This window comes from Sceloporus occidentalis, unplaced genomic scaffold (assembly GCF_023333645.1).
Source record: "Sceloporus occidentalis isolate IW3139 unplaced genomic scaffold, rSceOcc1.0.p SCAF_1, whole genome shotgun sequence".
NCBI lineage: Eukaryota > Metazoa > Chordata > Lepidosauria > Squamata > Phrynosomatidae > Sceloporus > Sceloporus occidentalis.
Window position 1 is genome coordinate 235,752,038 of NW_028316981.1, and position 105,950 is coordinate 235,857,987.

General features: G+C 40.9%; 1 protein-coding gene across 1 annotated transcript; it reads left to right on the forward strand.

Annotated features, from left to right (window-relative positions):
• Positions 1-21,996: 21,996 nt before the first annotated feature.
• PGM5 (phosphoglucomutase 5) lies at positions 21,997-100,349 on the forward strand. Its single transcript, XM_089490321.1, has 11 exons — positions 21,997-22,547; positions 36,786-36,948; positions 38,785-38,931; positions 41,352-41,477; positions 42,857-43,047; positions 48,014-48,168; positions 67,473-67,588; positions 78,342-78,477; positions 80,278-80,461; positions 80,862-80,996; positions 96,758-100,349. The coding sequence occupies exons 1-11, from the start codon at positions 22,287-22,289 to the stop codon at positions 96,845-96,847; spliced, it is 1,704 nt and encodes a 567-aa protein (XP_089346447.1). The 5' UTR covers positions 21,997-22,286; the 3' UTR covers positions 96,848-100,349.
• Positions 100,350-105,950: the final 5,601 nt, after the last annotated feature.

The following is a 105,950-nucleotide window of genomic DNA, read 5'->3' on the forward strand; positions in this document are numbered from 1 at the left end:
CCCCCCTCCTTGAAAGATAGTAGTTTTCAATGAAGATCAACACTTTACTTCTCACATTTGCTTTCCACCAATACTGTTATATATGTTGTTGTTTTGGGACTGCAAAGCTGATTTGCATGGAACTGAGGGCATTTCCAGGAAGGTGTTAATATTGATTTTTGTTATATAAACAAAAGCATTGCCTTTTGGAGTCCATGTTGCTGAAATTTGGAAGGGAGAAACAGTTGAAAATGATACCCATATTTTTGCAAACAAACAAGCTTGTAAAATGTGGGCTAGACAAGGTAACTGTTACATGGATTTGTAATTGGTTGACCAGCCGAAGCCAAAGGATGATCAACAATGGCTCCTTTTCATCCTGGAGAGAAGTGACCGGTGGGGTCCCACAAGGCTCTGTCCTGGGGCAAGTGCTATTCAACATCTTTATCAATGACTTGAATGTCAGAATTGGGGGCATGCTTATCAAATTTGCAGATGACACCAAATTAGGAGGAATAGCTAGTACTCCAGAGGACAGGATCAAAATTCAAAACAACCTGAATAGAAAACTGGGCCAAAGCTAACAAAATGATATTCAACACACAGAAATGTAAGGTACTGCACTTAGGGCAGAAAAATGAAATGCACAGATATAGGATGGGGGACACCTGGCTGAATGAAACTACGTGTGAAAGGGATCTAGGAGTCCAAGTAGACCACAAGTTGAACATGAGTGAACAGTGTGATGCGGCCGCTAAAAAGGCCAATGCAATTTTAGGCTGCAGCAATAAAAGTATAGTGTCTAGATCAAGAGAAGTAATAGTGCCACTGTATTCTGCTTTGGTCAGGCCCCACCTGGAATATTGTGTCTAGTTCTGGGCACCACAATTCAAAAAGGAAATTGAGAAACTGGAGCGTGTCCAGAGGAGGGCGACTAAAATGGTGAAGGGTCTGGAAACCATGTTCTATGAGGAACAACTTAGGGAGCAGGATATGTTTAGCCTGGAGAAAAGAAGGTTAAGAGGTGGTATGACCGCCCTGTTTAAGTACAGTTGGCCCTTCACATTTGCAGCTTTGACTTTTGTGGATTTGTTTATTTGAAAATTGAAACCAATGTCGACTCCAATATTGGCATTTATTTGGATTTGCAGGGGGTCCCTGCACAATGGATCCCCACAAATCGGGAGGGATAACTGTACATTAATTCTGCAGTGTAGATGCACCCCTAGATGGCCTGTCCCCAGCAGGCAGTAAAGATTGTCATTTCAGTTTCAGAGAAACATCACTGGCTGACTACAGTCCAAAATGCTGAACTGCTGAAATAATCCACAAAAAACCATGAAATAATCCAGTTTGAGACTGCTTTAACTGCCCTGGCTAGGGAACCCTGGGAATTGCAGTTTATTGTGGCACCAGGGCTCTCTGACAGAGAAGGCTAAATGTCTCTCCGAACTACAGTTCCCAGAATTCCCTAGCATTGAGCCAAGGCAGTTAAAGCGGTCTCAAACTGGATTATTTCAACAGTGCGTTTTGGACCTAAATTGGTACAAGATTCCTTTGCATAAAATCATCCTAGAGTATTAGGCAGTCTTAGCTTTCCTCCTCCTGTAATTCACTGCAGAAACCAATTCTTTTTATGTTCCAGGATCAGGAATAAAAAAGATTATTCACTACTGGGCTCTATAGGATTTGCATAGGTTTTTTAATTCAATATTACTAGCCATTACATGGGAGCCAACAACAAGCAACAAATCACTCTCCTTCACGAAATCCTTACCCAGAAAAATCTAAAGAGCCATGATTCTCCCCCCAAATGGAGCCCTTTGAAAACCCCATTTAAGATCAAGGTGAGCCTTTCAGTGCAATCCTCTGTTAATTTATTCCTAAATCACTGCCTTTGGGTTCAGCTATTCCGTTTTAATTGTCACTTTTGCAAGTTTTTAATTGTAATTTTTTTTAGACTGTAAGCTGCTTTGGGTCCCAATTTTCAGAGGAAAATGTATACAAATCAATATAATATATACTTAATATAATATAATATAATATAATATAATAATAAAGGGAGAGAGGATTCCAGATTGAAATTAATTTAATTGCTCCCTCGGGGATTGCTTGCAAGGAACAAGTAAGTAACTTGGGTGGGGTGTATATGTATCTGTATATATATATATGTATGTATGTGTGTGTGTGTGTATATAAACTGGGATTTCAAACTGAATTTCTACGTGTAATTTCCCCAAATATAAACCCAGCCTGGACTTTGGGGCATGAGCCAGAGTAGTGTAGGTCTGAGTTTTGGGCTATGACTCTGGAGACCAAGGTTCATTTGCCGCTCAGCCATGAAACCCACTGGGCGGCCTTGGGCAAGTCACACTCTCTCGGCCTCAGAGGATGGCCATGGCAAGAAACCCCGATGATAGGTTTCCCCTTAGGGTCGCCATAAATCGGAAACAGCTGGAAGAAGGCACTCATCAACCACCAAAGAAGCTGAATAGGGGAGAAACTCAGGACTACTTATGAGGGCTGTCGAGGAAGCACACCAGTCTGCATCAAGTGGGAACCAGTGAGTGATCACTGCTTCAGAAATGTAGCTCTACAGCTGGCTCCCTGGATCCAGGAATCCAATCATCCACGACTTGAATATATATGGTTTTAAAAATTCCCAAACGCAAACCTTGCTTTTTGCCATTTTTTAAAAAATATAAGGGACTCTGCTTTACTATCCCACTGCATTCAATGGGAATTGAGCATGGTGTGTGTGTGTATACAAACACACACACACACACACACACACACACACACACACACACACACGGTATCTGCTGAGTGTTGTTTCCAGGACCTGTCATGGACACCAAAATTCCTGGATGCTCAAGTCCCATTAAATGCTGTAGTAAAACAGAGACCCTTGTATTACACACACACACACACACACACACCCCATATGTCTATGTATGTCTATGTATATAGTTTGAGGTTCAACCAATATCGATAGCAAAATAAATGGAAACAGCTGAATCCCTTGCATACAGTCAAACATCACAAAAAGAGTTCTTACACAACTTTAGTTAATATTTATATTTATACCAGAGTCAGACTCCTTAAATCCATTTCCTTCTGGGTCCACATGCCCTTAAAAACAAGGCCCAACTACCCTAAATTCACCAGATCTCCTCTGATCTTGGAAGCTAAGCAGGGTCAGCCCTGGATAGTACCTGGATGGGAGACCGCCAAAGAATACCAGGTGCTGTGGCTAAATAGCAGAGGAAGGAACCGGCCGAATCACCTCTGAGTCTTCCATGCCTGAGAAACCCCTATCAAACAAACGACTTGAAGGCTCATATGCACACATACACATGTTATCCAATGCTATTTTAATTTGTTGTCTGCTATATTTCATTGTTTGAACATTAAGATGCATTAATATGTATTATGTTTAATTATTTTCATAGACTTTACGCCACAGGTAGCTTTATTTTATCTGTTTAAATCCATTGTATGTACAAATAAAACATAATAATAATAATAATAATAACAACAACTGTCAAAAGAGATTTCAAAACGAAAAAAAAGGATATATTCTTCAATATTCTAATATTATTCCCATTAAAATCGATGCAGATGTAATTATGTACTTCGGAAAGTATTTCTTATGGGGAAAGTGATGCGTTTTAATCCATTTCATGGACAGTCCTTTTGCTTTGAAGAACTAAAATATCTTTAGGCAAAGGGAGAAAAAATATAAATGTTATTGTTATTGTTATTTATTTGCCGAAGGTGTTGATTTGTGAAATATAAAATCAATCTTGTAATAAATCACACAGAATGGCATCTTTAAGATAAATGGCATCTTGAAGATAAATTCCTCCTAAATACACACCCGACATTAAGACACAAGCCTTTAGGGCTGAAAGGAGGGGTTTAAATGCCGTAAACAAACAAACAAATATGCAAGAATGGACTAAGTTAGCTTTTTTGTTTTAAAAGGGGGGGGGGGTCAGCTTGCAAACCATGGCGCTTCATTGGAAAATGTGCTTATTTTCACCACAAAGGCCATTTGTTACAGCAAAAAAAGAAATAAAATAAAATAAAATAAAATATATTTAAGTGTTCTAGAAAACGAGTCTTGTAGACTTTCTTTAAGGGTGCCATATATATATATCGTACGTTTGAATGGATTTGTCCTGTACAGTAATGTATAGAAAACCGCCGGTTTAATTTCTCTGGATGTAGGTTTTCCTAAATCATCAATAGATACAAAGCCCCATCTTTAATATGAATAAAAACTGTTGCTAGAATTCAAAGACCTAGCCGTGTCAGTCTGTAGAATCAATATAGAGAGAGATCTTGCAGCACCTTTGAGACTGACTGAAAGGAAGAAGTTGGCAGCAGGAGCCTTCCTAAAGTCTACTTCCTCAGATGCATTTGGATATATATACACAATAAAGATACAGTTGAAAGTTATAGCCATGTCAGTCTGTAGAATCAGTCTTTAGAGAGATCTTGTAGCACCTTTGAGACTCACTGCAAGAAAGGAGTGGGCAGCATGGGCTTTCCTAGACTTCAGTCTACTAATGCATCTGAGGAAGTAGAATGAAGCCTATGAAAACTCATGCTGCCAACTTCTTTCTTTCAGTGAGTCTCAAAGGTGCCACAAGATCTCTCTATGTAAAAAATGTTGCTGTTGTATAAAGTAGAAGTACGTTGTTGTTCTTGTTTGCCTTCAAGTTGTTTCCGATTTAAGGCAAACCTATGCTGGGGTCCTCTTGGCAAGGTTCGTTCAGAGGAGGATTGCCATGGCCTTCCCCTGAAGAGGCTGAGAGAGTGTGACTTCTCCAAGGCCAACAGTGGGTTTCATGGTTGAGTAGGGATTTGAACCCTGGTCTCAAGAGTCATAGTCCAACACTTAATGCACTACATCACAATTTATTACAATTATTTATTTCCGCTCTGGGCCCCACAGCAAACTCCAACTCCCAGAATTCCATAGCCTTCAACCAGAAAAAGAGTTAAAGCGGTGCCAAACCGGGTTATTGCTCCAGTGTGGATGCAACCTTTTAGCCATCTTTCCAAATGCTGTCGAGAGGAGGAAGGCTTACTCTGTGCTTGTTGGGAGTTTGCCTTTGAGCCAGACTTCATCAGGAGCCCTTTTCTAAAGGACTTTTTTGGGGGGCGGGGGGGGGGGAGACAGTCGTCATCGATTTCTTTCCTCTACTACTCTGTTTCTTTTCGTAAAACATCCTCCTTATTGGCAAGACTGAGACTTCAGCACTGTATTCTCTATTGCCAGGTATGGATCTGAGAGCTGGACAGTTAGGGCAGAAGATAGGAAGGAGATCCATTCATTTGAGATGTATGTAGAGAGATTTTGCAGCCCCTTTGAGACTCACGGAAAGGAAGGAATTGGCAGCAGGAGCTCTCCTAGGCTAAAGTCTACTTCCTCAGATGCATTTGGTTATAGACAGATACTGTAAATAGATAGATACAATTCAAAGATATAGCCGTGTCAGTCTGTAGAATCCGTAAGTAGAGAGATCTTGTGGCACCTTTGAGACTCACTGAGAGAAAGAAGTTGGCAGCAGGAGCTTTCCTAGGCTTCAGTCTACTTCCTCGGAGAGCTCCTGCTGCCAACTTCTTTCTTTCAGTCAGTCTCAAAGGTGACACAAGATCTCTCTAGACTCACACGGCCAGGTCTTTTAATTCTATCCTTTGAGATGTGGCGCTAAGGATCCCATGGACAGCCAAAAAGACAAATGGGTCCTGGAGCAGATCAAGCCAGAGATCTCCCTGGAAGCCAAGATGACAAAAGTGAGGTTGTCCTACTTTGGGACTCATCCTGAGAAGAAGGCACGAATCATTGGGAAAAGCAGTAATGCTGGGAAAGGTGGAGGCGAGTAGAAAGAGAGGAAAGCCAGACGCAAGATGGTTGGACTCTATTAAAGAGATAGATCCCTTTGAGTCTGAGTTTGCAGGAGCTGAGCAGAGCAGGGAGGACAGAGGGTCTTGGAGATGCCTCTTCCGCAGGGTCGCCAGGGGCCTTGAGATCGACTTGATGGCAGCTAACAACAACAACAACAACATATTGCCAAAGAGGGGTCTTTAAATCTCCGGACTTTGAAAAGCTCCCTATTGCCGCATTGCCGGCACAAAAGTTATCCTCCCCAGAATACCAGGCATCTGAGTAAGATCTCCAGTGGTTGTTTCCCCCCCCCCCCTCCTGTTTGGTTTGTAACATCTTGCCTGATGAAGAAGAAGCCCACGGAGCTTCCAAAGCGTGCAACAAGAATATTGTGCCTTTCGGTTGGCCAATAAAAGTACCCCGGAGGGGAGGGCGAAGGCTTTCATGGCCAGCAGCCAGCCTTTTCGGTGGGTTTGGGGGCGATGTGCTTGTGTTCTGGAAGAGTTTCTTCCTGACCTTTCGCCAGCATCAGAGAAGATGCCAGATGCCCCAGAAACTCTTCCAGAACATGGCCACATCGCCCCAAAAACCCAGAGAAAGCGATGGGAGAGGGCTCTTTGTGGAGTGCGGAGCCGGCCAAGGGCGCAGCCTGCCCCCCCCAGACGTTGAGTGCTGCCCCCGGAGGACTGGTCCAGCCAATGGGCTTCAGGGAAATGAGACACACCCGCCCCCTAACTCCCCTCCCTCCCTCCCTTTTCGGGGAGGGGCGCAAAAGGGGTCCATAAAAGAGAGGAAGGGTCTCCAGATGCTCTGGAGCGGAGTGGGCGCCTTCTTCTCCTCTTCCTCTTCCTCTTCCTCGGCTGGGGCTCCGAGGGGCCTCTGCTCCTGATGGGGGCCCCGGGGGAGCTCCAGGGCCGGGGATCAGATGGCGAGGAAGAGGAGGAGGAGGAGGAGGAGGAGCGGAGGGGTCAGGAGGAGAGCCCCGTGTCTCCGGAGGGCGAAGGACGGGGAGGGCCGCCTGGACCCCAGGGAGGAGGGCGCCTTGGCTGTCCGGCCCCAGCATCAGCAGCATCAGCATCAGCCTCAGCATCAGCATCAGAGGCCTCCAACTCAGGAGCATCCGGAGCCCCCTCCTGCTCCAGCTCCTGGTGCTGCTCGGCTCCGAAGCCTCCGTTCTCCTACATCGCGCTGATCGCCATGGCCATCGCGGAGAGCCCCGAGCAGCGGCTGCCTCTGAGCGGGATCTGCGCCTTCATCCGGGGCCGCTTCCCCTACTACGGGCGCCGCTTCCCGGCCTGGCAGAACGCCATCCGCCACAACCTCTCCCTCAACGACTGCTTCGTCAAGGGGCCCCCCGGAGCCCCCCGGGCGGGGAAGGGCCACGCCTGGAGCCTCCACCCGGCCGCCCGGGACATGTTCCGCCACGGAAGCTTCCTCCGCAGGAAGAGGCGCTTCAAGAGGCCCCCCGACGATGGCCAGGAGGGAGAGAGATCCGCCGCCGGCCTCCTCTGCTACCCCTGGAGCCCCCGAGCCCCCGGGAGACCAGGCCTCCTCCTCCTCCGGGAGCCCAGCTGCCAAGCCCTGCTGCAAACGCCGGGGATGGAGCCTCCCTCCTCGACGGGGGAAAAGCGGCTCAGAGGCCACCCAGGGACCGGCAGCAGACCACCCTCGCCTTCCTCCTCCGCTTCCTTTTCTTCCTTCCCCTCTTCCTCCTCCTCCTCCTTTCCCTCTTCTTCCTTCCTCTCTTCCTTCCCCTCTTCTTCCTTCTTCTCTTCCTTCCCCTCTTCCTCCTTTTCCTCTCCTCCTCCTCCTCCTGCTCCCTTCCCTCCTTCCTCCTCCTCCTCCTCCTCCTGCTGCTTCCTCCCGGAGAGCCTGCTTCCCTCCCCGGCTGCCGCCCTGCTCCTGCTCCCTCCGCCCCTGGAGGCCCTGTGGAGGAGGAGCAGCCCTTGCCCGCCTTGGCTGCCCCGGCTCTTCCCGGAGCCCAGGACTAGGCTGTGCTTGGGCTCAGAGCCCGACCCAGGAGCACACCCCGCCGCCTCCTCCCCCTCGCTCCTGGAGCTTCCCCCGGAGCAGAGGGGCCCCGGCCCAAGGCTGCCTCCTCCTGCTTCTTCTTCATCCTCCTCCTGCTGCTAAAGAAGCCCCGCTCCTCCTCCTCCGGGGAGTCTTCTTCAGTCTGGGAGCCTTGGCCAAAGACAGGGCCTTTGGGGCTCTTGAGCAGTGAGCATTACTCCCATGAACTAGAGGACTGGTTGCCAAACCTTTGATAATAAGAAGTAAAGATGGAGTTGCCACTGGACAGCTCTGATATTCAACCGTGGAGATCTGATTTGAAGAGCAGCGCTGAAACCTTCTCCGGCCTTCTCCTTTACTTCTCTGAATTTAGAGAGCGAGAGAGAGAGAGAGAGAGAGGGATGTTGGTTGATTCGATTTTTACAGCCGCACCACATAAATAATCCACTTTCACAACTGCAGTGCAGATGCAAAAGCCAAGTCAACCAAAATCTCTTCCCTGTCTCTAGATTGAGATGCTTCACAAAAGTGCGATTCGTAGAGCTGATGTCTCTTGACTCTGCAGAGCGCAAGAGAGAGAGCACCCTCGGAGAAAGCACATCCTCAACTGCACTTTTGCAAAGCATCTCAGTCTTATCACACTTGCCGGCAAACAAGATTTAAAGGCGAGTGAAACTAGAGAAAACCAGGAAATGCCTGAAGTTTATCACACGACGTTCCTGGTTTTCTCTAACTCTCTTTTAAATCCCATTTGCCCACGAGTGTGATGATAAAGCAGAGAGAAGAGATTTTGGTTGACTCGACTTTTGTCAGAGAGCCCTGGTGCCAGGACAAACTACAGGTCCCAGGAACTGCTTTCACAGCCGTGGCTCCATCCTATAGGATCCTGGGATTTGTAGGTTTGCTCTGGCACCAGAGCTCTCTGACAGAGAAGGTTAAATGTTTCACAAAGATACAGTTCCCATAATTCCTATAGCATTCAGCTATAAAGCGGTGTCAGCCTGGATGATTTCTGCTGTGTGGATGCAGCCTTCTTTGGGAGAGTGGAAAGACAGGGCCAGGGCTGGAAAGTCTCCAGTTTTTGGAAGGGGTCTTCCTAGTTTTGTGGTTCTCAGTCTCTCCTCTCTGAGCCTCTCCTCTCTCAAGACCCACCAAAGAAGAAACAAAAAGCTCACCCTCCCACCAGGAGGACATCAAATTTGTTTACAGGCAATTAATTATTATATTTGTCATAAATAAACCATGTTGTTGTTGTTGTTGTTGTTGTTGTCTTTTCCAACTTATGACCCTAAAGCAATCCTCTTAGCATGGGGTTTTCTTGGATGATTTGTCCAGAGGAGCTTTGCCATTGCCATCCTCTGAGGCTGAGAGAGTGTGACTTTCCAAAAGCCACCCAGTAGGTTTCATAGCCAAGCTGGTCTCCAGAGTCATAGTCCAACACTCAAACCACTACACCACACTCTAACCACACTCCAATGGTCTCTAACATGAAAAGACCATAGCATTGTTGGAAGTAAACACAAACAAGAATAATTGTATTAGTAGCTGGAAATTATAATAATACTGCCAGACATAACTTTTGTTGTTACAGCAACTGTGTAAAACATAACACAAATTAAATATTACAGCTGTATATTTGGGGCAAGCAAGCAGTGTGTTGTGTAGAGGTTTGAGTGCTGGATTAGGACTCCAAAAAGACCCAGGGTTCAGATCCTTGACCAGCCATGGAAACTGACTGGACAAGTCACACTTTGTCACAGGAAGGCAGTGGCAAGCTACCTCTGAGCAATTCTTCCCAAGAAAAACCCTTGATAGGGCCACCATAAGATGGAGACAATTGGGAGTAAATTTTCTGTGTCACTTGTGTCGCACTTAGCTATTTGTGTCTCACACCAGTATTATGCTACATATTTGTGGTACATATTTCACTGGCAGAGAAGCACTGCTTTGTGTGCTCTGTCTCCATCTCTTGTCCTCAGTCCTGCAATGTGGTGGAAGTGAGATGTGATGTTTACAATGCCAAGACTTGGTAATTGTTGTTGTTGTTGTTGTTGTTGTTGTTGTTATTATTATTATTATTATTATTATGTTTATGGTAAGAAGTAATTCAGTCTTGTGTTTCCAATGTTTTGTAACACCACTATCCTGCAGCACCTTAATGAACAGATTTCTTTTTTACATGTGCATCTTTTGGAATAGCTGTACTTAATTCTGATAACCTTTAAGGGACTGTCACAAAGCCCTTTGCTAGGGCAGGCAGACTAACACTGAAGGACACCTTCTCAGAGCATCCGTTAAAGTTAGCTCAAAACAAGGGGTTTGTGACAGTATCTTAAAGATCCCTTATCCCTTATTTGGCAAGAAATCAATTGTGAGTTGTTGGCAATGGAAACACTCTGTATCAAGTAAAGATGTTCAAAAAATGTCAAACCAATGTTATTCATATTTACTGTACTGCTACTTCCAATAGCTTTATTCATGTAAATAGAAAGGCCAGTTAAATATTTATGACATGTAACCCCTGTTTTGACCATTTGTAATGGATCATTGAAGTAGAATTGTACTTGGAACCTCTATAAAGCAGTATGATACCTTTCTTTCTGATTTTGAATGGGGGCTGCAGCTGGATTAATTCATTCATGAGGCCTGACTAGTTCAATGAACTAGCTATCTGGTTTTAAAACGTCTTGTTAAGTAAAGATTGAGTTGCTAGTTGACAGTTCTGATATTAAACTGTGGAGATCTCATTTTAATCAATGCTGAAAACTTCTCAGGTCTTCTACTTTACTTCTCTGAATTTTTTTCTTCATGTGACATATAATCACATGTCAAAGTTCAGCTAAGGAGAAAAGTACCTTGGAGACAGACAGTGGGAAGATAAGATGCATGCAGGAGGAGAAATTATCTATATCTCTGTTCTAAAATTCCATTTTATATCTTGCATTTTATACCTTTTAAGTGAAACCTGCTATTAATAGGGACTTCTTAGGCTCAACCTTGGTTTTGCTCTAAGAGAAGATCTGTTCATCATTGGATAGATGCTCAACTGAGATGGTAACATGCACCTTCTTGGGAAGATAATATTTGTAGCACTGTCTCCATATTGCACCTCCCTGCATGATGATGTAGTAAATTGACAGGACTAGCCAGGCATTTCAGAACCAGCAACTAGAGTTTTTCCCAGAGTAAGACATTCAAATTCAATAATTTCTGCTAATGCATGTACAAAGCAGCTAGGCCATTGAATACTGGCTTCGACAAAATCCACATTAGCAGTGTTGGGTTGTGACCTGGGGAGGCTTCACGTTCTCTCTGACATCTCATCTCCTTTGGTCTTTCTGTTCTTCTGAAATATTTTCAGTCTTTTTTTCCTCTTTTCAGTGAAAATGTGTATTAGTTGTAACAACCAGAGCCTTAGCTTTGTTTTTAGCCTCACCTTTAAGACCAGCTGATCTATTTTAACATGGGCTTTTGTGGATATCAGTCTGCTTCTTCAGATGCACCAAGTCCCTGACTTTAAAGTATCTGAAGAAGTACATTGATATCCATAAAAACGTATGCAAAAATAGATCAGCTTGCCTTTAAAGTGCTACTAGATTCTTCTTCCCCCATCCACTTAAGAAAAACACCATTTAAGCTTTGTTTTTGTTTCTTTCTTAATATTTCTCCATGATGTTTGTGGGTGGGTAGGTGGATGTATGCAGTGAATCCTCATAAATTCTGATATATAGAGTTGTGTCAGTGAAGCCATCTATTCTTCCACTAGTTGGAAAAATAAATTAGTTAATTAAATTAAGGTCTCTCTCTGCCTTATCCTGGCCCCCGTCTTACTGGTCCGGCTCAGGAAGCAGTGGACACCCTATCTCCAGAGGAAGCAAAAGACAATGAGAAGGTCAAGGGGGTGATACTCCATACCTTGAACATATTGAAGGACACATATCACAAGCATTGGTGGGAGTTAAAATGGCAGAGCAGGGTCCATCCGAGGACCCTGGGGCAAAAGGTGCGAGCCAATGGATTACACTGGCTAAACCCTGTTGTGGAGACAGCTCCAGAAGTAGCAGAGTTAGTGCTCATAGAGCAGTTTGTTCTGGCTCTTCCCGCCACTGCGCACAACTGGGTGAGATGTCACTGCCCAAAGTCACTGGATGAGGCAGTGGAACTGATGGAAGCATTCTTGAATGCTGAGGAGGCGGAGGTTGGACGGCTCCACCGATAGGGAGAGATGAGCATAACCCATATGAGTAGGGGAGAAGGCTCAGAGGCTTACCCAAGCTAATTCCTAGAAAAGAAAAAATGGAAGAGAAAGGAAAAGAAACCAAGGAGGTGAAAGAGTCGCCGTGAGGGAATAAAGAGGGAGCCAAACTTGTGGTAACCTGCTTTGCTTGTGGAATGGAGGGATACGTACGACAGGATTGCCCCTTGATGGAGTGTTTGTGAGCGGACACTTGGGAGGCAGCCCAGGTGAGTACGTGGGAGCATGAGACTAGAGTAATAAGAATGAAAGCAAGTGGGAGGGAGGTGGAGGGCTAGGTTGAGGGCAAGGGGTAGGGAAGTGTTACATCAAGGTTTGGGTTATCATTATGACCAGGGCTAGGGCAATTTTTTTATCACTAAAAACCATCCTACAAGGCATAATAACATACTAAATAAAATATAAAGGAAATATAAAATGTACAAAATTTACTCAGTGTACAGTTATGTTTTGGGTTATGGTTCGGTCCAAGGCTAGGGCTTGGGCTCACTTTAGGGGAAAGGCTAGGGAAAAGACTAGAGCAAAGGCTAGAGAATAGGCTACAGGAAAGTCTTGGAGTTGAGTTGGGGTTAGGGGAGCTGTTCAGATGGGGTCAGGGTAAGGCTTGGGTTTGTGTAGGGCTAGAGCTAAAGGTAGGGTTAGGGTTAACATTAGGGCTAGGGATGGATTTGAGGCTAGAGTCAGGGTTTAGGCAGGGACGTAGCCAAGGGGGGGGGGGTTCTTGGGGTCCAGACCCCCCCTTCCGTTAGATAAAATGAATGGTGTGTGCTGCCGCGCCGCCCCCCCAGCCCCATTATAATGGTGGCACTTAGTATGGACCCCCCCTCCCCAAAATCCTGGCTACGTCCCTGGTTTAGGGTTAGGGTTTAGGCATTAGTGGTTAGGGTTTGTGGCAGGCTTAGAGCAAAGGTTAGCTCAAGGACTCAGGTTTGGGCTAGTGCTAAAACAAGGGCTAGGACTAGGGTTACTTTTACAGCTAGCTTAGGGAAAGCTTAAGGTAACAGCAAGGTTAGGGCTGTGGCTAGGGCTAGGGTTATGGCTAGGGTTTCTTTAGGGTTTTAAACAGTCTGCACTTGTCATATATGTGGTCTTTAAAAACTTGTTTCATACATCTGCAATAAGTGATCTTTATTGCCCCAGCAAGTTTTAAGACACGTAAATCTGAAATTGTAAAGGCCTCATTCTTTGTTTAAAGAATGAATGAGGAGTAGTCAGCCCTAGTAATTGCATGTTTGGCACACATAAGAAAGGACCTTATGTATGTCCAGGCATAACTTGGTTAATGAAGTAGATGTATTCTTGGGCATTACCAGAGGCAGAAATAACATGGAAAAATAGGGATAGAGTCCTACACCACAAAGCAGAAAAACAGTATAACATGTTCCAGCAAACTTTTTATCCAGAACTGACAATATGTGAAATCATACAAGCTGGTCAGCTAAGCCTTGCATAACTAAAGAAAAATATTTTGAATTTTGAAAGCTTGTTCTAAAATGCATTCAAGGCCAGACTTACAGATCTCTGCTTAATACGTTGGGTGCCTGAGACAGGCTTATCTGCTTTTCTCTTCTCTCTTGGCTTTGCTATTAATTTACGCACAATAAAAGATTGTAGGGACAGATGCTATTATTTATTTATTTATTTATTTATTTTATTTACAGTATTTATACCCCGCCCTTCAGCCCTAAAGGCTCTCAGAGCGGCTTACAATTATTATTTTAATTAGATGGTTCCCTGCCCTCAGACTTACAATCTAAAAAGACATGACACAAAAGGACAAGGGAATGGTGGTGGGAAAGGGGATCAGGTCCAGCAGTTTTTCTCTCCCTCTGAGGCCTGGACCAAGGCAGATGGAATGGAGGGAGGGCTCTTCTTCTTAATCGAGGCCGGCCCGATGGGCCTGCCTTTACACTCCCTCCTGGCTAGAAGATGACAGTTGGCAAGGAGGGAAGGCCTTCTTCTTCAGGCCATCTCACTTATCTCACTTGTTGGACACACACCATGCCATTGAAAGTCTGTATTTCTCCAGCCCCCCTTGACCATCCTCCCAATGCCAATGATTAAATAAATAAATAAAATCCTGCAAGACAGAGGCCAAGGAGGAAATGGGCAGTCTGGAGGTCACAGACTTTATTAACCTAATGAAAATGGAGCAAACGATAGAACAGGAGAAATTCAGCACAAAATAAGTAAAGAGATAGTACATGAATATCTGGTTAATCTAAATAAATATAAGTCTCCAGGATCAGATGAACTACATCCAAGAGTATTAAAAGAACTGGCAAATGTAATACCGGAGCCATTGGCAATCATCTTTGAGAACTCCTGGAGAACAGGAGAAATCCCAGCAGACTGGAGGAGGGCAAACGTTGTCCCCATCTTCAAAAAGGGGAAAAATGAGGATCTCAACAATTATCATCCAGTTAGTCTGACATCAGTTCTAGGAAAGATTCTGGAGCAGATAATTAAACAGAGAGTCTGTGAACATCTAGAAGGCAATGCCATAATCACAAAAAGTCAACATGGGTTTCAGAGAAAGAAGTCATGCCAGACAAATCTTATCTCTTTCTTTGATAAAATTACCAGCTTGGTAGATGAAGGGAATGCTGTGGATATAGTATATCTTGATTTCAGTAAGGCCTTTGACAAAGTTTCCCATGACATTCTTGCAAACAAGCTTGTAAAATGTGGTCTAAACAATGCAACTGCTAGGTGAATTAGTAATTGGTCTACTGGCTGAACCCAAAGGTGCTCAGCAATGGCTCCTTTTCATCCTGGAGAGAAGTGACCAGTGGGGTCCCACAGGGCTCTCTCCTGGGCCCAGTGCTATTAATCAGCTTTATCAATGACTTGGATGACAGAATTGGGAACATACTTATCAAATTTGCAGACGACACCAAATTAGGAAGAATAGCTAACACTCCAGAGGACAGGATCAAAATTCAAAACGACCCGAATAGACTAGAAAACTGGGCCAAAGCTAACAAAATGAAATTCTACATGGAGAAATGTAAGGTACTGCACTTAGGGCAGAAAAATGAAATGCACAGATATAGGATGGGGGACACCTGGCTGAATGAGACTACATGTGAAAGGGATCTAGGAGTCCAAGTAGACCACAATGTGAACATGAGTCAACAGTGTGATGCGGCCGCTAAAAAGGCCAATGCGACTTTAGGCTGCATCAATAAAAGTATAGTGTCTAGATCAAGAGAAGTAATAGTGCCACTCTATTCTGCTTTGGTCAGGCCCCACCTGGAATATTGTGTCCAGTTCTGGGTACCACAATTCAAAAAGGATGTTGAGAAACTGGAGTGTGTCCAAAGGACGGTGACTAAAATGGTGAAGGGTCTGGAGACCATGTCCGATGAGGAATGACTTAGGGAGCTGGGGATGTTTAGCCTGGAGAAGAGAAAGTTAAGAGGTGATATGATAACCCTGTTTAAATATTTGAAGGGATGTCATATTGAGGAGGGAGCAAGCTTGTTTTCTGCTGCTCCAGAGATTAGGACCCGGAGCAATGGATACAAGCTACAGGAAACGAGATTCCACCTCAACATTAGGAGGAACTTCCTGGCAGAAAGGGCTGTTTGACAGAGGAACACACTCCTTTGGAGAGTGGTGGAATCTCCCTCCTTGGAGGTCTTTAAACAGAGGCTGGATGGCCATCTGTCAATGGGGATGCTTTGATTGAGAGTTCTTGCATGGCAGGGGTTGGACTGGATGGCCCTTGTGGTCTCTTCCAACTCTACCATTCTATGATTCTATGATTAACCAAGGTATACCTCTATTAATGAGTGCTAATAGAACTTTATTTAAAGAGGGTTCTTGATTCAGGTAGGATCCACATTGTGTTGTACACAGAACTGTACAAATGTGCAGGGCCCCTTTCCCCATGTATCAAATAATAGGAGGCATGGAAGAGGGCTATGGCCAGTAACAACCCCATAAGGGTGTTTGTGTGAATAGTCCATCTGTTTCACTTGAACTTCACTGTTTTGGAGTCAGAATCAGGACTAGTTTGCTAAAAGCTATGCTCTTTCTCAAAAAGAGCCTGAGCCTTAGCTTTTCAAGCCAATAAACCAGAACAGAATTGTATAAAGCATTTTCACTCCAGATGGCGCTAGTTGACCACTTTCATAAAAGTAAAGAAACTTTTTTTAAAAATATAACTATTGGCCCTCTGAATAAATCTTGCTAAGAAAACTCCCTGATAGGCTTGCTGTAAAGTCACCATAAGTCAGAAACGACTTGAAGACACACAACAGTATCAGATCACAATTATTACTTTGATCTGCAGTTAAGGGGTCTGCAGAAAGGTCGCAAAACAAGTCTTGCCTATGCAGTTGAATATTCCCCCTAATGACAGAGACTGAGGGTCCATCCACAGTCCATCTACAGTTTCACAACACTTTAAGTGCTGTAGTTCCATCCTATAGCACCTGTAGTTTCCCAAGGTCTTTAGCCTTCTCTGCCAAAGAGTGCAGTTGCCTCACAGAACTACAAATCCCAGGATTCTGTAGGGTGGAGCCGTGTGGTTAACTGCACTATTACTACAGTATAGAAACACCCCGAGTCCACACACCTTTATGTACACAAACACACACTCATCTGAATGCAGATGCAAGACTACAATTAACCCCCATGTTCCAAGGGAGGACACTTTCATTGTCAGAACCATATTCTGTCGCAGAGACCATAAAAAACTAGATTTATAGTACAGACATATTATAACATTGTCATATGAACAGTCTGTCATAAACAATTTCCTCACGTTTCATCTACTTGCTATGTACAGGATGTTGGGTTTTATAGTTCTTGTTGTTTAACAAATGTACAGCTAGGACCACAAAAAAGTCAAAATATATTGCTTTTTGCCCTTGGGGTAAGTTGTGCAGCTAATGCACCCTAATATCCCTAGAGTGTTTTTCAGCAAGCTGTGATCCATTGAAGCAAAAATTACAGTCGGGTTGTAACTGGGTTGACACCATTTGTATGGGAGATTGGGATTCCCTTTGGGTTGAGTATATACAAGAAATGTACATTATATTATAACTCTAAATACGTTGGCATTCACATTAGAGTCAGAAAATACCCTTAAACTCACTTAATGCAAGTTTTTTTTAATTCATGCATTAGATTTGGACAGTTATATATGTGTTTTCATTTGTAGAAGAAACTAGTTTAATTAAATGGTACTCCCCACAACCAAAGGCATTTTCAAATCTCTCTCTCTCTCTCTCTCTCTTGTTTGCTTGTTTAAGAACAACTGTAAGTGGTCTCATGGGTATGGAGAAGTTCAGTTTTTTCTAATACATCTTGCCTTCTATAGCCTTGATTCCTCTCTCTACTGGAAAAGGACAGATTTTCCCATGAAAACTTCTAATCTAAACCAGGGATGCAGAATATATGGCTTCCGTATGTTATCAGACTACAATTCCCATTATCCCTAGTCAGAACCAGCAATGGTGAGGAATGATGGGAGTTGCAGTATAGTTGCAGTCTAGCCTATTTGGAGAGAAACACATTCCCTATCAAAAAGAGAGTACACTAAACTGTATGTGTGTGTGTGTGTATGGGGGGGGGGAGATTAGTAGCACCACAGGTCATAAAGAAAGTACTCAGCTACCTCTGCCAATTGGCTATTATTAGGAAAAACCATTATTCTGCAGGTAAACAAATGGTGGGAAAGCTTTTTATAATAGGCAAGAGTCAGAATGGCTAGAAGATAGGTATGAGGAGACTGCAGGAGTTTGATAACACACAAGCCTTGTTTCCCATGGAAGATGACAGTGAGATTGTACAGACTCAAGAGAATTCCCTGGCCTTCTACAAGGAGTAGCATACCATACTGCAAACATGTTGTGATTCACTCAGTTGAAATAACATTTCAGTAAACACTCTTCTTCCTGCAGTAAATGTAAACTGACAAAACTATGATGGTTTTGTGAACTTTGCTTGAAGTAAATACCCTTCTTTGCTAGAGCAATAATCCCTCTGAAGAAACCAATGACTAACCGAAGTCAGAGAGTGCTTGCTTTGGTATGCATTAATTAATGTTACCCAAATCTTTTGCAAGGAGAGATGTGCCATTTAAAACATTGTACTTGCTTCTTTGTCAGCTCCTGTTACATATGTTACAAGTGTTTCAGTAGTAACCGAATTTCTGGGTTATGCTTTTAATACCCTGAAAGCTAAGATGTTCATCTTTTTATTTAACAAAGAAACAAACTTTGGCTTTCATCCATTATGGGGTATTATTTCTTGACTGATTGAAATGCCACTGCTCCAAGTGCAGCTATGCTGCCTTCTTGGATAAAATACATATAAGAACAGACTAGCTGTTTTTGGCTGTTTTTTTCATCCTCATTTATGAACTCACACAAATGGGTCTTCAACAGAGCCTCTCAGAGAATCATCTAGAGCATAGGCCCCTCAATTCTGCTGTCTGCCACAAACAATCCCAGCAGGATTTGATCAGTGGAAGAGGATGAGTTATGTGAGTTCACACTTACAGGTATGCAGCCTGTTACTCTTCTCTGTGGTCTCTACGACTTGCACAAATTAGTAAAGTGTTAGCTCCCTGACTGGCGGTTAAAATCACTGCATGGCAATAGGAAGGATCTCTACTTGTTCTCAAGTCCAAATGATACTGTTTCACAAATACTGAGGGTTGATCCCACATAACAGCCTGGCACAACTCTGGTAATAGGATACCATGCATCGTGGCTGTAGAAGTTGCTGTAAATGTGCCTCAAGAAACTGCGGGGCCTATAAACATCACAACGCATATGCTAATGCAATAATATAGAGAATCCATCTAGAGAACCTCTGAACAGAAATAGATTGTCTCTTCTTTAGGCCTTGATAACATACAAACAAATGCTGCAAAGCACAGAACCCTTGAGGTGCTCTGCTCATAGAAAGCAGAGAATGAAAGGATTTTTCTACAATTGTGCCAGGATTAGGGGAAAAGATTGGTACCACCATGACCTGTCCCATATAGGAACTCTGAAAGTATAATAAACACACACCTCAATTAATGAAGTAGATGTGTTACTGCCAAGCAGCAGTGGTCTGTTGCCTGGTGCAATGAGCCAAAGAATCATACAGGAGTAGAGAACACCACCATCTTAACCCAATTGCACCGTTGAGGCCAGTCAGCTGAATATTTTCACAATGCTGACAAAACAAAATAAAGAGGCATTCAAGTCCTTTTATACAATTTTTGATACAAGCAAGCATTTGCAAAACACTTTACTGGTCAGCTATCAATCTTCAAGCCCCATCTTGTCTCCTCTTGTTTCTCTGAACCAAGTGCAACTATATCTACCACTGTTGCATGTGATGCCCAATGCTAAGCTTCATTAACTTATTTAGGGGTAAGGCTTTCACTTTTGCAATGTCAATAGGTCAACAAAGTTTACTTGAAACTGCAATCTCGTTGGTTCATACTAGTTTTTGTTGGTTTTAACTGCTTCAGGCTTGCTCTAGCCTACAGCAATTGGAGGATCTAGTCCCTTATCTGCACCTGGCTTGCTTCATTTCAAGAGGAGCATCAGATGTGTTCCTGGGCTTTACTTCTTCAAGAGAAACTTTGGTATCAGAGGTAGAAATAGCATAGAAAAGATTATTCAGTGGTCCCCAGAAAGGCTTGCCTGAACTCTGCTTTGGTGCTATTTGGCCCAAGGCAAAATCTTTATTTTCCCAAGAATAGTAATTGTGTTCTTTCCAGTGTTTGGTTTTTTTATGTTGTTTGTTATCTGCTGCTCCAGATTTCATTATTGTTGGATTGTTGCATTTATTTTAATACTTTGGCTAAACTACATGCTTTTATTTTCATTGTAAGCTGCCCTGGGAAAGTATTTGAAGTCCAAGATATAAATTCCTCAGACAACGAAACAAATAAAAACAAATGGATGCAGAATCAATTGAGACAACCGTGCAATTATGTGTATACTTATTTTAAAACCCTTACTTAAAATAGTGGCATTTTCTTCCAAGCAAACATGTGTAAGACTTGGTTGCAGGTCAATCAAGAGCAACTAAACTAGATTGAAAAGTGAATTATAATTAGAGTATTTCCCTCGCAACAACCTCTGAGACTGTTGTGTAACCTTTCCAGTTCCATAACAAGTCATGAAGGAAATGACAGCTTGGTTACTTTTACCTGTAAAATATCAGTCTGCTCTATATTGCTCAAGGCTAGTGCAGGTCTTCATCAGTCCTGAGCCATCACAGTGTCCATCGTACCCCTCTCCCCCTCAGGATGGATCCCTTCTAGCACCCCAAATTGATGATGACGAGCCCCAGACCACCCCACATTTACCATGAGTAGCTGCACCTGCTTGACTACGCTGACTGCTCATGCTTAGCCTGCATGCATTCATTAGGAATAAATCTATTTTCAACATATGATATTTAAAAGTGATTACCCCTCTCCCCCAACACCATGCCTAGGCTTTGGCAAAATAAATGCCTGGGTTCTTGTTGCTGTCGTGTGTGGCTTCAGGCCAGTTTCTGATTTATGGCAACAATGAGGTGAACCTATATTGTTGTTGTGTGTGCCTCCAAGTCATTTCTGACTTATGGGGAGCATGAGGCAAACCTATGTTGTTGTTGTTGTGTGTGCCTCCAGGTCATTTCTGACTTATGGGGACCATGAGGCAAACCTATGTTGTTGTTGTGTGTGCCTTCAGGTCATTTCTGACTTATGGGGACCATGACGCAAACCTATGTTGCTGTTGTTGTGTGTGCCTTCAGCTTCAGGTCATTTCTGACTTACTGGGACCATGAGGCAAACCTATGTTGTTGTTGTTGTGTGTGCCTTCAGGTCATTTCTGACTTATGGGGACCATGAGGCAAACCTATGTTGCTGTTGTTGTGTGTGCCTTCAGCTTCAGGTCATTTCTGACTTACTGGGACCATGAGGCAAACCTATGTTGTTGTTGTTGTGTGTGCCTTCAGGTCATTTCTGACTTATGGGGACCATGACGCAAACCTATGTTGCTGTTGTTGTGTGTGCCTTCAGCTTCAGGTCATTTCTGACTTACTGGGACCATGAGGCAAACCTATGTTGTTGTTGTTGTGTGTGCCTTCAGGTCATTTCTGACTTATGGGGACCATGAGGCAAACCTATGTTGTTGTTGTTATGTGTGCCTTCAGGTCTGCTTCAGACTTACAGTGACCATGAGGCTAACCTATATTGTTGTTGTTGTTGTGTGTGCCTCTGGGTCAGTTTCAGACTTATGGCAAACATGCGGCAAACCTATGTTGTTGTCATTGTTGTGTGTGTGTTTTTAGGCCAGTTTCTGACTTACGGCAACCATGAGGCAAACCTATGTTGTTGATGTATGTGCCTTTGGGTGAGTTTCTGACCATGAGGTGTTCTCCTTCCTCATCGGCTGAGACAGTGTGACTCACACAAAACCACAGTGAGGTTTCCAGTGAGGGCTTATTTGTTTCATTACGCTATTTATACCCAGCTGCGCTTCAGCCTTAAAGGCTCTTGGAGTGGCTTACAATTATGATTACTTTTAATTAGATGGTTCCCTGGCCTCAGGATTACAATCTAAAAAGACAGGACACAAAAGGAGAGAAGGGAATGGTGGCTTGGCTGTGCAGCCCTCAGAAACCACGACGCCCTTCCTGCCTCCATTTTATCTGCCCCAAAGGACAACTCCAGCCAAATAATAATAATAATAATAATAATAATAATAATAATGTGATAAAATTCAAAACAGAAAGCTGGAAGGGCGGGCGGGTGCCTGACAGTAACTGATGCCTGAGAACAAATGTGTGAGGAGAGGAGGAGGAGGAAGGGAAGCGGCCCTCCTCTGGTTACATGATCCCAGCCTCCCTTCACAGAGAGAGAGAGAGTTATTATTGGCGACGCCGGAGGAGGAGGAGGAGGAGGAGGGCTTGGCGTTGCAAAGGGCAGCGGTGGGTTTGTCGGAGGAGGAGGAGAGAGCAGCGAGGGACAGAAGCCGCCTTCCTTCCCTGAGGAGAAATGTCTGTGGAGAGAGACTAGGAGGAAGAAGGAGCCGTTATTATAACTTTGGGCGGGAAAAGAAGGGCGACTCCTGGAGGGAGGGGAGGAGAGGCGCCTCTGCCGCCGCCGCCTCTACCGCCGCCCTCAGGGCCATGGAGGGGAGCCCGATCCCGGTGTTGACGGTGCAGACGTCTCCCTTCGAGGACCAGCGCCCGACGGGCGGCGGGGGCCTGAGGCGCCCCACGGCGGCCTTCGAGGCGCAGCGCCACTACCTGCCCAACTTCGTCCAGAGCCTGCTCTCCTCCGTCGACCTCCGGGACAGGCAGGGATGCACCATGGTGGTCGGCAGCGACGGAAGGTACTTCAGCAAGAGCGCCGTCGAGGTCGTCGTCCAGATGGCCGCCGCCAACGGGGTAAGGGTCAGAAGAAGAAGAAGAAGAAGAGGAATAATCATCATGATAATCATAATAATAATAATAATAATATTTTAATGTCTAATTTTACTAAACAAAACCCCACAACACACAGTACATTCATCATCATCATCATCATCATCAATAATAATAACAACATTTCCACAATCTATGTTATTACAATATGGTTGTTTGTATTTGCCTCAGTTTTTCATGGAATGTATTAACATTTTATTTCTATCTATATAAGTTATGTTCTATCTATACCATTGTTGTTGTTGTTGTTGTTGTTGTTGTTGTTGTTGTTAGCTGCCCTTGAGTCTGTTCCCCTCATGGCCTCCCTGTGGATGAGGAGTTGGGTAAAAAGTGGGAGTCAGGCTGTCTGCAGGACTGACTAGATTTTACCCATCCCTCCCATTTTCTATCCAACTTCTCTAGTTTGTTTCTAACCAAAGCTTTGCTATTGCCTGGCCATTGCTTGCCCCCCCCCCCCCCCGAGACTTGTGTGTCCTTTTCCAGTTCAGGGTTAGGGTTAGACCTTTGTGTCTTCCTCATCCCTGTGGGCGAGACAGTTCCAAGAATCCCTACCCTCCACTGCATTCTTGCCCAGATGCTGCAAGCCCTTGCCCCCAACCCCCCCCCCCCCCAATTGAGTCCATCTGGTTTGTGGTCTTCTTCTCTTTCATCTACCCTCTACCTTTCCTAAATTATTCTTTTCCTAGTGATCCGTTCCTTCTCATTATGTGGCCAAAGTACGACAGTCTCAACTTGATCATCTTTGCTTCCAAAGAGAACCCTGGTCTGATCTGTTCAAGAACCCATTTTTTGCCTTTGTGGGTTTTTTGGGCTACCTGGCCATATTCTAGAAGAGTTTCTTCCTGACATCCAGTCGAACATGGCCACATAGCCCAAAAAACCCACAAAAAACTATGGATGCCAGCCATGAAAGCTTCGACTTCACATTGAAACCCATTTGTTTGTCTTCTTGGATGTCCATAGTATCCTACATACTCTTCTCCAGCACCACATTTCAAATGAGTTGATCTTCTTTCTGTCTGCTTCCTTCACTTCCTTCCAGCTCTGGCATCCATTCATGGTCACTGGGAATACAATGGCCTGAACGATTCTGACTTTAATGCTCAGTTGTATGTCTTTGCTCTTCAGTATCTTTTCCAGTACTTTCATAGCTGCCCTTCCCATTCCTAGTCTTCTTCTTATTTCTTGACTGCAGTCTCCATTCTGTTCTGTGTTTGATCCTATATATGGGAATTCTTTAACTATTTCAATTTCTTCTTTGTCTAGATTGAATTTGTGTCTTTCTTCTGTGGACATTATACCATGAGAATAATATTGTTTTCATAACTAATAAGCATCAGTCATCCCTCTCCATACAACCTGACTTCCCTTCCCTTTTCTTTCTTTTTCTTTCTTTCTTTCTCTCTCTCTTCTTCTCCTTCTACTTTCCTCACAGAATCTGCCCCAAGTTCTTAATGCGCTTCTTTCCTACCTTTTAATTGTAATGTTCTTTTAATATTGTGAAGCTGCTCCAAGTCCCCCTTCTGGGAAAAGAGCAGGATACAAATAAATAAAATAATAGTAATAATAATAATAATAATAATGGAAAGTTGGAAGGAAACCACCCCCAGGCCCCAATTTTTTTATTCCATACTATTCCAGACTTGCACATCTATTCCAGACCTGCACATCTTGTTGGTTAATATTGTTAATATTAATTCCATCCTCCTCCTTCTCTGCCTGGCTCTTTCCTCAAGAGAAAGCCGAGGAGCATAGGAGCATTGTGAGTGTTCACACATCCTCATCCTGAGCAGCATAGGAGCATTGTGAGTGTTCATGCATCCTCATCCTCCACCTGCCCTTCCCCTCAGGAGAAAGCCTAGCAGCAGAGAAGCCTTGTAGGGCAAATATTTGCATGACTTCCTTCTCCAGGAGAAAGCTGGATAGTGGAGGAGCCTTGCTTGGCAAGCATCTGCCCATCCTCCTCCTCATCTGCTCCTCAGGAGAAGGCCAAGCAATGGAGGAGCCTTGAAGTTGTTCCACATCCTCGTGGGCCATCCACGATCCTTTGGCAGGCTGCATGCATCCCCCAGGCCATAAGGTGTGCAGGCCTGATCCATTCCACCACTACCACCCCGCCCGCTGTCCCTCCACTTTCTGTTTGTTGTTGTCGTGCTGTGTCTTCAAGTCAATTCCGACTTATGGTGACTCTAAGGCCGTGATTCACAAATTTTGGTCTTCTGGCTGTTTTGAACTTGAGCTCCCAGAAGCCCAACTCAACCTAGCCAACAGTCAGGAAATCCGAGAGCTGAAGTCCTAAACATCTGGAAGACCAGAGTCTGGGAACCACTGTCCCTAAGTGTATTCACCTATCATAGGGTTTTCTTGGCAGATTTCTTTATATGGTCGTGCTCTACACTTTTCTTTAATAGCCTTCATTTTACAGTGCCTTGTCCTCATTTGTGGCTAGGACATCTGGTCATCTTGACTGGGTGACCTTGGGCAAGTCACACTCTCTTGGCCTCGGAAGATTGCTGAACAAATCTTGCTAAGAAAACCTCATGATAGGGTTGTTTTAGGATTGCCATAAGTCTCAGAGGATGGCAATGACAAACCCCCTTTGAAACAAATCTATCCCATTACGGTTGCCTTAAGTCGGAAATGATTTGAAAGCACACAGGAAGAGCAAGCAATGGAGATGGGACCCGTGTCTAAACATGAAATTCCTTTTTGTTTCATATATATCTGGTGCACATAGCCTGAAGGCAGTTTTATACACAGTATTTGTAATATGTGCACGAAGCAAAGGTTGTGTACACTGAACCATCAGAAAGCAAAGGTGTCACTGTTTCAGCCACCCTTGTGGACAACTTTGCATTTTGGAATATTTGGGTATTCCAGATAAGGGAGACTCAACCTGTACTTAACATTTTGAGATTTCTGAGTAGGTGGGTGAGTGATTTGGTTTGCTTGTTAATGCAGGATTATAGGGGTATGGTGATAGGATTTCCCCCCCAGTCTGTTTTGGGAATTAACTCCAGAACCAGAGGGTAGTAAATCCTGGGAATTTATAAGGAATATCATTTCTGACGGGTCTTCTAGTTTCCAGGCTGATCTTTTGCATCCCGATGTGTCCCGTATATACTTATCATCAAGGCCATTTAGTTCAAACCCTGCACCCTTGTTATGTATTGCCCCCACCCATTGGATTCTTCTGTCCCCCTCCCAAAGTATTTGTTGTTTGCTGAAGCTCTTCTCTGCGTGTGGCATCAAATTGTCTGTCACCTTGTTTCCTCACCCATACTTACAAAACCTGCCTGAAATCTTGAATACTTCTCCATTGAAAGTAGTTGTGCTTGTTGTATGTTAGTGGAGCAGAGAGATAACACTGTGAACAGATGGATTTTTTTGGTGCCGGACGGTCGACATGTTCTACTTTTGGGAAGCTTTAATTTCAAAGTGCAAGTTTCCTCTATGGTCTAACAGCCACATTAAAATAACATTTGGATACCATAAATGTGTTTACTTTTCACTGAGTCATACTAATTCATCTTGTAATACTTGTGCTAGCAAGGAAAGTGGTTATTTCTAGAAAGCTGGTGTTCTAGTAGAACATAGATGTAGTTCAATCTTGTACTCCAGCATTGAGTACAAATCCAGTACATTCACTGGCAAAGCGCACATCTTATACCAGGGGAGGAGGCAGTTATGTTTGTTAACTCCGTTCACTTATTCCTATGTATGTATCCATACAGTCAAAAAGACTTTGATGTAGTCAATAACACATGCTAACTACTGTCTTTTTGTTTCCTTTTGGGGTGGGGAGGATAGTGTTTTGTTGTTTTGTTGTGGGGTTTTGGGAACTGCCAGTAGCTTGGTAGTTTTACAATGATTCCAGCTATGTCTCCAGCCACTTGTCTGTAGTCAGACTACAACTCACCTAATCCATGGCAAGCATGGCCACTGGTTGGGGTGATGGTTAGGATGATGGAAATTGAAGTCCCAATAAATTTGGAGGCCATGAGGTTAGAGAACAATGGGCCATTGGTGTTTATAAGTTCCTTTAGAGAGCAGGTGCAGTTATTGTAAATCCAGCCCTGTCTGTTCTTCATCCATAGCAAAATATTCAAACCTTCCCTTTATGCCCAGGTGGTATTTTGGATAATTTGGCTACCATTGATCAGCCTCCTTCATCTCCCAGGGACCTCAGCTATTTTTATTTTTAAAAAATAAAAATATATATCATCCTTCACAGTGCTTCTGTCACAGAGTAGCCCATCTGGACCGACTGTGTTTGGTCCATAACATCCCAGACTCAACTATTCCTTTATCAAGAAACATAGGCTGAGGTTGGTATGTCTGAGGGGTCTGTTGCAAAGGACAAGGTGCAACTATGGGATCTTCCGTAAGCAAAATCATACAGGCTGCAAATAGCTAGCAAAATATCAAGGGCTGGTCTCATCTTGCCTAAAAAGTCCTTTATGGACTTTCATTTATCAGAAGGGATGAAAATAAACAAGATTTCCAGATTCTTTGGAAAAACAGATAAAGGCAAGAGATTAATGTTACTTCCTGAGCCCTCTGTTTTCATCTTGTCCAGGACATTATGCTTACCCACCATTTGTTCAAACCAGGGTGGTCTGGTGGTGAGGTGCTGTGAGCAAAGGAGATTTATGGGTGAATACACCCTGTCATTTAAGTTCCTATAGGATTTGAAGGGACAACACATTTGCCCAGTCATGTTTTGAAGGAAGGTATACCTGTTTACATCAGTTACCACATTGGTTAATTACTGTAATGGCAATGTCAGTTGTCATTAAGCCAACAAGGATGTCTGTGTTTCCTTTGCAAGAACATTTTCCACATATAATATGTGTGCAATCTAATGCCTTCTAGATAACCCTCAATTCCATGGTTACTTGTTAGGGCTTATGGAAGCAGTGGTTAAAGGCTAGAGTGCAATATGATTGATTTATTGATGGAAATGCTTTTCTCGGTGGAACATTTGTGTGTCTTCAAAATGTACTGTGGAGGTTTTGGGAACTCATCTGGAGTGGTTTTACAGGTGGTAAGGAGAGTGAGGTGGGGAGGGGAAGAAAGTCCCATGCCTTGGCAAATGGTTTGTTTTGAATTAACATTTGAATTAATCCCTAAATATTGAGAGTGCAGTGCCAGGTTGCCTATCCAGAAAGTATCCTAAGAATATCTTCTTAGGACCATCATACTGAGAAGCCTACAGGCAAGATATGTAGGTAGTAACCTTCCAACACAATTGCCTCCCAGTAGCTGATATTTTATTATTTAAGGTATTTTTACCCTGCCTTTCAAACAAAATCCCTGGTCCACATGCTTCCTTTGAACATAGAAGTTCCATGTTATTTGTTCATACGAAAATATTTTGTGCTGTTTTTAAGTTTAACAAAATTCTTAGGGCATCTCAAAGTGTTTGTGAAACAATATCAATTAAGTATCAGTTTATAATATGTACATTAACATAGCAAAGCAGTAGATCAAAGAACAAGGGTCTCTCTCTCTCTCTCTCTCTCTCTCTCTCTCTCACACACACACACACACACACACACACACACTTTTCTTGAACAACAAAAACCTTTCTCCCTCCTCAAATATGTATCATCTTTTATCTTGCCCAAAAGGCACCTGGACCAACCAGGTATATATAACTGCTACTTTGTTTCCATTAATATAGGTATACAATTTCTTCTTCTTACTTGGCACATGCTTTTGACAATTGTACTGATGGGGTTGAATGTTGAGTTGTTGCTGTGGATGGCATCCTGCATCTTGCTTTTTTGCTTTTTGTTTGGGGAAACCACATAAAATACACTGTGTATGAGCAAACAATTGCAAAGACTAACAAATTAAAGAGTAATTGCAAAGACTAACAGAGAGTCTGTGGCATTCTTTCAAACACATTCTTTATATTTTCTCCACCCCTTTAATACAATTTGGCAGAAAGTGTTGACTGAAGACAGCACTAATAATCTAGAGGCAAGTGGCAGGATTTCAAAAGCAGCTTCATGGACAGAAATGAGGCCATAAATGGATAAAACTACTCCAAAACAATTTGTTGTATAATTTTCTTTCTCCCCCCCCCCCCCAATCAGCTGTAGATTCATGGAAAGAATGAGAGATGCCTCCAAAGTTCTCACAGTGTAGTCCTAGGCCCCATTCCCACTGGGCACAAAAAGCAACGTATATTGTTGCGATTCTGGCTCGAATTTTTTCCCCGAGTCCTAATCGAATCTGGTCCTTCGTTCCCATTAGGAAAGGCTGCAAAATGACTCGATTTATTTTGACTCAATATTTTCGTTCAAATTGGAATTTTCCCCGCTGTATTTTAAAGTGGAGTAATTTGCTCCCCATTTCCATTGCCCTTCCGGAACCTCTTTTTTTTTAAAGCAGCTGTCAATCAAGCGCTTAGGTGATTAGATGTCACAGTGACGTCAGTTGCTTCGATGCATTTTGGCGTGGGCTATTTTTGTTCTCCATTTCCATTTGCATCTTTCAAACCTGCTTTTCTGTTTTGTTTTGTTTTTAAGCAGTCAGTCAATCGCTTAGGCGCTTTTAGTCCCTTTGCCTCCCAAGTTCTCCTATGTCTTCCCAGAGCCCCTCTGGGAAAGGGAGAAGGAGGCTCTGTCCCCCCAAATCCCTTTGCCTCCCCCATTGCTCCCTGGGCTGTCTGGGGGGCCATCGAGCAGGCATGTAATAATAGTTTTAAAATGGTGTTCAATGAGTCTCCTCACATGTCGGTCTATGAATGTGGAGTAGGGGCGAGGTTGCAGTGGGCGTAATGTGTTTACCATGTTTGGAGGTTAGTGTAGCAGTTTGCTATGTTTGGACACCTGACAGAGCGCCTAGGCGATTGAAACCTTAATTTTTTTTAAAAAAAATCTACACATGCAATCGCCTTACCCTGCTTCCCACTCCACCGGGGGAAAGGCTATGCAAATGGGGGGGGGGGGGAAATGGCGCCAGTAATGCAGGAAAGAGAACAAAGTGGGTGACACCCCCAGGCCAGCCTCTTGAGCACTGCTCCTCCCATCCCCAAGTTCCTGAATCGGACACCCTTGTTGTTCCCATTCATTTGCCCCAGATCAGACCCAGGAGGTGCAGGAAAAACCTCTGAAAAAGTACAGACAAATTAACTTGGGTTCAAGCCCCCCTGATTTGGGTTTTCCCTGGAAAAATCAATTACATGGGGATCAGATCTGAATTCCAATGGGAATGAAATTGGTACTATGAGGATTGAATGCACGCTCAAATGATGCCCCCATAATCCGAGTCTTGATCCGCTTTATAAGCCAGTGGGAATGGGGCCTTAGTATGACCCTTGTCAAAGCTTCTTCCAAAGGCTCATTAAAATTCAAGCCGGGGGGGGGGGGGGGATCCAGTTTACCCAATTAGTCATCTTAAATCTTTTTTTGTTCCCTTTATATTATGCTTACAACTCTGCAGGAGCAGTTGTAGTGACACTACATTAAGAGGCAGAGAAGCCAGGGTTGCTTTTTGGGAGCTACAGTTTTCATAAGAACTATAGCTACTCTGTGGGGAAATGCTACATTTCCCAAGGACCTACATCCCAAGGCACAATGACAGAAAAGGAGAGAGTTTATCTGTTTCCTTTCCCCCCCTTTCCTTTCCTTTCTTTTTTAAAAACACCATTAAAAACTATTTCAGTATCAAAAGCAGTTGCTTGAAACTGTTCTGAGTAATCCTCAGAAGGTCACTTGGGAGATTTTTGGTTTACCTGTGCCTGTTAAGCAGAGGAAGAAATTAATTTATCAACTGCAGGTTTCAGTAACTGAAATCTGGAACTGATTTGTTCTGTATCACATTACAAAGCTTGTCTTCATGGTTTTGTATCCTATTACAACACCTTGTTAACTCATTTCAGCTTTGGATGTGTTTACATAATCAAGGGCAACTTGATGGTCCAAGTTACCATAATCAGATGCAAATCTTTTCTCAAGTTGTCTATTTCTGTTTCTGGTTACATTTTTGTTTCTTAAGAAAGAAAGCCAGGTTGATCAGTCTTTCTCCTGACTGATCTTTGAAATTAGAGAGCATTCAGTAGATTTTTGTTTGGGCAACAAAACAAAAAAGTGAGTGTGAGATAAAAAAAAATCTGTTAAGATATCTTTTAGGTGCTTTAGATTATTTGATCACCTTACCTTTCCTCCCATGTTTCCTTCATCTTATTATTTTTATCTATTTTAACCAGATTTTCCTCTAAAACTCTTGAAGTGATATATGTGATTCTCTCCTCATCCCCTTTTAAACATCACAGCAACTCTTTCAGATAGAGTAGTCTGAAAAACAACAATTGGTTTAAGGTTAACTGGTTAATTTAGTTGCTATGTATACATTTGACCCTATTTCTGTCTTGTTGTATAACAGTTTCTGATCATGTTGGCACTAGTTGTTAAAAGACATGACAGTTCCTAGTTAACCAGCATTTCTGTAAATCTCATATTCCTCAATTTCAGCTAGCAAACACAATTGCTTCTTCATTATAACAGTGATACAATTGGTGTATTTGAAATCATTCCCACTGCTAAAGTGTCTGTTTATATCTTGTATTGATTACTAGGATCTGCTTGCAGACTTTCCTCATTCTGAAGTTCCTTGTGTTAGTTTCTTGTTTCCTTGTTTGTTGTTACTTTTAAACTTCCCATTGTCTTGTTCCTACTTAGTTCTTTTTTATTTTGCCTTTAGGCACACTTCTGCAACTGCTGATCCTCTTCTTTGCTTTATGGTATCTATCCAGTTATAGATATAAGTGGCTATTCCCTGGAGTGGTAGAGCAACCACCTCCTTGTTGATCATGGGGAAAGGGGCCCCCTTCTGACCTCAGCAGAAGCAACTGCGATGGCCAGGCTTTCCCAGGGATCTGCTTAGCTGGAAAAGATGGCCACAGCTTTTCCAGCTAAGCAGATCCCTGGGAAAGCCTGGCCATCGCAGTTGCGTCTGCTGAGGTCAGAAGGGGGCACTACTGCCACAGCAGTAGTGGTGACATGGCAACGAGGAGGATGGACCAGTAGGGGCATTGTGCTGTTGGCCCATATGGCCCATGGCACAATGACACAGTTTCACACCAGATTTGGCCAAGTGCATGTATTCACTGTTGTGGTTGATCTGGAGCCAGTCTGGGGAATAATGCTCAGGACTGGCTCTTGATTAAATAGCTGGTGCAGATACACCCCAAAAGGAGGAAACAGTAGAAGAGGGAGCTTATACATTGGGCAAGAAGAATGTCCACTTTGTAGGGACTCCTTAATGGAGCATGCATATAGGTTTGTTTGTTTTTTAATTTCAGCATTTTTAAATGTCTTGCTCCTTAGGAAATTAAATTATATAAATTTAATGGTCGCACCCCAAAGTGCCTTTTCTCTTCCTGCCAGTTTTTACCCTTGTAACCCCCCTCACATCTATATGCAGACATTGCACTCCTCTGTTGCATGCCCCTCGGTAGCAGCATTATTGAGTGTGTGTGTGTGTGTGTGAGAGAGAAAATTAGTGTGAGAGATAACACAGACTCACACCCCAAGAGAGGTACTGAGAGTGTGTGAGAAATAATGTGTGTATTACTGTAAGAGAGAAAGAGTGTCACAATGTACATGTGAGAGACAATTCGCATGTGAGAGAGTTTGAGAATATGTGTGAAACATGGTTTAGGGGGGAGGGAGACCATGACTTGCGAGTGTGTATGTAAGAATTAACTGGCTAAGATGATGTGAGGGAGAAAGCAAGCAAGAAAAAGCATTCAGTGGAGCCCATGTGTGCCTGTGAGTGAGAGAGAAGTCTGTGTGTGTCACAAACAAAGGAATCTTGTGTAGCACTTTCTGAAGTTAAAAGAAGTTCCTCTCAGAGATATGGGTCAGCTGGTCAGAGAATTAGTATGAATGATCCCCTGTGAGGGTGTGAAAGAAAAAGAGTGATAGAAACAGTGTGAGAAAGAACACGTGTACACATGAGAGTGCTGGGAGACATAAAAATGAGGCTTCGTGGAAGTTGGTTCTGCTAGGCCCCCAGATCTTCCTCCATCCCCATAACCTCTAATCATTGCCCAAAGGCTTATTTGTTTATTCCCCCCCCCCCCCCCCAATTTGGCCATGTCCACCCAGCCCCTGTCCCACCCATCTTACTGGACCACAGGAGCATCTTGTCACGCACCTCCGACTGCGAGTAAGACTCGCTGGTTGTCTGGCCAGGAGGGTGGAGGTGGAGGCATAAGACAGTGATGAGCCCAGCCACACACTCTGCTCCTGTGGCTTGCAGAAAGCAGTGCACTTGTCTGACATGCTGTTCATTCAGGAGTGGAGCCACCAAGGCCACTTCTCTGCATCTAAGGGGCTCCAGCCAGAGCCAGGTAATGACGCCAACCCCGAGCAAGAGGCATTGCCGGCCTCTGTCACTTTTGGGGCTATCATGGATGCTGTTTCTCCTTCAACCATTGTGTGCCTAGGGCATACTGAATTGAGTGGGTGCACTGGTTGGGGCTGCAGCAGTATCTTGTCCTGAGAACCGGGGCAGTGATGGGACAGGTGGGGGAAGAAGAAGCAGAGGCTCGGGATGAGCCCCACCATAGGCCAAGATCCAATGAACTTCTCCCTTTTCTTCTGTTTCTCCTCTCTCAGCCAGAGATGGCTGCTCCAAGCACCCTTTTCACCTTTCTCTTCCCTCTGCCACTCTAGACAGAAAAGAAATTGGGAAGCAAGGGAGGAAGAGGGATCAGGGCCTCCAAGTCTCCCACTCCCATGAGCAACCCTTTCACATGATCTCTGAGCAGTCTGCCTCACAATTTGGGAACGACTGGTATAGCAGACTCCAATGTTATATCTGTTTCAAGCTAAAATACCAGTTAAATAATACTGTAAAATTATAGTCCTTAATACCCTTCTACTTAATGCCAAATACACTGAGTCAATAGTTGATTGCTATACCCTGATATGTTACCATATTAAAAGAATGGAATGGGACTTTCTTTGCTGGAACAGAATTGATTCACACTACGTTTCACAAATATAACCTAGCAAGCCAGAGTGTTCTGAAATGCACTGTGCTCTCGGCTTTTATTTTTAACACAGAAATCTGACTCGAGGGAAGCTACAGGTCCTTGCAGTTAGTTATCTCTTTGATCCAGCTGAAAGGCCACCCTGAAAGGCAGTTGCTGTCTGTTCCCTCTCATGCCAATTAAGGATCTGAACTTACAGTTAAATCCACATGCGTCAGATTCTTTCATCTTTATGGGGAATTGGCTGATTTCCATTTAGTACTACCTGTACATCTGTAAACGTTATGGGGCCTAACTATAGCTCTCAACTGGTGACAGGTTGCTGGTAAGACCATACCAAGCATGATTGCACAAGGTTTTTGGTGCATGAATTGGGTCATATTTTTCCCATTAATTTTAGTGGAGGTAGTTCACTGACCAGGATAACTAAGACGGAGACTTTTATTAATAATACTAGATGCTTAAATATATATCTGTATTTCAGAGAAATTAAATTGTTGCTCTGAAATATTTTAAATGAATAGATTAATTTCATTAAACAAAGTATATTGTGTTAATATTTGTTTTCTGCAATGTTTTTGTAAACTTAGGTTTATTTTACTAGATTGCCACTTAAGGTCCGTAACCCACTGAGTGGCACATACAATTTCAGGTCATAGATCCAGTAATAATTGGACATAACAAGAAGTGGTTTAGATGCAAATGTGCATCCACATACATATCTGTGTACACATCACATGTGTATGCATAAAGTTAATTACTACATTAATCAGAGTTAATTAGTTGGAAAGCATTGTTCTTTAAGGCCCCATTCATACTGACCTTTTTGCGCTGGAAGGAAATGGGAAGATTTGCCCCCCCTCCTGAATCCCTCCAGAAGCAAGTGCCCACTACCTCAACCAGGGTATTTTAACCCTGAATGCTTTCTAAGCTCCTGTGGAGAAACTGGTTTAAAATGAAGGTGCCTTTGCTGTCAATCAAATTCAGTTCCGCTTTCGTCATAGGTGACGTTTCCTGCACCCATTGGGCAATTGGAAGTGTGCTTTCCCCCTCCTTTTTTTAAAAAAACCAGTCACCAGTATGCATATATTTTGTCAAATTTAAAAACCTCCCCTGTGTGTGTGTGTGTGTGTGTGTGTGTGTGCGCGCGTGTGCGCTGTGGGTATCTGGGTCACTGCAGGTTATGGATCTTCCCTTGGCCCTGTTTTCAACCACAAAATGCAATATAATGCCATCTCTGCATCCTGCATCCTCCTTCCTTGCTACTCCAGAGTGCCTCATACACATGTATTAATTAATTAATTAATTAATTAATTCCTCACCTCGGAATGCCAGAAGAGGATGCCATGCATTCTTTGCTTTCCCTCAGCTACCCCTGAATTCCTTACAGACAGTAGCAAAAGCATTCTGTTTCAATTTGCCAAATTGGAAAGAGAAACGTTTGTAACATTCGCACTGTAGCATTCGCAAAGAAAAAAAGCCTCCTGCAAAGTGCTGTGCTGCTGGAAGCAAGGAAATGAAAGGGAACGTGATCAGGCAGACAGCCACATTCTATCTATATATCTATCTACCTGTAGCAAAAAACATGTGCATAGTCTGTCAAAAATAATTTTAAAAAAATAAAGAGAGAGAGAGAGAAAGCTGCCTGGTGCAAGAGGGAAGCTTGTTCCGTTCTGTGTCCTCCTTCTGACCTAATTCCCTCCCCTGAACTTGACCCTTTGTCCTACTCCTTCCTTCTCCTCCTCCTGCTCCGTTACCCAGATTGCCCTCCATGGCCCCCTTCTTCCCCCCGGCTCCTCCTCCTCCTGCTCCTCCTTGGTGACCGATTCTCTTGGCACCCTTTGGCTCCTTCCTTCTCCTCCTGCTCCTGCTCCGTTACCCCAATTGCCCTCCATGGCCTCCTTCTCTCCCCCCCCAGCTCCTTCATCTTCCTCCTCCTCCTTCATCACTCTTGCCACCCTTTCTCCAGTTCCACCCTCCCTCTGACCTAAATCCCTCCCCTGAACTTGCCCTGATCATGATCGGGGGCAAGTTCATATTTGCCGAACCCATTTGTTTCCCCAAAAGATACAGCTTTTACCCCGATTCCAAATGACCCGCGCTAAGGGGCATTTGCCTCGAAACGGTTGTGGAAACCTCGGATTCACTTGTGGGAGATTCAAGGCGAATATGAACTTCACGTGCATAATTCGGTTCCTGATCTGGGGTAAAAGGTAGTCTGAATGGCCCCTCAGTATCTCATGCCTAATAAATTGGTTGATTTTCTACAGTTCGCCCTGGTGGTGCAGTGGTTAAATGCCTATACTGCAGCCACTCACTCAAAACCACAAGGTTGCGAGTTCAAGACCAGCAAAAGGGCTGAGGCTTGATTTAGGCTTGCATCCTTCTGAGGTCGCTAAAATGAATACCCAGATTGTTGGGGGCAAATTAGCTTAAAGTTGTAAACCGTTTAGATGGTATGAAGCGGTATATAAATGACGCTTGTTTTGTTTTTCTATTTAAATATTGACTCTGTATAGTTTGTGGATGGCAGTGTGGTATAGCAGTTTGAGAGCTGGACTAGGAGCCTGGAAACCAGGGTTCAAATCCTGCCTTGGTCATGTAAACCCACTGGGTGACCTTGGGCAAGCCAGATTCTCTCAGCCTGAGAGGATAGCAATGGCAAACCCCCTCTGAAGGACCTTCCCAAGAAAACCTCATGATAGGTTCGCCTTAGGTTTTCCATAAGTCGGAAATGACTTGAAGAGACATAACAACAAATAGTTTGTGGACTTCGACAATATTGTTATATTTGGAGTAAACTTTCTTTTCTTATTTTGTTTTAAATCAATTGGATAGAGCAAGTTCCAGAATACATCAACCACATATTTAGCTAAATATTTTATTTATTATTTAGGCAAGCTTTTGAATAGTGAATTTTATGGAAGTGTAGTGTACGTGTAAATGGTCTGTTTTATAATGTTTTTGTTTTATTTTTTATTGAAACCACATTTTAAGTATGTTTAAGTGTTTTAATGGTTTTCTACCACTTTTTTTTTAAACAATAGCATTACTTAATTCCTTTTTACCTTTTGTACATAAATGTTTTAGCTGTATCTTTTTAAATTATTGTAAGACGCCTTGAATCCCATTTGGGAGAAAGGTGACATATAAATTCTGTAAAATATTCTTTTCTTTGTTTCATATAGATTGGAAGATTGATTATAGGCCAAAATGGCATTTTATCTACCCCTGCAGTGTCATGCATTATCAGAAAGATCAAAGCAGCTGGTGGGATTATTTTGACAGCTAGTCACTGTCCTGGAGGACCTGCAGGAGAGTTTGGTGTCAAGTTTAATGTTGCCAATGGAGGTATGTATTTTAATAATACATCTATTCAAAATAAACTCAGAATTGTTTGGAAAACAGATTGAAGGTAAAAGCAGCTTGGTTATGAGCATTAAGTTCTTAAAGTAATTTATAGCTTCAAATATGTTTCTTCATTTTTCTAAGAATTCTACATTTTTAGTAGCTACAGGATATTTTGGGTAAGAGGCCTGAACATTTTGGCAACTGCTTTTTAGATAATGTATATTTTATAAGCCATTGAATGTATTTGGCATCTTTTGCACATACTATGGTGATCTTGGGCAAGTCACACTCTCTCACTTCAGAGAAAAGCAAAGGCAACCCGCCTATGAACAAATATTGCCAAGAAACCGCCATGATAGGTTTGCCTTAGCGTCATCATAAGTCACAAATGACTTGAAGACACACAACAACAACAACAACAACAAATGGGACTTAGGGTAATGAGCCCCCTTTTTAACCACATAGGCACTGTGTGGATGACCACATGAAGTGTTGCTTTGCTATGTAGGTTACTGTAGATGTTTGCTAGAAAACCATCAAAAGTTTAGGTCCCAATCCAGCTCCAGTTTGTTAATTTAACTAATTTATACTCTTTGTTTCACTGCATGCATTCATGTCATGCATAACAACTTATAATTCTCATTATGGATATATTTCCTCATTCACATCAACAGGCACATCCACTTAATTCAGTAGGATTCAAAGAAACATTGCAAAGTCATATGGGATGTACATATGTTCTGGTAAATTGTGTATGTAATTCTGCCTTTCTTGATCAGGCTATTTTAGATTAAAGTTTGATTGAATAACATTGTTTTCATATCTTCTGTTACTGTTTATTGGGACATTAAAACCAGGAGGTTTGATTTATTTTTCCAGAAAACCAAAGATAAGAAACTTAGGTTGTTGACCCTGTGCAGTTTAGGCTAATTCTAATTGGAAGCATTGCAGAGGCCAAAAGATTTATGATAGAACTTGAATGTACTGCTGAAGTCTGTTCATTGTATTTTAAGTGTTTTGTTATGGAATGAACAGATATAGGATGGGTGACACCTGGCTGAATGAGACTACATGTGAAAGGGATCTGGGAGTCCAAGTAGACCACAAATTGAACATGAGTCAACAGTGTGATGCAGCAGCTAACAAAGCCAATACGATTTTAGGTTGCATCAATAGAAGTATAGTGTCTAGATCAAGGGAAGTAATAGTACCACTCTATTCTGCTCTGGTCAGGCCCCACCTGGAATATTGTGTCCAGTTCTGGGCACCATGATTTAAAAAGGATGTTGTCCAAAGGAGGGCGACCAAAATGGTGAATGGTCTGGAAACCATTTCCTATGAGGAATGACTTAGGGAGCTGGGGGTGTTTAGCTTGGAGAAGAGAAGGTTAAGGGGTGATATGATAGCCTTGTTTCAATACTTGAAGGGATGTCATATTGAGGAGGGAGCAAGCTTGTTTTCTGCTGCTCCAGAGACTAGGACCTGGAGCAATGGATGCAAGCTACAGGAAAAGCAATTCCACCTCAACATTAGTAGGAATGTCCTGACAGTAAGGGCTATTCAACAGTGGAACAAACTCCCTTGGAGTGTAGTGGAGTCTCCTTCCTTAGAGGTCTTTAAACAGAGGCTGGATGGCCATCTGTTGGGGATGCTTTGATTGTGATTTCCTGCATGGCAGGGGGTTGGACTGGATGGCCCTTGTGGTCTCTTCCAACTCTATGATTCTATGAATACACCAATTTATCTTCTTACCAAGAGAAAAGACTATTCACTCAAACTATTCTTTTGAGCATTTTCAGATACTGATACATAGATTATTTATATGTATATCTTCAGGACCAGCTCCAGATGCCGTTTCTGATAAAATTTACCAAATCAGCAAAACCCTTGAAGAATATGCTATTTGTCCTGACCTGCGAATTGATTTATCTCGACTAGGAAGACAAGAATTTGATCTGGAAAACAAGTTCAAGCCTTTCCGGGGTATTCCATTCTTTTTTATAATATGGATCCTATTATGACAAGAATTCCCAAAAGAGTTAGATGTTTTGCTGGTGTTGTAATGTTTTCTAGTTAAAATTGGAACTGGTCAGTGGGAACTGTGAATTGCTGTCTCCCAAACCTTGTGCTCTTGCAAAGTTGGAATCTAGGCCCATCATGTCTCTGGGAATAGTTTTCTCCCATGATCACTTGAAGAATCAAGGGAATAATTAATACAGAATGTACTATTTTGGAGTTGACCTTACTGAGACTATGATTGACTGACAACTAGCCAAATCTCTAATTGTTTGTGTCAGTTTATATTGTTTCACTATTTCATGCATTCTAATTCTAGAACATTTTCACCAATAATTTTAGTTTTTAGCTTTAGCTTGATGGCATTCAAGTTCTGTGTTCTGCAGCTTTTGTTTTATTCTACAGAATGTTCTTGGTGGTTGGCCTTGTTGTGTTATGTTAGGCACATGAATATGCTGTTTGGTTTTTTATAGCTCCTGTTTGTTTGCTATTCTTGTTGTTGTTTTACTAGCTTTCCCTCATTCTGTTGTTTTTATCTTGTTTTGTTCTATTGTTTGCTGTGTGCTGATTTGAGCAATTTATTGTGAAAGGCAACAGAGTAATTTAACATATAATCCAGCTACAATTAAGCATCAAAAGTACTTACTGTAGTCTTTCCATACTGTGTGTTGGATGGATAGTGCCCATTATAAATACATGGTTAAATCTTAATGTCCTTTCATCTTGCTTGACAGCCTTCATGTTTAAACCTAATAACAAACATTTGTTTCCAGAATATTTGGAAAGTTGACAATAGTAGGTCTCTAATATATCTGACAGTAATAGATTCATGCTGTGTCATAGATTCAGGCTTTGGAATGCCCTTAAAGACATGGGAATGCCAACACATCTGATAGTCCTGAAGAGTAATCTATACTTGAGACAAGAGGCTACTGTCAGAACAGAACATGGAGAAACAGAATGGTTCCCAATTGGCAAAGGGGTCAGACAAGGCTGTATCCTTTCACCCTATTTGTTCAACATGTATGCAGAACATGTTATAAAAAAGCAAGCTTGAACACAGAAGAAGTAGGAGTGAAAATAGGAGGAAGGCATATCAGTGATCTAAGATATGCAGATGACACCATAGTACTAGCAGAACACCTACTAAGGAAGATCAAAGAAGAAAGTGCAAAGGCAGGTTTAATGTTGAACCTAAAGAAAACAAAAATAATAACCACTGAGGACCTTCACAAGTTCAACCTAGACAATGAAGAAATAGTAGTAGTAAAAGAATTCCCATACCTCGAATAAAACATTGATAGAAATGGGGACTGCAGCCAGGAAATCAGAAGAAGATTAAGAATGGGCAGGGCGGCTATGAAAGGACTAGAAAAGATTCTAAAATCCAAAGATATACATCTCAGTATAAAAGTTAAAATCATACAAACCATTGTATTTTCTATTACCATGTATGGATCAAAAAGCTGGATAGTTAAGAAAGATGATAGGAAGAAAATTAATTCATTTCAGATGTGGTGCTGGAGAAGAGTGGTGAGGATCCTATGGACGGCCAAAACAAATGGGTCCTAGAGCAGATCAAGCTGGAAACCTCCCTGGAAGCCAAGATGACCAAACTGAGGCGGGATACAAACCGCCATATAGTACGTATTGTATACGTACTAGGGTTAGGAAGGGGCGGTGCTTCCGCACCCCCCTAACCCTAGTACGTATACAATACGTACAAGATGGCGGCGCCCCTTCCACATGGGCGCCGCCATCTTTACGTACTGGACGCATAGCGTCCAGACGTGTCGCGGCGCTAATGACGTCACGAATGCGCCCTTGGCGCTTTGCGATGTTATCAGTGCGCCGCGGAAAGAAGCTCCGAAATGGAGCTTCTTTTTTGCTCCGCGCGAGAGCCGCGCGGTTTGGCTGCTGCAGCTCCCGCGCAGAGCAAATGGCGCCGGCGGGAGACCGTCGCAAAGCGGTGGTCTGTATCCCGCCTGAGACTGTTGTATTTTGGACACATCATGAGAAGGGGGGACTAATTGGAAAAGACAATAATGCCAGGAAAGATGGAGGGAAGTAGGAAGAGAGGAATGCCACATGCTAGATGGATGGACTCTATTAAGGAGGTCATGGGTATGGGGCTGCAGGAATTAAGCAGAGCAGTAGAGGACAGGGGACTTGGAGATGTCTCATCCATAAGGTCGCCATGAGTTGAGATCGACTCAAAGGCAGTTAACAACAACAACAAATAGATTCATGCTCATGTGACTGTTCTCTGCATGAGTCATTGTGGAACTGTTAGGTCCTACTGTGTCTGTAGAACAGATTTTCAGTTATTCATGAGCAAAATATATTGACTGACTAGAAATCTCTCTAACTTTCTCTCCAATGTGCAGTTGAGATAATAGACTCAGTGGAGGTCTACCTCAACCTTCTGCGGACTGTCTTTGACTTTAGTGCCATTAGAGGCTTACTAACGGGGCCAGGTCAACTCAAGATCAGAATTGATGCCATGAATGGAGGTAAAGAGAACCATTTTTCATACAACATGTAAAATATCAATATAGTGGAACTAAAGTGTTGGTTTAAAGCATGAAAATAATGGCTAGATTATTCTGAACAATAATAATTTCATTTACAATTCTAAACATGCTAGAGAGTAAGCTTGCATTAAACAAATTAGTTGGATTCCCAACTAAACTTCGGCATACTTGTACTGTTATATGTTAAATACTCAGTATGTTTACTTATCTCAGTACAGTGTGATCTTGATATACGTGGGGGATCCTTTCCAGACCCTCCCACAGATACCAAAATCCACTGGACCTCAAGTCCTGTTGTCCTCAATGGCAGAGCATGCATGTGGCTGTACTGTCATTAGCGACAACGCGACTTCAGGTGAAGTCCTGTTGTCCTTAATGGTGGCGCGGCTGTGTGTACATGCCGTCATTGGGGAAAATGGGGCATTGCCATCTGTGGATGCTTAAATACGCAGATGGGAAGTCCGTGGATAGCAAGGCACCAATGTATTATTTGTTCTATGGTGAAGGCTGAGCCAGAAACTGAGGAGTAGTGGCATAGTCAGGGTCTCCTAGTGAGTTCCTGACAGAGGCCACATTTTAGGGAAGTGAGCATTACTCACGTTTCTTGAGTTCAAAATAGGATTGTTTTGAATTGGTCATAATAAAATAGTAATCATTGAAATACACAAGATTTTACTGTTAGAACATAAAAATGCTTGACAGCATTAGGTTATTCTGTGTATACCGTACATTAAAGTTATCAATTGTATCTGTAGGACTCTTAATGTTCAGAATTCCTTACCATAACAGGTTTCTGGCAACCCTAGGTGCAAGCCTGTAATACCTCTTCAATGACTTTAGATCTGAAATATGCACTGATGGAGTAATATTACATGACTGTGTAATCTCTGGAATGTATATAGTGGATTCTATGATTAAACGTTCTTCCATAGCAGAAGTTTTCCATTGTGGGATGACTGTAAGGTGCAGACACTTTCTAATATACAGCCCATCCCTGTACCGCATGCCTCTCTCCTTGTTTAATTGTCCTTATACTTATCTGAAAAGATACAAATGGTTTATTATGAATGGATCCATAGTGAATGCTGCCAAAAGTCCCATTAGGTAGAAGTGGACATGTTCAGTACCATTGAAGATTTTTGTGCTCTCTACTGGTGGCTCATCATATTGAAAATAGAAATAATTCACAGAAACCTGCTCTGTTTTTAACCTCTTTCAGAAATTGTAAAGGGGAACATGATATCCAGTTTAATATAGATAATAATAATATTCCATTTCTGTTATATAAATGGAGGATGTTTATCCGGGATGTAAATTCAAAGGAGGTTTCTAAACTAGTAGGCTAATTCTTTTTTCAGTTATGGGTCCCTATGTCCGGAGAATCCTGTGTGATGAATTAGGAGCTCCTGCTAATTCTGCAGTTAACTGTGTTCCTCTGGAGGATTTTGGTGGCCAGTATCCTGACCCAAACTTGACATATGCAACTTCTTTGCTGGAGGCGATGAAAGGAGGAGAGTATGGATTTGGAGCTGCTTTTGATGCTGATGGAGTAGGTATTTGGGGAAAGCTAGATTTGGTGCAAAAGAGTTGTCTTTATTGTGTTATGTACAACATTCAGGAAAGAGCTTTCAAAAAAATATCCAGCTGTTTTTAATAATCAGATAAATTGAAGTTCTGAGTACTAGCTGAAACATTGAAAATCTCTCTGCTGTTTTTCAGACATAAACATGTACTTAGCACTAAATTATTTAAAGTTTTGAAAGGTAGCATGTGCTTACTTCCAAAGTTACAAGTGAAAATTGTGAGCCATTTACTTGGTATTGTAAATAAAAAAAAAATGCTAATTCAGTGTTACACAGATGTCTAGATAAAGGTATTTCTTACATAAATGTCCAAGATGTCTTACAGTTGGAATACCACATGTAAGTCATAGGGTGTGACAAACACACATGCATCTGTTTTGCTAATCCCCAAATAAGAGTTTATGGCATGGTGTAACACATTAGGTAACACTGGTAAGGGTGTCAAGCTGATAAGCACAGTTTAGGCAAATAAGTCCAGCTACAGAAGCTTCAGTTAAAGCCTGCTTCCATTTCCTTTTCATCTTACGATTCCCATAGTCGTTATTCAGTTTCAAACATTTTCTGCAGCCAGAAAATTGAGAGGAACCTTATGGGGAAAAGACAACAACAAAACAGGAAGAACTAGATCATGACAAGTCAAATATTATTTTATCTCCTTTTTTTGTTTTTAAAGAAAATTATTTTTGAGACACAGGTCTGTTTATATTATGTACTAGCTGTACCCAGCCACACATTGCTGTAGCTCAGTCTGGCCAAATGGAAAAGAAAGAAAAGAGAAAGTGCATGTTTCTAAAATATGTAATTTCACAATGCTTGTGGTCATACAATATTTTTTGTTATTCCATTGTCTGTGTAGATATAGAGATTGTCTGGTTTGCCAACTCAACAACACACAACATATAATTGTCCATGTGAGAAGCAATCCATGTCTAGATCGAAATCGCACAGTTCTAAAGAATGGCCCTCAGCTTTGTTCATGGTGATTGCAAATGAATTGGGAATTGCAATCTCTTAAATTGAAATGGCATATCCGTTGGGGTGTGTTGTTATGTCCAACAGATGGAGCTGTTTTAAAAATATGTTTTTACATGTCACAGATGTGACATCTATATATAAAAACATGTTAGGTATATAAAAACGTGTGTATTGGAATGGAACGTTGTGTCAAAATTTCAAAGCAATCGGTGGAGAACCTTTGGAGATTTAAGATTTTGAATAAACGAACATTTACATTTTTATTTATATAAAAGATTGTTATGCTGTTAGTCTGTGTGGTGATTACTGCTTGGTAAAAGATTCTGAAGAGAGCAAGGCCACTTCAATATTCCTAGATGGTAACCAAGCCAAGCCAGACAAACTGGCTCTGATTTTCTGGGTGATCAGACTGGGAAAACTCATTCTGATTGTCTCAGACATTTTGAACCTTGATTGGCTAATGGTTTACCCAGTTTTTAAAAAAATCTAATATGACATTTTGAAGGCTTAGTTCAGTTGTGGAGTTCTATGGTGGGTACATTATAGATGTGTGAGACAAAACAAATGAAAATCTGAAAGGAAAATGGAAAAGTGTGATAAATATAATTTACTGATGGTTATGGGTAAATTTTAATTTGGCTGAATGAATTTAGGTCATGTTACTGAGGTAAAAAGTTAAGGGTTGTGACAACTGTCTCTAAGTAATTATTGAAAAAAGCCCAATGAATTAACAATCATTAGTACTATAAAACAATATTATTTTAATAAATGCTTCAACTTAATACTTTAGCCTGTCTTAGGTCATTGTATTCTGTTTTATGCTGAACCCTAGAGCGCCAGTCTTCCTGAAAACTTTTTAAAAAATTGATGGCAGTGGAAATTTATTTATTATTTATAATGGCTATCAGAGCGGCTATCAGAAATGAATTGGATTAAGGTATTCTGGACCACAGCTACAAGGTAGTTCCATAGCTTCAAAGGCCTAAAAGCCTAAAAATGTCTGTAGAGGTGTAACCAAGTGGTTCCCAGGGGTTGGGATTTTTTTTTATACCTTTGGTATGGATGATGTAGACCGTTTCACTTCAGGTTGCACTTCCATTTTAGGGAAACTAGTCATAAATTTGGTTCTGCTGCTTAAATGCAGATCTTGCCCTTCTGTATGCTATGCGCAGATCTGCAGGGTAATAATTCTTGCGTGGTAGATGGACAATTGCCAGGGTATGAGCTAATAGGCAAGAACTGCTAGAATTTCTCTTTTTTCATTACAGGACCTAAAATAGAAAATAGAAAAGGAGGAGTGGATAATCTCACTCTTTGTCAACAGGTCTAAGTGATTGTATAAGATTCAAAATTTATCTCCCAGACTTTGGTAAAAAATACTGATAAAAGACATCCTCAAACTAGATTGATGGGCATTTTTTCTGATACAGTCTTCTAATACCACTGTGTGTTAACAAGTGTGTGTAACACCACTATAGTGTTATTAAGAAAGCGTATGAGTAAGAAAGAGGCTTTGAAGTACAAAAAGTAATTTTTCTGATTAAAGACAAAATATATTCAAGTCAGTTATAACTCTGTATGAGCTTTTAAGGAAAATGTAATCTGGGAAAAGATAGTTATGTACTGAATAGGAAACAAATAAATGTATTACAGTGCTACCAGGCAGACCAGAGCCAAGGAAGGCTCATGGGCCTTTCTCTTGTTAGATTGCATAGGAATAGGCAAAAGAGTAAAGAATTTAGCCAGAAGATGGCCTGTTTTTCAATACTATTGAGAATAAGGACCTCCACTTGAAGTTGAGACAAGTGTAGATATTAGATTATGAGGCCTTTGAAGAAGTAGTAATGTTATCTCACTCCGGATGTTCTTCTGCAGTCACAGTGAATCTCAGGGAAGGAGGCTGTTCTTCTGCAAAGAAATAATAGATTCCTCAGAAAGGCTTCATTGTTTGACGGATATCTTTGGGGGAAGGGCTTGTGACAATAAGTGATTTAATCACTAGAAACATTGGTGGTATCCAGACCGGCGCTTTGCACCCGCCTGGATACGTGCTAGGGTTGCCTCGGGGAGTCCTTTACAGACACCTCACAACCCTAGCACGTAAACATGGTGTTGTAATGGCGGCACCCTGTCTACATGGGCGCTGCGATTATGACGTCATGGCCGCGCCTCAGCCAAACGGCACAGCGCAAACGTGACGTCCTGGAGCCACTGCAGGGAGCTTGTGGCATCCTTTCAGCAGCACCAGAAGGAGCTCCTTTTGGAGCTCCTTCCGCCGGCGTATTGCTGGCGCGGCTATAAATAGCCACGCCAGCCATACAGAGAGAAAGGGGCAGAGTGGCCCCTTTCTCCCTTTCCCCGGTGCTGTCGGGGTGTCCTTGCGGCATGAAGCCCCAAGGACACCCCTTTCCTGGCTGCAGCAAAGCGGCATTTTGCCGCTTCCCCGAGGCCAGGAAAAGCAGCAGATCAGGGCTTCTGGGGCTGCCGCTGTGGCAGCTGAGGCCCCAATCTGTCGGGGAAAGGGGCAGGTGCAGGCCGCCCCAAAGGGGCGGTCTGTATCCCACCATTATTAGGTTTGTTTGTGATGAGCACATGAACAATAACTTGACTGCCTGCTGCAAAGGCTGTGGGTATCAAGTGTTATCTAGATAGCGCTTGGGAAGAGTAAATTATTGTGGTGTGTGTTGGCACCACTGATGTAGTAAAATGTAGTTGTCAGGATTTGGAAACCATATTTAGGTTGTTAGGAAGGAGAAGAAGAAGGAATGGCAGGTGTTCAAGCCAGCTTTGACAGATGCTATTTGTTCAGGGTCAGCAAGACATTAAAGCATCATCCCATGAAAGTGAAAATGATTTTAGTTCTATAAATGGGCATGGGTTGGAAACCAGTCATGAACATGCACTAGAGCAGGCCAAAGTGTCAGAGTAAAATATATATATATATGTGCCATGTATGTCTGGATAGCATGTAGAAGTGTTTCTGTGCCAATGGCAGAAGATCCAAAATGGAGGAATTGGAGTGCTTGGTTTTTGAAGAAAATATAGATCCATCAGGCATAACAGAATTCTGGTGGAATGAAGAGAATGAGTAGGATACAGACATCTTTGGAAATAAACTATAGAAATTGTAGAAAAAGGTATATTGTAGCTGGTGTTAATGACAGTATTGTATTAACCTAGTTAGACATGTTAAAAGGACTGGGTTTTCTACAAAATCACTGTGAGTGACAATATGTGTGTGTGTGTGTGTGCATGTGTCTTCGAGTCATCTGTCAATTTATGGAGACCTTATGCATTTCACAGGGTTTTTTCAGGCAAAGGATTCTCAGAGGTGGTTTTGTCAGTTCCTTCTTCTGAAATATAACTTAAAGCACCTGGTATTCATTAGTGGTCTCCCATCCAAGTCCTGTATTCAGCAAGTGACAGGAGCAGCTGCTCTAGAAGAAAAATTCACAAAGTTGGAATCTGTTTTGCTTGCAACAAGAGGAGAATGATAAGAGGTGTATAAAATTATGCATGGTATGGATAAATTAGATAGGAAGAAACATTTCTAAAACCCAGAGTCTTCCAGTGAAGCTGCATTGCGGGTAATTTGGGACAGCTGGAAGGAAGTACTTCTTCACACAGCACATTGTTAAACTCCAGAGCTCACAAGATGTCTCCCAATTTGAACAGTTTCAAATGAGGATTGCAGATATTATAGCTGATGGGCAGTCACTGTTTACTAATCAGAATGGTTGCTTATCACCTCCTCTATAAGTGGTAATATGTTCCAGTGTGTAAATTGATGTGGGAGATATTGCACCCATCCTCCTAGAGGGCTTCACAGAGGCAACTGATTAATGACTGTGTGAATAGAGCGTTGGTCTAGATATGCCTGTGTATTGATCCAGGATGGCCTTTTCTGTGTTCTTACTTTAATTTTATCAGTTCTCAAAATATGCTTTTCTTTTCCAGGACCGCTATATGATCCTAGGTCAAAATGGATTTTTTGTGAACCCTTCTGATTCATTGGCCATTATAGCTGCCAATCTTCCCTGCATTCCATATTTCCGTCAGATGGCTGTGCGAGGTTTTGGTAGGAGCATGCCTACCAGCACTGCTTTGGACAGGTAAGGGATAGATTAGTTTGTATGGTGAAACACTTAGAAGACAGTTATAGCTCTCTAGAGGACTTTGCCCTACAACTCCTATCAGCCATAGCCACCATAGGCAATAGTGACTGATAATGGGAGCTGATGCCCAAAACTGTTAAAAAGCTTAATTGTTAATTGCTGGATTACTAAAAATAGTACAAGAAGTACCAGACCAGATGGTAACTAGAAGAATAATTTCCAGATCAAGTAGTAAAATAGTCAGAGAGGATCTTTAATTAAAATTGCTGGGCCCACTTATTTAAAACCTAGAATACTGAATTTATGAGAATTATAGTTCAACACATCTGGAAAGCACCAGGTTTCCTACCCTTAAGTGTGTTTCTGTGATTCATGTGTTTGTTTTTTTTAAAAAAGAGGGAGTTAAAACTGAAAGCCTAGATGAGAACAAATCAATGGGGGAGAAAGAGGGAGAGATGTCTCATGGCTTTTCCTTCTTCTCATAGCATTAGAAGCAATAGCAATAGCACTTTGCATTTCTATACCGCTTCATAGTGAACTCAACACTCTCTACACAATTTACAATGTGTTAGCCAGTTGACCCCAACTCATTTTACCAACCTACAAAAGGATGGAAGGCTGAGTCAGGGAGGGATGGCCCGGATTTGCTGCTGAACTGACCTTCCCATGCGCAGTGGAATCAGGCCTTTGGCCCTACATTGTGTGCATTAGGCAACATAAGGGTAGGGAAAACAGGTTCATTTGGCCTGTGTAGATATGACATTAGTGTAGGGGAGAGTGAACTTTAAAATATTTCACCATTTTTATTTATTTTGGTACTTATTCTAAAATTGGTGCTTCTTCTAAAAAAAACCCTACTGCAGCTAGCCTAGCAATCTATCTTCAGAATAAAGCGCCAGTCCCAATGAACTAGTCAACGTCTTGTCATATTAATTTTAACGAGAAAAGATAACACCCATTCTTAATCTCTGTTTTATCAGGAATGGTTTTGTTATGAACTTTGGAGAAATCTTGTTGTTAATTCACTGTGTGAACAATTCCTCTAAAGGCAATGTTGCTGCCAGTACTTCAGTTCACAAGAAGGACAACATGTAATCTGTTCAGTATATTTCAACACCTATTGTGAATATTGTGTAGTCATCCAAAAGTCCAGTGTTTGTGCATACCAAATTTAGCTGCAGTATTGCCATCCTGGTTTGGAGTAAATGATTTGTGTTGATGTGTTCAGCGGGACTGAAGGAAAAATGGTTGGTTAAGGTAAATCTTGTATACAAGCCAGTTCTGCTTTCTTGACCACTTTGGTCACATCCCAGGAGTGTGGTGTAGTGACTTGAATGGTCGACTAGGACTTCACTAGAGAACAGGGTACAAATCTTCATTCAGCTATGGAAACCCAGTGGGTGACTTTGGCCAAGTCACATTTTCTCAGTGTTAGAGGTAGGCAGTGCGAAGCACTTCTGAACAAATCTTGTCAAGAAAACCCAGTGATACATTCACCTTTGGTTCAACAGAAGTCGCAAATGACTTGAAAATATAAAACAAACAATGACAAAATCAGTAATAAACAAATACATAAATACAGTCCGTCCTCCATATCTGTGAACTTGTCATTTGTGGATTTGAGCATCCGTGGATGGCAAGCCGGGGGGGGGGGGGGCGGCAGGAGGAGGAGGCGGGGAAGATGATGAGGAATAAGGAAGAGAGGCAGGAGGCAACAGAGGTGAAGAGAAGGAAGAGACTGCCCGTTGCCAGCCCACTGTGGTGACCGCGGCGAGGCAGGCTTCACGGGAGCTGGGGTGGCAAATGCCTATTATCCCCAATGGTGGCACAGCCATGCGGCCGCGCCACCATTGAGGACGACGGGACTTAAGCACCTGTGGATTTTGGCATTCGAGTGGGGATCGGGAACGAATCCCCTGTGGATACCAAGGGCCCCCTGTAGATTTCACTTTATGAATGTAAAAGGCTAATGTGGACCCCCTCCTTGGGGTGCAGGCATGTTCACGCATGCACCATCCTCCTCCTCCCGTCAGGAGTGCACTCAGAGAGAGAGAGTGGGGAATGGGCGGGGCCTCCTTCCCTGCAACTTCGTCTTCTTTCCCTCTCCTTCCTCTCCTCCTGAGTCCTGAGCTTTTGGCAGAAGTCTCCGTTCCTTCAGAGGGAGAGGAAGAAGAGGAGGAGAAGAAAGGAAGGAAGGAAGAGGAAGGAAGGAAGGGAAGAAGGAGGGAAGGAAGGAAGGAAGGAAATAGACCCCAGGCAAAGGAGGGGAGGAAGCCCACAAAAATAACAACGAAAATGAATAAAATCCCCAGTGAAATAAATAAATTTTACAAACGGCCTCACTCCCCTCTTTCCTCAAACCTTTTCTTAAGTAGCCCTCATCTGGTTTTTATTGTCCCTGAATGGAAAATGGGGTGGTTGTCATTGTTGTTGTGGGCCTCCAAGTCACTTTTGGCTTAACAGTAAATCCATCACAGAGTTTTCTTGGCAAGGTTTTTTTCTTTTGCTAAATCCTTTCAACTTTTTAAAATAATAATCAACCCCTCCTGCATCTTGTTCTCCTTCTTTGGAGTCTCCTTCCTTAAATGTCTTTAAAGAGAGGATGGATGGCCATCTTTTGGAAATACTTTGATTGTGAGTTCCTGCATGGCAGAATGGGGTTGGACTGGATGGCCCTTGGGGTCTCTTTCAACTCTGTGACTCTTATTATTCTCCTTGGAAGAGAATTGGGCTGGGAAGAAGGAGCTGGGGGAACTTTGCAATCAAATTGGGGGGGGGGGGGGTATATTCAATTTCCAAGCATCAGGATCCCTTCTGCTCCTCCTCCTCCTCCTCTACGCTTTTGGCAGAAAAAAAGTCTCCGTTCCTGCAAAAGGAGAGGAAGAGGAGGAGGAGGAGGAAGGAGAAGGAAGGAAGGAAGGAAGGAAGGAAGGAAGGAAGGAAGGAAGGAAGGGACTCTTTCCTTCCACCCCGTACCAACCCACCCTTCACAGTCACTTAGTCCTGCACTTAGTCTGGACCTCCGCCCTTCCCAAAATCCTGGTTACGTCCCTGGTGTGGGGTAACTTTGTGCCTCACATAACATTTATTTAAATGTTTTGGATGTTTGACTGGATAAGCCAACTGTACTTTTGGCAGCCTGTCCACAGTCTTATAATCTCAGTTTGTAATAACGAGTACATTCCTTCATGTCATGATCACAGCAGCCTGTATTTCTTATTTGTACAGGATTTTCTTTTCTTCTTTAGGAGATCAGTTTTCTGCCAAACTCATTAATGGCTGTACTATCTTGGCCAAAAACTTTTCATAGAGAGCAGGGCAAATAAATAACTTGTCAGTACCAAGGGATATTTGAGGGCTGCAATTACTTTTGGATACAGGAACAGACACCACTTTGTAGATTATGTTGGTTATCATGTTAAAGTATCGCAGCCAGAATTATCTGCAGAATACTTGGAGTCTTCTGCTTTCTTTCTTTCTAGAGCTACCTAGTCCCTAGCAGGCTGAATTTTCTTGATGCCTGTTATCTTATTAATTCATTTTTGAATCCATTTTAAAGACATTAGAACTGAATATTTGAAAAGGGGTCATTTTTAGTGGTGGAGGACCCTGTCTCAGGATGGGTCTACACTGGCCAGAATTCTCAAGGGGAATACTCCAAAGCTTCCCAGAATTCCATCCATTACCTGCAGATTCAGGAATGGCGCTGCATGGCTATATACACAGCATCCCATTATATAGTCAGTAAAGACACAAAATAGTTACAATATATACTCGCCTATAAATCAAAAAAATTAAGCCCAAAAATGGGCTCCAAAATCCTAGGTAGACGTAAATCGGGGTCAATCCAGTAATACTTTTCTGTGAACCTTGGGAAAGCTGTGGAGAAATGAGGGAGGAGAGAGAAGATGGAAACCGGAGGTCTGTATCTCCTTTTTTTTTTTTTTTGCAAGCCAGCAGCCTTGGGGAAAGTTGTCGGGAAGAGAGCGAAATCGGAGGTCTGTGTCTCCTTTTTATTTTGCAAGCCATCAGCCTTGGGGAAAGTTGTGGGGAAAGAAGGGAAATTGGAGGTATGTGTCTCCTTTTATTGCAAGCCATCAGCCTTGGGGAAAGTTGTGGGGAAGGAAGGTAAATTGGAGGTTTGTGTCCACATTTTATATGCCCAGGCTGTGACCCTTGCGAGATGTCCAGAGAGGGAGAAGGAGGAAGCAAAGTGGTGTTCCCTCCCTCCATTTAGATCCTTTTTTACATGCCCCTGAATTTGACCTTGACTTATCAACAGGTCATATCAAAATCAATGATTTTGCCCAAAAAACCTGGCCTTGACTTATATGAGGTCAACTTATACATGGGTATATACAGTAGGTTACTGGAGAAAACAAATATCCTCTGTAGTTGGGTAATGAAAGCTTATGCCTCAAGATACTTTAGGTGCCAGAAGATTGATAAATAATTTTGTAACTTCTGTGTCAAAAATAAAAGCTGGTGCAGACATACATTAGCTAATCCATTATTAAGTATATAGCAAATTGGATAAGATAGCGCAGGATATGTGCTTTAAAGTAGGCAGGGAAGAAATAACAATATTCATGTATTACAGCTGCTTAAAAGAGGGTCAGATATCTCTCAGCACAAGGCGTAGCCATTGTGCTTTAGAACAGAAGGTGGTTCTCAACACTGTATTGTCTTGGAATAGGACCAATATGCTTCACTGAGTAAATGTAATATGTTGGATATGAGGGAATTTATGAGACATAGCCAACGTGTATTGTTCATGGTGCAGGTTGGTTAAAAATATTGTCTTTTTAGTTAAGTACTGAGGAAATGATTATAGTCTAAATGAATTGACAGATGGAATAGGATATATGTGTGTTTTTAAAAATAAATTAATTAATGAATAAATAACATAGCATACAGCTATCTTATTTTCCACTGGAGCCATGAAGAGTCAGGAACCAGAACTATTGTTGATGTATACTGTATGTGTGTGCAGTTCCACATAATAGAAAGAGCTATGAGCCAAGTGCTTTTGTTTTTGGAAAGCTGCTGCCAAATCACAAATCTTTGTTAAAAAGTGCTTGAATTTTCTAGCTGTTTTTCTCCCACACCAACATAAGCTTTATTGTGTCTGTCATTGATTTGAAGATGTCATATATGCATGAAGTTTCAATGGCTGACAACTGCTTACACTAGTTGTATCCAAGTCTTTTTGTGGGGTTTTGGGAGAAACAAGGAAGACCTAAATTTCCTCACTCTGAAAGGTTATCTTTTGAACAATTAGTACCACCTGTCCAGAAGGAGAATTCAAGAATGATTGTAAGAATGACTGACTGTAAAAACAAGAAACTAACAATTTAATAGATCGTTATTATCTAGCACTCTAGTCAGGATATGAAAAGAACAAAGAAATGGGCGGGCTCTCATACTAAGAAGAGATGTGGCAAAATCAGTCAAAGGATACAATGCAAAATTAGGCCAAATCATCTCAATAAGGCTTCATGGAAAACCTATGTATATCACCATAATTCAAGTACCGTATATACTCAACTATAAGTCGACCTCATGTATAAGTCAAGGACAGATTTTGGGGCCAAAATTACAGCTTTTGATACAACTTGTGGATAAGTCAAGGGTAAAACTTAGGGGCGTGTAAAAAAGAATCTAAAGAAAGAAGCAAAGGGACAGATTAAGTGCTAGCCTTTCATCAGAAGTGGATTCCTTTTTTTGTAAGAGTTAGAGTATGGTACTTATTGATAAGTTGACTCAGGTGTTTGGGGTCAATTTTTTGACTAAAATTTCTAGATGTGTACATGAGTATATACAGTATATGCACCAACCACAGAGGCAGAACAGAAAGAAATTGAAAGAGTATATGAGGGAGTACAAGAAGAGACTGACAACACAGCAGCACAGGACATCAAGCTGATCACTGGAGATTGGAACACAAAAGTTGGAAGCAAAGAATAATAAAAAATAGTATGCAGATTCGGTTTAGGCAAAAGAAACGAAGCAGGTGAGCATCTGATAGATTTTTGTGATGCCAATAACGTATTCATTGCAAACACATTTTTCATACAACCAGAAAGAAGGACATCACAGATGGCCAACACAAAAACCAAATAGATTATATAATCGGAAATAAAAGATGATGAAGTTCCATACTGGTGGTCAAGACTAGACCAGGTGCTGACTGTGGCTCAAATCATGAACTTAAGCTTGATATGGTTATAGCATAGTGTGAGTACCAAGATGGAATTGTTCCAAAACTGAAGAAAAATGGTTTGATGAATCCGGTTTTAAAAGCGAGAGGTTCATGCAGAGGAAGGGGGCTGAATCTTCCCAGAGTTTGCCTCCCAACTGCCATAAAAAATCAGAGTAAAACTCAGGAAGAAAACAAAACCAGTCATTATACCAAAATATGATTAAACAATATCTCATCAGAATTTATTGACAATATAAGGAACAGATTTGCACTACTAAGCATAATAGACCAAGAACCAGAAGAGCTACAGGGACATAAGAAAATGTGAATGCAGATAGACACTCTCAGTAGAGAAAAAGAGAGAAGAAGCCTAGGATGACAGATAAAACGCTACAAGTAATAAAGGAATGAAGAGAAGCAAAACAAAAGGGAGATAGGAACAAACTAACTATGAATGCAATAGTACAATGGCTAATGTGAAAAGATAAAGAAAACTACAACAATCAATGCAAAGAAATGGAAGACAACAACAAAAAGGGAGGAATGAGAGACCTATTCCACAAAATCTGGGAAATCAAATGAAATTTCAAACCAAGGACCAGGATGCTTTATGACAATAAAAATAACATAATTCAAGACCAAGAAGGAATAAAAAAACATTGGATGCAATACACAGAAATTTTATATGAAAGAGATGGTAAAATGAATGGCATGTGGAAGAAAGGAACCATATGAAGATGAACCCCAAATTCTAAAAAAGTGAGGTAGAAGCTACAATAAGAGAAATGGGGAAAACAAATCATCAGGAACAGATGATATTTCAGTCAAACTGCTGTAGTCCACACTGACAGAGTCAACTATAGTGCTAAGTAACATATGTCAACGGATATGGTAAACAAAATGATGGCCAACAGATTGGAAACTGTTGGAAAATCCCCATCCCCCCCAAAGAGACACACAAGACTGCAGCAGCTATAGGACCATAGCACTAATCTCCCACACAAGCAAAATTATGCTCAAAATTCTGCAACATACATGGAGAGAGAAATCCCAGAGATCTAATTGGGGTTCAGGAAAGGAAGAGACACTAGGGACCACATTGCAAACACACGATGGCATGAGGGAATTCTAAAAGAAAATGATGTGAGGGAATTCCAAAAGAAATTCAGCATGTGCTTTATAGACTGTAGCAAAGCCTTGGACTGAATAGATCATGAAAGGCTATGAAACGTCCTTAAAGACATGGGGTTGCCAACACATCTGATAGTCCTGATGAGGAATCTGTGCTGAGGACAAGAGGCTATTGTCAGAATAGAACATGAAGAAACAGAATGGTTCCCAGTTGGCAAAGGGGTCAGACAAGGCTGTATCCTCTCACTCTACCTATTCAACTTGTATACAGAACATATTGTAAGAAAAGTAGGCCAGCACACAGAAAAAGGAGGAATGAAAATAGGAGTAAAGAATATCAACAATCTGAGATATGCAGATGATACCATAGTACTAGCAGAAAACCTCCCAGACCTGGAACAACTACAAACATTGATAGTAATGGGGACAGCGGCCAGAAAATCAGAAAATTATGAATGGGGAGAGCAGCTAGGAAAGAACTAGGAAAGAGAGGCTACTAGGGAAAAGTACAAGGTTTGGAATAGGCCCGTGATGGCGAACCTATGGCATGCATGTAACAGGTGGCATGCAACATAATTTCACCTGACACGGCCCGTTCCTCCTCCTCCCTGCCATTTCCCGGCCTCTAGCTGTCTCGCTGGAGAGAAAGAACCACAGGTGTGCACCTCTGCCTCCTCCTGGCCTTCTCCCAGCCTTCAGCTTCCTCTCCAAGACAGCTGAAGGCCATGAAAAGACAAATAAATCGGTCCTAGAGCAGATCAAGCTGGAAATCTTCCTGGAAGCCAGGATGACAAAACTTAGGTTGTCTTACTTCAGACACATCATGAGAAGTCACAACTCACTGGAAAAAAAATATGCTAGGAAAGGTGGAGGAAAGTAGAAAGAGAGAAAGGCCGCATACTAGATGGATGGACTCTATTAAGGAGGTCACAGATATGAATGTACAGGAACTAAGCAGAGTAATGGAGGACAGGGAGTCTTGAAGATGTCTCATCCACAGGGTCACCATGGGTTGAGATCAACTGGAGGGCAGGTAACAACAACAAAGCACTAAAACACTAAAACAGTAGCAGGAAATAATGTAGTATATCACTAATAAAAGTCCTTCACAGTCCAGAGACAGTTAAAATCAGTTCAGTTGAACAGCCACGTACAACCAAAACACCTTCCTAAAATGGAAGGTTTTCTTTTTTAGAATAGATTGAAGAACAGCTGGAACCACTTGAGGATGAAAAGTCTTGACATCTTCCCAAAGTGCTGTTGCTTCAAAGTTGAGGTGAAATGTTCAGAAACATTTCTGCTTTCTGCCTGATTGCTGCTGTTTAAGAGACTCTGGCTCTAGGTCTTGGCATATTTAAGCTTAGAAACATTCAGGTTTTGAGAGGGCATTTATAAATACACAGGATAATTGGTTATTAATGTGGTCAGTGAATAACAAACATTTTCTGGGATTCTGCTAACTGCTAGCCCTAGCTAAGCTAGGATCCATTCTTACATGCAAGCATATACAGTAGACCCTTACCTTACGGGGGAGATCCGTTCCGGACCCCCCCCCCCCGCATAAGGCGTATGCTCGAGCCCCATTCAATATAATGGGGCTTGTGCTTGTGGCTCAGCAGAGCGCATGTGCCATGGTCGCCCCTGTCATTCATTCTTTTGTTGTGTGGCTTCAGCGTAAACGTATGGTGCAGGCGCACTGTACACAATTTTGACAGCTGCCGTGATTTGACATGTTAGCTTTGAAGGATCCTCTGATCCCTTTGGCCTAGTTTTGAATAAGAGCTGATGACATTGTCCCTGTTTGCGTTGCTTTACAGTACATTGTAGCACTTGAGATAATAATGTCAGAAAGTATTTTAAAATCATGTAGTTGATAAATCTGCTGAATCCGACTGAGAACTTTCAGCAGCTTTAAACATCCTGTAGCTGCTGCATTTTTATATTTCCTTCTGAGTCTGGGTTATCATTATTTCACAGCAGTCAAGTCTTTTCCCTTCTAAATCAAGACAAAGGTTTCCAGGTTATCATTATTTATACAGGGCCATTTAACTTGGCAGTGAATTTTTCCCATATGTGAAACTGTTTGTGTGTAGATTTGAAGCATTGTAACAAAACAAATTATTTTTCCTGATTTTATTTTTTCTAAAATGAGACAGGAAGATGGTGATGGTGGCGATAATGATGACTTCCTTTATATTCTGCCTTTCCCCAGCACTGGGACTAAAGAACTTATAAAAGTTAAAACAAATACAATTAAAAGCACATCCAAATACAGAGAAAAACATTAAAAGTTCTTAAAATACAATGAAACAATCCACAGATTTAAAATTAAAAGACAAAGATAAGCAGGAAGGAAATGCCACTATAGGACTTTTAAATAAGTATAAATATAATTGCAGAAGTATCTCAGTTGATTGTACATTAGTTTGGTTTTATTTGTTTCTCTGTCTGAGATATTTGTATCCTGCAAAAGCTTTCTTGGGACAGCTTCCAATGAAAATATAAATATAGTAATTCAGCCAAAATATTAAAATAAATGCAATAATACAGTGGTAATTAAATCTGGAGCAACAAATAGCTTAAGCTTGATATGGTTATAGCATAGTGTGAGTACCAAGATGGAATTGTTCCAAAACTGAAGAAAAATGGTTTGATGAATCCGGTTTTAAAAGCGAGAGGTTCATGCAGAGGAAGGGGGCTGAATCTTCCCAGAGTTTGCCTCCCAACTGCCACTTTCCCCAAAAGTGTTTTGTTTTGTTTTTAGCCAGGTCACTGGTTTTGAAGTCACAACTGAGAGGAAATTACCTGGAGAAAAGAGCAGTGAGGTGCTCAAGTTGCAGTCAGCGAGTAAGTTCTATATTCCTAACGTATATGCCCTTTTCCCTTCTAAATCCAGTACCAGCTCTGATTTCAACATTGGTTTGGGCAGTTCCATATTTAAATATGCAGGAATATTGTCACAGTTATTTGGGATTTAGCTCTCTCCACTAATCCACACTCTCCACAGTTGATTCAGTCTTCTCAGAAGAAAGCAGACTTCTGGTCAGAGCAAAGGATACGTGAAGCAGATGGTTGGCTTTATTGTAACAATCTGTGCTGGAGAGAGAAACAAGGAGAATGAGGAGGCCAACTGACTCCAGACTTGACTTTGGGCCCAAACAGACAGGCCAAAATAAAGCTGCTTCGGGTCACTTTGGAGGTATGCTGTTTAAAAAACACATGCATCTTAAGAGGCCAGAAGCTGCGCCAAAGCTGTCTTCCAGTCCTTAGGACTGCATCATTTAAACAGCATACCTCCAAAGTGACCCAAAGCAGCTTTATTTTGGCCTGTCTGTTTGGGCCCTTTGAGTCTTAAACACGCTTATTAAGGAATAAGTTCCATTATTATTATTATTATTATTATTATTATTAACCTTTATTTATGAAGCGCTGTAAATTTACACAGCGCTGTACATACAATCTTTTTAGTTAGACGGTTCCCTGCCCTCGGGCTTACAGTCTAAAAAGACATGACACAGAAGGAGAAGGGAGTGGTGGAGGGAAAGGGTAAGAGGTCCAGCAGTTCCTCTCTACCTCCAAGGCCTGGACCAAGGCAGATGGACTGGAGGGAGGGCTTGGCTTCACTGAACACAATGGAAATTACTTCTGTGTAGAATTATGCTGCCGGACAAGATTCCTTTCAGAATATTATTTTGACATAAAGAATAGTTTATTCAATGTCATTAATGTACTGAGCATTTTATAATCTGTAGACCAGTGCTTTTGGAATCTGAGATGTTTGCATAAAGGAAAAACACTAGAACAAGTATGTATCAGGAATGGGAATTGGGGCCCTCCATATGCTGCACTGCAAGTCCCAGTATAGCTAGCATAGCCAATGGAGAGGAATGCTGGGACACTCCAACACTTTCAGGAAAGCCACTTAATTCCCACCCCTGCTATACATCAACAGCCATAGAGATCCAGCAGGTTTAATACTGAGTACTAATTCCCAGTGGCTTAGTGGTTAAGACACCAATTCTGACAATCGGAAGATTGGAAGGTTGGCAGTTCGAGGCCCGAGTGCTGCATGATGGGGTGAGCTCCTGTCACTAGTCCCAGCTTCTGCCAACCTAGCAGTTCAAAAGCATGCAAATGCAAGTAGATAAATAGGTACCACATCGGTGGGAAGGTAACACCGTTCCGTGCAGTCATGCTGGCAGGGACGTAGCCGGGGGGGGGGGGGTTCTTGGGGTCTGGACCCCCCCTTCCATTAGAAAAATGAATGGTGTGTGCTGCTGCGCCGTCGCACCCAAGCCCTATTATAATGGTGGCACTTAGTCTGGACCCCCCCTTCCTAAAATCCTGGCTACGTCCCTGATGCTGGCCACATGACCACCACAGCAGTCCTCGGACAACACTGGCTCTTCGGCTTAGTAATGGAGATGAGCATCGTCCCCTACACTCTGTTACAACTAGACATCCTGAGGATAATGGAGCAGAGGACAGAATAGGGGAATTTCAGCACAGAATAAGTAAAGAGATAGTAGAGGAACACCTTGTTAATCTAAATGAATTTAAGTCTCCGGGACCAGATGAACTCCATCCAAGGGTATTAAAAGAACTGGCAAAAGTAATATCGGAGCCATTGGCAATCATATTTGAAAACTCCTGGAGAACAGGAGAGATCCCAGCAGACTGGAGGAGGGCAAACGTTGTCCCCATCTTCAAAAAGGGGAAAAAAGAGGATCCCAACAATTATCGTCCAGTTAGTCTGACATCAGTTCTAGGAAAGATTCTGGAGCAGATCATTAAACAGAGAGTCTGTGAACATCTAGAAGGCAATGCCATAATCACAAAAAGTCAACATGGGTTTCAGAGAAACAAGTCATGCCAGACAAATCTAATCTCTTTCTTTGACAAAATTACCAGCTTGGTAGATGAAGGGAATGCTGTGGATATAGTATATCTTGATTTCAGTAAGGCCTTTGACAAGGTTTCCCATGACATTCTTGCAAACAAGCTTGTAAAATGTGGGCTAGACAAAGGAACTGTTAAATGGATCTGTAATTGGTTGACCGGCCGAACCCAAAGGGTGCTCAACAATGACTCCTTTTCATCCTGGAGAGAAGTGACCAGTGGGGTCCCACAGGGCTCTGTCCTGGGCCCAGTGCTATTCAACATCTTTATCAATGACCTGGATGACAGAATTGGGAGCATACTTATCAAATTTGCAGATGACACCAAATTAGGGGGAATAGCTAATACCCCAGAGGACAGGATCAAGATTCAAAATGACCTGAATAGACTAGAAAGCTGGGCCAAAGCTAACAAAATGAAATTCAACACAGAGAAATGTAAGGTATTGCACTTAGGGCGGAAAAATAAAATGCACAGATATAGGATGGGTGACACCTGGCTGAATGAAACTACGTGTGAAAGGGATCTAGGAGTCCAAGTAGACCACAAGTTGAACATGAGTGAACAGTGTGATGCGGCAGCTAAAAAGGCCAATGCTATTTTAGGCTGCATCAATAGAAGTATAGTGTCTAGATCAAGAGAAGTAATAGTGCCACTGTATTCTGCTTTGGTCAGGCCCCACCTAGAATATTGTGTCCAGTTCTGGGCGCCACAATTAAAAAAGGACATTGAGAAACTGGAGCGTGTCCAAAGGAGGGCGACAAAAATGGTGAAGGGTCTGGAGACCATGCCCTATGAGGAACGACTTAGGGAGCTGGGGATGTTTAGCCTGGAGAAAAGAAGGTTAAGAGGTGATATGATAGCCCTGTTTAAATATTTGAAAGGATGTCATATTGAGGAGGGAGCAAGCTTGTTTTCTGCTGCTCCAGAGAACAGGACCCGGAACAATGGATGCAAGCTACAGGAAAAGAGATTCCACCTGAACATTAAGAGGAACTTCCTGACAGTAAGGGCTGTTCGGCAGTGGAATGCACTTCCTCGGAAGGTGATAGAGTCTCCTTCCTTGGAGGTCTTTAAACAGAGGCTGGATGGCCATCTGTCAGGGATGCTTTGATATGGATTTCCTGCATGGCAGGGGGTTGGACTGGATGGCCCTAGTGGTCTCTTCCAACTCTACGATTCTATGATTCTATGATTCTATCCATGTCAAGGGACCACCTTTACCTTTTACTAACTCCCAGCACACTGTCCTCTAAATTTTCCTGTTAATCCTGGTGTACAGAATTCTGTACAAAATTTTCCAAAGCCTCTAGTTATCTTGGTCTATACTTGGTCTATAACTATTTTCTGATATTCTTTATTTGAGCCATGCTGCACATCATAAGCTTAAAGCTCATGCTGATTTTTCAGCCAGACTCCAGTTTTTCTTAAGAAAAGGGTTCTCTAACTGCCATTTTTTGTGAAAATGCAGGCAATTGATATACTAACAATATCAAGCAGAGATTCCATTGTTAGCATAATCCTTCATTTGTTTGCTTTAAGTATTTGCTCTGTAGTTGCCTCCCATCTATCAAGTGCTAGAATAATTACCTTCTTGGTTCCATCTACATCTTATGCTATTTTCTACATTGCAATGCTTCAAGAAGGCCATTTGGCACTTATCTTGCTTATCTTTCTGAAATGTCCTGGTTATATCTGTTCTATGTGTTAAGACCTTCCATTCCAGTGCTTTCTTCAGTTCATAAATTAGAGATGATAGGAGTAACACTTTGTAACAGACATTGGAAGTAACAGCTGTAATACTTAACCATATATGGGAGATTGGCAGTTGTTTGGTACCACTCTTGCAATATGCAGTTGATGCCTTTTAAGGGAACACAGTGCAGGCAGAGTGAAAATATCCAGAAGCGAAACATCTATTTCATAGACCTGCCACTGTTAAAATGTTAACAGGGTCAGATGAGCAGTACAAACACCAGAGTTCATCATTTAGAACAAAGGAAAAATAAACAAACAAGTTAATCATCTTAATTCAGAAATCTTAACTAAGATCTGAGGAACTGGAGAGGGAAATGCTGCCTGAATTCTTACATGACATTATGGTGTTCTCCTAGTGTTTGTCTTAACATGGCTCACAAATTACTAATGCATCAGGACCTAGAGTAGAGAAAGCTTGACATGAGGAGAGGGAAAGTATTGTGGTAACTGCCTTCTACAGAAGGACAAGAATTCATTGATGGACATTGCAACAGTTAAAGAGGGATAACACTGATTTAGAAATCAATACATTTATTGAAATACTACATTTAGGGAGCTTATAGAGCAAGACTGCTTCTTCTTTAAACTAGGAAGCAGTTGTGAAAGCATTACAGATTATTGCGAGTGGCAAGGCAAGCCTTCTTAAAAGGACAATGCCAGAATATTGCCTTAAAACAGCAATGCCAAAATTTTCATTTTATGTGGGAATTAGTTTTATTAATAATATGTTTAATAAAACTGATAAAGTTGAAAAATGTGTTTAAATAAATTTTGATTTATTTTCAAAATAAATTTGAAAATAGGTCAAAGTGGAACATTTTACCAACTTGGGCTGCATCTACACTGCAAATTAATGCAGTTTGATACCACTTTAATTGCTATGACTCAGTTCTGTAGAATTCTGAGATCTGTAGTTTTGTGAGATATTTAGCCTCTCTGTGAGAGAGCTCTAGTGCCAAAACAAACTACAAATTCTAGGATTCCATAGAAAGTAGCCATAACAATTAAAGCGGTATTGCACTGGTATTGCAGGAAAGTGGTCCACACCCTTGACACAATTGCCCATCCCTGATTTATTTCATTCCATGCTCACTGAAATCCACTGAGATGATAGAATGATTATCAAATTTACAAATGACACCAAATTATGAGGACTAACTAATACTCCAGATCAGAATTCAAAAAGAATTTGACAGATTGGAGAACTAGGCTAAAACAAAATGGATTTCAGCAGGGATAAATGTAAGATGCTGCATTTAGGCAGGAAAAATTAAATGTACAATTATAGGCTAGGGGACACCTGGCTTCTTCTTTTTTGTGGTGTAGGAAACTATCCCTATTTTTTCCATATTATTTTTACCTCTGATACAAGTTGAATCTCCCTTACCCAGAATTCCAAAATCCTAAATATTACAAATCCAAAGTTGTCCACATAAGTGGCTGAGATAGTGACACCTTTACATTCTGATTGTTTTGTGTACACAAACTTTGTTTCATGCACAAACTTATTAAAAATATTATGTATTAAGTTACTTTTTGGCTATGTGTAGAAGTTATATATGAAACATAAATGAATTTTATGTTTGGACTTGGGTCTGATCTCCCAGGCAGCTCATTATGTATAACCAAATATTCCAAAATCCAAAAAATTCTAAAACCCAACACTTCTGATCCTAAGCATTTTGGATATGGGAGACACAACCTGCACCAAATCTTCTGTCAAATAATGCCCACGAACACATATGTTTCATTAACTGAGATCTACCTGTACAGAATAATAAATATAGGGAGGGATACAGACAGCCCAAAAGGGGTGGCTTAAAGTTGCCCCCTTTAGGCTGGATTGGGGCCAGGGCAAACAGATGCCCAGCCCCAATCCAGCCAGATTCCGCCCCCAAAAAGATCAGATATGATCAGCTCCTTTTGGGGGTGGAAAAAAGCTTCCCCTTCTCCCAAAGAGCCAGCTTTTCCTCCCAAAAAGCTGGCTCTGGGGAAAGTGGTGTCTAAACGGCATGCCCCCAAGCGGGAGAGAAGCTGGCTGGCATGTAATCACCAGCTTGGCTTCTGTCTGGCATGGGGCGTGTAAACGCCATGCCCTGAAGCCAGTGTCAAGCAGGACTAAACAAGCCATCTGTTTCGGCCCATAAATACACCACTACAGATTAAAAAAGTTATATTCAAAGAAACCCACCTAAAATATAATAACTTTTCCAGCACCACCTAAATATATTTTTTCTCTTCCTTGTCAATAAATAATCCTGAACCTTCAGTTTACAAAAGGTAAAGCATCAAAGTTCCTGTAATGGCTCTTTCCACTATTAATTGAAACCCTTTAAGGCCATGGCTAATGTTGGTTCCTTCCTTAGCTGTACATCAAGAGTGGCTAACATTTGGACAGGATGTAATAAGGCAAATATGAGGTGGCTTCCAAGAATGTTTTGGAAAAAGCTAGTCCTGTGTTGTGATAGTAATCAACATCATTCCACATTATTTGTCTCAGGACTATCAACAACTCCTAACTCACATTGGTTTCTCCTTTTAGAATTCTTTAGAAAAGAGAGAGGAATCATGTGAATCATAGTGGTCTTGAGAGAGATGGATGAGTGGCCCTCCACGCTGCTACTGTTGAACCACCCATTGGCAGCATGTGATCGCTCTCTAAGGAAATGTCTCTATCAAGGGGAAAGCAAATTTCCAAACTTGCCCTACATTAGTCATCTAGTAATATCCTGTCTGGTTTCAGAAGAATGCTACTAGAATTTTTTCTAGGAACCTATTTTTTTAAATTTTATTTTGGTCCACTCATGAAGGCTAGTAACTCTTAAAAGAAGCAATGAAAAGTCTTAGGTTGCTGTGTTGTTGTGGTTAACTGCCCTCAAGTCAAAATTCCCATAAGTCTTGCAAACAGGGGCTGTGCAGACCGGCATCTTTGGCTAGCCTGGGGGTGGAGTCGGGGCATGGTGTCTGCATGACGTAAGCTTTGACTCTGCCCCCAGGCTGGCATGACACTGTGTGCCGCACCACACGGCACGTGATGTCATGGTGCTCCTCTGGCGCTGCGTCTAGATGACGCAGTGCCAAAGGAGTGCCGGAAAGCCGTAGCGCTGGTTGTTATGGCGCCCTTTCCAGGGCATAAAAAGGGGCCACTTTTGGAGGTCTCTTTTTGTGCCGTGGAAAGGCCAGATCGGGGATGTGGCATCCAGTTGCCGTGGCCCCAATGTGGTGAAGACGGAGGTGGCTGCAGGCTGCCTCTTCAGGGGCGGTCTGCACAGCTCCTCAGTGCCATGTCCTCCTTGGCTTTGTCTACCCAACTCATATATAAATTATTATTATTATTATTATTATTATTATTATTATTAACCTTTATTTATAAAGTGCTGTAAATTTACACAGCGCTGTACATACAGTCTTTTTAATTAGATGGTTCCCTGCCCTCAGGCTTACAATCTAAAAAGACACACAAAACGAGAAGGGAGTAGTGGTGGGGAAGGGGATGAGGTCCAGCAGTTCCTCTCTACCTCCAAGGCCTGGACCAAGGCAGATGGACTGGAGGGAGGTTTTGGCTTCATAATGGATGGTTAATCTTCATCCAGGGAGGCAAGCGACAATTATGCAAGGCCTGGGAATGCTTCTCTGAACAGGATGGTCTTCAACTCCGTTTTGAAGCTGGTTAAAGAAGTGATGGCTCTTGTTCGGGGGGGGGGGGGAGGAGAAGGTTCCAGGAGTGAGGGGCAGCGAGTGAAAAGGGGCGAATCCGAGATGGGGCAGAGGAAATTATGGGCTGGGACAGTAGACCTTGACTACCAGAACGGAGGGCCCTAGTGGGAAGGTGAGGAGAAAGAAGGTCTGATAAGTAAGGAGAGGCCAGCCCATGGAAGGCTTTAAACGTGGACAGCAGGAGCTTATACTGAATGCGGAAAGGGAGTGGGAGCCAGTGAAGGGATGCCAACACAGGAGAGATATGGTCAGAGCAGTGGGCGGAAGTGATAATGCGTGCAGCTGAATGCTGGACAGAAATTAAAGGACGGAGGTGAGAGAGAGGAAGCCCTGCCAGAAGGATGTTACAGTAATCAAGTCGTGAGATCACTAAGGCATGGACCAGGATCTTGGCAGAAGAGTCGGAGAGAAATGGTCGGATTTTGGCAATATGTAAACTTCCTCTCTTCCTACTGCCCTCTATCTTTCCAAGCATCTGTGTTTTTTCTATTAAGTCATGCCTTCTCATGATGTGGCTGAAGTATGACCGTCTCAGTTAAACTTTTGTCTTTACTTTCTTTATTGTTTTGTTACTTCCTTCAAAGTACATTTTTATGCCACTATTCCTACAGTGTATGTGAACAGCTTTTGTAACTGAACTTTAGATCATTGCCCTACATTACTCATCTTGTTTTGGCTGTTTGTTACCACAAAACACTTAAGTTATTGTGTAGGTTGTCTTCCATTTCCAGAGGCCCCTGGGAGTGAAATATGTAACAATGAAGTGTTGATGTATGTTTTGGAAATATTTCTGGAGGTATTCTCTCATGTTGCCATCAGCAATTTTAATGTGCAGCTGACACCTGGAAGACAGAAAAGCCATGAGAGTCAAAGCTGCACTGTAAATACATCTTCAGACAGTATTTTTAAAACCCTTTTTCATAGTGCAGAAAAGATCAACTTAGTACACCAGAAGAGGAAGAAACACCAAGGGGAAAGTATACAGCTATTACATTTATCCACAGCATCATAAATCATGATATAAGAAGCCGTGTGTTTGTGTATGTGTGTGCGTGCGTGTGTGCACGCCTTTGTTACCTGGAAACATATGGCAACCCCATGAAGCTTCAGATGCTGACCAAACACAGCCAGTTTATATATAAATTATAAACCAAGGGTGGGTTACTGCCAGGCACTGGAGGGCTGCATTGCCCCACTTTCAGGATCCAGAGGGGGGGGAGCTCACCCTCATTGCACCTCAATCCATCCATTTTTGCTACATTTTGATTATTTTAAAACCAAGTGAGTTAGCGTTATATATTTCTGAGGTCAATAGCTGAAAAGAAAATATAGTTTTGAAGATAAAACTTTGTAATTATGTGGGGCTGCTTATGGTCATCGTACAGCCATAACCAACTAACTGACAGTCCAAATCTTGGTAATAACTTTATTTCTTATTCATTGACAGTACTGTATAACAAGGAATAGAGTATACACAGACACACTTACATATGTGTAAACTAAATCTCTCACCTTGATGGGGTAAATGTGCATCCATATATGTAAATCACTGAACCATTCCACTAATGTGGTGTTATGTGATTATCTCTTTCAGAGTGGCAAAATCCATGAAAGTTCCTGTGTATGAAACACCAGCAGGCTGGAGGTTCTTCTCAAATCTGATGGATTCTGGTCGATGTTCACTGTGTGGAGAAGAAAGTTTTGGCACTGGTGAGACATAATACAGTGACTATATGAAGAAAAGATATACCAAATGTAATTCCATGATGCTTTAGGGAGTAGAGAGCCACCATGGTCTAGTGGTTTTAGTGTTGTACTACGACTCTGGAGACCAGGATTTGAGTTCTTGTTTGACCATGAAACCCACTGAGTGGCCTTGGGCAAATTACACTTTCTCACCATCAAAGGTAGGCAAAGGCAAACCCCCTCTAAAAAAATCTTGCCAAGAAAACCTCATGATAGGTTTGCCGTTAGGGTTGCTATAAACCAGAAATTACTTGAAGGCAAACAACAACAACAACAAACAACTATATGAAGAAATGGTATATCAAGTGTAATTTCATGATGGTTTAGTGATGTTTGTACCTTTTAATACATATTTGTCTCATGACTGGCAAAATGAACTATAATCTGGCAGTTATGTGTACTGTTCCACTGGGTCTCCATTCTCATTTTGTGACTTGTCTTATCAAAACAAACATGTACACAATGTATTTCCCTCTTCCTGGTGGCTACAAGAAGTGAAGACTTAAAATCTACTGATACATTCCATTACATAACTGTTTGGCAATCCGTCAAAACTCATGATGGTCTTAGGCAGTTTTCAGGAATACAAATGGTAAGATATAGTCCATATAGATCTTCTATAATGCTGTCCTAACTATCTTGGGCCCGGTCCAGACGGACGCGAAAGGACGCCCTCATCATGTGTGAGGGGTGGCGCATCTAAACACCCCTCGTCCGTCGCACATGACGAGGGCATCAAAATGGCGGTGCCCTGTACAGATGGGCGCCGCCATCATTACGTGCTGGATGTATAGTATCCTCACGTTGTGGCGGCATTATGATGTCACGAGTGCGTCACTGGCGCACTGCGACGTCATAATGGTGTTGCAAGAAGAACCCACTTTTGCGGGTTCTTTTTGGTCCGTGGGGAAGTCCTGCGGTCTGGAGGCTACAGCTTCCCTGCGGACCAAAACTAGGCACCGGAGACCGTCCTTTTTGGACGGTCTGTCCCGCACCTTGGTTACCCATATTTAATCATATTGAACCAACTTGTCACTCCCTTCCTTTAACACCACAAATGCCTGAAATTGGTCTTCTAAATACAACCTGCCCACCCCAACCATGGGCTTGCCATCCATGGATTTGAGTATCCACGCATCTGTGGTGGATTTGAGTATCCACATTATCCACAGATAGCAAGCCCCATTGGCCCAAATAGCACGTGCATGCAGCCACAGCTGTGCCCCACCATTAAAAACCACAAGATTTGAGGTCCCGCAGATCTTGGCATCTGTGAGTGCAGGTGGGGGTCCTGAATGAAACCCCCACATATACTAAGCGCCAACTATATTTATTTTGCTTTGTTTTATTTATTTATTTGATTTCTATGCCACCTTTCTCCTAGAAAGCGACCCAAGGTGGCTCACAAATAAAAAATGCTAACAAACATATCGTAATAAAACAATTAAAACAATTAAAAGGCTGAGGGGGGGAGCTAAAAACAGTATAAAATTACAAACATTAAAACCACAGATTTTTTACATATATCTAAAAGCATTAATAAATTAAAATTCATTGTTTTCAACATATTAATTTAAAAGTAATTAAACTAACCCCCAGCCATGCCTACACTTTGATAAAATTAGTGCCTATACATGTTCTTGTTGTATGCTGTCAGGTTGTTTCCTGCTTTTGATGACCCAAGAGTGAACCTGTTGGGGTTTTCTTGTCAATATTTTATTGGAGGAGGGTTGCCTTTGCCTTCCTCTGAGGCTGAAAGACTGTGGCTTCCCCAAGGTCACCCAGTGAATTTTCATGGCTGAGTGGGTATTCAGACCCTGGTCTCCAAAGTCATAGTGAAGGACTCAAACCATCACGCCACACTGACATCTAATCTGTACATATTGGTTTGTGTTTCTTAAAAAAATGTTCTTTCTGTTATGATTGGGAGCCATAAATAAAGCCATTGGGTCAAGCGTGCTGCAGATGTCTTCCTGACAGTATTTGTCCTTTCATTAATAATAGTGGCAAGATAAAAGCTAAAACTCCAAATTGATGCTATGTCTAATGTATTTCAACAAACTGCCTTCTTAATGAGCAAGAAAATGTTACCCATCCAGACTCTTCTCATTGGAAGATTTTTGCATTCTCTTTCCCCCTCCTTAGATAGACAGGGATTTCCAGCATGCAAGCTCCCCCCCCCCCCTCTCAATCTCTCTCTCTCTCTCTCTCTCATTCAAACTGAACATGTGATTTGGGTCATACACCCCTTTGGTCTCTCAACTTTCTTTTTACCTGAACTATTCACTAGCTAGATTAGGATATAGTCTGTATGTATATATAGATTAAAGCCATTAGTAAACTTTTGTTTGAACTACAAGCTACTTGTATTGTTTTTGAAGTCAGTCTCAGTTCTTAGGGAAGCATATTTAGACAAAGGCACATTTCTGCTACTCTGATAATTAAAATCTGACCCTAACAGGCTTTGACATTTTTTATATTTAATATTTTTTTATTTTCTTATCAAAGGCTGAAGCCTTAGGAAACTTAAATTACCCTACACTTATAACTTCAGAATACCTGCATTGCAATCCTATATGAGTTTAAGCAATTATTGATATAAAATTATAAGATGAAGTAAGATAGTGGAAGATTTTTTAAAGTAATTATTGGATTTTTAAAATACAATTACAAAGAAGTAGAATTCTATAAATCATTTTATGTAAACTGTAGGAGAACAACCACGTTCCTTCATTTTAGCACTGGGGAGGAGGAACGGCCAAGGAACCATGTATGAGTTGCAAATATTAATCCATAGAAGTTCCTTGAGACGTTGTTGTTGTTGGGATATATCCTAGAATTTAAACTGTTGCTGCAAGTGTGAGGAATTGCCACTGAGTAGTCCAGGGCAACAGAAGTGCCATCTGGTTATTTTGTAAAAATCTGAGAACTATAGCAACAGCCATCAGCAACATTTACTCCATCTGGAGGACCACCATATTTCTAAAAATACATTTTCTACAAGCAACTTATCTGGAGTTCAGAAGAACTTATTTATTTATTTGCTTGTGTAAATTGTTTATACATTTTATGTGTTTTATGTAATTTTGTAAACCGCTTTGATCTTTTTGGGAAGGTGGTATATAAATACATTTATTATTATTATATTATTATTATTATTATTATTATTATTATTTATATCTATAAAATATACATTCATGTGTAGCTAAATCAGTGAGAACTCCTGACTGTTGAATGATAGATGGTGAATCTTTATCTTTCCACCTTGGAGAATTAAGTCTTTCAGAAACAGGGAAAGCATGCATGATGTAACCATGTTGACCGTCAGGTATATTGTATATTGTAGGAATATTTTTAATTGAATGTGTATGCATCAACAAATGCCAAATCTTTTTACAATACAAAATCAATATTTTCTTGTCCTTTAGAAAACAGTTATTCAAAGTGCATTAGAGGAAAATATTGGATAGGAGCTGCCCTCACTAAGGACTTGAACAGATAGTCCTTAAAAGACACCTTCAGGGCGTCACCAGAATGCAGTGTTTACACGCCACACATTCTGAGGATGCCCTGAGGCCGCCTGGAAGCTGGACAACTGCCCAGACATGGGCGGCTTCAAGACACTCCGGTGGTGTGGCGTTTAGATGCCACATGCCACCAGGGTGGCTTGCAGTCGGCTTCAAACCACAGTGGGGCAGGAAAAGCTGGTTTTTTGCCGGCTGAAAAAAGAGCAGATTTTTGCTGCTCCTTTTTTGTCTGGCTTCAAGGTGGATTGGGGCTGCGACGTGTGTTTGCTGCGGTCCCAGTCCATATTCAGAAGTGGCAGCTCCAAGCCGCCCCCTTCAAGGCCATCTGTTTCTCCCCTAAGTTTACATTGGTTGTTCCATGTCACTTTCCAGGTGTACTTCCTACCTCATGTCTAAATTAAACTGATATGTTCACTGGTGTTTGTATATAGATTATAGCACAGCAGGGCATTTAGAATATGTACAAATGATCCAGAGTATAATTTAGTTTGGAAACTGAACATTATTTTAAGATGTGGCAAGATGATGCTTTAATGATCCAGAGTATAATTTACTTTGGAAACTGAACATTGCTTTAAGATCTGACAAGATGATGCTTTAAAGGGAAAGCTTCAAAGGTCACATTTGGATATGATCGTATCCACATTTGATTTTTTTGTATGTTTTTAATTGTACTGTGCTTTTAAATTGTAATAGTAGTAGCAGTAGTAGTAGTAGTGGTAGTAGAAAGGGGTAACATCCACTGTATTGAGAGTAAAACTTCTAAAACACAGTAATACTTCAACACAAAGGCAGCATCTTGTTTACTGATTTTACTTCCCCCTTTCTGCCCTGCTCTTCACAAGTCCATCTCTTATGAAAAACAAATCATTTGGCTAGAAGAAATTTAAACACATACCCTTATTATCTATTATTCTAGCTGTCATCATCTGGTTGGAGTATCTCCCAAGAAATCTGAAAAATGTAGGTGATAAATGTTTAGGAGAGGGGAAGGACAGTAGGATCTGATTCTGGGACAAAGAGTTTTCAGCCTATTCATTTGATTGGATACAAAAGTTCAGACAGTTTAATTTTGAGTGAGTTGGTTAATTTTTTTTGTAAGTCTTCTAAGAAATATATTGCTTCTTGGAACATTTGTGTTACTGTGTTTCATAGAAAAGCAAACAACAGGTGCTTCTGCCACTCCCCAGGTGAGCCTGTAAGATAACTATAGGCAACAAAAAAACTGTGCAATAACTTGTCTGGCAAAATGCCATGTCAAACTTGTAACCCTTAGCTAATAAATCCGTGGCCATATTTATTCAATTTATTGACTTGTTGTCTATCTACACACTTCAGCTTCCCTGAACCCATTGCCCTGAGGAACTAGCAGAAGAGTTAATTATAACTAATCTCCTATTGAATATATCGGGCTCAAGGTAGGATCTCACATGCAGAGTGAATCCGTATGTTTCAGAGTGATCTCTGGAGATCCTGCACTTCTTATTCTTGAACTTGAAAACATCCATTGTTGTTGTTGTTTATATCCCCCTTATATTTTAGGATATCAGGGTAGTGTATGAGTAAAAAGAGTCAAAAAGTTTTTTTTTTAAAAAATTAAAAGTAGAATAAAAATAAGCACTTCCATTTTTTCAGTAGAGCAGACTAGCAGGAAAGAAATGAGCTTGCATCTATCTTGAGTGTTTTGTCATGTCGTAGTTGTGGACCCTTCTCTCTCTCTTAAGAATCATAGGAAAGAAAGCAAACCTCAAATCTACATATGGAATACAAGCTGATACTAGCCTTTCGCATTACAATGGGAAAAGATTTTGTCTTCTTTGCGGAGCTCCTGGTATCATAAACATGTACACTGAACAGTAAACCCATGCTAGTTTATGTAAAGAGAATGTATGAAGATGAAAAATACAGTAATGAATAAAAAGATGGGGTTTTCACCTAATAATTCCATATTTTAACAGTCTGAGGTTTTGTCTTTTATGTTGGCTTTTGTTGTCTCTACATTTCCACATACTTGGCAATTGAGCCAATGTCAAGAATAATTTTTCTGTGCCCTCTGTAGAGAGTCAGACCCTGGCAGTTTTATGGTTTTATTGTTGGGAACATTCTAATGTACCATAAATTGATGACCTTTCTCTGTGATATAAACAACAAGATAAATCTTACAAACCTGTGTCTCTGTAACCAGCAATCATTACAGCTTGATGCCATTTAAGGGATTGCTTTCTTTCGAAAATACGTAAGCTGAAATCTTGCACTAATGTAAAAAATGCTAGCTAGTTAGATATTTTTTAAAGAGAAGGGCTTCTTCCTTATTAATAAAAATATCCTTTGTGCTATAAAAAGACAAGAGTTCTCCTTTCTTTTCTTCTTTGTAATGTCCCATTGGCTTCCCAGATCTATTCTCTGGAAGCTGATCCTGGCATTCAACCAGTGCTGTTGTAACATCTTACGTTTTTGTAGCAGAAAAATGCAGTTTGTCAAATGAAGTTAGAAAATGCAGGTATTATGAACAGTGACTTGGACTTTGAAAAACAAGGTGGCAGGCACAGCCTTCATTCTGCTGATCTCACCAGAGAACTGTTAGTCAACATTAAGAAGGCTTACCTATGATTTATATATTTGATTTAATCCTTTTTGTCAGTAATAGGAATAATTTTTACTTCATCTCTGAGCTTATATGAATCACAGTCAGGCCCTTGTACAGTAAACTGGATAGTAAAAAGTCCTAAATAAGGAAACAGAAACGGAACTGTGCTTTTATAAGCCAACAGTATTTTTGGGATAATTCAGCAACTCTTGACAGAGGATTTGCCTAGGCATGTGAGTGGAGGAAGGAAAGTATGGGTGAGGAGGCTTCCCTCCTACAAAGAGGAATGCATGAAAAGGAATTTGGGTGGAAAGGAAGAGTCTCTAGATGTGGCAGGTGAAAAAGCTATTCATGCTCAGGGATTATATTTTGCATTCTCAGTGTCTGCTATATTCTTTGGTCTGAGAACTACATGTTAGAAATTGATTTTCCACAAACAGGTTTGTCACAAACTGTGAAGTTGCTTCCCATCTAGTTTCCATCGTCTCTGTGAGTGTTTTGATTTTTCACTTCCTACTATATGGAATCTGTGTACATTATATGTTTCAGTTAAATATGCTCTTGGATCTGGGTTTCTGCCTTCATAAAAAAAAAGATAATAAACACATTACAGTATTTACTGGACACCTACTTCTGCTACCACCAAATGTTCTAATATCTATTGTCAATCAACTTTCATTAGGGTGAAGCACAATATCCATAAATACTGAAAAGGCTTTCATGTTTTTCACTGTTCTTTAAGATGCTAGATGATAAGCACAGAATAGTAAAGAGTGGAAGTAAAAAAATCAGGCTGGATTTTGAAGGCCCAGCCTTTTCATTTAATTAGAAAGCCCATTGATGTGGGTTTTCCAGAATACTCTCTGGGAAAATGGGATTTTTTGCCACAACAGGTCTCTCTCCTTTGCCATTTTAATGACTGAGTTTGGGAGAAATACTTTTGAAACTTTTCGCAATCCAATTTTGTTCTTACCACCATTCACATACTTAACTACCTTACTATTCATTCCTAACTCCAGAACATTTATGAATAAGTTTGAAAGCACTAGTCATGAGCTAGTAATTTTTTTTTATTTTATTTTTTTTGGAGCTACAGCTTCCAGAATCTATCTTTTACAAGTCCTGCACTGGTCATAATACTGATCTCTGAAAGACACTGCTGCTTTCATATTTCCATTGTCAGTACTTACCATTTATTCCTTCTTTCTGGCTCTTGTTCTTCAATGAATTTTCAGTCTATAAAAAAAATGCCTCGCCTTAACCCACTGTAACAAAATTTGCTCAGAATTGGTGGGACTCTTTGTCAACATACTAAGGGGCCATTCAGACTACCTTTTACCCCGGATCAGGAAACAAATTATGCATGTGAAGTTCATATTTGCTCCGAATCTCCCACAAGCGAATTTGAGTTTTGCACACCCATTCTGGGGCAAATGCCCCTTAGCGCAGGTCATTTGAAAGTGGAGTAAAAGCTGTGTCATTTTTGAAAAACAGGTTCGGCGAATATGAACTTGCCCTCGATCATGATTGGGGCAAGTTCATGGGAGGGATTTAGGTCAGAGGGAGGGCAGCGGGCAGAATATGCCTCCTCTTCATCGGAGGAGGAGGAGGAAGCTGGGGGAAGAAGGGGGCCATGGAGGGCAACATTGGAAGGAAGAGGAGGAGGATGGGTGCCAAAGAGGTGACGGATGGAGCCAGGAGTGCCAAGGGCAGAATCGGGGTAATGGGGGAGCAGGAGGCGGAGGAGGAAGGAGCCAGAGGAAGGGTCAATTTAGGGCAGATCAGAGGGGCAGGGAACGGAGCAAGCCTCCGCTCTCGCAGGCAGCTTTCTCTCTTTTTTTAATTTTTTTATTTTTGACAGACTATGCGCATGCTTTTTGCTACTGGTAGATACATATATAGATAGAATGTGTGTCTGCTTGTGGTACTTTCCCTTTCATTTCCTTGCTCCCAGGACACACCTTGCAAAAGGCTTTTTTCTAAATTTTATATGCAAATGCTACAATGTGAATGTTACAAATGTTTCTCTTTCAATTTGGCAAATTGATACAGAATGCTTTTGCTACATATGTGTATTCTGGGGTGGCAATGAGGAAAAGCAAAGGATGCAGGGATGGCATTCCAAGGTGAGGAATTATTATTATTATTATTATTATTATTATTATTATTATTAGTGTATGCGAGGCATTCTGGGGTGGCAAAGCAAGAGGTTGCAGAGATGGCATTCTGGGGTGAATTATTATTATTATTATTATTATTATTATTATTATGGGAAGAGGATGCATGGGGGGGAGGCAAGGGCTTCAGAGGTAGCATTGGGCTGGAAGTGAAGGGGACTTAGGAGGGTGGAAGGCTGTGGAGACCCATGACTTTGGGAGAGTCACACTCTCTCAGCCTCAGGAGAAAGGCAATGGCAAATCTCCTCGGAACCAATCTTGCCAAGAAACCCCAGGATGGGGTCGTTTTAGGGTTGTCATAATCTGTAGTGACCCAAATACACACAAGACACACACATACACCTGGAGGTTTTTAAATTTGACAGAATATGTGCACACTCCCGCCTGTTTTTTTTTTTTTAAAAAGAGGGGGGAAGCACACTTCCGATTGCCCAATGGGTGCAGGAAATAAAACGGAACTGAATTTGATTGACAGCAAAGGCGCCTTCATTTTAAACCAGTTTCTCTGCAGGAGCTACAAGAGCATTCAGGGTTAAAATATCCTGATTGAGGTAGTGGGCACTTGCTTCCGGAGGGATTCGGGGGGGGGGGGGGGGGACGGGGACCGAATCTGCCTAGTTCCATCCAGTGCAAATAGGCCAGTATGAATGGGGCCTAAATTGGAGGTCAAATAAAGAATGCCTACCAAATTATTGTGATGCCAAAACTTGCCTAATACTATATTTCTGTATGTTTATTGTTATTGATAAACTTTATGAAACACTAATTTGGGGGGATGAGAAGTTTTCCACAGGAAAATTAAGCACTGAAAATTTTCTACCCATAGCACAGAGATAGACATAAATAAAAAACATAACACTAAAAATAATAAAGAAAAAAATGAATACAAATAAGAAAAGCAGAGGGGGATTAACTCTATAGCAGATGTCCTTCTATAGTCAACCCTTCATACTCTAAACTGGTTCCTCTGTCCCGGTCTTACTCTAGGTTCCATTGTTTCCTCCTCTGTGTATTCCAGATTCCCAGCTTCCATTGTGTCATCCTCCAATCCAGAGTTTAATATAAAGTTTGCTTTTTGGGTTACATCTGACAGTAACCAACTGAGAAACAAGAATTAATTAACATTTGCAAATTTTGACTGGGATTGTCACCAAATACATTCTCTCTCTCTCTCTCTCTCTCTCTCTCTCAAATCCCAAAATATGAGCTGGGGTATGGCACAGCATGATTTTGACATGAACATTAGATCACATCACCTCCTTGTAGAATATTAACATGAAACTTCTTGATAGGAAGAAAGAAGTTTAATTTCCTAACACCAAATAAAAATTTACTCCCATTTTGAATTTGATAGAGGTTAATTTTTATGATTTTTTCTCTCTTACTTAAATATGTATAAAAATTTGCAACTGCATAGCATAGCATAATATGAAAATTGAATAAAGTATGGTTTCTTTCTTACAGATTTAAAATACAAATTAATTTTGATTTACTAAATATTTTATCAGTAAAAGTAGTATTTCAGCCTACTGCTAAGACTCAAAGCAGTATTCAAAAACAGTTTTAAAAATGAATACCAAAATATTTCTCTAGTGTAAAACTATTGTTCCTATTCTCAATGCAATAAATCATAGAGGCAGTCAATTGGGATTGATGCCAATCTATAAAAAGAATAATCCAGTCATATGCCAGCAAATGCATGAGTAGAGAGGATCATCTTATTATTTATTACAGCAACAAAATGTTGGTGAAAATTTGATGTGGGTTTATCAGCACAGATGCTTTGTTTGATATCTTCATACATAGTACCAATTTATATTTCATGTTACATTTAGCATTTTTAACATGTTCTAAATTCCCTAAATAAAAATAATGTAGAGTGAAGAAATAGAATACAGTATAGGGAAATGAATGTGAAAGGCCTGGATGGAGAAAGTGAAATAGAAATATAAAAAATGTTGAGAAGGTGGGGTAGCACTGTGAATAGAAGGATCCGCTGTACCATGCTCAGAACCACCCCAAGCTAGCCATAGCCTGTTTGGAGGTTTGTGTCCAATCTGACACATATTTGAAATTTGGCTAGTTGCACACTAAGTAAGCAAAACAGTTTTCAGTAGATTTACAAAACAAAGAGTTTCTTCCTTCTTACCAACCACTTTGGATTACATTAAAAAAATACTTTGCTTAACTGGTGAAATAGTAGCAATGCAGATGTACGAATTCAATTGAATTTCTTGGGCTGAGGTTTTCTAATTTATCATTATTCCAGCATTTTTGCATTTTCCTCCATAAAGAGCCAGAATTCTTAATTCATGTGTATAACTAAGAATTAAGAGTTACCATAAACAAACAAACAAACCAGTATTAATTTTCTGCTTTCACCAAAGGTTTAAACACTTAATATATGTTTACTATTTTACTCTTAGGATCTGACCACATCCGTGAGAAAGACGGACTTTGGGCTGTACTCATTTGGCTCTCTATCATGGCAGCTCGAAACCAGGGTGTAGAAGAGATTGTTAGAGAGCACTGGACAAAATTTGGCCGTCACTACTACTGCAGGTAATAATAGCTGCTCTAGAGAAGAGCCACTTTCGTTTTTAAATAATTGTTTTGTTTATGTACAGTGCCAAATGAATTTAATGTACCAATTCAATAATTATAAAATCATTAATAATTGTGGTGGCATATGTCTGTGTATTTTTGCCAAAGCACAAACTAGCTGTGAAGTTCTAATCGACAAACACAGTACTCAATGGTCTCAAGTCTGTCAGTAGTCTCTTATACAGTGACTCCAGTACTATACGCGTTTGAGAAGTGACAAAGAACCTAACCTCCTTCAATTTAATATACTAGGAAGTGATATTTTACCAGTAGTGATATTCTAAATATATGATTATTTCGTTATAGTACTTGTTCTTGTGTGTCTTCAAGTTGTTTCCAACTTATGGTGACCCTAAGGTGAACCGATCATGGGATTTTCTTGGCACGTTTTGTTCAGAGGTTTTCCATTTCCTTCCCCTGGGGCTGAGAGCATGTGACTTGTCCAAAGTCACCCAGTGGATTTCATAGCTGAGCAGGGAATTGAACCCTGGTCTCCAGAATCACTCAAACTACTACACCACACTGGCTCTTTACTTATTTTTCTTGTCATTCTAATTAAGCTTGACAAGTGAGATCAACAACAAAATGTTGCAGTGTAGAGTGCTTGGGTTAAGATTGCACCAATGCTCCATTGTATTCCCCTCCTCATTTTTCTATTTCCTACCTCACTCTGTGGCTACTGAGTATGTTCAGTCAAGTTTTAGAACTGAGGTTTGAGGTAACGAGCTAGATTGATTTGAAAGTTTGATTTATGCATGCCATAGAAATGACACTGTAATTCTTTTTTTCAGTTCAGTGTTAATTTATTCATAATCTGGCAGATATAAAGTACAATAGGCTGTTTAAAATATAAAATACAGTACAGCAAAAATGCAAGTACGATATAAAGTAGAATAGAGTAAAATATTATGGACATTTTAAACAACATAAGAAATGCACAAAAGTTAGCTCTTTTAACCATAACTTTGGCATCGTGATGTGACTGAAGATACAATAAATTACAATATTTCAACTCTCATGTGAAGACTTCTCCACACTGGCCTCAGTAATCAACATTTTATTGTTTGAATAAAGTGAGCACTGCTGCAGTGCATTAGAATGTAAAGGATAGGCTCTTTGCTTTGTACCTTTCAGCAGTGTAGTCAAACTCTGATTCTGGAGTCTGGCCTTAAAAACAGCATCAAGCAGAAACTTGGTTTGCTGTTTAGGGGGAAAGTGAGGTTCATGTAGACCCATTGCCAAAAGAGCTGAAAGTTATTAATTTAGCACTGCATAGCAGAAGTTTATATACTGTAGGTGCTGTGGTGCACCAGCTGCTGATATATTATCATGGCCACTGGCATTAAGGTGGTAGTAGTACTTGTACCATAAAACCAGACAGCTGAGGAGTGCCTCCACATTTTGTGACTCTTTTGGCCAGATGCTCAAAGTGAATCCCTTCCCACTCACTTCTCTCATGTCTGCCCTTTTACATTCCTTCTCCCTGTAAACCTAATCCCCTTTCATGTCCAGAAGGAGAGGACAAGGGAAGTGGAGCCTGCTAATCCTTTTTCCTTTTCTTGTCATACTTTATGTCATATCCCTTCCTCCATGGGATATGAAACAATATCTAATGATGCTGATCCTTCTCGCCAGATCTGTCATTCAGATACATGTGTCTGAATACAGGTGAAAGTCACATTTTTATTTTTTTAATAAATTGCTATAAACATGACATTTCACAAGCTTCTTTTGTACTTTTAATTTTTGTAATGCAAGATTTGATTATGAAGCACTGGATCCTCGAACAGCATATTTCATAATGAGAGACCTGGAAGCTTTGATCACTGATAAGTCTTTCACTAATCAACAGTTTGCTGTTGGAAGTCATGTCTACACTGTGCAAAAAGCAAACAGTTTTGAATATGTGGATCCCGTAGATGGCACTGTAAGCAAAAGACAGGTATGAAAAGCAAAGATCTTTCCCTTGTGCAACTGCATATGACTAGAGCTGGGGAAATGCTTTGTGAAAAATATCTCAAATTGCACAGTTGTCAAGGTTTTCATGTTATAAAGATGCTGATTTTCTATCTGTAAAAACAGGTACACAAAAGAGTCTCTATCAGTAGCACCTCAAACTGCAATAATATGTGCATGCTCTCTGTTTTAATCAGCAGAATAGCCAAAGCAATTGTGCAAGTTAAAAACTGGTGCAGAATTATATCAGTATATAAAATCATACTAAATTAATAACTATGAGGTGATTTAAACATTCTTGTGCATAATATATTGACAGAATATTGGCAAATAACTATTCTCAACAGAGGACTGCTTCTAATACCTGTATTTTTCTTTTCTCTAAGGGTCTAAGGATAATTTTCTCTGATGCATCTAGACTCATCTTCAGATTAAGTGCTTCTAGTCATGTACGCGCTACCCTCCGAATCTATGCAGAAAGCTATGAAAAGGACCCCAGCAAACATGACAGAGAACCACAGGTACGTATAAAAAGAAAGAAGGGAGTCCGGTTCCTAGAATGGGCCAAATACAACCTTGCTTCCTATGAGCAACCATGCAGGAAGGGCAAGATAGCAAGCAATAACATAAGCTGCATTAACATGTTTAAACAATCAAATCATAACTCAGTAAAGAAATTAACATTCCAAATGCTGATATTTTAAACAGGACTTTCAAAGGAAATTTGGCTCGAAACAGATGGGCAAAAAGTGCCACCTTTGGGCCAATTCAGGGGCATGGCATGCAGATGACGTATGCCACACTGAGACCTGCTAACGTGGCCCAAACCTAGCCGCAAAAGGAGTGGGGAAAATCACTCTTTGTCAGCAGTCCATTTTGGACTACGGCAGTGGCTGGCCTTGGGACCACGGCATCTAGTTGCCGCGGTCCCATGCTGATCAGGGCTTGATGAGGGCTTCTGATGTGTTTGACCCCTTTGTGTTTTCAATCTTTCTCATCTTTCTTACAGTTATTTGGTGTTATGCTTACTTTAATAGTAGGTTGGTGATTAGTTTTGCTAGACTTGTGTACACATTGTGGCTGATGATTAGCCAATATTTATTAAGCTACAGGTGGCCATTTTAGTCTGTTGGAACAAAAACAGCAGAAAGCGTGAGCAGATTTTTAAGCTCAGGGGTAGAATATTTCATTGTCAAAAGCCAGTTTGTAACGTGTATATGTATATGTATGATGATTAATGATAGGAAAGGAGGATGTTTACATACAAATGGCAAATGCAATGTAAGAGGTTATTATGTAGATCACAAATGAAAATGAGATCCCATGGGGAGGGGAAAGTACATGTGATGAATTGGAAAACAAGGATGAACTATGTTCACCAGTTTCCCTCACAGTCTTGTTCCCCCAAGACGTTTTGGATTCAAGATGTTTGGACACCCTAACCATTCCGCATAGAGATGATGGGATTTATACTTCAGTACATCTAAAAGGCACCAGGTTGGGGGACACTGGTGTCATTGGTACATAAACAGCTTTGCTAAACAAAATACATACAAATACAGATAACTACCACATATATTTTGCCGTCTCTTTCTATGATTGGATATCTGAAAAACAACAAATATTCTAGAAACACTACTATGAAACCTCACTTGGTGAGACTGAGAAGTCTATTGCTGATATCAATTTGCTACCATGACTTGAAGAATTTCCTTTTGCTACTTTGTTGATGCTATGAAAGCTGTTAATTGTGGTTTTTGTAACATGGAACTTTATTTGACTGGCACCTTCCCTGATATTTTTTATGCAGGCAGGTTCAGACTTCTTAATTTCAGCAAGCCTTTGAACACTGACTGCTCTGAATTGGGTCTTACAGAATTGTGCTGTACTGTCTATCTGTGTTTTGGCTGTCATTTTTAATAGTTACGTTTTGAACTGGTTTTAATTTTATAGATAGTTCAATTATATGTTTCATTTTATATCTGGTATATTTTTAGCTATATCTCTTTTAACTGCTGTAAGCCCCCTTGTGTTCCATACTGCAAAAAAGCTGGGAGATAAGGATATAACAACAACAAAAAAACCAAGGTTAATGAATATTTTTATTACCAGCTTCATAAAATTTGTCACAAATTCATTAAAAAAAAGCAGATAATCAAAACCAAGTAGACATTTCCTTTCATTTATGGTAGTTAATGTCATTACCTTGCTTCCGCTCAAACCTTTAAGGCACAGAACCTACAGTCTCTCTTCTCTCTCTTTCTCCCCCATTATAACATTCACTCAAGCAGCTGATGGACCAAGTAGGGCCCTGCTTCTCTCCACTCTTTTAGGGTGGAGCCACCATTGTACTTCCCTTATCTCTAAGGGAGATGGTACTCTTTTCCTTACTTATCTAGGGTTCCTCCCCCTCTCCCATTTCCAATGTCTAACTTCCCATACTGAATCCTCTAACCTCCTTTCATATTATCTCATGTTTAACATTGTTGAATCATACTACAGGAAAGAAACAGTATCATTTTAAAGCTCAATCATGCATAATCAATCAAAGCAGTGTATTAATTTTCTTCGTCTCCCTCTACACATATAACATACATAAATATTTTCTCTTATATTACTTTACATAAATAAATTCATATATGTTAATACAATAAATATCTGGGTGTAGAGCCATATCTAGTTAAAATGGCACCATCTGTTCCAGAAAAGGAAGTCTCATCAAATCCAGGGGATCCCAATTTTTTAAAAATATATATATTTAAGGAAGAAAATCCTGAAGGAGAAATAATAATAATAATTATTATTATTATTATTATTATTTGTATCCCGCCTCTCCCTGTATTGGATCGAGGCAGGTAACAACAAACAAAAGAACAATAAAAATGCTACACAAGTAAAAACATAGCAAAAACACCCTAAAACTCCCTCCCACCCTAAAATAATGTTAAAACAACAATTCTCAATAAAATGCTCCCAATAAAATCAATCACTATCACAGTCTGATGGGAACGGCTATGCAACTGGAGAGTAAACATTACGAGGAGGTCAGTTAGGGAAGGCCTGCCAGAAGAGATCCATTTTTATTGCCTTCTTAAAGGCCTCTAATGATGTTATGTGAAATGTCCTAAAATAATCAAGTCAGGACTAAACATGTTCAATGCACACATTTTGAGGGGTAGCCATAAAAATGGTAATAGGAGAAAGCAGTTATGGAATGGGGTACATTGAAAGAAGACCTTTACTACCCTGTGTACTGCACTCTGGTTGTGGTTGTTGTTGCGAGCCTTCAAATCATCTCCAATTTACAGTAACCTTAAGGCAAACCTATCACATGATATTCTTGACAAGTTTCTTCACAGGGGATTTGCTATTGCCATCCTCTGAGGCTGAGAGAGTGTTACTTGCGCAAGATCACCCAGTGGGTTAACATGGCCAAGCTGGGATTCGAACCCTGGTCTCTAGAGTCACAGTCCAATGCTCAAAACCATGCTGGCTCTCTACTGCACTCTGTAGTAGTCTTTTGTTGCACACACACACTCCCTCTCTTTCTGTTTATACCTCACTTTCCCCCCATTTGTATATCGTTATTCCTCATTTGTAACCACTTTAATTTAGCAGTCTCCTGTTTCAATGCCACAATAAAATCTCAGTGCTGTCTTATCCAGAGGAAGCTAAGTCATGTAATGCTACCCTTGGATTTCTCACTACAGCATCTGGTGGGCTCAGTTAGTGATGGGGTACACTAATCCAGGGTGCTCTCCAGCCCGGCTGAAAATATTAAGAAGTATTTAAGGGTACACTGAGAGGTAGTCAAAGCACCATTTCAGGCTTCACATGCTCAGAGGTATGACAAAATGATTATTTTGGCATGTGGTTCAAGGATAGGCTTTACTGGGCACCGCCCAAATAAGACTATATACAGTACTTATGTACAGATACTTGTAAGTGAATAGCATTTGATTCAATGGTCCTGGTAATTGTGGTTAGGATCACTCTGTTTATAACTACGTTGCGTGCCTTCATGTCATTTCTGATTTATGGCAATGCTAAACTAAATCTGCCACAGGGTTTTCTTGTCCAGATTTGTTCAGAGGGTCTTTGCCTACCTTAGAAGCTGAGAGTGAGTGACTTGCCCAAGATCATGCAGTGGGCTTCCTTGATCATGCTGGGATTTGAACTCTGGTCTCCAGAGTCATAGTCCAACACTCAAACCACTACAGTATGCTGGCTCGCTGTGTGTAACTGGCTAATGAGAAGAATGTGTTCCTTCCCCTCCTTTTTGATTTGTTGTAGGGAACAGTTCTGTAAAAACTTCTATACGCATAGTACATGGGGGTGAGAATAATTAGCTTTTTCCCAAGGGGACAAGGAAGGAAATGTTAGTCTATCAAGATTTATGTGTTGAAGAAAAGCCTATATATTTCCCCCCTCCTTCTTCTTCTGTCCAAGTGCACCATTCTAAATTAAAATTTACTATATTAAAATAACTTACTGTCATAACCAATTTGTCTGGAGAATTACTTAGCAGATATGTAGCTGAGTGATTTGCCATAATAATATTACAGTTGGGAAATACAGATGCCAAAGTCCAAGCAAGTTTCAGATTCCTTGTAAGGAAGAAATGTGAAGCTGCCTGAGAGTTCTCTTGTATTTATAAACAAAATCTTTTCTGTACCAAAGAGGAGTTAAAAGCCAAGGGAGTTTCAGTAGAGTGCAACAAACATCTGCAGTAACATAATTGCCTGATTGGTGGGAAACTTTACAAGAAAGCCCTTCCAAGGAGATGGGAGAGTTGTGCAGGATCTGACTTTTTAGAATGATTAAAGTTTCACCTGAAATAAAAAGTTGGATTGGGCTGTAATTGCAAATGACTACAAAATTATCTTTGCTCTTAAATGAAGAACAGTTATATGGAATACAGTATAAGCAAGATCATCAGACATGCAAAAGAACCTATATTGTTTGATGCTGGGCTGAAGTATTTGGCCCTGGGTTGGTTGGTTGGTTGGTTGGTTTGGGATTGTCTATTTGTTTTGTTTTGTTTTGTTTTGAGGCATTTTGTGAAGTGGGGCAAAAATGTCCCCCAAAGAGTGAAACAGTCAATTTTCAGGACCTGATGATATATTAATATCTTGGTTCTGAGGTAATTAAAATCTTCATCCTTTCTTCAGTCAGTCACTTGAGTCTGAAGAGCAATGTATCATAGATGTTTTATCAAGGCATGGTGCTGTTTTGTGTTGTCAGCTGAGCTGCTACTAGGAGCAATAGCAAGTTTTTTTTAAGTTAAAGAAATAGGTAATTATGGTTAGGATCAGGCTGCAAAAAACAGCATTAACGGTCAACCTCTCAGACACAGCAAAACTTTCATACACCTAAAGCAAAGTAAGGCTTTTTTTGTTAAAGAAATAAGAATTAATGGTAGACTTAATATATACAGCAAACAACATTAGACTTTCACAGACCTGAAAGCCACCAGTTATCCTTCTTTCATGAGAACAAATGGTCCCACAAAACACCACCTCCACACACTAGTTAATACAGAATGCTTATATTAATATAAATTGTTGAATACAGATTTGATCCTCAGGAACTGTATAAATGTATAAATACATTTATAATGTTGTCTAAGTTATAAAACATAAATCTGACATCATCTGGCTTGGGAGGGAGTGAAAAGGCAGGCCCAACTCCATCAGGGCTAGCCAGAGCAAGAAGAAGGGCCCTCCCTCCAGTCCATCTGCCATGGTCCAGGCCTCACAGGGAGAGAAGAACCACTGGACTTGATCCCCTTCCCCACCACCATTTCTTTCTTCTTTTGTGTCATGTCATTTTAGAGTGTAAGCCTGAGGGCAGGGAACCATCTGAATAACTATCTGTAAGCCGCTCTGACTGCCTTTAGGGCTAAAGAGCAGGGTATAAATACAGTAAATAAATAAAATAAAATAATAAATGATTTTCAAAGGTATAGTGCTTCGTATCAGAAGCTGGGAAAGTGCATCCCCTGATTTTCTGTGGGTTTTTCAGGCTATGTGGCCACGTTCCTGACGTTTCATCTGCATCTGTGGCTACCATCTTCAGGGGTGGTGGCATGGAAGTGTGGGGTGTATATATACATGTGTGTGGTTCTTGGTTGGGAGGAAGTGATTTACATGTTAATCTACATGTTGGTCTGTTGGCCTCAGGATAGGAGGATATGCAAGGTGGATATGTGTCTAATTAGCAACCCATTGTCTGTGGGGAAAACCCCTGACCCTGGGTGGTGTTCATTTGCATATACTGAGTCTTGATTTTGGTGTTCTTCAGTACTGATAGCCAAACTTCATTTACTTTCAGCATTTCCTCTTTCCTGTTGAAGTTGTCCAGGTGTTTGTGGATTTCAGTGGCCTCCCTGTGCATTTTGACCTGATAGCTGTTGTCATGGACCAGAATTTCAGTGTTTTCAAATAGCATTTTATGCCCAGGTTGGTTTATGACATGTTCTGCTACTGCCGATTTTTCTGGCTGGCTCAGTCTGTAGTTTCTTTTGTGTTCCTTGATTCATGTTTGGACACTGTGTAGACTTGTCTACAGCTGCATGGCATGCTGTAAACTCAGACATCAGTGAAAGGGTCTCTCCTGTTCTTCACCGAGTGCAGCATTTGATGGATTTTCTTGGTTGGTCTGTAGATCATTTGGAGGTTGTGTTTCCTCACTAGTTCCCCCATTCTGTCCATGACTCCTTTGATGTATGGTTAAAATACCTTCCCTTTGGGTGTTTATCTGCCTTCACTCCTGTTGTTTTTTTCTGTCTGGCAGCTCTTCTGATGTCCAAACTGGAGTAAGCATTAGCCTGTAGAGCCTAGTTTAGGTGCTTCAGTTCATCTTCCAGGAAGTGGAGTTTGCAGATCCTTTTTGCACAGTCTACCAGTGTTTTTATTGTGCTTCTTGTGTAGGTACCTGTCTATGTGTGTAGGTTTTCTGTATACTATGTAGTCCAATCGTTGATTCGGTCTGCAGATAACCAGAACATCCCAGAATGGCAATGTTCCTTCCTTTTCTTTTTCCATTGTGAATTGGATGTTTGGGTGGATGTTGTTCAGATGGTTCAAAAACATGGTCAGATCTTCTCCATGGCTCCAAATGGTGAAAGTGTCATCCACATATCAGAACCATGTTGTAGGCTTTTTTTTTGGGCTGTTTCCAGGGCTTGCTTTTCAAAGTGTTCCATGTAAAAGTTTGCTATCATGAGGTTCAGAAGACTTCCCATGACTACCCCATTTCTGCACATAGAACTCATTGTCCCACTGGAAGTACTTGTGGTGAGGCAGTGTTCATCCCCAGAGCTGTAGACAGCTCTGAAGCAGGGTGACCAGATGTGTATCCCCTTTAGTATCAGCACAACAAACAAATGAAAAGAATAATTCAAATGTAGATTCAGTCACGTGTTCATTGCTGGTAAAGTACAATTTAAGCATTTGTCTTACTCAAAGTTCTATAAATAAATGGCTAGCTTACAAAGCATTTTAGTGAAGATAAGTTCATAACCTTCCTGGAAGCCATGATCAAATTGAGGTTGTTGAACTTTGGTCATATCATGAGAAGGCATGACTCATTAGAAAAGACAATAATGCTAGGGAAGGTAGAGGGTAGCAGAAAAAGAGGAAGGCCTCATGCCAGATTCAGTCAAGGACCGATGGACTTAAGCATAGTAGTGGAAGACAAGGGATCTTGGAGATGTCTCATTCACAAAGTTGCCATGATTCGGAGTCATCTGAAGGGCAGTTAACAACAAGACACACACACCCCAGCACCTCCAAACGTCAGTGTCTCTTCCTGTTTTCAGAAAGAGTGGTTTCTCCTGGGCCTTAAACAGCCCAAAGAGAGCTGAAAACATGGCAGAATTGTCTCAATGGCCCATAGGGGTGTTTGAGGGCACTTGGAAAAATTCAGAATAATTCAGTGGATGGTAGGTGGCACACTAAAGCTTCTTAGATGGCAATGTGGCTCTGCAACCCCCTCTGAGAGTGTGTTTGTGTTCGTGTGTTTTTCCCGGCATTTTATTTTTACAGTTCACAAATTTTAGAAGTTCAGTCCTACATAGATTTAACTGACATGCTCCTGGTTTGGAGAAAGTCCTTGTAAATGAATCTGTTACAGAATGGATGAGTAAGTTTGGGTGAAGGGGTCATTTCCTCACCAATCTTCTGCTACCAATTTAGCTGCCAAATTTCAGTGTCATGGGGGTAGCAAAAGACAGTTTTTAACTTTGAAATTATTCCATATGGGAAGTCTGTAATTTGTTTAAAAGTAGAATTGTGCTTCTGATTCCGCTTTGTGTTTCTTTATGCCTTTAAAAAAAAAAGAAAACATGGGAAGGAATTCTTGCACTGCTATGCTACTGAAATATTAATTAAATACACAATGCAGTATTACTTTCAGTGGCAGCAGAGTGTGGTCCCCAGTGGGTTCAAGCAAGCAGTAGGTCTACCCCACTTTAAGAAGTTGCCCCTCCTGCTCTGACAGCTTCAAATAGATTGTTTACATGACTAGTGATTCCTATCAGTGTCACTGTTATCTATCCTTCCATTCTTGACCCACAAGCACTAAGGAAAAAGTTAGAGAATTGGCCTTACATAGCAACAGGACATGGGCCATCATGAAAGTTTCCAGGTTGAGTTTGGAGAAAGGGTCCTATTGCTTTAGCAGATTCTCAAGCAGGCAGGCTTACCATAGAGTTACATCAAGAGGAAGTATACCACTTCTTTTCTCTCCTCTAATGATGGTGGGATGTGGCTGTCCAGGGTCTTCTGGTCCCTTGGCCTTCTACCTATGATCTAAACCTTCACTGATGTACACATGGCCCACACAGGTCATAGTATGTAATTGGCTAATGAAAACCGGAGATGGGAATCATCTTACTCTTCAGATGATGTAGGACTACAACTCCCACACTCTTCACTATTGATTATGCTGCTAGGGCCACTGGGATTTGCATTTCAGCAACATCAGGTGGGTCACAATCCCCCCTTGGTGTAAACACTACTGTTGTGCACACACTCACACATTGCTTTGACACTGCACAGTGCCAGTTTTTCAGTAACAGTAAACTTTCATAGGTTGTGTTTAAACATGTTGGTGAAAACAATGATGCATCCAGTGTATATGTTCCCAGAACTTCATGAATGTATAAGTTTTATAAAATGTAAAATATTTTTGCATAAAACACCAGCCTCAGTGTTTGGCTTACAAGTGAGAGAAAAGCAAACAAGAATTAGCAATCAACACATGTGCTAAACAGTTAATAAAACCCTATTAACATCAGGTACCAGTCAATCATTTTTTTAAAAATGCCTCCCTAATACTTCCTTTCTCCTTTGAAGATTTTGTTCATTTGCCAACACAGAAATCATCAAGGTTATTCTGTGTCTCTTTCATATGAAGAAACTATGGTCTAACACTTATGTAGTTATGCTAACTATAAAGCCAAATACACTTTATAGCTTATTAGAAGAGGCCTTTGAGTTTCACCAATGTAAATGGAAATGCACTAAGTTTTATAAATAGCTGAAACCGATTGTCATGTTTATTAATCAGGTTTGATTGGCTGTTCTGCACAGGTGCTGATTATTGACTTGTTTTATCTCCTATTTGCTTTGATTTATAAGCCTGGTATTTTAGCATGCTATTATTTGGATTAGAAATTGGCATTTTTATACTAAAACATTTCATATTTTTAAAAACCTTACTGTGTATAAAGTCATAAAAACTCATAAACTGAAAGCATGACTGACAGTGGTGTGTGCACTGCACCACTTAAATGTTGATTAAAATCCTTTTCAGTGCAGGCAGAGGTTAACTCACATGGAATTGCGTCATGGGAAAAGCCAGGAGTAAGCACAGCCTTCCATTCCGGAAACATCTGAGGAGACCTGCAGTGCGTTTCTAATAACTTTGCAGCCTGTAAAACACATATACCAATCTGAACTTATTTCCTGTCCCATAAATCTCTGGCAATAGAGATGATGCTTTTTTATATTCAAAGGCATTGTGTGCTGAACTGGAAAACAATACCGAATGTTCTGCCAATATGAAACACTGAATTATTTAAGATATTTTGACCTGTCTAATTAAGACGAGGGGAAGCACCTTTGTATAAGAGGCTGGGCTCAAAGAAAAATCTCTTCCATGTCAGTCGATCAAAGCAAGATAAACACAGTCTAGGAGGTAAAAAGTGTGAGAGTAAAATGTTTTTGATTTTGTTGTTGTCATGTGCCTTCAAGTCATACCCTAAAGCAAACCTATCACGGGCCTTTCTTGGCAAGATTTGTTTAGAGAGGGTTTGCCTTTGCCTCCCTCTGAGGCTGAAAGAATGTGACCTGCTCAAAGTCATCCTGTGGGTTTCCATGGCCAAACAGGGATTCGAATCCTGGTCCCCAGTCCAGCACTCAAACCATTGCACCGCACTGCTCCCAATTTTAATACTGTTCCTTATTTACTGCACTGTTGCCAGAAAGTGGAAAAGTTATTTTTGGGGGCCTTAGGTTCATGTAGCCCACATAGCCACTGGCCAAAAAAGTAACACTTCCAAGCTCTATCTACGGCTCCTACCTCTTTAGCAGCAAGTAGATATAAAGCTAAGAAAATTATCTCTAATTTTGTTTCCTTAGTGGGAAATGTTTTATCTAATAGATTTCTATATGAGCTGTTTTTAGAATACCGAAACGGAAGCATTTTTAAAAAATCAATACACTTCGAATGTCTTCAGATCTTCATACTTTAGTCTAATCCATTGAGAATTTGAAATTCTGAAACTGTTGCTTTTCTGAAAATGCCTGGACGCTTAGTTTCCTTAAATAATTAACGCTGTACAGAAAGGAATGGCAAGAATCTCAGAGAATTGAAGAATGTTTACCTGTCAGTTTAAAATCTATACCAAGACTATTGGAATAATGTCGTATTGTATGGATTTACTGTAGTCACCCACCCACTCCCTTATTCATGGGGATACATTGCAAGACCCCCAGTGAATGCTTGAAACCATGGGTAGCACCAAACCCTATATCTGTAATGTTTTGGGACCTCAATTGACTACAGGTAACTGAAACCACACAGAATAAAACCATAGATAAGGGTGGACTATGTTATATTTTTGGGGACCGTGGCTGACAGTGGGTAAATAAAAGCATGAAAAGTGAAACCGCAGGTACAAGTGTACTACTGAATAACAGAGAACTGCACTCTTAACTTGATTAAAAATAAATATTTGTAAGTGTCATATTTTTAAATACATAAAGTAAAATATAATTCCAATGATAGTGAAAAAATATTGATACTGTGTAGCAACCTGAATTAAGGGTGCATTTCTTCATTCTAAGGCCCCATTCCCACTGGGCAGGTAAAGCGGCTTATATTGGTGTGATTCTGACTCGGATTTTTTTCCGGGTCTAATTCGAATCTGTTCCTTCATTTCCATTATGAAAGGGCGCAAATTGACTCGATTTATTTTGACCCCTGTTTTCGTTCCCATTGGATTTCCTCCCGCTGTATTTTAAAGTGGAGTAATTTGCTCCTCGTTCCGATTGCCCTTCCAGAACCTCTTTTTTTTAAAGCAGCTGTCAATCAAGCGCTTAGGCAATTAGACATCACAGTGACGTCAGTTGCTTCGATGCATTTTGGCAGGAGAAGGAGCCTCTTTGCCCCCAAATCCCTTTCCCTCCCAGGCTGTCCTATGTCTTCCCAAAACCCCTCTGGGAAGGGAAAAGGAGCATCCACCTCCCCCCAGTCCCTTTGCCTCCCCCATTGCTCCCTGGGCTGTCTGGGAGGCGATGAAGCAGGTATGTAATGCAAAGCTGATCTGCTGCTGAGGCACTCAGGCGGGGGGGGAGAAAAAATAATAGTTAAAAATGGTGTTCAATGGGTCTCCTCACACGTCAGTCTATGAATATGGAGCAGGGGAGAGGTTGCAGGGGGGCGTAATGTGTTTACTATATTTGGAGGTCATTGTAGCAATTTGCTATGTTTGGACACTCAACAGAGTGCCTGGGTGATCGAAAACTTATTTTATTTTATTTTTTTAAACACATTTGTCTACACATGCAATCACCTTGCCCTGCTTCCCACTCCACCAGGGGAAAGGCTAGGCGAACGGGAGAAAATGGCACTGGCAATGCAGGAAAGAGAACAAGTGGATGACACCCCCAGGTCAGCCCCTTGAGCACTGCTCCTCCCAACCCCAAGTTCCCAAATCAGACACCCTTTTGTTCTCATTTGTTTGCTCCTAATCAGACACGCGAGGTCCAGGAAAAACCTCTAAAAATGTGCACCCTTTTTAAACTGGTTTATCCACTGCTGATTCGGGTTTTCCAAGGAAAAATCAATTACCTGGGGATCAGATCCGAATTCCAATGGGAACGATATCGGTGCAATGAGGATTGAATGCACACTCAAATGGGAACGATGCCCCATAATCTGCATCTGGATCCTCTTTATAAGCCAGTGGGAACGGGCCTAAATATCACCTCATTGCTTCACCTCTCTTTTTTCATTACCTTCTTCCTTACTTAAGCAGTAGTTTTGAAACGCATATGAATTATATTGCTTTATCAGTGGCAGCAGGAACACTGACCCATTCTAGCACATTATAAAATTATTATATGACTTTATCAATATAGTGTGTACAAGTGGAGAAATTACAATTCTCTGCAAAATGCAAAGATAACATGTGATATGTGGGCAGGAAACAAATCACTGTAAAATAATGATTTCAAGGAAATTGAACTTTGGATTTTGAATTATCTATCCATTACAAGACGAACATGGACTCCATTTAGCCATTTTGGGAAGTGATTTGTTCTAATCCTCTTTTAAAGCCTTCTGAATAATTAGCCATTACTAAATCTTGTGCACGCCAATATCCTACATTCTTTATATTTATTTCCATTTTTATTTAAAATATTTTAAAGAGTTGGCTCTTTTGTAATGCAACAAAACCTGGGATAATGTAAAGAAGTGAACCAGTGAGATGATTATGGAGAACCACCTGGTCTCAATTCGATTGATATATCGATTGATATATTTCATAATTTTTTGTGGGTTTTTCGGGCTATGTGGCCATGTTCTAGCAGAGTTTCTTTCTGACATTTCGCCAGCGTCTTCTCTGAAGATGCCAGCCACAGATGCTGACATCAGAAAGAAACTCTGCTTGAACATGGCCACATAGCCTGAAAAACCCACAAAAAAACTATGGATGCCGGCCATGAAATCCTTCGACTTTACATTGATATATTTCAGTTGGAAAGTTTTAAAAACACTTTCCAGAACTGGCTTTGCAAGCGTAAAAGAGCAGTAAGTTCGTTGCTCTCTTTAAAAAGGGTCCAAGTGGTATCGCTGACAGATCAATGGAAGAGTAAGATAAAAATGTATTTATTTTTTCAATGTATATAGCCTACATCACCTGGTATTCTTTGGCAGTCTCCCATCCAAGTAGTATTGGTGGCTGACACTACATAGCTCCCAAAATTAGAGATGATCTAGTGCCATTAAGGCAGTCTCAGGGCTCTGGAAAAAAAGGGTCGGGAAAGGCCTGCTCTTCGCTGGTGGCCCATTCGGGACCAAGGCAGCGGTCCACTTTCAGAGTGGGTTGTCCAGTTGCCGTGGTCCTGTGCTGTAGTCCAACTTTCAGGTCTTGATTGGGGATGGAGCGGCCAGAGGCCACTCCAAGCCACCGGTCTGTTTGACCTCAGAAATGCTCAAGCAATAAATGGGGATAAACTATTACCTCGGATATCATTTAAGATACTTAATTTGAAGATCCTCTTTAAAGTGTTTCAAAGTAGCACCTCTTTCTCAGTGAACATCTAGGCTATGACACAGTTGGGCTTACTTAACCCCATTGAACCAGGAGTTTAAATGTATCAATTTTATGTTGTATTGTAGCCATTTTGATGTATATGTAAAGCCAAGGCTTTAGCTGCATTTGAAGGATCTGGAAACCCTCCCTCTGGTTCCTGCAAATTAACCTAGGATGAACACTTCCTGCACATAGGCTTATTAAATAGCCTCAGCCTTTGTGCACATTTTATTATATAATTAAAGTAATTAAAACTTTGGACTTTTATGCAGTATTATAATTTCATTATATGTCTTTATCAAGCCAGATCATGACTATGCTAAATTGTCATTATGTCATGCTGTATCCTATTTGATTAGATGAAAAGGAAACCAGAATAATAAAATCATTACTGTGTATTTTGAATCTGTATCTGTCTGAACTATTTTTGTGGTGTGATAATAATAATAATAATTATTATTATTATTATTATTATTTCCATCCCACATCTAGCAGGATCGAGGCATCTTACAACAAAATAAAATTCATACTATCTATCTATCTATCTATCTATCTATCTATCTATCTATCCATCCATCCATCCATCCACCCATCCATCCATCCATCTATCCCATTATGACTTCCCTCCTAAAAGAGCAGCATATAATTTTACATAACAATGATAAAATAACGTAAGTCATTAAAACAGTCAGAGACAGTATTGGGGTATTCTGTGTGGTAGTCCATAACAACCGGTGACCAAGTGGATTATTCAGGGAAGGCTTGTTGGAAGAGATCCGTCTTGACAGGTCATTCCATAGTTTGGGAGCACTAGATGAAAAGGCCTTCTTGGTTAACTGCAGCCATTGGTCATTATTGGCTACAGTAAGTTTTTCCCAGAGGACCAAAGTGTGCGGGGTGGATTATATGGAAGGAGGCAATCCTGCAAATACATTGGACCAGGCCATGAAGGGCTTTAAAAGTCATTACCAACACCTAGTATTGTACTCGGAAACTACCGTATTTTCTGGCATATAAGACGGCTTTTTAATGCTCAAAATTGTGTTAAAAGTTGGGGGTCGTCTTATACGCCGGGTTAAGCCCGGCCACAGAGGCCGCTAGAGAGCCTCGCGGCCCGGCACGTTCGCCGCCGACCTCTTCTTACCTTCCAGGCCACCCTGGTCCCTGGAAGCCAACGTGCCCAGCCTGCTTCTGGCTTCCAGGCCTCTGGGAGCCCTTGGAAGTGGGTGTGCGCACGCCCAGCCTACTTCCGACTTCCAGGCCTCCAGAAGATCCCGGAGGTCGGCGTGTGTGGGTGCCAGGCCCCCTTAACTCGGCCTATAGTAGGCCAGGGCGGTGCCTGCATGTGAGGCAGGCTTTGCAGGCCTCAGCAGAGGCCTGGGGAACCGGCGCACGTAACCAGTTTTTAAATGAAGAGGGGGTTGTCTTATACGCCCGGTTGTCTTGTACGCCGGAAAATACGGTAATAGGCAGCCAGTGAAGAGATTTTAAGATAGGTTCCATTCTATTAGAGTTGCATTTGCTATTATTATATAATGGTTGTGGAAGTAAAGGGACCATGTTCTCTTCTTGTTCCTGTTTTATTGCTGTGTTGCATTATTGTATTGTCTTTCTGTTATTTTGCTGCCAGGGGAATGTCGGGAATTGCCATCTAGATGTCATGCCTTAATTATTACCATTTTATGTATTTTGGATTTTGTATCTTTATTAGGCATTATGCTATGTCATGTACTTTAGATTATGTTTGTATTCTTTATTATTTATTTCCACTTTTTGTATAATTATTTTATTGTTATTATGTTTGTTATGCTACAATTGGTGGGGAGGCTATATTTTTTGCATTTGATACCTTTCTTTTGTAATCCGCTTTGATTCCACGAGGAAAAAGTGGAATATAAATAAATCATTTATTATTATTATTATTATTATTATTATTATTATTATTTGGATGCTTCTAGCTGTCCTGGTGGCTAGTCTGGCCGCCATATTTTGAACTACAGTGCATACGCTGTAAGCCACACCGGAAACACTTCTCCCGCACCCCGGAAGAAACAATGTGGCACGCGCCCGTGTTTCTAATGGGGCTTGAGTTTAAGTGGTATTTTCCTTACATGGTGGGGTGCAGAACAGATCCCCCGCATACGGGAAGAGCCAACTGTAATTGAAGTTTCTGGACTAGGCACAAGGATAGACCCATGTAGAGCGCATTACAGAATTCAAGTCTTGAGGTTATCAGCGCATGTACCACTGTTTCCAGGTCCCCCGGTTCCGGGAATGGATGCAGCTGGTGTATCAGTTCTTGTGAAACTGCTTATTACAGTAATTACACACACATACAAACACACACAAACCCTGAGCTACCATTGCTATTAAAAATTTTTGGGGGGAACCCTTGTTAATTATCTTAATTTGTCTTACATCATGCCACTTTATTGTTTTTTCTTCTTCTTCTAGGCTGTACTGAGTCCTCTCATAGCAATTGCACTGAAAATATCTCAGATTCACGAGAGGACAGGCCGTAAAGGACCTACTGTCATCACCTGAATCAAGAGAAGATCAAAACCCCAGGGCTAAGATTAACAGGAAAGAGATAAAGAGGATGTTACAACATATCAACTGTTTGTGCCTTATATAATTCTAAGAGTTTGAGAGCAAATGTGGGGGAACACAAAATTCAGTATTGCTCATATTTGGTTTCATTCTTCTTTTAAGACAGCAATGCACTTACATCCATACTATGGCTTCCGTATATTCTTATACACAAAATTAACCAAAGAAAAAGCTTTCTGTATATCTATGTTCTAATATTATGTTCTGCCAGCATGACAGCAAAGATATTAGCATTATGTGTTTCAGAAGCAATAGTGGGCTACATACTCCCCTGTTTGAATATTCAGGTGGTGGTAGTATTTCAGGATCTCAGTTTTAACTCAAGTGTAAGTGTATTCAAAAATCTCAAACAAAGGAAAATTTATACCATATGGTTTCCAAACTTACTTTTTGATTCTAAGTGGTTGATGTCATAATTTTTAACTAAAGTTTAACAAGCTCAGTTAAAGGGCAAGGTTCAGTTCTTGAGAGGTTACCCATACTACCCAAAATGCCATGCATTTTTCCTTTAGCATTAAATGCCATCCAACACACAGTATCAAAGCAATACAACTCATGTACAGAAACTGCCGGTATGGGTATTCCAATCTCTCTTAGTTCTGATTATGCCACTTGACCATCTGTGTGTTTAACTGGTAGTAAATCCCACAGAGATCAGTGGAATTTACTCCTAAATGCATGCAGTGTAGCTTTATGCTGAGATGCTGTTTAACAGATCATGATTTCTAAAGCATGTTAGCAACAGCCATGCCTAATCACTTAGCCAAAGTTCCACAAATAATAAGTGCTCTTTTCTGTACCAGCTGAAGCCTGGCATCTGCTATGTTCTTGTATACTTTATGTAAGTTAAAGTTTTGAATCCAAGGGGTAGAGGAAGAAAATTACCATGGAACCAACTCTTTGGCAAACTGCTCCCATTTTCTGCTCTTGTCTGCTGTATTATTCACATATTCACCAACAACACAAATACTACACAGGTGGTCTACATGCTTGCAAAGAAAAAAAATGCAATGTCTCTTTTCCACTTAGCCACTTTCTGAATTCAAACATAACTTGTACATTTTTAATTTAAAGGAGCTATCTATTCCATTATTATTGAACAATGCTAGGGGTGACCTTTTAGTATTGAGCTACTGCAGCTGCTTTGGCAGAGATCCATGTCTTTTGTTAATTTTACTGTTTTTTGGAGGGAAGTTGCCTAGACTATCCTCCTGCCTTTTAAAAATAAATGTGATGTTATGAATTGGAGTCCAAACCTTAACAAACTGTATCTCAGTATGAGTTTGTTTCTACTACTTAAATATGAATGACCATGGCTAGATCAGACATTTTATACAAGAAGTTTTCAGGGGCTCCTTTAAAAAGTTAACTTCTAATTTCAAAAGAATTCAAAGGAACAGAACAGAAATGCCTCCTCACTGAGTGTTAATTTATCACCAGAAATAGAGATTAAAATGGTATTGTGCTCTGGTTCCTTAAGTGCATGATAACTGAATGTCACCATTTAGTGGTATTTTGAAGCACAGTGTTTTGAGTTCATGGGCTGGTTTTTAAAAGGATTATTTACATATTTGGAATTATAGTGTGGGAGTGAATCTCTTAAAATGAGTCCAACAACAGGACTTAACAAAACACTGATAACTAGCCCGCACAAAATGATATAATTTTCTTTGGGTTAGTGCCACTTCCTGGTCTAGTGGTGCTAAAAGAACTGTGGGAGGTTACTGAAGACCCTGAACATTTTCCAGAGTCATTTACAATAGAGTAGTATTCTGGTTCTTTCAAGACCTTGAAGGGGGTGGGGAAAAGTTAGCAGTCTATGGAATTAAGAGGCTTCATTTTGAGTGCATTAATTAACAAGTGAAATGCATTACACTTGTTATTTTCATATAACACTGGTTAAAGGAATGTGAACTGTGCTCTAACAGAAAGAAGTGTTGTAGCTCTGAATGTCTTTTCGGTGGAGAGGGGAGACCATGCCACATAAAACAGCAGCTATGTTGCCTGTGGAAGTATAATAAATTGAATGAAGTTTTAAAAACATTTCTCTAATTCACTTAGCTGTCTGAAAGTCTACCAAATACATTATCATAGGATGAGTCATCATTGAACAGATGAAGCAGAGGAGAAAGGATTGTTCAGTGAATGCCTGGACACAGCAAATGGTGCTTGTGCCTGTGAAGGAATGACATGGTTCCAGTGGCAAAGGACACTGAAACAATGAGAACTCCTTGTGCATATGACTCATTTGAATGTTATTCTTCTTTGGGAACAGAGGTGTGGCTGCTTCTCATTTGTTGAAAGGGCATTTGTGCAATCTGAAACGCATAGCATAGTCATGTCCAGTGCAATGGCCAAATGTTCAAGTGCAATCATTAGTACCCTTGTGCTTTAAGATACTGATTTGGTTCCTTTTGATATTTGTTGACACTTGCTATGACATGTAGTACCATGCAGTGTTATATTTCTGCCTTGCATGAAATTGCTGATGATAGGATATGGTGTAATAAAACAAGACTTTTAAAAACTTGTGTCTAAGTAAATGAGGCACTGAACATTTCCTCACTTCTAAGAGCACAGTGTTTTATTGCAATATCATTAAACTTCTTTTCTGTAAATCAAAATAGGTTTTCTGGATCGTTATTGTATAATGCTAGTGCATGCACACACATACCCCATGGGTGATGTGCTGTCATCATGGTTTTCCTTTCCTAAGCAGAGGTGTCTCATTGTTTGCTATTGGTTTTACTACTGTGATAAGGAACAGGACAGCCATGGATGAAAAAGCTAAAAGATGAATAAAACTTGGGAGACCTTTATAATATTTTTTTAAAATTAAACTACATAATATTTCTGATTTGCCATGGATTTTTGAACATCACTGTGCTGCTTCTGATAATGTGTATTAGTTCCTCTTTTTATTTTACACAAGGTATATTGCTTTGGTTTATTGCATGAAGGCAACAAACTGAGATGCTGTAAACTCTGGCATGTTGTGGGTAGTTCAGAGTTTGTTAATTTTGACGCTGTTAGAACAAGTCATAGTTTGTTACACATGAAAATGCTCCAAACAATGGAGGTCAGTTATGCATCACAGATAGCTTCTTAGGTGGGTGCAGTGGATAAGCAAGCTGAACAGTTCATTGGACCAAAGTAAATGTATACCTATGTTCCCATGATTTCCTGTTTTTACATGTTTTACTTGATTTTATCTTCTGTGCACTCTAATTTATTGACAAACTGAGTGGAGAGGGTTCCAAAGAACATACAAATCTTAAGGCCAATTTATGAAAAAAGAATCAGCATCCAAAGTGCTGCTTTTAAGCATGACCTTGCAAATTACTGTCAATACAAGACATTCATGGCACAATGCAAACTTCAGTTGAATCTTTTTTTTCAAAAGCTGTTTGCTGTACAGTATGGAAGATATAGGAGGCGGCGCAGCAGCAGCGAGGGAGAGAGAGGCAGCGTCTTTGGGGCTGGGCAGGCCCCTGGAGTATCCCCCCTCCCACCTGGCAGCCCAGCAACAGCAACGAAGGTGAGGGCACCGCCCAGGGCCCTTTAAAAGAGGCCCAGGAACAGCGACCTTGGCGAGGCGGCGCAGCAGCAGCGAGGGAGAGAGAGGCAGCGTCTTTGGGGCTGGGCAGGCCCTTGGAGTATCCCCCCTCCCACCTGGCAGAGAGTGTGTGGTGAAATTACTGATATGGGCAATAAAAACCATTCTAGAACAAGCCCTGATACAAACAAGCAGAACAAAGCTTCCAAACAGCTTAGAATTGATGACTTACTTGTTAATGAGGAAACTGCGAGTACTCCATCTAAATTGGCAAACACAAACTTAGAATTTTCAATTCCAACTGCTAATAACTTTCTTGTGTTGGGGCAAGAAAATGAGCTTTTATCTGAACTTTTAGTATCTTCAGGGAGTGAACCGGCTATTATTGGTGGAGGGGTGTCCCTGGAACTAAATGAGTCTGTATGGGAGAAACTGCCAGATACTGAGAAGGAACAACTCACAAAGCAAAACAAGTTAAATCCACCGGATTTTGTGACAAAACAATGCCTTTTAACAGCTCATACTGTCATTTCAATTTATGAGCGCTTAGGGAAAATTTTTAATCAGGTAGAGCTTCTCAAACACTCCTTTGAGACTTTTATGCAGAAGCAATTAGTGGCAAAAGAGAATTTAGATTATGTCAATAGAGAAATACCCTGTAAAGCGAGGATTTCCACTATCAATAACCCCAGAGGCAATCTACCAGCAACTTTTAAGGAGATGGGGGAAAGAAACCATGGTAGGGTTTTACAAGTAAACCAAGTTATGTTGCAAATTGCCTACAACAGTATAAACAACAGCAGATGGAGATCCAAAAGAATTATTAGATCCTCGCTGAGCCAACTCCTACAGGTGCCCTTCTACGACATTGATATCCTTGATGTGGAATGGCTTCCTAATACATCAACTTATAAACGAATCTTGTTAACTTTTGAACAATCTACAATTCCTCTCATGTTGTTGAAAATGAAACCTTTTTTATTCAAATTCCAAATAATTCCAGCACAGGTTTTTCGGGATCAAATTATATCTCCTCTGTTCCCTAATAAGCATGATAGTGGGGGGCCTGCAGTTCAAAGTAATGCCCACCTGACAATTCCTAAAGGAATCCCCAAAGGGACCCTGAGTAAGACCACACCGAAGCCCAATTCAGTTAAAACCTCCAACAGTACGGCAGAGAGGCAACCCACAGAGAAACTGGCCACAGATTTAAGTGATTTAATAATTAATATAGAACAACATGACATCACATCCAGAGTGGACGACCTTAAAAATATGCTGCTTACTACAAAGGATTTGGCCATACCACTGTGGAACTCAATAACTACCGCTGAGGCCCACGATGTGGAGAGGGCTTTAGATATGAGTTCTATTGATGCTCTCTTATCAATGAATAAAAAGGATCTTACAACTATAATTCCACTACAACCTTTGGAACCTAAGAGAGTTAATACTGTACCCTCCCCGCATGAAGCATCTAACAAACAAAAGGGTCCAGTTCAAACAGAACTCTTGAACATTGATGATGACATGGACTTTACATCAGCCTGACAACTAAGCTTATTAAGTTGGAATATCATGGGCTGGGGAAATAAGTTCCATGATGCAGACTTTGCAAATTACCTCCAAACTTTTAAAATTCTATGTTTACAAGAGACATGGGCCCTTGAAACTAATTTGCCATCTCTTTATGGATTTCAAGCATTTTCTGTTCCCGCAGCTAAAAGTTGTACAAGAGGCCGTGGTAGTGGTGGTCTTACAATATTTATATCGGTTGATTTGCAGGCAGAGATTCAACCAATAACTAGTGCTTTTCCACATTGTATACAAGTGCTAGGTATCAAGAGCATGGATTTTGGTTTCTTAATTTGTATAAATGTTTACTTCCCCCCTAACTTAGCAAAGAACGTAGGTCCTAATAATATTTGGGATAGTTTATCTGAAACCATATTTTCCTTAGAGAGCCAATATCCCTCTACAAGGCTTTTACTTTGTGGAGATTTTAATGCTAGAATCGGAAATGACTCAAGGCAGGTGGAGAGTACTAACCAAGGATCAATTGCTTATACTGCACCAGTTCCTAGGGTCTCAAAGGATATAATTACCAACAAAGCGGGCTCTAAACTTATGGAAATTCTTTCTTTGCATGGCTTGCTGTGCCTTAATGGAACCTATTATGATCTGACATCGGGTTCATATACGTATGTTACCAACAGGGGAACAAGTACAATAGATTATATAATAGTATCTGCAAATCTGGTTCCTGATATTTGTAGATTTGAAGTTATTAGTCGTGTTGAAAGTGATCATTTCCCTTTGTCATTATTATTTAATACTGGGTCATTTCATCTCCCTGGTACTCCCCAAAATTTAAATTTAAACTTAAATTTAAATGGAATTCATATCGGGGAACAGAGAATACGGTGGTCAATTAATCTGGGTAGCTCAGTCCATCAGATGCTGGAGAGTATTACTTTTAAGTCCCTACAATCAGCTATTTTAAATTCCACTTCAGATATTCTACATACTTTCCAAACTATCATTCAAATGCTTAGGCCCAAGTTGGTGAGTAACAAACAATTTAATCCCAACACGGTAGCAACTAACAGATGGTTTGATTTTGAATGTCAAAGTGCTCGGAAAGCACTGATGAAGTGCTCTCGGCAGGCACTTAGAAACAATGACAATATATCTCCTGAAATCTTAGCCTCTATGCGGTCAGCCTATAAGGCACTTTTAAAACACAAAAAAGATGAATATATTAGAACGCAATGGAAACAACTAGCGCAAGCGGTTACAGAAAAAAATGAGAAACAGTTTTGGGATATTACTGCTTCTAGCATGAATAGGATTAGACCGGTTATTGTGGGGCATATTACATCACAACAATGGTATAGCCACTTTAGTAAGCTCTATGGAGTTACAAATGCAGAGCATCACTCTTTTTTTGATTTAAAAACTACCTATCTGCCTCAATGGCCCCCAGTTTCAGAATCTGAGATAAAAAAGCTGATTGCAGCTCTGGCATTGAATAAAGCCCCAGGAGAAAATATGATGCCCCCAGAAATATACAAAAAATTTTCTGAATGGTGGGCTCCAATATTAGCTAAGGTATTTACCCAAATTAATAACACTGGGATAACTCCAGTAGGCTGGAAACAGAGTGTAGTCGTCCCCATATATAAGAAGGGAGATAGGCAAGATCCTAATAACTATCGGCCCATAAGCCTGCTGGACGTGGATTCTAAGTTATACAGTAGATATTTATTAAACAGGTTGGAGGATTGGGAATTTAATAACCAGATTATTTATCCTGAACAAGCTGGATTCAGGGAAGGCCAGAGTACTATTGACCACTGTTTGACTCTTTATTATTTAGCCCAGAAAGGAATCGAAGGCCCTACAAAACATCTATTTGTTGCCTTCATTGATCTAGCAGCAGCCTTTGACTCAATTGACAGAAACTTGTTATGGCTTAAATTGGCCAATACCAATATAGACAATCGTTTATTGTTTCTGATTAAGGAACTTTATACCAATACAACAGCAAGGATTAGAGTTGGTACTTCTGGCTCACTAACTGATCCCATTCCCACAAATAAAGGAGTTAAACAAGGATGCCTTTTGGCACCAACACTTTTTAATTTATTTTTGAATAATATTATCCCAGTACTTTCTGGCCCAGAATTCTTCCCGCCTACACTTGGATCTAAAAAGATCTCTATTTTGTTATATGCCGATGACATGGTTTTAATCTCACTTACACGTATAGGTCTGAGAAGGTTACTTTCCAAGTTAGAGGCATTTTGTTCCAAGGAAAAGCTTGTTATTAACTATAATAAAACAAAGGTAATGGTTTTTGGGAAAAGACACACTGATTTTCGTTGTTCTATTAATGGTCATCAGATTGAACAATGCAGAGAATTTAAGTATCTCGGCATTTACTTCACAGAAAATCTTTCTTGGAAGCCCCATATAGAAGCTAGTAGAGCAGTAGCTGTGAGATTAATTGGAGCAATCCTTAGATTCTATAATCAGGCAGGGGGCCACTTAGTTGCGCCTGCTGTTAAAATATTCCAGAGTAAAGTTATAACCCACATTCTTTATGGCGCTGCCGTGTGGGGTTGGGATGATTCCCAACTGGCCAAACTGGAGGCCATCCAGAATATGTTTCTTAGGAAGTTGCTCCTACTCCCACCTGGCACGCCTGCAGCCTTGGTTCGGGCTGAGGTTGGCCTTCCTTCTATTAGAGCTCGTATTCATTTTGCTTTATTTAATTATTGGAGATCTGTAAAAGATTCTACGGTCAAGGTCTTTCCTAAGTTGTGCTTTCATTATTTACCAAGCTGCAAAGTTTGGAGCTCAAGATACCAGAGGCTGCTTGAAACATATCCTGCTCTAATTGAAAATTCTCCCAATTGGAATTCAAGAGAGAAACTCCGTGAATATATTTTTAACCAAGATGTGCATCTGGATAGACTGACTATTAATAACTCGAAATTTTCTAAATGGTTTAGATTATATAAATTGGACCATCAGATGGCTGTTTATTTAGGGAATCTTACATTTTTAAAGCTTAGACAGGCTTTTACAGCTCTCCGCTTCCAAACAATGCCCTCAGCTATGATTGATGGTAGATATTCACATACACCTAAGGATTCCCGTTTATGTATTTGTGGAGCCTCAGAAATTGAGGATTTACCTCATTATTTGTTTTTTTGCTCACTATATACTGGTCCAAGAACTAAATTTATGGGATCTATTCTGTCCAATTTACAGTCTAATACCATTTCCAAAAAAATTTATTATCTCTTGTCTGATATCGATTCTAAGGTAACTTATAAGGTTTCACTGTTTGCTTCAGCAGCAATTAAAATTCGGGCAAGGGTAATAGCAGACATCGCAGTTGATTGCCAGGGGGATGATCTTATCTAAACTTTGAAGCTTTTTTCTTTTTCTTTTTTCTTTTCTTCTTTTTTCAATGCTTTTAATGACTGTTAGGTGGATGATTTTACCCAAACTTTGAAGTGTTTTTTTTTTCTCCACTTCTTTTAATGTTGTTCTATTTAATTGATTGGAAGTATATTATGTATTATGTATTAAATTTGGATGTTATTTGAGGGGATATTTTATAATTCTAAATTGCTGTTACTGGTTTTATATTTTATATTTTATCATGCGAATGGCCTTTGGCTTAAGCATTAATAATAAAGATTGGATTGGATTGGTATGGAAGATATAGAAAGACTCATTATAGGAAGCACATTCCACAGGTTTCTCAGGCAGGCAAAACTAGTTGTAGAGCTCATTAGTTTCTAGTCAAAGTAATGCCTTAGCTGCAAGACGGTTTTTAATAATGGTCAAAATATGTCCAGGAAATTTTAATTGCTCAGTACAGATTTGTTGGGTTTCATTATGAGAATTGCACTATGAAACTGTGCTCATATCTAACATTACTGGAAATATTTTTGGCTCTTAATC

Bases quoted from the DNA above. Each gene is read 5' to 3' on its own strand.
- PGM5 (XM_089490321.1), top strand. From the start codon at position 22,287: ATGGAGGGGAGCCCGATCCCGGTGTTGACGGTGCAGACGTCTCCCTTC. The intron at 80,462-80,861 runs GTATGAAAAGCA...CTTTTCTCTAAG, and splicing joins GCACTGTAAGCAAAAGACAG to GGTCTAAGGATAATTTTCTC. The intron at 80,997-96,757 runs GTACGTATAAAA...TTCTTCTTCTAG, and splicing joins AACATGACAGAGAACCACAG to GCTGTACTGAGTCCTCTCAT.